We start from the raw sequence: 144,179 nt of genomic DNA on the forward strand, positions 1-144,179 counted from the left end.
AAGCAGCTGCTAGTACCATTATTATAAGTCTTTGGTATGACTCGGTCAGGGTTCGAAACCAGGACCTTCCGCATCTGAGGTGGATGCTCTATCCACTTAGGCCACTGGAGCAGTGTGTCACATATATAAACAAAAAAATGTGTCCATTTTTGCACAGTAAGCATCACTTGCATCAGTTTGTAAATCCATTGTTGGATATGCTTGATGTCTGGAACAAATGAAAACTTATGTATTTTCCAATTCTTTCTGTCTTTATTTTAAATGTTTACTAGATACTGATTAGAAAATAAAATGCTTTAAAAACACATTTATTATTACAATGCATTAAAAAGGTGTACCCAGCACATGGTAACAAGAAGTGAAACTGGACCCTAAGTATAAGCCCCAGTATTCTGTCATCATAATATTTAACAATTAAAAAATTATTTATGACAGTTTTCTGTCAATATAAAAAATGTGAGCCATTCTGATGATTATATTTAGTATCTGTTACTTACTTTATTTAATGTAATCTTGTTGTATTACGGAGGAAATGTAATCTTGTTGTATTACAGAGGAAATGTAATCTTGTATTACAGAGGACATGTAATCTTGTTGTATTAAAGAGGAAATGTAATCTTCTTGTATTGCAGAGGAAATGTAATCTTGTCGTATTACAGAGGAAATGTAATCTTCTCATATTACAGAGGAAATGTAATCTTGTTGTATTACAGAGGAAATGTAATCTTTTTGTATTACAGAGGAAATGTAAGATTGTTGTATTACAGAGGAAATGTAATCTTGTCATATTACAGAGGAAATGTAAGATTGTTGTATTACAGAGGAAATGTAATCTTGTTGTATTACAGAGGAAACGTAATATTGTTGTATTAGAGAGGAAATGTAATCTTGTTGTATTACAGAGGAAATGTAATATTGTTGTATTACAGAGGAAACATAATATTGTTGTATTACAGAGGAAATGTAATCTTGTTGTATTACAGAGGAAATGTAATATTGTTGTGTTACAGAGGAAATGTAATCTTGTCATATTACAGAGGAAATGTAATCTTGTTGTATTACAGAGGAAATGTAATCTTGTTGTATTACAGAGGAAATGTAATATTGTTGTATTACAGAGGAAACGTAATCTTGTCATATTACAGAGGAATGAATGAACAGGACAGAGAGACCTTAAGGAAGAACAGAGTCAACTTGAGAGATAACATAGCAGATCCAGATTCGGTCAATGAACTTCTTTTTGAGCGAGATGTATTTACAGAGGCCATGAAACAAGAAGTTGAGGTAAGACTGTAATTTTTGCTCTACTTTGCATAGACTAGAAGACCATATGAGATAGCCTATTGTCCATCATCTGTCAGCCATCTATCCATGGGCACAAGTTTGTTATTGCTACTACTCCTAAATTATTGGGAGGATTGCCGTAAATCTTTACAAACACATTCCTGAAAATGTTGCCACTAGGAAATACAATATGGCCACTTCCTTTTTAATGCTACTTCTCCCATATGAGTTGTTTTATTAACATGAGATGTTTTGTTAAAGTCTTCTTGCAATTTAAAATGGTAAACTTGTCTGCATTTGCAACAAGCACAATGAAGGAAATAAAGGCATACCGCTGTGTAACTTGTATGTACTGTGACTGGCGTTGCATTATAAGGGGAAAAGCACACTGTCTAAAAGAAACAGCTGATCTAAATGGCTGCTTCCATGAGCATAAGAAATGAGCTTGAACTAGTCCAAAGCACACTCATTTAAGCAGTTATTAAGACAGGGAAATTAATTTATCTAGAGTAAATGATACTAGCTTCCAAATGTGCAATAAATGAGTTATAAAATATATATAAAATAAATAGAAGAAAAGATACAGGCTAGTGATTATTTTTCCCAATTTACCTCAGATCTCTAGGTAGTGGAGAGAACAACACAGCTAGCAGTCTTTGAAAGGTGCACATCCGAAGTGATGCAAATCTGTATACTCTCCAACCCAAATTGAATCATATACCAGAATAAAAGGGATTAACAACACTTATATACATGGTCCGTGTGTTATTTTTTAAAAGATAACAGGAATACCAGTGGGGAAATTTAGGGAAATTCTTTCTTTTTGTAAATTCAGACCCAGTGCAAATTATGAAACTGTTGAGCATAACCTATTGCTACCCACCCCCAAATGGATGGTCATATCAACATGGGGTTTTCACCAATATGATATCTAATAGGTCCTAAATGAAAGTAGTGCCAATCCTACACACTGGCAGCCATGGGTTCTCAAGCTGTGGTATGCAGACCACGGATGGTCCACAAGCTCCATTCAGGTGGTCCATGGAAAGGCTGCAGTAGTTACCTATCGGGTACACGCAACATTACAGTAGATCATTAAGTAGTCCACCAAGTCTCTAAGCAATGTTAAAATGATCAGCGAAAATAAAGAACTTAACAACCACTGATCTAGAAAACCATTTTTTCTCTTAAGAATATCAGAGATGGTTTCGAAATACAGTATTTAGAATAAAAACATTTTGGATTCTTGCAAATTCTTTGCAGTCAGTAGAGCGTCAGCCAGAGTTATTTTCCCAGAAATTTTATATCTTATCAGGACAAGCACCTGGCTGGTATGATCGTGATATTTCTTCAGAAACATGTGTTATCATCATAGAAGTTAAAGATTTCTAACAATGATGTATAAAAGAAGTACATACATTTATATTAGTGGTTAAGGCAAAGTTTTGTCGCAAAGTATTCGAGATGACTCTGTGTCCATGTTTCTTGACAAACTCTCAATCCTGTTCATTGTAGAAAATTACCTGAAGGTGACCCCAGAAAATTGTAGATAATTTATTACTGGATGTTCAAACAGATGTAAAACTACCCGAATCCTATAATTAGGTAGATTATTGAGGATAGATATTTAATGAGTCAAAACAGTGATGTGTTTTCAATTAATCTTGATGTAATAACTAATATAGTAAATCCATTAACAATAATATATCAATGTGTTTATAATTTTATTTCTTCATCGAATCAATGTACGAGAGCAAAAGGTTTCTTCAGAAGTTTAAAGTGGTTTTTTTACCTCCTGTAAACACAGTTGACATCAGTGCAGCTTGTCTGTAGGTTGACTGATGAGGGTACAATTCTTCATTGTGGGCTTAATTTTAGTGGGAAATAATAACAACAATCTAGGCTACAGCTGCCCATGTAGTAATATTACTCTATTTTTAGGTGACATTGTAAAACTGCTTTTGTGATAACCAAAACCTGATGTAATAACTATACTGCATTGCTAATTACCAAACCCATGTAAAACAAATTACTATATTCCCAGAGAACAATTCTTCACTGAGTTTGTGATCTCCAAACCCTGCTGTAATAAGAACACTACATAATGGTAAACACAAAAATCATGTAGTAATGTTTCCCTATTTCCATGTGAAAATGTACCACTCATTTTGTGACCTCCAAAATCCTGTAGTAACAACACTACATTGGTAATCACAGAACCCATGTAGTAATATTACCCTGTTTCCAAGGTAACAGTGTATTGCTGATTATGCAATCTCCAAACCTGATGTAGTAATAATACTACATTGCCTCAAATCCATGTAGTAGCATGAGTCCTATAATTTTCCAGGCGAGAGTGGAACACTGATTTTGTCTTCACAAAAACCCAATGGAGTAATTTTGCTACAAGGATAACGTTGAATGATATGCATTAATGATTTTTGTTAATATAGTAACATGATGACATTGTTACTCCTGAAACCCATCTTGTAGTGATATTTCTTGCTGCTTTACTTCTTTGTTAATATCTAACACTTGCAGTAATACTACCGGATTTCAAACGTAATAGTCCAGTACCAATGTTTTGATCTTCAAAACCATTAGTTGGTACTACATGTATTACTACAAGTCCAAAATTTACTGCTTTGCCATAATATTACTTGTTAAGGAAGCATTTCTACACTGTAGACCTATCCGATCTGCTGTCAAATTTTAAGTTCACACATAAAAGGCATTGGCTTTGTGCCCAAGGTGGATTCTATCAAGGGTGCTGACATGGTTGTGTAGGACACTTTTTTGAACTGCTCTAGAGGGCTTCATTGGTTCACCTCTCATGTAAGACCCGCTTCCTACTCGCATTATTGAAGGCAGGCAGAATTAGCAAGCTGACCTGATCTACCTGCAGTACCAACAGGATCTGACAGCATAAATCATGACTGCCATTGCTTTCATTGCCAAGAACAGGCTTACGTTGAATGGAGTCAGACTTTTGTTGTGAAATCCCTGTCTGCTTTGGACTCTTCATCTCAGGGTTGTCTACTGGACCCTAGTGTGATTCTGAAGTGGTACCTAAAAAGGACTGAGCTGGTGCATCAAGGGATATCATGCCTCTTCTTACCCTACATAGGGAAAGGATGATATATCAGCATAATCAGACACTTTAAAATGGATGACTCATTCTGCATATCGGGAAATAATCTTAAATCAAATGAATTTGCCACTCATTGAGGCCATTGTAGTTTGCAGTTGCCACATGTGTTGCATTTGAGTGGCGCTGTCTAACTGACATTATCCATGCAATCCAGGGATGGAGTTCACTTCCTCCAGCTTTTATTTCAGAGATCTTTCATCCCAAAAGGTTCAGCTCAACCTGTTAGGACCTATAGCTGTGGTCATTTGACAGCTTCATAAGGACATGGCTTCACAACTTAAGCTGGATTTGCAGAAGAGAAAATTTATCCCTTTCAAAGTCACTCACTGACTGATGGAGTCTATTCTATTGTCAGGTTATCTAGAAACTGTCTTACATACTGCAGGGACCAGAGATGGTATGTCTCTCCGGGGTAGGGGCATGTGACTCCCAACACCTTTAACCTATTTCTCCTAAGGTATATTGATCATATAATGATTTTGAAGAAGAAACCAATTATGTTTGCAAAATATGTTTCTTTAGTAATGCTTGCCCGATCATAATACATACACCCTTCCTGCCTAACTGCAGTTATATCCATATGGCAAGATTGCCTGACACTCCAATAGTAACTGAAGTAGTCACAGGATTTGATGCCATTCTCTGTATGAAGGGTAGATCACCCTAACTCTTACCAATGTGGATAGATAGCTTTTAGCTTTTTACCTAAAATGGCTTAGCTTGGGAAGGCTGGATTTCAAGGTAGTAGTAGTTTTTCTAAGGTATTTTCATCAGGTAAGTATTACATGTATTTACTGAACATATTTTACTGGGAAAAAATTGGTTTCTTATAATGTTTTGAAACTAAACTAAAATGGTGCTGATTTGACGGCCAACGTATAGCTGTCTTGAAAATCACATTTTCACTGCTCTTCTTAAATGGAAAGTCATTTTGACATGAAGGTTTTCATCAGAAGAGTTTTATGGTGTCTGCTTGGTCCTAAAAAGAAAATGACTAACCCACAGTATGGTTAGCGTAGTGGTTATCTTGAAAATATTTTGTATCTGTCTCTGTTCCTTTAAAATGAATGGCTGTATCAACATATTTTAGTAGATCCTAAATGAAAATGGTGCTGGTTGTACAACCATTTTGGCCACCACAATAGTTCATCTTGAAAATCTTTTTGTCATTACTCCTGCTGAATGGATGATCAGTTTTCACCAAAAGACTTCTAGTGATGCCTGCAGTATCCTAATTATATGAAAATGGTACCAAGCTGTATCCTAATTATATGAAAATGGTACCAAGCTGTATCCTAATTATATGAAAATGGTACCAAGCTGTATCCTAATTATATAAAAATGGTACCAAGCTGTATCCTAAATATATGAACAAGCTGTATCCTAAATATATGAAAATGGTACCAAGCTGTATCCTAAATATATGCAAATGGTACCAAGCTGTATCCTAAATATATAAAAATGGTACCAAGCTGTATCCTAAATATATGAAAATGGTACCAAGCTGTATCCTAATTATATGAAAATGGTACCAAGCTGATCAGATACAGTATGTGCACTAAAGCAGCTAGTATGAAAATCTTGTTATTGCTGAAGAGATGGTTTCAACACTCAGCAGTAAAAAGGAAGAAATGGTCTTATCTTGATTTCCTGGAAATTCCTATTGCCAAGTAGAACATCAGTCCATTTGAGGCACTCATGTTTTTGCATTCAGGGCAAATTTGCCCTAAATAATGCCAGTTCTACAATATTGTCTGTTATAGAAACAAGAGCAATACACTGGCTTGTATTGTAAATCTTCTCCTTGTAGTTCTTCAGAAATTACCAGTCTTGTTTGTCTTGCCAGACAATACATGACAGACATTATAGCAGTAACTTTCTTGACAGTAGCATATCTATCACAGCTATCATAGCAGTCACTTTATTGACAGTAGCATATCTATCACAGGCATTAAAGCAGTCACTTTATTGACAGTAGCATATCTATCACAGACATTATAGCAGTCACTTTATTGACAGTAGCATATCTATCACAGCTATCATAGCAGTAACTTTCTTGACAGTAGCATATCTATCACAGCTATCACAGCAGTCACTTTATTGACAGTAGCATATCTATCACAGGCATTATATCAGTCACTTTATTGACAGTAGCATATCTATTACACAGGCATTATAGCAGTCACTTTATTGACAGTAGCATCCTTGGTGCCAAAGGAAATTAAGTTTTGGTCATTCTTTCAAATTTCTAGAGAAATGGGACTTGGAGGGAAACAGTAGTAACAATTAGGGTTGAATCTGGATGATAATACATGTAGCAAAAGTTTTTTTTCTGCACACAAGGGTCTTGTATATATGATTCAGTAACAAGATGGAGGCACAAGAGTGAAATTGATGTGCATTGAATTAACCGTCATATGATAATGTCTGTTTCAGTGAAAAATTAAATTGCTTCAAATGACATTCAAGAATTTTAGGATGTTCATTGGAAAATGATAGGATTTTTCATGGTTGATCATTCATTTTCCTTCTTCTTCATAAATGAGACTTCTTCCAGACTGGAATATCATGAACTTGAAACATTTACACATAACATGATTGCATGTAAATATCTTATTTGTGTCTAGATATTGTGATTGCATCAGGCATTATTTGTTCATGGTATTGTTTAGCTATAACTTTTTTTTCCATTTTAATATTATCTGATTTTTCTTGCTTCATTAGGCAGAGACAACTAATATTAAGAAGATACAGAAAATACTGGATATTGTTCCCAGGCGAGGCAGACAAGCCTTTGAAAAGTTTTACCAGATTTTAATAGACACAACAAATTATGATGCAGCTGCTTTTCTGAGACCAACCCCAACTGTTGAGGAACTTCCACATGGTAGATTGATTTCTAAATTGTATACACTCACCATAAGGCAGAATATATTTTGTTATGATATTGTTCACCTGTTCACTACTAATTTTGTTTCTTAACATCAGTCTGAGTTGTCTGAACCTTTAGTATTCTCACACCATCCTGTTTCTTTGTACCCCAAATGGATTTGAACAACAGAAGGCATCATGGATATAAATGATGCACAGAACTTTGTCATTTTATTCATTGATTTATAAGTTCTAACCTGATTGTTGCCAGTGGGTCCCAGACTCTGTCAACTTCTTGGTATTCTGAATCCAATGGGAGATCTTTAGCAACAGTCATCATATTTGCATGGGTCAGTCTGTGTTTTCAAGCAACAGATGTGATGTAATTCACCATCTTTAAAAATCTCAATAATTCCATAAATTTTGGATTTATATTTCTTTGAATGCATGTACACAAGAGTTCATCCTATTTATCTGTTCAATTTGTTTAAGAAGTATTAAAACTTGACATTGCAAATATTGGACACAGACAACACCCTTTTAACCGAAATAGACTATTCTAGAAACAAGAAGTAAACAGCGAAATAAAGTTGGTTACTTATTCCTTATTCCTTATTCCCGATTCAATAAGGAATAAGTAACCAGTTACCGATTCAATAAGGAATAAGTAACCAGTTACTTATTCCCGATTCAAATATTTTCACATACATTTTAATACTTATTCCTTATTTACACGTTTTTTTTTTAATTTTCTTATTCATTATTCCCAATTCAGTTTGTAATTGGTTACCAATTAGTTAATGCGATGAAAGCTTTTTAGAGCATGCAGTGGTGTAATTCTGACCTGATTGGGGAGTGCTATATGAACCTAAATATAGACAGATCACTGACTATATGTAGGAATCGTTTAGGATATTGATAGGAATACGTGTGTTTTGTAATTTGATATAGGATTAATTAGTTGTGTTAGGCATTTGGGTCGTGTCTTGTGTTGCATAGCGTTAAGTATTATTATTCGGGTTCGAAAAGCTTACTAATAACTCAAGTAAAACGGAAACCACAAAAGAAACCCATACCAGTGTGAACTTTGAGATTTCTCGTGTGTGGTCGTCATGTCCTTACAGGAGAATTATGTGGAGTATTTACGAGTTTAAGAAGCCTTCAGTTGACTTGAATATTGTTTTGAAGTCCTTGGAACTGGGGAACTTAGCATACTTGTAACCGATTTCCAGAAAGTGGGGTTATAAAGGGGAGTGGAGGGCAGGTAAAGCACATGACGCAAGAAGATGATATCTTACTTATACAGTTTGGTCGTTAAGTATCACCTTCAAAGATAGTTGACGAGGACCCTTCATGAGATGTTATCTCTAGAAACTAGTGTAGTAACGAAAGAAGTTCTGAGAAATTTCGTTGAGCCGATTTCGAGAAATCAGCTAGATAACGGAGGTCTCGTACGACACATACCGTAAGATTATAACATAGACCCTTCTTTGACATTTTATCTCTAGGGGATAGAGATCCGTCCACAAAAAAAAATGTCGTAACGAATTTCGTAGAGAGGAAACAGCATACTAAGGGACGCCCTATGGGTATCTGGTATTAACCCACCCCCACCCCCGAAAAACCCCAAGAAAAACAACAACACGCAAATATTAATATACTGCATCGATAGTTTGTACTAATTGAACACCTGCTAAGAGGATTTTGATTTCAGCGTTTCCTGCATATTATCTAACTAGGTACACGTTCTAAAAGTTTTTTATATTTATAAAAATTCGTCGAGACGACTTTGAGAAATCTACTGCTAGATGAAAGCCGAGTAAGACACATGAGTAGTATATGGGGACGATTCAGCGACAAGGGGACTTTAATGTTAAAATAGTGAGTTTGCCGTTTGGCGACAATGGGAATTTAACATGGGGAGCACAGGATAGGCATTATAGCGATAAGGGGAATTTAACATAGGGAATACAGGAGTGGCATTATAGCGACAAGGGGAATTTAACATGGGGAGCACATGATATGCATTGTAGCGACAAGGGAATTTTAGTGTTAAAATAAGGGGCTTGTCTTATAGCGACAATGGAAATTTAACATGGGAAAATTTTGAATGCCTTATACCGACAAACAGAATTGAACATGGGAATATATGGTGGGCCTGTAGAGCGACAAGGGGAATTGAACATGGGAATATATGGTGGGTCTATATAGCGACAAGGGAAATTTAACATGGTGAGTCTGTATAGTGTTATGGAACAGGAGAGATTTATAGAACACAACAGACATATAAAAAAAGAAATGTTGGCATGAAAGGAAATCTCTTTTCGAGGCATTGGAGTGGCCCTGAAAAGGGCCTTTGGTTTTATGTTAACATACCATACGTTAACATAGAGGGCACTGCTTAGGTCTCCTTCTCGTCCTTAAACTCTGTCTTACTTCGGGACCGTAGATCATTACTCTCTTTAAACAACCTTGTCTTTCTACGTAGATTCTTCTTTTCCACACACAGGTATCCGTCATCTTTACAATAGTCCACGTAGATCGGATGTACATGGGTAAGTCCGTTCTAAACATCATTGAAGATACAAGAGTAGAGGATTCCACGTCGGTCCACATCTTGGTGACGAGAACAGGTGAAGATATGCAGGAACTGCGAGTATTTATAGAGAGAGGGAGGATCGAAACGGATTGAGCTGAGTGACCAATCCAAACACGCGTTACAAAATTCAGTCAACATTCGTCCAATCGGAAAAGAGCAGTCCGTGACGTCACATTCCCTATATAGAGACGTTTGTGCGCAGTCAATCCATGCGACACAGTGAGCATAAACATGACGGAAACTCAGAAGAAAATGAATTGGGATGCACCGACCGTGGAGACTACCCAAGTGAACCAGGACTTACTTCCAGAAGAGGTGAATTGGGATTTTGTGGATTTTCTTTCGCAAGAATTTGTTCCTGAACCAGTACCTTCGTCACCTTCTCCTTCTTTACCACACGTGGTGAATTATAAACAGAGACAGAAAGAAGAATTGGAGAAATTCATTCAACAGCAAAAGGAAGCGGAACAAGCTTTTCTCCTGCAAGAGCAAGAAGAAGAGGTAAGAAAGAAACAACAAGAAGAAGCAGCCAAGAAACAAGAGGGGGAAAGTCAAACCGGGACGGTACTGTTAGACATTTTAGCAGAGTTAAGAAGTCTGAAACAAATGTATCAGACTTCTTTATTACGACCGAAGAGAAAAAGACCTTCCCGAGCTAAACAATCCAACCCTGTGACAACACCTACCATACCAGCCTTAATAATTTCTACCAAATCATCATCATCGACAGTACGCAGTCCAGAAGTAGGCCTTGGCCGTGATAAAGACTTAAGACAGTTAAAGTTGATTGCTTCCTAAGTTTGTTTTTTAAAACTCACCAAGACACAAAGGCCCTTTTCAGGGCCACCCATATCTCTCGAAAGGAGATAGTATTTCAATAGCCAACATCAATTAAAACTCAAATATCCCTTTCTTAACCCCTATAGTACGTGTGAATGATTGAGTGCGCGAGTGTAGATTCTTATTCTAAAAATCAAAACCAAGAGACACTTACGTTTTATAGACTGTTTATTCTGGTACAAATTATACAATCTAATTCACAACACCACATAGCACCTTAAAAAGTTCTTAGGCTTCTTCTTTTTCTTTCTTCACTCTCTTTTTTTAAAAAATATCTTCACTTTCACAGCTTTTCCTCCTCTTTATTCTTACTTTCTTCCCTTCTTCTTTTTGTCTCCTGTTTCTGTTTCTTCACCTGTCTGCTTTCTTCCTTTTCTTCCTCTTCATTACTCCCCTCTTCTTCTCGCTCCTGTTGTTTCTTAGGGCAATCTGGAGACCAATTCTTTTTTCTTGACAATGATAACAGGTATCTTGACTTTTGTCTCTTTTAACCCTTGGTTTTTTTGACGGTCTGGACACTCTGAAGACCAATGCCCTTTCTTCTGACAGATATAGCAAGTATCTTGACTTTTATCTCGAAAGGAGGGTGAGTAGTCCGTCGGCTGGTCTGAAGAAAATTGTCTGATGACCCCTCGCAAAGCTCTGATGAAAAGTTCGATCTGTCTAGTCTCGTCCATGTTCTGCTCGGTTTGAGAGTGAAATGAATAGTGGAAGGACAAGACGCACACCCTTTATATACGCTGTCTGTCATGGATATAAAGTAACCCATGGTGTTTAAACTTTAGTCATTTGAATTTTTGCAGTCAAGATGAAACGATTCAATTCAATAGAGAAGAAAGGAGGAGAAGAACGTAAGAGACAGAAACGTGATCTATCGCCTAGTACCCATGCTGAAGTCTTGGCACAAATTCATGCCAGTCATTTTGAAGAGGACATGAGTGAACCAGAATCCAAACCCAGAGAGTCTGCACCTAGCCCAAGTTCACCACCCTTAGTCAACCCTGAAAAGTACTATCACATTTGAGAGATGGAAAAGCGAACCTCAACAAAATTTAGAACCACGGCTTACAAATACACGGTGAAATTTAAAGATTTCAAGTCCGACGTACCACTGGAGAAAGCAGAAGAATTCATCACCGAGATGTGGGATTCTTTGCTCACCACAGTGAAGCGACAATGTCACCCCAAAGAAGACGATCGCTTGAGACTTTCCATACAACACGACGGCTTGAAATCCCCTGTTTGGATCGAGTTTAGTAGCCCTGCAGAATTGACCCCTTCCAAAGTCATGGACAAGATTCAACACGTGCAACAATCCAATGACAAGTTTGACATCACCGATGGAAAAGCCACACTGGACATGACACAAGTCTCTCCTCCTCAATGGACCGGACAACGCAAAAAGGTGTTATTGGTGAACAACCTTCGCAGCACCAGAAAGAGTCTTGTCCAAATTCACAACCCTCAAGACCACATTTATTTAGCCAGGGCTATTGTGGTGGGACGAACCTATGACAACAAGAACGACACTGCAGAATGGAAAAGAGCCTGGAAAACTATTCAAAAATCGAAATGCTCAGGATGTTTGGCCTTTCAACCCTGTCTGGACGAAGGACAAGAACGAGTGCATTGCCCTACTTGTCAGTGCACTTTTGTCAGTCCAGTCTGTTACCAACAACATCTGAAGACGCAAGGTTCACAGCAGAAACGAACCTGTGAAAGACGAATATTCTTTCCATGTGCGTTTGTCTGAATACTGCAACTTTGAAAATCGTTTTCAATCTTTCAAAGGAAAATGGCCTAAGTATCTGGGAGGACCAACCCCCGAAGAATTAGCCAGAGCCGGATTTGTCTACTTGGGTGAAGGGGATAAAGTCAAGTGCTTCAGTTGCGATGTGTCACTTCACCACTGGGAACCGCAAGATTCAGCTTAACTGGAACATGCTCGATGGTCTCCCAGTTGTCACTATTTACCTTTAGTAGGACAATATCAGTAATCCCTGAATGGATACTTTACAAGAGAACATTCGTGCTTTGCCTGTGGAGTTGAGAGAACGCATTTACCGAGAACTGGTCAAAATACAAGTGAAACGTAAAGAACAGTTGCATCCGTTACGTCACCGGTGTTTGAATCATTGGTACCTGAATGCTATAAAAGGACTGATTCATCAGAAAGTGTTTCATTGGTCAGACCTTCATAAGCTACCCCTTGGTTTTAAATAGGACTGACTTGTTATTTATGATTCTATTTCTTACAATGTAAACATACTGCACCGAATTCCAGAAGAAGAGTTAAAGAGTTACCAACTTCTTTTACGCAACGTCAACTTAGTGAAAGAGGAAACTGCTGAAGGAACTGTGATCTGTAGGTTAGTAACTGAACCTTTTAGATTTGCTACTGAAGTAAAACCATGTCTGTGTAGACATTACATTTCTTGTGACAGACAAAAGAGGATTTAGTATGACCTATTCATGGATACTTTAGAAGAGAACATTCGTGGCTTGCCCGTGGAGTTGAGAGAACGGATGTACCGAGCACTGGCAAAAATTCAAGTGAAACGTAAAGAACAATTGCATTCATTACGTCACCAGATGTTTAACCACTGGTACCTAAATGCTATAAGAGAACAGATGCGTCAGAAATTGTTTCAGTGGTCAGACATTGTTCAACACTTTGAGGTCGCAAACGATCGACATGTTCATGTTTTTCGTTACTTCGAGATAGACCTACTGCAACGAATTGAGGAAGAAAAGTTGAAGAATTACAAACATCTTTTATGTAACATCTGTTTAGAGAAAGAGGAAACGTCTGAACGAACCGTAGAACGAACTTTGGAGTGTAGGTTAGCACATGGAGTATTTGGATTCCCTACTGGAAAACACACACAGATGTTTGTAATCACCCAGACTGTAGGATTGAGTTTCCAATCCCCTCTCATGTACTCAAGTGATCCGGTTCAGGCAGGTGGTACGTGTTTACAAACTCATTTGCAATGTCACTCTGGCAAAATATTATATCTGAAAGTTCATCCAGGATAATTAGTCAGCAGTCATTTAAACAAGATTTTATCGATAATACTGCCATATTTCATACAAATGCACTGCGTAGTTTAATCTTACAGTTAGATTCAACATGATTCAACATGATCTTGTTCATCGGAAATTACAACACGAGTAGACGAGCCCCCCCCCCCCCCGCGAAAAAAAAACAACAACCCCACAATGGATTATAACAGAGAGAAAACGAATATCTCTAGGCAGAAAGTACATTTATTGCATCCGAAAAAAAGTATAAATACAGGCTGCCATGCCAAGGCTTTTATCACATGTGATTGAACAGATTCCGTGGAAGGAACTCAATGACCATATTCAAACCGTGGATCATTACCATCAATTATTTCAAGAACTGTTTCCTTTCAATCTGGGTCGACAAGTGGTGTGTGTCTTAGTGACTTGTTTTCTTGGATTTGGTTTACCAGCCGATTCCTTGTGGACTCTTTACGAACAGTACTTACCACCCAAATGGCCTTAAATGGTCACGAAAGATTCATTTTGCTCAAAGCCTTGCGTTTTTATCTGGATACTTCTCTACGAGAAAAAACGATTCGTCAACATTTAGCTACTGAAGATGTGTATGACGATGTGTGTGTAGCTTGTGACTTACACCCCCACTGGACAGATGTACGTGCCTGGAAAAAAGGGGGTTTTGGGGCTTGGACCCAAGAAGTGGCCCAGTATGCTCGAGAGTTGTGATCCTTCCTTTCAACGTCCAAAGAAAAATAGTCACTTTTCAACCTGTGTTAGTGACAGTACCAGAAGAAGAATTCGTCACTCAGAACAGGACTGTCGTGTACATTCCTGAAAGGCCCTTTCGGGAGGACACTTGTTTGACCTTACCCCCTGTTGAACTGGTCAGAACATTAACCAAAACATATTGTACAGAAATTTGTTTCTTTTCCACGTTGATCGTTTTCAGGTGCCTTTTATCGTTGTACTTAATCCTTTGGCTTTTATGTATTTTTGTATTTCGTGTTCATGTTTAAAACATTCAGTAAACGTGTCCTGAAAAAAAGTATAAAAACTCTTGTCTTGTCTGTTTTCGTGCCACAAGTGACATTCCTGACACTATGGCTATTTCTGCTCCCTCTTCCTCGACTGTGAAAGTCATCGACAAACACTTAGATTGTGCCAGTTGGGAGGCTTTGTATCTTCGCCATCCCTTTAACATACTCAATGATGGACCTAGCGGTTCAGGCAAAACCGAATTTGTCAAACATAAACATCATTTGATCGATCGTCCACCTCAACGCATCGTGTGGTGTTACAACGAGTGGCAATCGGAGTACAGCCTCTTGCGAGAAAGTCAAGGCGATTCCATCGTATTTGTGGAAGGCATTCCTAAAGAAGACGATGCAATCGTGTCTGACTCCCGTCAAACCCATTTGGTCATTTTCGACATGTTAGGAGAAGACGAAGAAGAAATTAAACTTTGGTTTACACGCAAAGGGCATCATCGTAATGCCAGTGTCATTTACATCACTCAAAATTTGTTTCAACAAAGTAAAGCCCATCGCACCATCAGTCTCAATGCACATTACGTGGTCTTGTTTAAAAGCCCTCGAGAGGGACAGATATACAACTTATCTGTACAGTCCCGAAAGATACGCTGGGTTTTACGAACCCCAAAATTAGCCCAGGGCTAACAAATTACATGTACGGAGACATTCCGTCATCAGTACACTTTGTTTCAGCTTCACAGCTGCTACAGACTCTGGACACTCGGAACACTTCGAAACACTCGGAACACTCCGAACATTATACACTCCGGACATTAAACACTTCGGACACCCCGGACATTAGACAATCCAGACACCCAGGACATTAGACACTCCGGTCACTCCAGACACAGACACTCCGGTCACTCCAGACACAGACACTCTGGTCACAGACACAGACACAGACACTTCGGTCACAGACGTTCCAGTCACAGACAGCTGAAAATATATCCAATACAGTATGCTATACATGACACGGGCATAATAACGTAATGACGTTATACACGGTAAGTTATATAGATTACATTATCAGCACAATAATGACAAGTTAAAAAATAAACCTAATCTTGCTCGATAAAAATCCTACTATATTAAACAGCTTTTTTGAGAAAATGTAGCTTTTCATTACTAATATAAATCCCTTGCTAAGTAGAAAACGAGAATAGAAATATGTGCATTATACTTCGTAAACCAAAGCTACATAGCAAAGATTAAAAAATAAACGTGGTAGTACAGTAGTTATAGCTTATAAACCAGAAATTAAGAAACTTACATACCTCTACAGCTGAAGATGTGCAAGTTTTTGAAGCAGACTACCGGCTGACAAGACTATTCCGTATTGTAAAGAAACTTACGTACGGTGAAATATTTATACACAAACATAGTCTGTGCATTATATGCATTGGTTCGTCCCATCGATAGCACTTCGCACGTGCGGCATGGGATCAACCGAACTCACTATTTCGAAATACGACACAATATACATAAATCATCCTCGGGTAACGTTGTAACAAAAAACGAAACCGGAGTACATGTATTCAATAAATAAAATAATTTAATTCCGTGACAATACCTCCCCTCTAAAAAAAGTGGTATCACTTTTAGAAAAATCACGGAATGTGAACATAAACAATTGTTAAAACTTCCAATTTGAATACTGAACGAAAATGATCTGCTAATTACACCCTACTTAAAAATCAGCACCCACATTTTCCGATCCTTGAATCACTTCGATCCGGAAACTATACGATTGCAAAGACAACGCCCAACGCACCAATCTTGCATTGGTGACCTTTGCTTTGTCCAGTTATAAGAGCGACTGATGGTCCGTTTGTAAGGTAAACTCTCTCGCGAAAAGGTACGTATGGAATTTTCCTATCCCCTATACTAAGGCTAGGCACTCCTTCTCAATCACGGAGTAGTCTTTCTCCCTAGGGAGCAAGTTCCTACTTGCATAAGCAATGGGTTATTTCATCCCCTCTTGCTTCTGTAGTAAAACAGCCCCAAGACCCGTATCGGACGCATCAGTCCTCAGCACAAAAGTTTTGTTCAATTCTGGTAACTTTAAGATTGGTACACTTACCAGTTTCTGTTTTAGAGCATTAAATGCTTTTTCCTGGGACACACCACAGGGAACTTTATTCGGTTGCCCTGTCTTAATCAAGTCTGTTAATGGGCTGGCAATAGCCGCAAAATTGGGGACACATTTCCTGTAAAACCCAATCAAACATAGGAAAGATCGTACTTGTTTTTTAGTTTCTGGTCTAGGTGCATCTTTGATTGCTCCTATTTTATCTGGGCGAGGTTTCAACTGACCGAATCCACTCACGAGATGTTCCAAACTCTCTATGCTGAAATACCCTATACTACATTTGGTGGGCTTGGCTTTAAGATTTGCAGTGTGAAGTCTATCGAACAGATCCCGTAATACCTTAACATGTTTATACATGGGTATGTGTATAAACAAAGATATCATCTACAAAACTGTCGACGTTTTCCATACCGTTTAACAGTTTGCGCATGAGACGAATGCATGACGCACCGGCGTTGACTAAACCGAAAGGCATATCTTTAAATTGATAAAGACCTTTCGGATTCGCGAATGCCGTTAACTCGCGGACATTTCAGCGATTGGTATCTGCCAATATCCCTTGGTAAGGTCTAATTTGGGAATGTATTTATGACCTGCCAAGTTCGAAAATAAACTTTCGATATCTGGCATTTGTTCTCCGTCGAACACGGTGATTTTGTTCTATTGCCGAAAATCAATGCAGAAGTGGTTCTTCCCGTCTTTCTTTCTGATTAACACAACGGGGACGAGTACGGGGAACTGGAAGGTTCTATCACTTCCTTGTCTAACATTTTCCCCACTTCTTCGTTGATTGTCTCCCGCGCATTAAAGGGTATTGGATATTCTTTAATCCTGATTGGCTCAGAGGTTTTCAACTTGATCTCGTGTTGAATCAATCCAGTACGGCCCGGTTTGTCCGTAAACACGTCAGGGTATTGGGACAAAACCTCCAATATCTGTGTATGCTGACCCACTGATAAATTCTGGCATACATTGATCTGGTCAATACCTTCTTTCCCTACGTCAACGGGGTATTCAAGGGGTATTTCTGTACTGGAGACGATTCCGATTCGTCACACGACTTATCCTTTATCACCGCTATGCATCCTACATTCAAGACCCCTTTATTTATTATTTGTCTAGGTCTTTCTAGGTAGAACTTAAGCATATTGGCGTGAAATATATTGGACTTACCCTCCACGTCAATGATTTAGTCCATTTTGCCTTTCACCTGTTTGACTTCGTATTGCCCTTTCCATTGGAATATCAGCTTATTTTTATTTGTTGGGAGAAGCACGAACACTTGATTGCCTACATCAAACGTTTTACTCCGCGTTCCTCGGTTGTAGTACTTCGCGTACCTACGATTAGATTTCGCGAGTTTGTCTTGCATCATTCGACATGTACTCTCTAATCGTTCGCGCAGATCTACTCCGTATTGGTAATTAGTCTTGACTTCTTCGTCCGCGACTTCGTTTGACCACAGTTCGAGTAAAATGAGCATAGGACCACGAACTGTCCTTCCGTACAATAGTTCAAACGCGGAGAATCCAAAGCTTTTATGAGGAACCTTACGATACGCGAACAGAATTGCGTTCAGATACCTATCCCAATCCTTAGGTCTTTCAGCATACATACTACTAATAATAATAAGAACTTTGTAGAGCGCCTAATCTTTACTCAGCGCTTTACAACATTAGACAACACATACAAGATAAAAAAAAAAACATATATAATGATAAGATTACGAACACAAACACCATGAAATTAAAAAACAGAAGAAACAAAAACATGCTGAGTTTATTTAAGGTAGGAAACATTATTAGGTCTTTAAGTTTGTTCCGTCGTAACAGTTGCTTCAACGTCCCGTTCAATTTCTCTACCAACCCATTGCACAATGGGTGGTAGGGTGTCGTGCGCAACTGTTTAAGGCACAACAACCTTCTAATTTATGCCATGAGATCTGAGGTGAATTGAGCTCCACAATCCGTAAGAACCTCTTCGGGCACCCCGACCCTGCTGAACATGTCATCAAGCGCTTCGGATACACGTTCGGTTTCAATCGATGGCAAAGCTATGGCTTCGGGGTATCTGGTAGCGCAATCTACCAGCGTCAACATGTGTCGGTTATTCCGATCTGTATGTGGACAGATAGGTTCCACAATGTCAACGGCCACTCTTTTAAATGGAGTATCTATCAATGGCATTTGACCTAACGGTACTCTAGTTACACTGCCCTTAGAGACAGTTTTCTGACAAACTTCGCACAAGCGACAGAACCGCGCTACGTCGCTATTGACACCAGGCCAATAAAATTCTCTTAGTACCCTCTCTGTTGTTTTCTTCATGCCTAAATGACCCTCCATACTCGACTCCTGCGTGACCTCGAGTATATGCGACCTGGATTTATGGGGGACCACTAGTTGCAAGAACTTCCTATCAAGTGTAGAGTATTCCCTATACATTAAACCTTTTCGAGTAAGGAATTTAGAGGAACGCCCGTTCTTACACTTCCTCACGGTACCCGATAATGCTTTCTTTGCGTTTGCACGTAGAGACGCGTCACAGGTTTGCTCATTCTGAAATCTTGGCGTCAGATATCTGTAATGGCTTCCGGTAATTTTAATTTACGTAAAGGTTTATTATCTTCCTTTACCTGAGCCCTAGCTTACAAAGCTTGGATGATCGGGAATCGGAAGTCTGACAGGTCGGGATCCTTGTACATTGCCAATCATAAGTTAATAGATCGGAATGGCTACGCACAACGCTTCCACGTTTTCTCTCTCTCTCTCTCTCTCTCCCTCATATTGTATCTGCATTTGTTCTTTCTTGTAACTGCATTTATCCTTCTTTCTCTTTTTCCCGCTTGTATTGTACTTTAATTCTAATTCCTTCACTTTTATTTCATAGTCTGATACAAACTTGCTGATCAAAAGCAAAGCATTTTTATCCAAACAAATTCTTTTCCGCCAAAAGCTGAACCAAAATGTTTCTTAGTTCTTGTTTCGTTAAGGAAGCCTTTACCTCAGAAATATCGTATTTTCTGGAAAGTTGAATCAATTCATCTTTTTTAAAAGATCTTATTGTTTCTGGGCAGGATTTGACAGAAAGATTTCCACTTTTGTTGACGTTGTAGAAAATGTTGGTCGATTTCACTAAGACTTCAAAAACATAGGGAATTCAAATTAAAAAGACAACAACGTTTTCTAAAATATCTTAGCCAAATTTCAAAATCCCGGATGAGCCCACAATTCTTATGTTACATGTTTAGGCTCGAATAAACAGCATCGCAAGAAAGAATGAAAACAACAAACTTTGACAAATTTAATAAAATAATTTATTTCTCTGGGAAAATGCTGTAAAAATAAAAGAATAAGTACTTACGGTTTTAAAAATCAAATCCAGAAAACAAACTCCAAGTATAATCCACGAATAAAAGTTTAGAAGTCGTAATAATAAAATGTTTTGATGATTTCAAGTTCGAGTCCCGACGAAGAATCCAAGAAGGAAGGCGATAATAGTATTTTTACGAAATGTCTTATTTCAAGAATTCTGTATGAGCACAGCAATTATTTCCAGAGAAATGAATTAATCTTTTAGAATCCAAATAATCTGAAGAAAAATTAACATATAATTTAAAAAACTGGCTACAACAGAAGGATACGACTTGACATCAAGCGTTTTTAAGCCCAGACTGTGAGATCGATCTCTAAACATCACTATTTAATCTAAGTAATCCGCAATTTTGGAAATTTCTAATTGCAAAATAGAGGATAACGTGATCATGTTTATATATGAAATATCACGTAGCCCCTGTATCCTTATTACTCCAAGAATAAAAGTTGTTTACTTCACTAAAAGCTATTTACAAGTCGAGTGTCATATATCCAAAACAGCCACGATCTCAACCTTATTATTCCCACAATACAAATAAATAAAAAATAACTTATTCGCTTGACTATTACTAATTTTGAATTAAGGTCGAGAAACAGGTCAGCTTTATGTTTACAAAAATGAAGAGTCAAGGGCAAACTATTTTCTGGAAAAAGAATATTTCCTACTAAACGAAACTACATTATACTGACATATCACATTAAAAATTAAAAAGATTTTAAAGCTGACAAATAAATAAATAAGATATAAATTAAGTCAAATATAAACAACAGTGCTCCAACAGTGGGAAAATATTAACGAAAACTAGTCGAGCCGATTCCGAGAAACGTTTGGCTGTATAAGGATTTGGGTACACTGCCTGCCATAAGAAAATTATATTTTAAGTATACAGTTGGGACAGTACGATCACTCTTTGAAGAGTTTTTAAAGGGAACCTTCCTTACGATTTTACCTCTGTTGGATAGAGGCGACCTAAGAAGGACGTCCTGAAGAATTTCGTCAATAAGAATCAGCGAATTAGCGGCTTCCTATGGTTATTGGGTATGAAAACTTACGCACAATGTGGACAAATTCGTTAAATATTTGTAATATTTAAACCCCTTCTAAAAGGAATTTGATTTCAACGCATTTTCAGCTGGATTTAACCCGGTATCGTTTCCAACATGAGGAAAAGTTTTTAAAAATTCGACAGCCGATTTTGAGATTTTCTTGGCTAGAAAAAGAAGATAGATAGATAGATAGATAGATAGAGAGAAAGATAGATAGAGGATTTTGGTTTCGGTGTCTGTTGGACAGTATCTAGTTAGGGACCCATTATAACAGTAGAAAATATTTAAATGAGAATTTTCGAGCTGATTAAGATAAATAAGGAGCTCATTGTTGTTGTTGGGATCCGTTAGTCTCGAGAGACGAAGGAACTGCGCCCATGAGAGATGTCCCGGCTGGTGGTTGTGCAGCGTCTGATGTGGCTAAGTAGTCCGATGTGGGAGTGGCAGTCAATGCTACACTTGCTGCACTTGAAGGTTGCGTCTGGTGTTGGTTGGAGCTGCTTCTTCTTCCTCTGTAATCGTCTTTCATCAGCTAGCAAGCGTTGCTTGTCCTCTCCGGCTTTCAGACCAGTGATCAGAGCATGTCGCCAGCTTGATCTGTCTACAGTAAGCTCTTCCCAGATATTGAAATCGATTTCAAGGGCTTTCATGTCATGCTTACAGACATCCTTGAAGCGGAGACGTGGCAGTCCGATCGACCTTTTGCTAGAGGCGAGTTCCGAATAAAGAATGTCTTTGGGGATCCGTCCGTCATCCATCCGACGTACATGCACAGCCTTCTGATGCGGCGTTGGCAGAGGAGTTTGATCATGCTGAGAATCTTGGCACGCTGGAGCACCTCATTGTTTGTTACTTGATCGCTCCAGGTGATCCCGAGTATGCGTTATGAAGCATCGCATGTGAAAGACGCTCAGTCTTTTCTCTTGTGAGGCGTACAGAGTCCAGGTTTCACTGGCGTACATGAGAGTGCTTAGCACGCATGCACAGAACACGGTGATCTTAGTGTTCTTGGTCAGCATGCTGTTGTTCCACACTCTCTGCGACAACCTGGAGCGAGAGGCTGTTGGTGATGGTAGAGCCGAGGTACATGAACTGACTCACCACCTCAAGTTCGTAGTTGTTCATGATGATGCTTGGGGGATCCGCGTCCTGAACCATCACGTTTGTTTTCTTTAGGCTTATGGTTAACCCAAACTCATCACATGCTTTAGCAAAGCGGGCCACCAGGCGCTGAAGCTCAGCTTCTGTGTGGGTGGCTAGAGCAGCATCGTCTAATAAGAGTGTGTCCCTGATGGTTACTTCACGCACTTTGCTCTTTGTCTTCACTCGTGCAAGGTTTGAACAGTCTGCCGTGTGATCGTGTGTGCAGGTAAATCCCTTCTGTGGACGTCCCAAAGGCGTGCTTGAGCAGGACTGCGAAGAAGATGCCGAAGAGTGTGGGGGCAAGGACACATCCCTGTTTAACTCCACTGCGGATGTCAAAGGGGTCGGATATTGAGCCATCGTACTGCACTGTGCCTTTCATGTCATCGTGGAAGGACTGGATCATGCTTGGCAAATTTGGAGGGCAACCAAGTTTCGCCAGGTTTGTGAAGAATCCGTCTATAAAGGCCAGGAAGAGGGGTCTGTGTTGTTCTCTGCATTTTTCCTGCAGTTGCCTGATAGAGAAGATCATGCAGATTGTGGACCTCTCTGCGCGAAACCCGCACTGCGACTCTGGGTAAACTCTGTCAGCAAGCGTCTGCAGTTTGTTCAGGATGACGCGTGCGAAAACCTTACCCACGATGCTGATAAGTGACATGCCCCCGTAGTTGTTGCAGTCGCTTCTGTCGCCCTTGTACTTGTACAGGGTTATGATGTTAGCGTCTCAAAAGTCCTGAGGCACTGCATCTTTGTCCCAGCACTGGCAGTGGAGGTCGTGCAGGTGTGTAAGCAGCACGCTACATCCACACTTGATGAGTTCTGCTGTCCTTCCTTCCCTGGGGATTTACCTAGGGACAGTTTCTCTAAGGCCTTCTTTAGTTCGTCTACAGTAGGTTTCTCGTCCAGTTCGGCCATGAGAGGGACCTTTTGAATAGCGTTGAGGGCATTCTTGGTCACGTGGTTCTCTTTGGAGTATAGTTCGGAGTAGTAATCTTACCAAAGATGTGGCTGTGCTGTATACATTCTGTCTGATGTGATCCCATCTTTATTTGGCCGTCGGGGGGTTCTGAGTCAAACGTGTTGGAAAGAGCATAGGTGAATTCCTCAGCCTATTCTGGATTTGATGTCTTGCTCAGATCAATGCTTGGTTGACCCAAATGCCTAGAGCGGTGGATCTTCTTTGGCTGAACCTTCATTTTGCAGCACACCAGGGAGTGGACGGTGTCGCAGTCAGCACTATGGAAGGTACGGGCAAAAAGCACACCCTTCATGGCTGACCGTTTTGTAACGATCAAGTCCAGCTGGTGCCAGTGTTAAGACCGGGGATGCCTCCAAGACACTTTGTGCTGTGGCCTTTTCCGAAAGAATGAATTGGTGATGCTCAGTTTGTGAGACGAGCATATCTCTAGAAGGCGCTGCCCTTTCTCAGTCATCTTCCCAACGCCAAACTGGCCAAGACAGGACGGCCATGAGTCATGATCGGCACCCACCCTAGCATTGAAGTCGCCCTGCAAAATCAAGGTCTCTTCCTTGGGAATTTTGTCGATGAGCGAGCTTAACTGATCATAAAACTCATCCTTGGTATCTGTGCACGATCTTAGTGTGGGAGCGTAAGAGCTGATCAGGTTGACAGGCCCATTTGTGGTGTGGAGGCGGAGGGATAGCAGTCTTCCATTTCCTTGTTGGCAGGGTTCTATCATCCACAGCAGAAGGTTCCTGACAGCGAATCCAACACCATACTCTCTGGCTTCATCTGCGCTCTTTTCTCTGTGGTACCCATAATCTGGTAGTCGTGTCTCCTGTAGTGAGGCAATGTCGACCTGGAGCCTTGCAAGTTCGTCGTTGATGACTGAAGTCTTACGAACATCACTGATTGTCTGGAGATCATCTGAAAGTCTTCTTTTTTATTTTTATTTTGTTATTTCTTGGTGCAGTAGTTGCAGTCCGCTTGTCAGGTTCTCGCGTACCTTAAGCCTTACGCACCCAGCAAGGCAGGCGAACTGTGGTGGGAGGGCACCTTATTGGCTGGGGCTGCCCAGTTTGAGGCGGGCTGTAGCTGTCCAGTAAAACACGTTGGTCTCTCCCACCGTCAGAAGCAACGACTGGCGTCTGGCTCTAGGCAAATCGAGCGGTGACTTATAAACGGTAAACTGCTGATTCCCGTCTTGTGTCGACGCTGTGGAGCGAAGTTGAAGTGTCCTATGTAGGGCGCAAGCCTGGGCAGGGTGATATGGAGAATGAGCTGTTGCCCATGCAGCTGACCCCCCCCCCCCGCCCCCTTCTCCATGCAGCGGATGAATCCAAGGGAGAGGACAAGCCTTAGGGACTCCGTCTCCTGATTTTCTGTTGGGGTTACTCCATTAGCCTTTCACATGAGAGGGTATAGTCGCAAGGCAGCGAAGGTTTGAAATCGGAGTTTACCTTCTCCTAAGGTTAAAGAACCCCATCTGCCCGAAGCATCTGGTTTTGAGGCGCTAGAAGCTAGCCTGTCATCCCTTCTCCAATCAGTTTAAACAGGTTCCGCCACTCGTGAAGGCCTGGAGCTGGATATGGTTGCCAGAGGCTCTATCAGATGCAAGCCAGTGGGAGATTTCCAAGGGAAGTGGGTGCTTATTTCCCACATCAGCCCCCGGCTATGACAACCCTTCAAACTCAGTGAGATCATTATACGATCGTTATAACGATGACCAATAGGATATTGCCTCTTCTATCCTAATCTAGATGCTACGGTTCTCGCCTAAATGACCAAGTGATCGATCTTTCTTTTGAAAGATTGTACATATGGATATGTTTGTCTCCTACAAGATATATTAACTGCATTAATCGAGAACAAAGTGATTACTGGGAAAGTCGCTATGGATACCCACATTAGTGGAGTGTTACAGCCATTTATCAGATTTTAGTAACACTTTTCAAAAAAGGTGTCTGATTAAATTGAATATATATATATATATATATATATATATATATATATATATATATATATATATATATATATATATATACATAGTCCCATTAATACCTCTTTACAGAGTTTTACATTGGCTATTTTTGAGTCTTTATGTCTGGTAATATGTAGAAACCACGAAATAAATCTTGACGAAGTGAGAGGAATCACTGAAATGGGGGGGGGGTATTTCTGGGTATCGGATATGAAAAAAACGTTATATGGCTGTCGATTGTATCGATATTGTGTAGCTACAGATAATGTACTGCGATAAGTTTCATATCAGCGCCTCTTGGAGAATTCTGTCTTTGGATCTGCTCCATCACTTGATAAATTTATTGAAAATTTATGGGGCCGATTTCTAGAGATATGGATTTCAATATATGCTATGTATAACAAAGAACAAATGGAGATCACAACTTCAGTCCTTCTTTTGCGGTGGAGAACTAAATACTATTTCTCAATCTGCCGCCGCAAAAATGATTTGATGTCCACCCATGACACATACATGCATGCGATGCTACAAAAAGAAATTTTGAAGTCCTCATCCTCTAACATATGGAGAAACTCGCAACCTAGAACATTGGCCATGGATATTCGAATACGGGTGTCCAACATAGCAAACTTCCTTGCTGTCTTAAATCACAAAGAATTCGGTATCTTTTTCGATACCCAAATTTGCTTGCCTCACGTCATTGGCTACCTCTGCCAGGGCGGCGGTGACCGCGTGCAATTAGCTACCATCATGTCCGCCACTAGGTGCCTTTACTGGTGTGACCCTAAAGTCCATCAACCGCCTGGGGCCACGGCGAGAACCATCACCAGCTTTAAACGGCTCATCTGCCATGCTGAAGCGTACAAAGGTCGGCACTGTCAACCTTGGCAACTCGCAAAATTGCGTGACATAAGGGATGGTTTTGGATCGAAGGAATAGTCCCGTACCATCGCCTTGCCCGCGATGTCGGTTACTACACTCTATTCAGAAAAGTCTGAAGGGCCGATAAGAATAGCAAATGCGCTCCATAACGACCTGAAGTCAGGTGCGATCATGACGACGGATTTGATTCTGCGAGGCTGTTTATTGAAACAGGTCAGATTAAGGAATGTAGGCCGTTCCGGTGGACAGCTTCAACGCCACGAGCGATAAACACAACGACCGCCTAAGGGCATTGGCGAACATAAACCAGTACGTGATTAAAGTCGAGCTACTGAATTGCAAAACCAATGACCAAGTCATATACATGAATGACATCATGTGTTAACTATGACCCGCAATTGACCAAAATTATTCAACGTATATTTTATTCAACCCAGCAGTAAAAGAACGGGACACAATGGCACACATGTATATAATCTTACGGCATGTGATCTGCTCGACTTCCTTTATTTAGTCGCAAATTTCTCGAAATCAGCTAGACGAATTTTCTTTAAATTTTTTCTGCTGTTAGATAGGGGTCCGATTTCAAAACGTTATAAGCGGCATCGAAATCAAAATCCTGGAAGTAAGGTTTCCATGAGTACAAACTATTGATACCGTTTATTAACATTTGCGTGTTTTTTAAAACCGGTTACGCCTATGGCGCATCTTATTTTGCTGTTTTGTCTGCACGAAATTCGTCAGGACTTTCTTCATAGGTGGACTCTATGTTCTAGAGATAAAATAATCCATGGAGGACTCATGTGAAGACTTATAAAGAGGGGACTAATGGCTCACATGTATATAATCTTACGGCATGTGATCTGCTCGACTTCCTTTATTTAGTCGCAAATTTCTCGAAATCGGCTCGACGAATTTTCTTTAAATTTTTTCTGCTGTTAGATAGGGGTCGTATTTCAAACCAATATCAGCGGCATCGACATCAAAATCCTGAAAGTAAGGTTTCCATGAGTACAAACTATTGATACCGTTTATTAACATTTGCGTGTTTTTCATAGCCGGTAACCCCTATGGCGCCCCTTATTTTGCTGTTTCGTCTGCACGAAATTCGTCAGGACTTTCTTCATAGGTGGACTCTATGTTCTAGAGATAAAATAATCCATGGAGGACTCATGTGAAGACTTATAAAGAGGGGACTAATGGCTCACATGTATATAATCTTACGGCATGTGATCTGCTCGACTTCCTTTATTTAGTCGCAAATTTCTCGAAATCGGCTCGACGAATTTTCTTTAAATTTTTTCTGCTGTTAGATAGGGGTCCTATTTCAAAACGTTATAAGCGGCATCGAAATCAAAATCATGGAAGTAAGGTTTCCATGAGTACAAACTATTGATACCGTTTATTAACATTTGCGTGTTTTTCATAGCCGGTAACCCCTATGGCGCCCCTTATTTTGCTGTTTCGTCTGCACGAAATTCGTCAGGACTTTCTTCATAGGTGGGCTCTATGTTCTAGAGATAAAATAATCCATGGAGGACTCATGTGAAGACTTATAAAGAGGGGACTAATGGCTCACATGTATATAATTACGGCATGTGATCTGCTCGACTTCCTTTATTTAGTCGCAAATTTCTCGAAATCGGCTCGACGAATTTTCTTTAAATTTTTTCTGCTGTTAGATAGGGGTCCTATTTCAAAACGTTATAAGCGGCATCGAAATCAAAATCCTGGAAGTAAGGTTTCCATGAGTACAAACTATTGATACCGTTTATTAACATTTGCGTGTTTTTCATAGCCGGTAACCCCTATGGCGCCCCTTATTTTGCTGTTTCGTCTGCACGAAATTCGTCAGGACTTTCTTCATAGGTGGGCTCTATGTTCTAGAGATAAAATAATCCATGGAGGACTCATGTGAAGACTTATAAAGAGGGGACTAATGGCTCACATGTATATAATTACGGCATGTGATCTGCTCGACTTCCTTTATTTAGTCGCAAATTTCTCGAAATCGGCTCGACGAATTTTCTTTAAATTTTTTCTGCTGTTAGATAGGGGTCCTATTTCAAAACGTTATAAGCGGCATCGAAATCAAAATCCTGGAAGTAAGGTTTCCATGAGTACAAACTATTGATACCGTTTATTAACATTTGCGTGTTTTTCATAGCCGGTAACCCCTATGGCGCCCCTTATTTTGCTGTTTCGTCTGCACGAAATTCGTCAGGACTTTCTTCATAGGTGGACTCTATGTTCTAGAGATAAAATAATCCATGGAGGACTCATGTGAAGACTTATAAAGAGGGGACTAATGGCTCACATGTATATAATCTTACGGCATGTGATCTGCTCGACTTCCTTTATTTAGTCGCAAATTTCTCGAAATCGGCTCGACGAATTTTCTTTAAATTTTTTCTGCTGTTAGATAGGGGTCCTATTTCAAAACGTTATAAGCGGCATCGAAATCAAAATCCTGGAAGTAAGGTTTCCATGAGTACAAACTATTGATACCGTTTATTAACATTTGCGTGTTTTTCATAGCCGGTAACCCCTATGGCGCCTTTTATTTTGCTGTTTCGTCTGCACGAAATTCGTCAGGACTTTCTTCATAGGTGGACTCTATGTTCTAGAGATAAAATAATCCATGGAGGACTCATGTGAAGACTTATAAAGAGGGGACTAATGGCTCACATGTATATAATCTTATGACATGTGATCTGCTCGACTTCCTTTATTTAGTCGCAAATTTCTCGAAATCGGCTCGACGAATTTTCTTTAAATTTTTTCTGCTGTTAGATAGGGGTCCTATTTCAAAACGTTATAAGCGGCATCGAAATCAAAATCCTGGAAGTAAGGTTTCCATGAGTACAAACTATTGATACCGTTTATTAACATTTGCGTGTTTTTCATAGCCGGTAACCCTTATGGCGCCCCTTATTTTGCTGTTTCGTCTGCACGAAATTCGTCAGGACTTTCTTCATAGGTGGGCTCTATGTTCTAGAGATAAAATAATCCATGGAGGACTCATGTGAAGACTTATGAAGAGGGGACTAATGGCTCACATGTATATAATCTTACGGCATGTGATCTGCTCGACTTCCTTTATTTAGTCGCAAATTTCTCGAAATCGGCTCGACGAATTTTCTTTAAATTTTTTCTGCTGTTAGATAGGGGTCCTATTTCAAAACGTTATAAGCGGCATCGAAATCAAAATCCTGGAAGTAAGGTTTCCATGAGTACAAACTATTGATACCGTTTATTAACATTTGCGTGTTTTTCATAGCCGGTAACCCCTATGGCGCCCCTTATTTTGCTGTTTCGTGCTTCATCAGACCAGTCAAATTGTTCTTTTGAGCCTCATTTCTCCTATAATCTTCCACCATATCTTTCATTATGACAACAATTCATGTCGTCTCCAGAGAACGGAACCGTCCCTTCTAAATTACTATATTGCACAATTTACTATTCACCCATCACGAATACTGCAAATGCACTCACATCATCGTTACATACAGTTAGGTTTTATATGGGACTACTCATCTCCATGGACACTTATGCTACTCTAACCTTAATTCACAATAAAATTAAAGCATCCATCCTGTAATCTCATCCGCACTACAATCTGTGATGTTTTGCCTTAGCAATTGGCTAATTAGTCGGGTTGAGGACGCCTACTTCCCAAAACCAACCAGGTGATCACTTAAATCTATGAAATCCTTAAAATGGAGAGCTATATGCAAATGGCTGATACTCAATGTATTACAATATCTTTACCGAATGTCAAACAGGGGTAAGGGTTAAAGCATCGGAATCTTTGGCTGCAATCTGTTCATAGATTATAATGGTTTTAAATAATGCTGGTATCCGTAAAGACCCTCGTATGTTTTCCGCTTGCATTAGACAAACGCCGTCAAAAATGCTTTTGGGAGTCAAATATATATATCTGTTTAGAAAATATCATACAATAATAAAAAGCCAATATAATTTTAGTGGTGAACTGTAGGAACCAGATATGGACTGAAGAGGTAATCTGCCAATGGACATTGTTACAGCTGTCATATATTCGTCTCCGGATTCCAAGAAATCGCGTCGACTAATTTTCTTTAAACTTTTCATACAGTTGGAAGAGATCCTTAACTAGATGTTCTCCGAGACGCGTTGAAATCGATATATTCTAGTTAGGGGTTCAATAATAACAATCTTTGCAATCGATCCAGATTGTGCGTCTTTTTCATACCCGGTGCCCATAGGTTGTCCGCTTTTTTTTGCTGATTCCTCTCGATGACATTCATCAGGACTTATTTCGTGGCTCGACACTACCACCTAGATATAAAATGTCTGTGAAAAGTCCATGTCAAAACTGTGCAAAGAGGAGACTATTGGCCCACTTGTATAATTAAGATATTATTTGCTTGCCGCATATCCTTTACCCACCCACCCCCTTTAAGTAGCAACAAGTTCTGGAAATCGGTTAAACAAATTCTTTCAATGACTTTGGCTTATGTTGGAACAGATTCCTGAATAGAAACTGTTCATCAGAAGTTGCAATCGAAATCGTTTAGGTACGCGTTTAATTCGCACTAAGTATTATTAGATTTGCCTCACACTGAGCGTGTTTCATACACCTACCCGTATGTTTCTTTACCCAGTTCCAAGGACTTCAATACAACATTCGATGACAACTGAGGGCTTCCGAAACACGAAGATACTTGAAATAATTCTTCTCTAACCACATTAGGACCACATAAGAGAAATCTCCAGTTTCACACTTGTATGGTTTTTTGTGGTTTCACGTTTACTTGAGCCATTAGTAAGCTTTTGGATACAAATACTAATATTTTGCGCCATGCAAAACAGGATGCGACCCCAACATCTAACACAACTAATAAATCCTTTTTCAAATTAGTAATTATGTATACCTATCAATATCCTAACCACTTCCTCCACATAGTCCGTGATTTGCCTCTAGTCAGCTATATATAGCTGGCACCAAAGAACACTCTTATTTCTGTAACTGGGTTAGAATAACATCAATGCATGCCCTGAAGGGCTTTTAATCTTCAAGAAGTTATAACCAATTATTTATGGAACTATAAATAAATAATGAATACCCAGCTGGCTGTGAATAAGGAATCAGTAACCAAATGTATGTATAAATAGTTGAATCGGGAATGAGTAACTGGTTACTTATTCCTTATTCAATCGGTAACTGGTTACTTATTCCTTATTCAATCGGTAACTGGTTACTTATTCCTTATTCAATCGGGAATAAGGAATAAGGAATAAGTAACCAACTTGACGTCAATGAAGTAAACAGTCTGTTTGCTTGTTTACTTCAGGAGCTTCTGTTTGTGTTGAAAGTCCAATAATATGACATTGTTAGGGACCCCTTGACGATAATCTGGTTAGAAATTATAAACCAGTGAATGAAAGGACTAAGTTTTATGCATTTTTGTAGCCTTGATGCTTTCCTTTTTAAAATTGGTAGAGGGGTACAAACAAACAGGAGGTGTGGGAATACTACTCCAAAATTTGTATATGGCATGCACTTGGTGTAAGGAAGAATCCTAAAATTTGTGAAGTCAAAAGGTCAGTGATCAAAGTCACCTTGGCTGAAAAAAGAAAAACTGTTTCCAGACAATAACGTGAGTTGTTCATAACCTTTAGTTACCAATCTCTGAGTAAGAAGAAAGCTGTTAATTTGGGGGTTCTGAAGGTTAAAGGACAAACTGAAAGAATGTTCTCACAACAACTCAAGTTCTCCACCAGTGTTTCACCTGGGAACAGCAAACTATGAACAGTGTCTCCCCTTGTCCACAAATAAGGTATGCAAAAACATTTAAAGAAATAAATCATTTTTTCCATTACAAGTAATGATAAAAAAGTGCAATTTGAGGAACATACCAACCTCATGTTGATACAACCTTAGCTGGAAACTATGTTCCACCATTTACATATACCATACTCTGTGGATGACTTACCACATGGATTAATAAGGAACCCTATCAGTTCTGGGTGAAAATGTCAAAGGTCAAATTCATTGTCGCAGAAAGAAGAACTGTTCTGCACAGTAACTTGGGTAAGGTACCATTGAAAGTTACCAGAATTCAAAAGTCAAGAAAGAAAAAAAATGGTTTCTGTCCAAAATTTTCAGTAATTCAGTAATTGACCATGTCCCATCACTGATGTTTGTGGATGACTTATTCACTTTTTTCAAAATGAAGCCTATTGATTTTGGGTTCAAAAGGTCATGGTCACAATGATTGAAAGATACTCAATCTTGTAACTTAATAGCTTTGGTTTAAGACCATGTACATTGATCAAAATATTTGGGAACAGCATGTACTTAAGGTGTGGAAGATGACTATTGATTTTATGGTCAAAGGTCCAGGCCATTTTGGCTCCAAGAACAATTGATTTTGAAGAATGAATTTTGCTCTGGAGTAAGTTCCTTGGCCAAATTTGTTGTTGATGGCTTGAAATTAGAGTAACAAAGAGTGATAACAAACTAGATTCTGTGGCCAAAGGTCAGAGTTCATGATCATCATAAGTGAAATACAAAAATAATGCATTCTGCACATTGAGTTTAGTTCAAGACCATATACCTTGACCAAATATCATGATCCATGAGACCAACTGGTCAGTAATTTCCAGAGTCAACCGTGCTCTGAGCATGCGGGTATAAAGGACCATTAAACACCATATTTGGGTATATAATGTGCCACTGACAGTGCTCCTGATTAATTTTAACCAACTTTTGACATAGAATCAGATTAGTTTAATTTTGTATGCTAGCCATAAAGGAGAGGATATTATGCTGTCCATCCTTCTGTCCAGGTGTATGTCTATTACCAATTTTGTTTTCACACATTATCTCGGGTTGTCCACCATTCGTAACTTCTAAACAGTGTGGATAGCTAGCACTTGCATTAAGGAAGAACCCAGGTCAAAGGTTATTGTAACTGAAATAAGAAATGTGGTATTTTCTCAGAAGCATAAGTTCATGCATAACATAACCATACCAGATATTATGGATAGCTTGAAAAATGGGGTAAGGAAGAAAGTTATTGAATTTGGTATCCTATGGTCTGATTTAAAGGCCAGTGCAAGTAAAACTTGAAAAATATTCTCTGCACAATTATTGACCATTTACCCTATTAATTTTAGAATATAAAGGTCAATCATTATTGTAGCCCATAGAAAAATTGGTTTTGCAGAAACACCTTTGTTCCAGAGTAAGTTCCTTGAGCAAACTTTGTAAATGGTTTCCACTTATAGTAATAAAGAAATTTATGGATTCTAGGTTTTAGGGTCAGATTTCTTAATCATCACAAGTCAGATCAGAAAATAATTTTTCAATACATTAAGTTTAGTTTAAGTCTCTATACCTTGATCAAATGTCAAGGTCATTGAGACCCACTGGTCAGTGATCTCCAGAATCAACCATATGCTGCAAGTAGCTACACAGAGGACAGTATAAGCATATATTGTGCCATTCACAATCTTCTTGATTATTTTCTAGTTGAATAAATGGCAGGCTCAGCAAATAAGGAAGTCTCTTGTTTCCATGTCAGAAACATTTTTAATCAGATTTAGATGCTAGATCAGTTTTGTTTTAAAATATGGGTTGTTTTTTATATGCCTTCCATAAGACAGATCATATTATGGTAAGATGCCCTCCTTCATTCATCTGTCAGTTACCAATTTAATTTTTGCACCATTTTTCTGGCAGCCATCTTGAAAATCTTGTTATCGTTTCTTTTCCTGAATAGATTATCTTATCAGTATGGAGTTTTCACTCAGAGACTTCTTATAATGTCTAGGTGATCCTAAATAAAAATGATGCCAATGTGACATACGGTATGGCTACCATGGCAGCCATCTTAAAAATCTTGTTATCACAACTCTACTTGAACAGACAGTTATATTGATAAGGGGTTTCCGCCAGATTTTTCTTATATTGTTCAGTTGATCTTAAATGATAATGGTGCCAGTCTGATGTACAGCAAGACCACTACAGCAGTCATCTATTGTTATTGAATGGAAAGTCATAGCTAGAAAATATTGTTATCTCTGTGCCATTCCAAATGGATGGATATGTCAACATGGGGTTTTAACCAATAGACTTTTTACAATACCTACTTGGTCATTAATGAAAATGGTGCCAGTTGTTCACTTAATATGGCTGCCATGACAACTGTCTTAAAAATCTTGTTGCTACTACTTACCCTGAATGGATGATCATTATGATGGGTTTTTTGCCTATTCCTAAGTGAAAATGGAACTGGCCATTGATCCAGTATGGATCTCATGATGATTGTCTTAAAAATCTTACTACTCTCCTTGAACAGATAATGATTGTGACATTGGAGTTTTCACCAAAAGACTTATAATGATATCTGCCTAATCTGAAATGAAAATCTTACCAAGCTGATATCCAATATGAGTACCATTTCAGCTAATTTGAAAATCTTGTTATTGCTGAAGAATATTAGAGATGGTTTCAACACTCAACAGTTAAAAGGATGATATAGTCACTTTTTGAATTCTATGAAATTCTTTTCACCCTGTGGAGCATCAGTCCCTTCTAGGTACTCTTGTTTGGAATGTTGAATTATGGTAAAGCAGCTACTAAAGCTCATGGCAGTATTTAAATGTGATCTGAACAGTTAAAACAGGTATTGTTAATATTATTGATGGCAGTACTATTTCCATGGTAATAATATTTGATCAATTGATATTTCAGTCCATTGTTACACCACTGGTCACTGTGACCTACATTTCAAATTTTATTAGCTTTTCTTGAGCTCATGACCATTTTTTTAGCCTACAGTAAACATAATTTTACACAAGAAATCTTTAACTCAATGAGGATATGCATCCTGATGAGTACTACACCCTCACCTCAAAAGTAAGTCACTGTGACCCAATTTCACACTTCACTTACCAATGTTACATTCGTGTTTCAACTGTACATATTTGAATCATTAAACCAAATCATTATATGCAGAAGTCTTTGGTACCACATCAGTACTAAAAACATGTGACCTTTGCACGCATTGGGGTGGGGTTCTTCCAATATAATTTAATTAAATTATGATGAAAGTTCCACCCTGGCTTGTGAGATTAGAAAGTTAAATTAGTGACGAGGTAGATTTACAGCTCTGAGCCCCCAGTCAGCAATGCCGATGGTTAAATTATAGAGAACATGAAGATGAAATTCAATCAATAACAATTTAATAAATTTGATAATTTAAAACGATAACTTCCAATCACTCGTCTTTCCCTCGACCAAGTGACAGCCTAATTCATCACTTGATTTACAGTGTGAGTTCGATTTTCCCCCTGTCCTTGCATCTACTCATCTCTTTCTTTCCCACTAATTCCTTCCTTCTTTCCATTTCTCTAACTCCTCCTTTGTCTCTGTTTCCCTCTCTACTATCTCCTCCAATTCCGCTCCCAGACTGCAACTTCTCCTGACTTCTCTCCTTTCTTCTCCTTTCCTCTGTCTCTCTATCTGAGACTACGGGACCAAACTGTAACTGGTCTGTCCCTCAAAGCTTCCTGTGAAAAACCACAAGGCGTTAACATACGTTTTATCAAATCTCACCTCACACTATATCAACCATTAATCATCAGATAAGCTATCACGGTTTCGGTCATGCATGTGTACACATCGAAATTCCCACACACTTCTTGCAGGTTAAACAATGGCGTAATAACACAATATCAGCGAATTGTCATACAGACATCAATACATTGCGTCAGACAGTATATACACATATATTTAATCTCATCGTACTACAGTCTGACAACAATCAGATGCATGTCTCTACATTACACAAATATTCAACAATGGCAAAATCTATAATCACATGAACACATGTGTTAGTCTACTATAAAATACCCACATAGCGAATTACAATATTAACTCTTATGACGGCTAGCAAGCTATATAATTCTTTACAAATATCAACTCATTTCTTCAAAATATGCAAACATATTAACAAAACAAAGTAATTCTTCATACTACGATTCTAGTAATAATAAAGTATACATACGACCTACAATTAAAATGCAGTCGCATTCCACAAAGACCGAACAAATATCCCACTGACCTTATTTGAAGCTCTCTGTACTTAGAATTTCCCGCTCTAAGATTTTCCTGCCAATAATGAATGGCTATTCGGAGTTACGCTAACCTCTCCTCTGGGTAATTTCTCTCAGCAAACTAATTCTTGCCGGAAGACGCAGAGATATCATTCTACCCAAATCAAGGTCTCTCCCCTATCTCGATTCTGATTGGATGGCGCTGTGACCCTGTCCAATTGTCTTAGCGGCCAGTTCAACCTGTCTGTCTGTCTGCAGGGAAAAGAAGTTAAGACACTCCCACTTCTTCGGGCAACTTTTTTTATCTTGGAAAAACATTTCCACACCTAGGTGATAATTGGCTATCTGTGACTTCGCAACTCCGAGGTCCGGTTCTCCACTTCTAGCCACAACAATCTTTCGTAATGGATTAGTGGTAGTCTGCGGCAATGTTTAACATCAAACAATGGCTTGTCAGAATTACCTTGATTATACATGTTTCAACTGGGACTACTCTGGGTCGGGGTAAACATGACAAAACATGTCAGTGATTTACATCTAACTTTTTCTGGCTTAAGTTAAAAGATTTTGCATTTATCTCATTACCAAAAGTGTTTTGCCTGCTATGTACCTGCCTTTATAGAATCATGAAATTTGATCAAGGGATGCATTTTGATGAGCACTACTCCTTCTTTCAGAAGTTGTTTATTATGACCCATATTTTACATTTCAGTGACTTATGTGAATTTTTTGGGGGTGTTCATTTTTGCAGGCACCATTCATACTAGAATCACAAGTTGAGGATGGTATGTATCTCTGTTAGTACCAAATCCCTGCAACAAAAGAGGCCTCACTCGCATGCCAGTATTTAATCTTTTATTGGCTTAGGATGAGTTCTTTAGTACAAAAAAGTGGTCCCTCTGACATATATTTGATACTTCACTGACTTTGTTGAAATTATATATTCAATTGAATTTTTGAGGCATTGTTTATGATAAAATAGATGCATATCTGTTCCTTTCAACCAAAGAAGGTCACTGTGACCTTCATGTTATGTTTTTCTAATAAGGGTTAAGTATTTAACTCAAAATCACATATATTTTTTCATGCTGTATTCAGACTATTCAGATGACCTTTCATGACCAGTACAGTTGGAAGTAGAAATAAATATGTGTATTCAGTGGTGACCATATATTGTATTGTATATAAGGTTACCTTCAACAGTTTATGGTTTCTGTACCCAAATAAGTCATTACACCATTTAGCAAGACCATGTGACTTCAAATGAGCAGAGTTAAAAGTATACATTGTAATTAATTCTGACTACTAATAATACCATTAATTCTAATTCATTTGTTGCTGTTGTTGTTTTAGGGTTTAACGCCATTTTCAGCACATGATAGGCTATACATGGCGGCCAGTATTAATGGTGGAGGAAGAACCTGGGAAATTCCCAGAAAGAACCACCGACCCTCGAGAAGCTACTGGCAAGCATTCTCACATACCCACTTTGGCCGAATCTGAGACTCGAACCTACGCAGACAGAGGTGAGATGGCAGTGATCCATAACAGAGAGTGCTTTAGACCACTCGGCCACTCGGGGCCCCACTCTAATTCATTTGTAAAATCTACTTATTTCAGTATGATCACTTTTGATAAATATCTTAGAAAATATATAAATGGAATATGTGACTCAAGAACAAAATTTATAATGCAAGATATGTGTCTAAATATGAATAAAATACAGGAAATAACTTGATTAACTCATATGGTAGGTAGATTGTCAACAAATTTTTACAGTCTGAGAATTCATATTTCTTTTATTGTGTAAATTTTGGATGACAATAAACATGTATAGTAAGTATCATATGTAAAAATTAGGATGTTAATACAGTGTGTATCGACATAGATACAGGAGTATTTGATGTGTGTTTGATTGTGTGTGTGGATGTGTATGCTTATGTAGGTGTATAAGTAACTGCGGTGTTAGGCAGCCTGTGAGTTTTTGGATTTTTGAATATTGCCTTTATTGAGAGGAACTTGAAGGATAAGTACTGTTTAAATTTGAGACCTTCACCTCATAGATGCTAACACAATTAAAATATTCATGAGCATTTGAGGGGACTTAGTTTAATGGGAGGGGACTTAATATAATGGGAGAGGTTTTAGTATAATGGGAGGAGGCTTAGTATAATGGGAGGGGACTTCGTATAATGGGAGGGGACTTAGTATAATGAGAGGGGACTGTTAATATAATGGGAGGGGACTGTTAATAGAATGGGAGGGGACTTAGTATAATGGAGGTGACTGTTAATATAATTATTTTCATTGGGAGACCTGTACTTTGTGCTTATGTGTATGTTGTGGTGGGGGGACCAGAACATTAAAAATAAAAAGTTACTGTAAAATAAATAAAGCAATAGATTTTAGAGCAGTGTGAGTATGGCATGAAAGATAAGCTCTATTTCTTTTGTTTTGTCATAGATTTTTTCCTTAAAAGCTATATCCAGGTATAAACCCTGTGTAGTATTGGAGTTAGTCTTAATTGAAAATATTATCTCCCAGAATTTTACAAATTGCATAATTGCTAATTCTTCTAAGTAGATGGACAGGCCAACATTTAGCAGTGTATAGTTATTCCGTTATTTAAATGACACTGGTCTAACTGTTTAAATGGTTGGCATGATGCCTTTCAGAAAATCTGTGTATAACTACTTCTTTTGAATAAATGGTCTTATTGACTAGGATATTTTCACTGAAAATCTTCATAAATTGCAGTAATATATAGCAGGTTCTAAATGAAACTGGTGGTAATCTTACTCCCAGCATGGCATGATAATGGCAACCAAAAAGTTTGCTATAATGCTGTTCCTCTTGTCAGTAAAAAATTCTTTGCAATATTTAATTGGTTCTGAAATGAAGATGGTACACACCTAACCACTACCCTATCTGCACTTTTGTGAGTGATTTTCAAAAACCAGACATAGCTGACCTTGGGGTCAAGTCAGATGTCATTGATTACATTTTTGTACTTCGCTGAGCTTATGAATACTGACTTATATATATTTAAGTGTGTTTTGACATAACTTTGTATATACTTGCATCCCACGGAACAACTTGATAGTCTGTGTTCTGATATTGATATGAGGTCAAAGGTCTTGACTTAGATATTTTTCTTTTAGATGTACTGGCTTGTGAGTATGATAACAAATGGATTTTTATAAGACCGTTTTGTGGATCTGAATGATGCCAGATAAATAATTTTGTTTTTCCCATCAAATTATTAATGATAGATTTAGTCCAACTTAGCATGCAGGTATATTGTGATATTGCATGAAGCATGTTCAGTGATATAATTTTCAGGGTCAAGGGCCATGTCAAAGAATCTTATACTACACTTACGGGGTTTTTCTTCTGATACATTTACAAACCATAATATATTAAGAGTACATCCACTACCTGACAAATTCAGTCCTTCATGTTTGCTTGTAGCAAGAGGAGTACTAAATGTCATCTGTCCATCTAGGTGGAAGTCAGACAAGACTTGGATAGAAGGATTGGTGCCAAATCCCATTTATACTTAACTTACTACATTTGTGCTAAGAAGCAGACTTCAATTTAGACTTGGCAAAACCAATTTCCACTTCTTCTTTTCATTCAAACACTTTAGTTCAGAATGTACACGCTAAGACAGGTTCACAGCATCATTCAAGTGAGAGATTTCACAATTGGTTTAGACTTTACAATGTTTACCTTCATATTCGAGTCCACAGGTCTTCCAGGAAATTCCTAAGATTCACAATCAATGATAGACCACTCTGGTGGCCAGGTGGTTAGAGCATCCACGTCGGATGTGGGAGGTTGTGGGTTCAAACCCCGGCTGAGTCATACCAAAGACTTAATAAATTGGTAGTAACAGCAGCCTTGCTGGGCGCTCTACATTAAGAGGTTAGTGTTATGACTGGTCGGCCTGGTGTCAGATAATGTGGCTAGGTGGGACATCATGTTGCATGTCTGCAGCATGATGCCCCAGTGCTAGACATCCCTATAAACTGTCACTTTGCAGAGATCAAAGCGATATGACTAAAAAGTTGTTAAAGCTATGTTAAAAATCCAAATCGCACACAATCAATGATATGTTATACCATTGAGTTCAGGGCATTCCATTTTGGTCTGTACAGCAATTATGGAAAGAGTTGATGTACATCAGAATCACCTCTAAGACCATGAATCCCAACAATGTGGACAGCAATATGCAAAATCATCATTTTTAAGTTATATTCTAGATCAAGACATGAAATTGTTTTATTTCTGCTCCATCTTGGATTCCTTGTCAATAAAGATACATCTGGTATTGTCCCATTCCAAAATTTTACCCATTTTTTTATGAAGATCAGAACACGCATAGATGAGGTCTCTCTGCCTTGAAATCATTTAACTGTTGTCTGCTATTTCTGAAAAAATCACACCTCAACCCAATAATCTTTAATCTGTTTGGTATCAATGCAGCAGCTGATTTCATCATTTTGTGCTGCCTGTTTATGAGACCATTTAAGATGGTTCTCTTGTCCTATTGGCAACCAAAGTATTGCTTACCGGATCATGTGATCACAGTTACTCAGGGTCCAATCAGTAAATGGGATAACCTGACCTGGCTTGCAGTTGATCTAAACTTGCAGATTGAGCCAACAGGAATTATGATATGCATGCATGCCAGCAAGGCAGACTGAGGTGTCCACCTCCTGCCTCATTTTGGGAAGTCAGCCTTGAGTGGCCCCATCAGGAATGTTCATTACACATTAGTCTCTTGGAGATGAAGTCCATAGCAAATGCATTTCAGTTGTGGTAGAAGACATATGAAGAGGCTGTTCTCACCCTAATAACTAACAATTCTACTTTGGTAGGATGTATCAGAAGGCAAGTGGGAACCAAAATCCCCAGTCCTCTGATTTCTGTTTTTCTGATTTTCCCAGATGGTGTCATTAACAAAGCCACATCTAACTCTGCTACATCCAGCATAATCATTTTTTTAGTAGACTCAGTGTCCCAAGAAAATCAGCTCATTCAAATTTAATGGTCTTTTTGCCTTCTGTATTCAGACAAATATCTGTGCCTCCTAGGATGGTTGACCAATTGTGGATCTATTTGCATCAAGGTGGAATGCTTAGCTACATGCTTTTATCTCTGCAAAAGTCCAGGCATCTTTCACACTTTCCATGAACTGGAATGGTCTAAATGTATGTCTTCCCTCCAACTCTATTGCCAGCATCTAGGAGAAGGAAAGAAAATCATCATGCCATCTGGTTCTGATTGCTCCATGCAAGTGGGAATAAAAGCATGGTTAAATGATCTCTGAAATTTAGCAACAGAAATTCCTAGGAAAATCTTGGTCTTTCTTTACCTTCTTAAGCAACTGCAAATGCAGTTTTATCTAAACATGGAATAGTTCAACCTGTCTGCCATGCTCATGTCAAGAAAGCCATCAGGGGATACAGTTCCTAGAGGTGGACAGTATTGCTGGGGAAAGAAAGGCCACCAGATTGAAAGCTCCAGTGGTACTATTGGCAACATGCCACACATTTATGGGTCTAGAATCCCTAAAGAACTAACTCTGTCATTTGAAGAAAATTTATCCTCCATCAGTTTTATAGCCTACCATTTCATGATCTCATGGATATTTCATCATCTTGGAGTGGAAAATGTAGACCATAATAAAGACCTCTCTAACCTTTTTTGATCTTTAATTTGTCTCAACCAAAGGTTTTGACTCTGTGTCTGTAATGGAATCTGCCATAAGATTTGATATGGCTGAATACAGAACCTTTTGAAAGTGTCTAGAACCTCCTTGACTCATGTCTCATACAAAACCTGCTCCCTGGTCATTCTGTGTATAACAGATAGTATCGGTGAGATATACACTTTGTCACTTAATCTGAGATGCAGTTATTTCATGATTGTTCAATTCCACTTATGTTGATTCCTGCTTTACTAATTTTGCTCACAGAGCAAATTGGTTCTTTGTTGTGAAATCTCTCAAGGAAAACAGGACCCCAATAGAGCAAAAGATAATCAAACTGATGAGAAGAAAGAGATCTGATCTATTTCTTTTATTGAAAGAAAGGAAAATATCTGAACATAAACTTTGTTGTCATGGTTTATTCACCTTATGTATGAAGAACTAACCCTACATGAAACGAGTTTCATATGTATGTTGACTTAATTGGTTACAGCAGTTCTCATTATCATTCAGGCATAGCTGTTCCCTAATTGATATTATTCAGGCTATGGAATGTAGGTCAGAGATGATGTTCTGTAGGTTTTATATTAGAGGTCTTTCATCCCAAAGGGCTTCGTTTGACCTAGTGGGACCTATAGCAGCTGCACAGTAAGCTACATTCAGCAGCTTTACAATCATGCAGCTACTTAACTTCCATTGGAAGTGCATCTTGGGGGTGAGGGGCTTTTCCCTAGAAGCCTTGTCCAAACAAATCTATATGCTATCTTTAGCCTGCGCCTCTCAACCCTCTGACAAGATTTGAAGCAGCTTCATGCACATAATTGAATCAGAGATTGGAACTTGTCTATTTTAAAGAGATATAATTCTCTTCACCTCTTGCCTATTCTAGTTTATTATGAACAGGTAATATATCTGAAAACAAAACCAATTTTTGGAGTAAGTTTTATTTATATGTGACCATTGTACAGTCACACCTGCCCAGCTTTCCCACATTTACACTTTAAAACCTGACAGCATGCATATCTGCTGAAATATAAATATGAACTAGCACCAGTCTATCCAAGAGGAGATCAATCTTGTTTGACCTCCACCTTAGGGGGCAGAAGACTTTTAGTCCTTTTGTTACTAAATACTTGTTTGGGAGGGTTGGAGTTTGGGAGGTAATGAATGTATTCATAATGTGATTGAGTACATTTATTGAACAAACAAATTTGCAAAAATTAGTGTCTTGTGAACATAATAACTTGGACATAAGGAAATACTTTTTTGTGCAAAATATGATATCTTGCAGTTTCTCAAGATATCAGAGGTTGTTTCAGTCTTTTCTTAGATTGATGAAAATTGTTCATCAGTAGAGCATTTGTCCCTTTGAGGGACTCTTGTTATCAATTCATTATAGTATCACTACTTATTATATCAGATGAAAGTGTGTGTGTGATTCGGATTTTTAACGTAGCTTTAACAGTTTTTCAGTCATATTGCTATGAATCGTCTGCAATGTGGTAGTTTATAGTGATGTCTAGTACTGGGGCATCGTGCTGCAGACATGTAGCATGACATCCCACCCAGTCACATTATCCTGACACCAGGCTGACCAGTCCTAACATTAACCTCTTAATGCTGAGCGCCAGACAAGGTAGCTGTTAGTACCATTATTGTAAGTCTTTGGTATGACTTGGCTGGGGGATCGAACCCATGACCTCCTGCATCCGAGGCGGACAAACCAGAGGAAAGAATGTTCTTTCTTATTGTTTTATTGTATATGCCAGGTCACAGGATGTGTGTATATATGCATATATTTATCTGATGTAATGATATTTCAGCACAATTCTGGCTATGTGTTGGTAATTTAAAGTTAAGATTTTAAATTTTTTAAAGATTTTATTGTCAAGATCACTACATTTTTTGCTGTTTGATCATATTTACAATGACCACGGAAGACTACTACAAGCTGTATAGAGGTGAGCCACGTATTGTATTCTGAGTTGTTTAACTTTCAATTGCTGAAAACTTAGATGAGTTGTGTGATGAATTGCTAAATAAAATAGAAAGTTATCAGTTCATATTTTTAAATTCATTTTCAGACTGGCCAGATGTGGATGCAATGACAGAGGAAATAAATGTAAGACATTGTAGTCAATCATCAGAGGTCTACAGAGAAAAATGGAATGATTCAATGGTAAAATCCTAAACATTTTCATCATATTCACTGGTCAAAATAATTTCAGTTGTAATCATGGAATGGTAAAAATCTCAAAATTTTGCAAAATCATGGAATGGTGAAAATCTCTCAATTTTAATCATACAATAATCAAAATCTCTCAATTGTAATCATGCAGTGGTAAAATACTATCACTTAAATCATCTAGTGCTAACAGTCTATAAAATGTAGTCATCAAATGGTCACAATCAACAATCACACGGTAGTTAAAATCTATCAAATGTAGTCATCAAATGGTCACAATCTACAATCACACGGTAGTTAAAATCTATCAGATGTAGTCATCAATGGTCACAGTATGCAATCATGCGGTAGTTAAAATCTATCAAATGTAGTCATCAAATGGTCACAGTCTACAATCACACGGTAGTCAAAATCTATCAAATGTAGTCATCAAATGGTTACAATCTACAATCACACGGTAGTTAAAATCTATCAAATGTAGTCATCAATGGTCATAGTATGCAATCATATGGTAGTTAAAATCTATAAAATGTAATCATCAATGGTCACGATCTACAATCATACAGTAGTTAAAATCTATCAAATGTAGTCATCAATGGTCACGATCTACAATCATACAGTAGTTAAAATCTATAAAATGTAATCATCAATGGTCACGATCTACAATCATACAGTAGTTAAAATCTATCAAATGTAGTCATCAATGGTCACAATCTACAATCATACAGTAGTTAAAATCTATCAAATGTATTCATCAATGGTCACAATCTACAATCATATGGTAGTTAAAATCAATCAAATGTAGTCATCAATGGTCATGATCTACAATCATACAGTAGTTAAAATCTATCAAATGTATTCATCAATAGTCACAATCTACAATCATACCGTAGTTAAAATCAATCAAATGTAGTCATCAATGGTCACAATCTACAATCATACGGTAGTTAAAATCTTTCAAATGTAGTTATCAATGGTCACAATCTACAATCATACAGTAGTTAAAATCAGTCAAATGTAATCATCAATGGTCACAATCTACAATCATACAGTAGTTAAAATCAATCAAATGTAGTCATCAATGGTCACAATCTACAATCATACGGTAGCTAAAATCAATCAAATGTAGTCATCAATGGTCATGATATACGATCATACGGTAGTTAAAATCAATCATGTGGTAGTTAAAATCAGTCAAATGTAATCATCAATGGTCACGATCTACAATCATACAGTAGTTAAAATCTATCAAATGTATTCATCAATAGTCACAATCTACAATCATACCGTAGTTAAAATCAATCAAATGTAGTCATCAATGGTCACAATCTACAATCATACGGTAGTTAAAATCTTTCAAATGTAGTTATCGATGGTCACAATCTACAATCATACAGTAGTTAAAATCAGTCAAATGTAATCATCAATGGTCACAATCTACAATCATACAGTAGTTAAAATCAATCAAATGTAGTCATCAATGGTCACAATCTACAATCATACGGTAGCTAAAATCAATCAAATGTAGTCATCAATGGTCATGATATACGATCATACGGTAGTTAAAATCAATCATGTGGTAGTTAAAATCAGTCAAATGTAATCATCAATGGTCACGATCTACAATCACACGGTAGTTAAAATCTTTCAAATGTAGTCATCAATGGTCACAATCTACAATCATACAGTAGTTAAAATCTATCAAATGTAGTCATCAAATGGTCACAATCTACAATCATACGGTAGTTGAAATCAATCAAATGTAGTCATCAATGGTCACAATCTACAATCATACGGTAGTTAAAATCAATCAAATGTAGTCATCAATGGTCACGATCTACAATCATATGGTAGTTAAAATCAATCATGTGGTAGTTAAAATCAGTCAAATGTAATCATCAATGGTCATGATCTACAATCACACGATAGTTAAAATCTTTCAAATGTAGTCATCAATGGTCACAATCTACAGTCATACAGTAGTTAAAATCTATCATGCGGTAGTTAAAATCAGTCAAATGTAATCATCAATGGTCATGATCTACAATCATACGGTAGTTAAAATCAACCAAATGTAGTCATCAATGGTCACGATCTACAATCATACGGTAGTTAAAATCAATCATGCAGTAGTTAAAATCAGTCAAATGTAATCATCAATGGTCACGATCTACAAGCACACGGTAGTTAAAATCTTTCAAATGTAGTCATCAATGGTCACAATCTACAATCATACAGTAGTTAAAAATCTATCAAATGTAGTCATCAAATGGTCACAATCTACAATCATACGGTAGTTAAAATCAATCAAATGTAATCATCAAATGGTCACAGTATGCAATCATACAGTAGTTAAAATCTATAAAATGTAGTCATCAATGGTCAAAATCTACAATCATACAGTTGTTAAAATCTATCAAATGTAGTCATCAAATGGTCACAATCTACAATCATACAGTAGTTAAAATCTATCAAATGTAGTCATCAATGGTCACAATCTACAATCATACAGTTGTTAAAATCTATCAAATGTAGTCATCAAATGGTCACAATCTACAATCATACGGTAGTTAAAATCTATCAAATGTAGTCATCAATGGTCACAAACTACAATCATAGGGTAGTTAAAATCTATAAAATGTAATCATCAATGGTCACGATCTACAATCATACAGTAGTTAAAATCTATCAAATGTAGTCATCAATGGTCACAATCTACAGTCATACGGTAGTTAAAATCTATCAAATGTAGTCATCAATGGTCACAATCTACAATCATACAGTAGTTAAAATCTATCAAATGTAGTCATCAATGGTCACAATCTACCATCATATGGTAGTTAAAATCAATCAAATGTAGTCATCAATGGTCACAATCTACAATCATACGGTAGTTAAAATCAATCAAATGTAGTTATCAATGGTCACAATCTACAATCATACAGTAGTTAAAATCTATCAAACGTAGTCATCAATGGTCATGAACTACAATCATACGGTAGTTAAAATCTATAAAATGTAATCATCAATGGTCACAATCTACAATCATACAGTAGTTAAAATCAGTCAAATGTAATCATCAATGGTCACAATCTACAATCATACAGTAGTTAAAATCTATCAAATGTAGTCATCAATGGTCACAATCTACAATCATATGGTAGTTAAAATCAATCATGCGGTAGTTAAAATCAGTCAAATGTAATCATCAGTGGTCATGATCTACAATCACACGATAGTTAAAATCTTTCAAATGTTGTCATCAATGGTCACAATCTACAATCATGCAGTAGTTAAAATCTATCATGCGGTAGTTAAAATCAGTCAAATGTAATCATCAATGGTCACGATCTACAATCATACTGTAGTTAAAATCAATCAAATGTAGTCATCAATGGTCACGATCTACAATTATACGGTAGTTAAAATCAATCATGCAGTAGTTAAAATCAGTCAAATGTAATCATCAATGGTCACGATCTACAAGCACACGGTAGTTAAAATCTTTCAAATGTAGTCATCAATGGTCACAATCTACAATCATACAATAGTTAAAATCTATCAAATGTAGTCATCAAATGGTCACAATCTACAATCATACGGTAGTTAAAATCAGTCAAATGTAATCATCAAATAGTCACAGTATGCAATCATACAATAGTTAAAATCTATAAAATGTAGTCATCAATGGTCACAATATACAATCATGCAGTTGTTAAAATCTATCAAATGTAGTCATCAAATGGTCACAATCTACAGTCATACAGTAGTTAAAATCTATCAAATGTAGTCATCAAATGGTCACAATCTACAATCATAGGGTAGTTAAAATCTATCAAATGTAGTCATCAATGGTCACAATCTACAATCATACGGTAGTTAAAATAAATCAAATGTGATCATCAAATGGTCACAGTATGCAATCATACGGTAGTTAAAATCTATAAAATGTAGTCATCAATGGTCACAATCTACAGTCATACAGTTGTTAAAATCTATCAAATGTAGTCATCAAATGGTCACAATCTACAATCATACAGTAGTTAAAATCTATCAGATGTAGTCATCAATGGTCACAATCTACAATCATACAGTTGTTAAAATCTATCAAATGTAGTCATCAAATGGTCACAATCTACAATCATACAGTAGTTAAAATCTATCAAATGTAGTCATCAAATGGTCACAATCTACAATCATACAATAGTTAAAATCTATCAAATGTAGTCATCAATGGTCACAATCTACAATCATACGGTAGTTAAAATCAATCAAATGTAATCATCAAATGGTCACAGTGTGCAATCATACGGTAGTTAAAATCTATCAATTGTAGTCATCAATGGTCACAATCTACAATCATACGGTAGTTAAAATCTATCAAATGTAATCATCAATGGTCACAATCTACAATCACACGGTAGTTAAAATCTATCAAATGTATTCATCAATGGTCACAATCTACAATCATACAGTTGTTAAAATCTATCAAATGTAGTCATCAATGGTCACAATCTACAATCATACGGTAGTTAAAATCAATCAAATGTAATCATCAAACGGTCACAGTATGCAGTCATATGGTAGTTAAAATCTATCAAATGTAATCATCATTGGTCATGATCTACAGTCATACTGTAGTTAAAATCTATAAAATGTAATCATCAATGGTCACAATCTACAATCATACGGTAGTTAAAATCTATAAAATGTAATCATCAATGGTCACAATCTACAATCACATGGTAGTTAAAATCAATCAAATGTAGTCATCAATGGTCACGATCTACAATCATATAGTAGTTAAAATCAATCAAATGTAGTCATCAATGGTCACGATCTACGATCATACGGTAGTTAAAATCTATCAAATGTAGTCATCAATGGTCATGATCTACGATCATATGGTAGTTAAAATCAAACTTAATCATCAGTGGTCACAATCTACAATCACACGGTAGTTAAAATCTATCAAACGTAATCATCAAATGGTCACAGTAAGCAATCATATGGTAGTTAAAATCTATCAAATGTAGTCATCAATGGTTACAATCTACAGTCACACGGTAGTTAAAATCTATCAAATGTAGTCATCAATGGTCACAATCTACAATCATACAATAGTTGAAATCAATCAAATGTAGTCATCATTGGTCACAATCTACAATCATACTGTAGTTAAAATCTATCAAATGTAGTCATCAGTGGTCACAGTCTACAATCATACTGTAGTTAAAATCTATCAAATGTAGTCATCAGCGGTCACAGTCTACAATCATACAGTAGTTGAAATCAATCAAATGTAGTCATCATTGGTCACAATCTACAATCATACAGTAGTTAAAATCTATCAAATGTAGTCATCATTGGTCACAGTCTACAATCATACCGTAGTTAAAATCAATCAAATGTAGTCATCAGTGGTTACAGTCTACAATCATATAGTAGTTAAAAGTCTGTCAGTTGTAATCATCCAGTGGTGAAGATGTATCTGTTGTTATAATGCATGTTTTAAAAAAGTCACAATTTTCCACTCATCAGAATATATAAATTGTAATAATGCAATTGTAAAAACTTGTTAACTGTAATGATCCAGTGGTTCAAATCTATAAATATATAAACTGTAATTATGCAGTTGTAAAATTCTGTCTATTGCAATCATCAGTTGGTGACAATCTTTTATTTGCAAACATTGAGTAATGACAATTTATCATTTGTAATCATTCAGTAGTTATGATCTATCAATTAGAATCATCTGGTGGATAAACTCTTTCAACTCTATTCATCCGGTGTTAAAAATCTATCAGTGAGTTGTTAACATCTGTCAGTTGTAATTATCCAGTGGTAAAAACATATAAACTGTACATCATAATCATCCTTTAGTTAAACTTATAAATTGTCATCATCCAATCATAAAAGTCTATAAATTGTAATTGTCCAATAGTTAAAACCTGTCAATTGTAAGCATCCATTGGTTAAAACATTCCTGCGATGGTCACAGTTTGAAAATTGTCATCATCCAATCAGAAAAGTCTATAAATTGTAGTTGTCCAATAGTTACAACATGTCAATTGTAAGCATCCATTGGTTAAAGCATTCCTGTGATGGTCACAATTTGAAAATTGTCATCATCCAATCAGAAAAGTCTATAAATTGTAATTGTTCATGCGATGGTCACAGTTTGAAAATTGTCATCATCCAGTAGTAAGTCTATAAATTGTAATTGTCCAATAGTTACAACCTGTCAATTGTAAGCATCCATTGGTTAAAGCATTCCTGTGATGGTCACAGTTTGAAAATTGTCATCATCCAATCAGAAAAGTCTATAAATTGTAATTGTCCAATAGTTACAACCTGTCAGTTGTAAGCATCCATTGGTTAAAGCATTCCTGCAATGGTCACAGTTTGAAAATTGTCATCATCCAATCAGAAAAGTCTATAAATTGTAATTGTCCAATAGTTACAACCTGTCTATTGTAAGCATCCATTGGTTAAAGCATTCCTGCGATGGTCACAGTTCGAAAATTGTCATCATCCAGTAGTAAGTCTATAAATTGTAATTGTCCAATAGTTACAAGCTGTCTATTGTAAGCATCAATTGGTTAAAACATTCATGCAATGGTCACAGTTTGAAAATTGTCATTTTCCAGTAGTAAAAGTCTATAAATTGTAATTGTCCAATAGTTACAACCTGTCAATTGTAAGCATCCATTGGTTAAAGCATTCCTGCGATGGTCAGTTTGAAAATTGTCATCATCCAATCAGAAAAGTCTATAAATTGTAATTGTCCAATAGTTACAACATGTCAGTTGTAAGCATCCATTGATTAAAGCATTCATGCGATGGTCACAGTTTGAAAATTGTCATCATCCAGTAGTAAAAGTCTATAAATTGTAATTGTCCAATAGTTACAACCTGTCTATTGTAAGCATCCATTGGTTAAAGCATTCCTGCGATGGTCACAGTTCGAAAATTGTCATTATCCAGTAGTAAAAGTCTATAAATTGTAATTGTCCAATAGTTACAGGCTGTCAGTTGTAAACATCCATTGATTAAAGCATTCATGCGATGGTCACAGTTTGAAAATTGTAATCATCCAATCAGAAAAGTCTATAAATTGTAATTGTCCAATAGTTACAAGCTGTCAGTTGTAAGCATCCATTGGTTAAAGCATTCCTGCAATGGTCACAGTTTGAAAATTGTCATCATCCAGTAGTAAAGGTCTATAAATTGTAATTGTCCAATAGCTACAACTTGTCAATTGTAAGCATCCATTGGTTAAAGCATTCATGCGATGGTCACAGTTTGAAAATTGTCATCATCCAGTAGTAAAAGTCTATAAATTGTAATTGTCCAATAGTTACAACCTGTCTATTGTAAGCATCCATTGGTTAAAGCATTCCTGCAATGGTCACAGTTTGAAAATTGTCATCATCCAGTAGTAAAAGTCTATAAATTGTAATTGTCCAATAGTTACAACCTGTTTATTGTAAGCATCCATTGGTTAAAGCATTCCTGTGATGGTCACAGTTTGAAAATTGTCATCATCCAGTAGTAAGTCTATAAATTCTAATCAGCCAGTATTTAAAATCTGTCGGCTGTAGTATATAGTGGTTCAGATTTAGAAATTGTAATCATCTAATAATTAAAATTTGTCAGCTCTAACCATGCAGTGATTAAAATATGTAAATTAGCATCATCCAATTTAAAAAATTTATCATTCAAAAATATCTGATGGTAAAAAAGATCAGTTGTAATTATCCAGTATATGTTGTTGAATCCATAAATTGTAAATGGTTTTATTTGGTAGTTTAAATCTGTAGTAATCAACCAGTGGTTAAAATCTATTATTTGCAATCATCAGGTTGTGAAAATCTATCAGTTTTAATCATTTCATTAGTTAAGATCTATCAGTTGTGGTCATCTAGTAGTTAAAATCTTTAACTTGTGATCATCCAATGGTGAAATCTGTTATAAGTATCCATTGGTATAAACCTTTCTGTTGTTATTATCCATTTGTAAAAATGTCAGTTCAGACCTGTAATTAATATAAAAAATTTCTTTGTGACCAGAAGAACTTTGAGATTGAAAAATGTACTGAGTCTTTACTATTCACTTTATCTGGCTGCCTGGTAGTGACTAAACTTGCTTGCCATCAGACAATTGAAGTAATGAAAACTACTGATCTGACAGGATATTTACCACCCATGGGATACCAGACTCCCACTAATTTCAATCCGTGCACTTGTAATCCTCCACTGACAAAAATCTATCTACTTAATATCATCCAGTGATAAAAAAAATCTTCAGTGGTAAATTATCCAGTGGTTAAAAGCTATAAGTTGTACTGATCCAATTGAAAATCTATAATTTGTCATCCTGACCAGTTGTTAAAATCTGTAATGAATTATTGTCAGTCACATGTGTTTTCAAGATCATAACTTTCCTTCTTTATATCCATTACCCATTTATAACTCATTACAAGTGCTACAGCTCCCTTGCAAATCAACCCTTCAAGTTTTTTTTGTTTTTTTTGCAACAAAAGTGCTAAAAGTGATCTGCCCACTTGTATGGAAGTCAGACAAGACTGATCTCCCTTTCTATAGAAGGACTGGCACCAAATCCCATTGATTCTACTTCCACTTATACTAGGAAGCATTCTCTTTTTCGAGGCTTCTTAAAGTTATTTCCACTGGTGTCATTTCACCATTTGAGCAATTTTAACGAGTTTTCAAATCCAGGGAATTATACTTCATCTGTTTTTCTTTTAAATCTTTCTCTACTCTTTATTTATTGGTCTAACTTCATCATATGATAAAGATGTCAATACCATTTTAATTACCTGCGTTAAGGTCTATAGTACTTCATTTCATATCGGTACACCAGGTATATAAAATTCTATTGTATTGCATATAGTAATTCGTACAATTATCTTAAATATGATACCTGATTGATTCACCTGTATATGCCATTATTTAGCCCTCTAATAATACAATTGTCAATACAATTTGCAGGACAGAGTGCACATGCTGCAAATTTTTTAAACTGGCAGAAGATAACCATGTTTCCTGTCTCTATTTTATGAGGTGCAATGCAGGTCATAAATGTGACGTATGCACATGATGGTCAGAAATCATCTTGGTAAAGATATTAAGAGGGCAAGGAAGGGAGTAAGAAAACACCATTAGAGATGCATTCTTCATTGGTATCATTTCCAATGTTGACTCAGTTTACAGCTTCTTATTATCAAAGACCTTGAAGGTGGAGAGCTCTTCCATCCATACAAAAATTAAGCTGGCAATATCATCATAGGCTTCACATACAGTGCGAAGTCCTGATCTTGTCTTAATGATCAAACAATTATTTCTGGCAGTACCTGTCCGCCAGAATCAGCTTGGTTTGGCAACCCATCTAGAATAGTGACATACCAATATACCCTTGTTTTGATTAATATGTTAATCTGTCCCAGGATAGCCAGTTGTTGACCTTGACATCAGATGTTAATTGGCTATGGTCAACACTAACACAGACATAGCCCCATCCTATGTCTGGGCTCCTTGGACTGGTACAGTAACATCTTTTCCTGGTATATCCAGGCCGGCTTGATGAAAGAGATAGCTCCCAACATCTAGAATTGCTACATCCAGCACCAAGTATGATACTAACTTCTCGTATTTCAGGTACCAGTATTGAGGAATAAATAGCCTCTATCCAGTACTGTCCTTCATGAAGTATTGCATACTGATACCTACCCTGGGCCTGGCACCAGTTATGGCAATGCTGTAGTGACAGATGCTTGGTACCATTCCTTGGTTATAAATTATTTGCTCAGTGTATGTCTGGAGATAACAGTGCCATCTTTATCTGCCAAGTTTGCAAGTTTCATCACAGGCATCTCATGAAATATCTCTATTACTCCACTTTTTTCTGTTTGATAATTTATGCTTGCAGGCACTATTTTCTTACTTCATCCAATGATGTCCAAAGGTCTCAGTCTACTGAGCTATGATCTAAGTTTTCCCAGCTTCTGCCACCTAAGTTTTGACCATTTCCTCACATACCATAATTGGCAACTCACAGTTCCTGCATTCAGCAATCTATTAGGAGCCATCCATATCTTGGCAGATTCCCCCCCCCACTCCCCCACATCACATTTTGACTCCCACCACCCACATCACATGTTGTCCCCTATACCCCCACATCACATTTTGTCCTAAAAACTCAGATTCTCCTCATATATGACATCACAAAGCTCTGACCCCCCCCCCACAATAAAAGTTTTTAAAAAAAATGAAATTGGTTTTAAATCTCATGTTTAGAAAAACACATGGCAATACAACACTGCATTCTGAATTATTTAATACTTAAAAGGACATAGTTTGATCAGTCTGGGTTTAGTCACCTGGAAACCTATGCTAAAGAGAAAAATTATGAACAGGAAAAAGACTTAAAATCCAATGAATAAAGTTGTAGACATCTCATCTCATGAATCTATTTCTCAATGTTCTCTTCCTCCCATGGTGATACTGCAGTGCTATATAGTTTACGTTTTCTTCGGTAGACGGTGCTGGTGTTGTTTTAGTGATGTCACTTTCTTTAAATAAAACCTACCCCCATCATCACACAAGTAGGCCCCCCCCCTCCAAGTGCATGACATCATTCATGGAGTACTCATTAGCCAAGAAAGATTGGCCAGCATTTAAACTACAACCAGTCTGGTCAAGATGCCAATGCATTGTATAGATAAGCAATAGAAATTGTTCTTCTTGGGACTTTACTCCAGACTTATATGGGCACTGGGTGGCCAAATGGTTTACAGTCCTCACCTTGACTCAGATCACTGCCATCACACTTCTGTCCGCATGGGTTTGAGTCTCTGGCTTAGCCAATGTGGGTATGTTTGAAAGCCTGTCAATAGCATCCCATTGGTTAGTTGTTCTTACTAGGTTCTTCCTCCACCAATTATACTGGTCACCATGAATAACCTATCATGCACTGTAAAAATGGTGTTAAACCCAAACAACAACAGCAACCATCACCATCAGATTATTATTGGTGCCAATGCCCAAAAAGGCACACTTTACCTGGTCATAGATCTCAGTTTTCTCAACCTTTTCATTTGTGGACCATGCTTTGGAATGAAGACATCAAAGCTGCTTCTCAAAACCATTTTGGGTGAAAGTTTCACGTTCAGGAATAAGGTGTAAATTCAGGGCTCTCCTTTTTTGTCTGAACATCAGTTTTTTAGTCTTCATGAGTAATATGGACAGAGTCTTATCACGCTTCAGAGTTAACTCCATGTCTGATTTCCATTATGTTATGTATATTTAATTTGCATTGTTTGTTAGTTTTTTTTTAAATTATTGTTTAAAATTTGAGGATATACAGTGAGTAATGAAACATTGTATATAGTGGCTGACCTTGTCCAACATCAGTGACAATATTGGTTGTTGTTGTTGTTGTTGTTGTTGTAGGGTTTAACACAATTTTTCAGCACAAGATAGGCTTTTACGTGGCAGCCAGTATAAATGGTGGAGGAAAAACCTGGGAAAACTCTGAAAATAACCACCGACCCATGAGATCTGTTTATATCGCTTCTGGTTTACCTTAAATTCCTTGTCAGTATTTGCTATTTTCTCAAAGTATAGCTTCTGAGTCTGGAAATATTATCTTGGGCAACCTGTTTAAGAAACCATTGTAGATGATTCTTATTGGCCCAGTGACAAATGATGCTTTTCCTAATGGATCAAGCAATCCTAGTTACAAAATGCTCTTGAAAAATTATAGTACCTCACCAGGCTTGCGATATGCAGATTTGACCTCAATTTGACCTCAATGAATTATGATCTGCACAAGTGCAGAATGCAGGCAGGAATGCATACCTCCTGCCTTCATTTTGGGAAGTCATCGGGTTGTGACTTGATCAGGAACATTCATCACAAGAGATGAGGGCTATAGGTGGCTCTCTACAGTTTCTGATTTTGCATAGAGTTAGAATTTTAAAGAAAAAGAATTTTCCCGGCTTTCCTCACATGTTTGTGTGTGTGTGTGATTTGGATTTTTAACGTAGCTTTAACAATTTTTCAGTCATATTGCTATGATGTCTGCAGTGTGACAGTTTATAGTGATGCCTAGCACTGGGGCATCATACCGCAGACATGTAGCATGATGTCCCACCTAGTCACATTATCCTGACACCAGGCCAACCAGTCCTAACACTAACCTCTTAATGCTGAGCACCGAGTGAAGCAGCTGTTAGTACCATTTTTGTAAGTCATTGATATGACTCGGCTGGGGATCGAACCCACAACCTCCTGCATCCGAGGTGGATGCTCTAACCACTAGGCCACCGGAGCGGTCTCCTCACATGTTATACTGGCTATTTGAAAAAGACCTTGTATATCTATGGTATAGTTCTAGGAACCTTTAATTCCCTTTATTTTGGTGTATGATTGATGGGTGTAATATGGGTTATAGATTATACAGCTTGGCCTTACTCCAGATGTGCATGTTTCGAAAAAGTGCTAGTTCTACTTGGTCATTTTCACTTTCTGAACTTGAGATAACTTATAAAAAAGAGGTGATAACTTTTTTTTACATTTTATATATTTGATAATTCATTCATTGCACTTTCAGAAGCTGGTATTTTCTAGTCTGGCAAAATTCATTTTCCCTATATTTATAGCTGCTGTGGATAATGTATTTTAGACTAATTCAGGCTGATTTTTTTTAGCACAAAGGAGCAGTCATTTTAGTTAGCAGAGTGCTTAGATCATGTACAGTCTCCAAAAGTACAATATTCAAAGAGATGTCAGCCACATTTCATTAAAGTAGCATAGAGTTATGCCAACATTCTCTCCACTGTACATGTTGTAAATGCAAACAACTTCACCTTACATACGTCACTCTCTCAAAAGTTACATATTAACTGGTGAGTGCCCCCATAATGAATGCATTTCAATCATGGCAGGAGATGCTGTCTCGAAATGGTATTCTGATCCCATCAGACAACTCTGTTGTGGTAAAAATTACATCATAAAGGCAAAGAGTTGGATCAAATCCCTAGAACTGTGCCTTCTGGTTTGTCAATTTTATCTGTCATCACTGACAGTTCCACATCAAAGTCTGGCACAAATTGTTCAGTTGAATTGTTCTAGCCGATTGATTGATCCATGATGGAATCAATTAATTAAAACTAATTAGTTCACCTCTTGGTATTAAGATGAATCCATGTCAACTGGCATCATCCACTTGTGGGTATAATTCATGGATAATTGATTTGTTTGTGGCAATAATCATGGATGAATTATCTATTTAGTTTTTCAGCTTAAAATTCCAGGAAAATTGTCTTTTATCACCTACTCAAGCAAATGCAAATGCAGGTATTTCATCTGAATCTGGAATTGTTGAACCTCACACCTGACACATATCAATCAAGCCCTCAAGGGGAAATACTTCTCAGAGAAAACAATGAAGTTGGCTCACAACTTTGAAAGCATACAAAGGGAAGTGGAGTTTTCTGTAATAGTTGCAAAGTGAATATATATCATTCTTTTGAAAGCCTGCTCCTCTAGTTAACTTATAATACTGGTATACCCTTTTAGCCTTCCTACTGTTACATTTTAAAACCTGTCACGGTGCATATCTGAGGTTCCATTACACCAGTATATGTTGGTTTTTACCAGTAAAATTTGCCTCTGTACTGAAAAACAGATGAGGCTGTTGGTATTCATGTATAGACAAACTATAAAATGTGTTTTAAGATTTGACAGTTAATGCCTCAACATCAAAGTCTGCAAGAGGCCATCTTACTCTTTTCATAGTTGTATATCCTTGCTGACTTTGACCAGTGAATGTTGGCAACAACACAGCACCAGGAGGAGAGTCAGCTTGTCTCTTTGATGGATCGCAGGTGATTGATTCAAAATGAAACAAACAATACAAATCAAAGCACACTCTCTGTTTCATACATCCATGCAGCCACTTTCTTCTTCATGCTGTTTATGTTGAAGAATCTGTAATCATGGCACAGTGATCAGTAAGTTCTCTGAGTTTTGAAATAAATGCTTGAATATCAGGATATTGTTTGTTATGGAGTTTAATTCTTTTGTATACCACTGGTGCTTTAATTTAGTCTTGTTCAAAACAAATTAATAACCAGGTGTTTATTTGCTTGGCGACTGACTTGGTTTGGATTTTGGTGGTTTCTATTTATAATGACTAAGTCATGTGACCTAGCCATGTTGAAGTTAAAAGCTTTCACTCACACCAAGCCACTAAAACTAAACATGTTATGGAAACACTTTAACTATTTACTTTATTAGTGAACTCTGAACCAAAGTTGGTAATTGTGTGTGGATTAAGTTGGTGTCAATATTGGAATTGGGCTGTACTATATTTTCTTCCACACAGTATAAAATTTTGTATCTTATTTGTAACTTGGTAAATTTTCAGGTTAGCATCATTAAATGTAGCTAAAAGTACCTAATTGATGTTAAATACTTTGTGTGAAATGAGTTAGATACCTTTAGCTACATTTAATGATGCTGACCTGATAATTTACTGAGTTACAGATAGGATAAAGTTCATGATGCTGTGTGGAACGAATTGTAGTGTCATGATGTTGATTTGTGACACTGTCCATTGCAAACACAGCTTCACCGAAGATTTAATTTTCTTACTCTAAAGTATTGTTTACAACATAATTTTCTCCACTCTGTGCAAGAGATAAACCATGCATTGATGATATTGGTTGATTAGCTTTTGTACTGGTAAAATTTGTCATGTATGAGTACCTGTGGTAGTACAACCCTAGTGGTAATGCTGACATATCTATAGATGGTATTTTGTGCCAGTTCCTTTATCCAAGGGGAGATCACTCTTGTCTGTTGTTGTTGTTGTTGTTGTGGGGTTTAACGCCATTTTTCAGCACACGATAGGCTATATATGGCGGCCAGTATTAATGGTGGAGGAAGAACCCGGGAAAACCCCGGAAAGAACCACCGACCCACGAGAAGCTACTGGCAAGCTTTCTCACATACCCACATTGGCTGAATCTTAGACTCGAACCGACGCAGGAAGAGGTGAGATGGCAGTGATCCGTAACGAAGAGCGCTTTAGACCACTCGGCCACTCGGGGCCCCCACTCTTGTCTGACTTCAAGCGATGTATGCAGATGATGTTTAGCAATTTACTGCTAAAAACAAGCTTGGGAGGGCTGAAGTTGTGAAGTAGTGGATGTATTCTTAATGTTTTATGATTTGTAATATCAAAGAAATGTGTTTTACTCTAAAAGTTATTTTGTCAGATTTAACCATGATATTATATTAAACTATACACACTGTTTTTTTTTTTACAGACATACAGCATGAAAAAGAAAAGAAGAGGAAGGGCAGTCATTATCAATAACAAGGAATTTTATGGACCAATGGAGAAAGAAAAAGATGGGGTCCTTCGTTGTGTGCTGTCCCCTAGATTTGGCACAGAAATGGATAGAGACAGGTTGAAAATACTGTTTGAACAGCTTTTCTTTGAGGTTATTGTGTATGAGGAACAAAAAGGACAGGTTGGTATTAGCTGTTGTTAGTGTTACTCCTGCATTTGAATTATTTTTTAAATTTCAAAAGGATCTGTTTTGCTCTTAGAAAAATCTGTTTATTATCAGAAATCTTACCCCAGCATATTATCAAATCTAATATCTCCATTTTTAGTAGTGAATCCCCTCAAAAATATACTGTTTTACAGATTTTTGTGATTTATTTTGTAATGCCTATATCATTAATATGTGTTTTAGTTCTTACAATTGTTTAATTTTTTAAATGTAGTAAAATGTGAACAGCTTAAAACTGACTGTCATGAACACCCAGGATCACTCACAGTTCTTGTATAGCTTTGTCTAAATCTCTGTAATTTAAATAGAAAATGCTGAAACAGTTCATCCTCAAACTCTCTAACTGAATTAAAGGTCAAATGACTTGGCTGTCAGCAGAATTCACTAATCTAGCCTGAAACTACTGAGTTATCATGCAAATAAAGTCTGCAATAGCTGTTGCTGGCATGATGTCCACATATCTCTCACCTGCAATAACTGTTGATGACATGATGCTCACATATCTCTCACCTGCATGAGCTGTTGCCGACATGATGCCCACATATCTCTCACCAGCATTAGCTGTTGCTGGCATGATGCCCACATATCTCTCACCTGCAATAGCTGTCACTGACATGATGCCCACATATCTCTGACTTGCAATAGCTGTCGCTGGCATGATGCCCACATATCTCTCACCTGCAATAGCTGTTGCTGCATGATGCCCACATATCTCTCACCTGCAATAGCTGTCACTGACATGATGCCCGCATATCCCTCACCTGCAATAACTGTTGATGACAGGATGCTCACATATCTCTCACCTGCAATAACTGTTGATAACATGATGCCCACATATCTCTCACCTGCAATAACTGTTGATGACATGATGCCCATATATCTCTCAGCAGCAGGGAAGTTGTACAGACCAGTGGTTCCAGACCAAATAAAGCTTCCTACGAGAACTTTCTCCGTAGAAGCCTCAGATTTCAAAAATAAGCCTTCCTACGAAAATTAATTTGCGTAAATTCACTCCCGACTGCAATTTTTTGTGTGCAAATTCAATGATTCTAGACAAGGAAAAAAAAGGGGGGGGGGGAAATTTATTCCGTCGATGAAGTTTGCAAAGTTTGGCTGCTGATCCTAATTTTACCTCGCATTAAAACAATATAGTTGAAAATAATATGAGTCCGAAAGCTAGTACAGTTGGAGAGCCTCATTCTGCCAGATTAGCGCGAGAGCAATTAGCGGCATTAAAGAAGCTTATCCCGACAAAACAATTATTCAAGAGAAATGTTCGTGGTTACGAAGATGTACAACATGGAATTGCCGAGGAATCATCGAAATGGTTGAAGCCAGTTACCGGAACAATCGAGCAAGTTGTATTTGGCGACGAAAAAGATCCGGATACTAAGAAAAAGGGAATCTTTCCCATGTTGAAAGGTATTGAGGAACAATCACGAACATTACCCGAGCGATTAGCAATAGCAGCAGCAGCAGCACAACAGGGAGGGCAGCCTGCAATTGCTTATAAAATAGGTAGTAAGGGAAAACCTGGAGTAGGAAAACCTAGAGTAGGAAAATCGGGAGTAAAAAAAGGGAAATTTAATATCGATGATTTAAGAGAAAATTTTACCGATGAGGGATGGAATATAATATCACAACCGTTATCTACGATATATAGTTTAGATCAATTTGGTCAGCTTGTGGAAGATATGTTTAGTATTCAAAATGAATATTTGACTGATATAGGAAGAGGAAGATATCGAAGTCGTAATATTTGGTTTAGTACGTTATATAGAGTTTATGCGGGAAAAACACAGGCGAGTGAAAGGGATCCATCTTTTAGGAGGTTTTTAACAGCAGCAGACGATAGATATAATTATAATAAACAAATGGCGGAAGAAAGAAAACAGCAAGAGAAAGAAAGAAAAGAACAGGAAAAGAAAGAAAAAACTAAAACACGAGGAAAAAAGGTAATACCACAGGAAGATATTCAACCACAGGAAGGAGATATTCAACCACAGGAATTAGGAGCTAGACCAAAAGAAAGAAAATCGAAAAAGAAAAAAGATCAGAGTGACCCGGAACCAATAGTTGTGTCCGAATATAAATCATCACCGGCTAGTAGTTCGTTTAAAATTGATCCTAGTATATCAGCGGATAATTATTTGGATAAAAATAAGTTGTATTTAATCAATAACGATCAATCAAGGATTATGATGGCTGCGGACGATTCTTCGGACAATAAAAGATTCTTTTTGCGAAAAGATATTGATGTTGATAAAATTAAATTACTTGATTGGTATGCGATGATTTATTTTGGTAGTTTAGGAAAACCAATAAGATATTCTGATGAAGATTTTGCGAAATTTTCATCGGATGTTGGTAATTACAAAATAGCGTTATCAGAGGGAAAAGCAAGATCCTCAACAATTACCATATTCGCCAATGACGTCGCCACCGACGTCGTCAGGGACATCACCAGGGTCATCTTCAACGCCGTCAGACGAAGTATTCCGCGTAACGCCATTGCAATCTCCAGAACCAAAAACAGGAAGCGGATATACCGTTTGCCCTGACAGTGTTGTCAACGATGTATCTCGCCTCGAGGTATTAATCGGAGGAAAACGAGCCGGAAATAACTCCCGTGAAGTAATTAACGAGGCTTCAGATATTTGTCAGCGATTATTCCGCGGTGGCATCATTAATTCTCACATTTACAAGAAACTCGTCGATGAGCTCATCGATTAAAACAACACAATTGAAATAACATGATTGTTCACAAACATCAGCGCAGACCCAAACAGGTCCGCATAGTAAACTCTAGATTGCCCGTGTACAAATATTACCACGGCAATGGATTCGGTGATATCATTGGAAGTCTCGTTACGCGAGTAATACCTAAAATCGGACCCACGATCAAACAATTCGCGTCAAAAGCAATAGGAAAAATCGGCGAGACTGCCATTTCTGGTATCGGTAATTTGGCCAGTAAAGGCTTCAATGCTGTCAAAAGTAAAATATTAAATTTAGTGCGCAAAAAACAACCCGTCAAATTACCCATCACCAGAGAAATGCCACCCGAAGTCAGTAAAGCCATAAACGACGCAGCAAATAAAAAAATAAATGATCTCGCAAAGGAAGTTGCTAAGACAAATCTCGCAAATGAAGTTGCTAATACAAGTTTTATTTCAGGCAGTGGTCTTCGTTTTAGATGATATTCTTAATAATAAATGTTCGCACAAGTGTCAAATGAAGTGTTCGACATGGACGAGCCCGTAGGAAGAGACACATCCGTGCGAGATTTCCAGTATTTCTCGTACGATGCAGTTGAACCAAATACACCTAATCGCTTGGAAATTCAAGTTCACGATACAACAAGATATTTTCTTCCATCTGAGGCATATATCGAAGTTATCGGGGAAATTATTAAAACAGATAATACCCTCTATGGAGCAGATTTTAGAGTCGGATTTGTTAACAACGGTATTATGGCGTTATTCAAGAGCGCCACTTACATGATTGATGGAAGAGAAATTGAGTCAATTACTAATGATGTTGACTTAGCAACGACGATAATAGGCCTACCTAGATACTCGGATGATTTTACTAGATCAGCTGGTCCTAGTATGATGTTTGCCAAAGATAATTCTGATCGTCCCGATAGTAGGCCGCTTGACATCAGACAACCCAACGATCGCGCCGCTCCCAATCCAGCCCCTGCACCTGTCCAAGATCTTCCTGTTGGCATTAATAATGATTATAATCTCGGATTTGCCACGCGAAAATCTATGCTGCAAGGACTTCACAGAAGATTCTCTTGTGCTATTCCGTTATCCCATATATTCGGATTTTGCAGGCATTTCAGAAAAATTATTTACGGAGCGAAACATACCATAACACTTATTAGAAAAGGAAATAGCGATGATGCTATCTGGCGAGAAGGTAATATCGATTACGCTACTAACGTGATAAATGCTCTCGATGCGGGAAATGCCGGCCAGGTAAAATTACTCAAATTTACCTTGTGGATGCCAGCGATAACTCCATCAATAATCGAAGAAGAAAAATTATTGTCATTTATGAACCAAGGCGGTAAATCTATCATGTCATGGCTAACAACAACAACAGATTCTATAACTACCGATATTGATGGTGATTTTACTTGGCGTATTGCATCGCAGCAAGGTACCTCTGCACCTAGGCATATCTTTATCGCTTTTTTGCACACGCGAAGATATCATCAATTATACAGCCATATGATATTCGATAGTATCAACGCAACAAACGTGTCACTGAGAGTAAATGGCCAACAAGAACCATCAGAGGAAATATCAATTAATTTTGAAAATTATTCGACAGCTCGCGCGTATTATCGATTGCTAAGTTTTATGGGTCGCGATCAAAATATCGATACCGGATTGCAAATATCACAGCTAGATTTTAATAAATTTTATCCTATCTATTACTTTTCCCTGGAGCATCTCGACCTGATAAAGCAATCCGTTGTTGATATTCATTTCAAAGCTAGAATTCGCACAGGAAATAATTTATATAGAGCCATCGCGGTAATCCTCAGCGATAGAACAATGATCTTGGAAGGCATCAGCGGCAGAATGAGAGTCATCGATGCTCCTGTCGAAAGAATGTAACAAATTCTAAATTTAGATTAAGCGATTATTAATATACCATACGAACACGTCAGTGTAACTCTGGCCCCCGGTCAGATAAAAAAGCTCCAATCAGCGATATCAAAGCGATGCGGTATGAAATTAACACTGAAAAACGATCAGATTCACGGTGGACCTAACAAACTATCGCTAACTAGAGGTCAGCGTGAACGATTTTCCAAGGCCAAATCAGCAAATTCTGGCGTTCATGTGAATCTCTCAATAGGCGCAATCAGAGACATGGTCAAAACGGGCGGATTCCTTCCTTTTCTTCCTCTGATAAAAATGGCCCTTCCGATGATTGGAAAGGCAATAGGATTAGGCGCGCTCTCGGGCATAGGTTCCAAATTAGGAGAAAAAGTGATGGGAGGGAGATACGGTAAAAAAAAGGGGAACGGCCTTTATCTAAGACGCCCCCCATACGGATCCGGCCTAAGATTAGCACGGCCTATTCAAATTTAGATCTAATCAACGAAGCAAAGAAAAAAAAAATAAAATTTTTCAGAGGCGTATTTATGCGAGATCAACTACCAGACAAACCAAACTCTACCGAGACAGGAATAATTAATCTCGATAAAAATACCGGCCCTGGCACGCACTGGGTTGCATACGCGATTAATCCTCGCGAAGTCGTTTATTTTGATTCGTACGGATTAGCACCGCCAAATGAATTTATCAGCTATGTGTCAAAACTAAATCTTCCGATTTGGTATTCGACACTTCCAACGCAGACATTAGCGGATCCGCCAATATGCGGTCCAGAGTCAATTAATATTCTTGACGCAATTTCAAAATCATCCGGTCCGTATCACAAAATTGTATTTGAATACGCCGTAGATAAATATCATGGTTGATATTTACGGTAGATTTATCTACAGGAAGGAAAAGGCAGAAGTGACTGACGTCGATCTATCAAAGTTCGCAACCAAGAGCGATATTAACAATCTTCTATCGCTGTCAGAGGTGGACCCTGGCGAAGTTGCTGTTTTTCAAAATACCGAAGGGCGATTACACACCAGCAACGTGAAAATAACTGATATAATCAAGCGAGACGAATACCGCGATCATATCAGTCAGTTTACTCGCCAATCGGAGATGGTATTAAAATCTATTGCTGATATCGCCGATATTATAGCGAAGTTACCCCTGAAGGCCAATATCGCGGATGTGGAAAAATCCGACAAAGAGCTATCAGCGGCGATGCTTCTAAAGGCTGATAAAGCATTACACGACGATCTTCAGGACAGAATGATAAAAAGATTTACCAAGCTAACTAACGATCTTAAAAAACTAGACGATACATCAAAAAATCTCAGTAAAAAACTCGACGAGGATATAAAAAAATTCATCGATACCTCTTCAACTACACATAACGATCTTACCGAGAAAACAAAGAAAATAAACGAAGAAATCGCCCAAACCAACAGAGAGATTGAATCGGCACGTGCATTAATATTTCAAAAAGCCGATAGAACATCACATAACGACCTCAGCGAGAAAGTAAAATCCATCAACGAGGAAATTACCAAAATAAATACCGCGATGGGTCAGAAAATCGATAGAACATCACACAGCGATCTTACCGAGAAAACAAAGAAAATAAGCGAAGATATTGCCCAAATCAACAAAGATATTGAAGCGTCACGTGCATTAATATTTCAAAAAGCCGATAGAACATCACATAACGATCTCATCGAGAGAGTAAAATCCATTAACGAGGAAATTACCAAAATAAATATCTCGTTAGGTCAGAGAGCAACAATCGACGATATCAACAAGGAAATTAATAAACTCAGCGAATTTGTTGTTCCCGAATTTACTAAGGGGTTTAACGCGATGCGTGAATCGACAGATGAGAAAATAAAAAAAATCAACGCGGATCTTCTCGACGCATCTACAAAAATTAACGATATCAACACAAAAATATCACCACTGAATCTTGGAAGATTATCGCGTATTTCGATACCAGCGGAGGTAGAAACAAAAAATCTACAATGCCGTGTGCCATTTATGATAGAGACACAAAGGGGCGCATGGACACCCGAGAATAACATATTTAAATTTACCCCGCCAATTACTGGAGTATATCGAATATTTCTTCAAGCTCCGATAAAATTTAAAATAAAAGCCGCAGGTGGCACTTCTTTCGATGAAAATTTTAATTACATTATGACCGCAGGTTACGAGTTCATATTTGTGCTAGAACCACCAGATAGAACCAACATGGGACCAGTGTATTATATTATATTTTTCGAATTTTTATCCGAATATAAGCAGAATCCGTAATTGTTATCGTAGATTAATAAATGACCGCATCGGATTATCGTTATAATCAGGCGCGATCATGGCAGGATTCGCTAAAAAAACTCCTCGACGAATATCAAACAAAAATAAAAAAAATACCAGCGTAGATTAGTTACCATTGACGTCGCCGTGTACATGGTATCTGCGGTAGTCGCCGGTGCTGGAATAATTTTATCCGCGGTAACAACAATCGCACCAATCGTTGCAACGATAATAATCTCGTCAACAACGACAATCGCAGGTGTTCTCAATATCGTAGCGAAAAAGATATCCTCGTGCACGAGTGAGAAATTATCGTTGTACAAAAACAAACTAACCAAGATCAACGACGCGTATTCGAAATTATCATCGTTGCTTTCGGAGAGTCTCAACGATGGCGTTATCTCCGATCTAGAATTTTCGGCAATGATCAGTATTTACTCGGAGATTGAACAAATGAATATTAATAATGTCCGAGCTAGCCCAGATCGTGACAAACACGACACCGCCGACAACAACGTTAATATCGTTAAGCTCAACTAAGCCAGAATTTAGCATCAATTTTCCAACACCAATCAGCGTCAAAGAAATTGCGTTAACACAATTGCGTGTCTACAACAGTTGGCCTAATGTTAGATCGACGTCATTCGGTAAATTATTGTCAAATAATTCGCTTGTTTTTGCCAACAAAAACAAATCCGATGGAACACCTGATTGGATCGTCGTTGGCATACCAACAGGCAGTTACGAAATTGATCAGCTGGATAAGGAATTTACCACCAGAATATCAAATATAACCGGCGATGCTACTCCGGGAATAAAAATATCTGCGCACGAGCCAACACTATCATCGATGATAGAGGTGAAATCGCCGTACATGGTAGATATTTACCAATCATCGATTAGGACCATATTAGGTTGGCCTGAAATCGCACCTCTAGCAAAACCAAAAAAATCAGATTTTATTATTCCAGGTTGGTACGAGGAAGCTCCTCCAGAACTACCGGAACCAAAAAAAGAAGATTTTACCACCGACGAAGGATGGTATGGAGATATCAAACACAAACCTCTGATCGATAGCGCCATCAACCTCATGAATAACCACAAAATTAACCTGGTAATATTCGCTTTTACTTTTATTAACGAAAGAATTCTCTCGTGGTTGCCTCTTCCTAAAATTCCCCCCGGTGTGAAAATCTTCGACGCTACCCACATTTACAGGATAATAGCCCCCATAGATGGTATCTTGGTAAGAAGAACCCTCGACGAATTTATTCAAGAACATACAATACAATTAAATTTATTGCGGGAATCCTTTCATGAATGCATCTTAAATAAATCAGGCTCATGTAGCGAAATTATCAAACGCGTGAAAATTTTAAATCAACTCGCGAATGATGTTGAATATTATCATGGAATGTTTATTCAGGCGATAGTCGACGATATATCAATTGCCGATTATGTTCTTCCTATTAGCAAATTCGAGTTGATCAGAAATTCAGGAGAAAAACAAAAATTCATGAGAGTATTTGGATTAACCGAGGAAACGCTACCAAATTTCAAATTTCCCGATTATGATGTTGATAAAATGAGAAAATCTGTTACTGATACCATCGATGATTTATTTCCGAAGTTACATGCCGCGTGGACTAAAAAAATACAATCAGAATCGATTCTCAAACACGATAATGATCCTGCCGGGCAAGGGCGGCATATCTCGCCAGGTATCGTTAATATAACGGAAGTTATCGCGATTTATCTTCACGCGGATGTTGTCGAGGGCAGTTACAATGTTGATTCGTCAGAGTCAAATCAAGCGCAGCAGGGTTTTATCTTGTATTCGTTTTCACCTAGCGCTTCTCCGGGTTATTTGATAATAAAAGAGCCGGTGAATCCATTTTATCTGCGATGTCATAATCGATTATTGTCGAAGATAAATTTCAAACTAACGGATCAGAAAGGAAATTTGCTTGATATCCGCGGGGAAACTGTTAGTATCAATCTGCTGGTGAAATCATAGATTTTCAAATCGTAAATCTGTACACCAGGGAAAAATAAATAAAATCCAGGGAAATTTTCAAAATTAGTAATTTTTGTTTTTTTTTTGATGGGGTAAATACCCGTCAAATCGAGTAATTTATATAATTTCGTGAATCTGCCGGGTAAATTACCCGTCAAATTGTGAAATTTGTATAATTTTATGTTTTTGATGGGGTAAATACCCGTAAAAATAAAGAAAATTGGATAATTTCAGTAAATACAATTATTTGGTAAATAACAAAAAAAAAATAAATAAAAATCAGAAAAAATAGGAAATTTGCGTAATTTTATGTTTTTTATGGGGTAAATACCCGTCAAATCGAGTAATTTATATAATTTCGTGAATTTGCTGGGGTAAATACCCGTCAAAATTATGTAATTTATATAATTTCGTGAATCTGCTGGGGTAAATACCCGTCAAAATTACAAAAAAATAAATAAAATCCAGGGAAATTTTCAAAATTAATAATTTTTGTTTTTTTTGTTATTTGTGGAATTTTTCAGGAGGATATTTCCTTGGTTTTGTTCTCATCGACAAGTTTTTTCAGCTGTCTGATGCGTGAACTTGTAATTTTTTTTGATTCATATTCGTCGGATAAAATCAATCTAGCTTTTTCTACCAGCGTCGATAATTTAACAAAATCCTCGACGCGATCATCGCTGACTGTTGCAAGCGATTGATACATCGCGATTTGGATTTTCTTTATTAATTTGTACTCTGACGGCAGCGTGTATTTGTATTCGAGTTTTCCTTGAATGATTGTTTCGAATTCGGATCGGATTTTATTTGTGTCCAACTCCGAGGGAAGATTTATATTTTTTTTTCTCAGGTCATCGATAGCTTCGATGATGTTGCTTATGGTTTGTTCGTTCATGTTATATTAATTCTGTTAATATTCAATTATTTTTCGTCGCTCTCCGAATCAAATATTATTGGAATATAAGAAAATTCGATCCATTCACCGAGATTATATGAAAATGTCGCCCTGTATTTTTTTTCTGCTGCATGTCGTACCGATGCTGAATTAATTTTATAATATTTCGCAGCGGCGCTCATCGATTCGAATATCATCTCCTCGCCTGTTTCCTGATTTATCGATTTGACGGCCTTAGCTGATCGTGCGCCGCCGGTATTGCCGGATCTTAAATTTTCACTCTGAGACACTGCGCGTAGATTGGATAGTTTATTATTGAGTTTGTTTCCGTCGATGTGATCGATAACAAGGCCAATCTCTATTGGTCCGTGATAGCACTCGTATACAAACCTGTGATTGTAATAACTCATTTTTCTCATTTTTTTATTCTCGCCGACTGAAAATTTAAGATATCCACTGTTATCAACTCTACCAACAAGATTCTTCGTTTTGATGTTTCTGACAACACCATCCGATGATGCCTCGTATCCCATGATCGTAGGATGAGATTTATACTCGTGTGTGATTTTCATTGCAGGAATCGTTGATTTCATTTCCATTATATAATAATTATCTGTCTAAATCATAATTTGCTTTGAATCGATTAATATAATCTTCTTCGCATGTTATCACCGAGGAAGATTTCTTTTTGTAATATCTGAGCAATTCCCGATAATTTTTCCCTCCGCAGGATAAACACAATCGAGTCTTTCCTCGAGTGCCAACTTGACAAACTAAGCACCGCTGTGGTCCTTTACTGCCTCGTCGAATCGCATATATGTGAGCGCCACAATAATCGCCTCTGCAGGATTTGTCGCATGATTTTGTTGATCCGATTGGTATCCATTTGCACTGCATATTATAATTTAAATATTTGTCTAAAATATAATAATGGATATTTTTGATCTTGATGAGGCAGAATATATCATTCCTGAGGTTGATCGTGCCAAGAGAGAATTCCTTGATGATGGGGGGATTCATGTTTGGTCGACATGGAAAACTAACTCTGTTGATGCTACGATGAATCTGGAACGGGCCAAGAAGATAATCGAGCATATAAAATTCGAACACAAGGAAGAGCGATTTATCTTCGGAATAAAATTCATCGCACAAATGCCTGACGACACTTGGATTATTCGCGATAAACGAGATCCCGTGCGTGGCGGTAAGAAAAACGTCGTTCTTGATAAAAATTCGAAGCCAGGATTATTATTGGGAATTGACGGTCCTTATTATGCTAGGGCGTATCCATCTAGCGCTGTTGTTTATGGAATTTATCGGCTAAATAATAATCCTGACATGAAAAATCTACCTGCGATGAAAGAATCACCGATGATAAACTGCGTTGCCGAGCGCGTTATCGAGCATATGAAAAACGCTCGTCGTGGATCTGGATTGACACAATTGAGGTTGGATAAAATTAACGCGTGGGCGAAGACTGTTGTTGATGGCGCATCGATTGACGATGTTGCTGTGTTGAGCAAGAAACTTAAATTTCCTATCACGGTGAAAACGCTATCGGGAGAAATATTATATTCGTCGCCATATAGATCTCGAGGAGTACCAATCGAGATTGTTGATCATAATTCACATGCGTGGTCGCAGTCGGTAATGATATTCCCGCGAAATCGTGCTGTTAAATTTTATCCCGTGGAAGGCGCAAAGGATAATTCCGATGCCATGTTCCGATATATCAAAATATTAGCCGCATCTGATCCGATATCGGTTTGGTTATTCTCGAGCGAAGAAAGGTATGATCAGTTTATCTTGCCTCGAGGGGATATTTATCGAGATGAAAAATTACATGAATCTATGAAAAATATCGCGGTGAAATATTCGTCAAATCCTGATCAGTTACTGACAAATTGTTTTACTGTTCCGTCTGTTGCTGCTCACGCTGCCAGAGAAAGAAATTCGTGGAAACCTACGAGAAACGAATACCTCGCTGATATTCAACTTAGTTGTATCGAGTACGGCCATGGCGGATTGTGGAATACCAAATATTACTTCGAAGATATGATATCCGTTGATATGAGCGCGTGCTATCCTGGAAGTTTCCTTGGATATGGCGATTGTGCGGATTATTTTGCTAAATTTGGCCATCCCACCAGCGAGATGACGAGAGTAGCAATTAACGGGCCGTTGCCTAATTTTGTCATGACCGGATTCGCTTATGTAACTTCATTCGAGTTTGCTGAAAATTTACATAAAATTTGTTATATTTGGTTCGGTCGGCATTTCTCTCAACGCAGATGGGTCCCTATAGTGTTATTGAGATATATGCTAGATTCGTCAATGTTAGTATCATTGACGGTGAGCGAGGCGATTATATCCTACAGAAAACAAACTAAGGTGTGGTTGCCGACGGATTGTGAAAACGCGAAAGATATCGGAAGAAAAATAATTGGCAAATTTACTCAAGGAGGATCCGTTGATCATAAACACCGACACGCTAGATTGTTTATCAACGATGCCGAAATGGATTTTATTATTGCCGATACGGTATCGCGAGGAATATTCTGCAACAGAGAGAATATTATCATTGACGGAGTAAAGTTAGGTACCGTAATTAGTTACCTTGACGGAGAATCAGCGCAGTATACGCATTTGAGATCATCGATGCTCGCTTATGTGAGCATAAATTTACTGTCGATGATAAATAAATTTTCTGATATCGCGGTAAGGGTCGCAACGGATTCGTTTTATCTCGATAAGAAATATCAGTATAGGCTGGAGAATTTAATCTCCGATGGCTCTTGGGGCACTTGGAGGATAAAAAACGAAGATATCCTAGATTACTGTGAGGACGCCGATGTCGAAGATTGCGATAAATTTCATCGAGATAAATTTGAGGAAATATCGACGGCTGCATCCGCATTTGACCCGATTTCACGTAACAAATTCGTTTACATGAATGGTCCTGGTGGTAGTGGTAAAACAACACGAGCGATAAATTTATTTGCGAAATCTGATATGATAGTGCTGACTCCAACTCACAGATTAGCGCGAGAAATAAGACAACGCGGCGTTGATTCTGGTACTTATCATAGTTATTTCAAATACAGCGGTGGATTGTGGGATTCGGCTCGTATGGGAAATAAATATATCAACAAAATTATAATATTTGATGAAATTTGCACAGTAAATTTAGTTGTATTAAAATCTTTCCTGATCTGGCTGGAGGAGAAAAATACAGCCGTGATAATGTGCGGCGATCATGGCCAGCCTGATCCTATTGATGGAGAATCTCCTCACGAATGGCTCAGGAATTTCGTTGACTATTATGAGGAAATCGACGCTGATTATAGATCCGATGATATTTTACTGACTGAATTCAAAAAATTAATTCGATTACAACCGAATAAGTTTCAATGCGATGTGATGAGAAGAATAATCGACGAGACTCCAATGGATATTTTTCTAAATTTGTGGCGTCCCGATCATCTGATTGTTGCTAGTAGGAAAATTGTTCGCGATGTTATTCAGGAAATGTTATTCAAGCTTCATTGCGAGAAATTTCCAACATTACAGGTGCCGTTGTGTTACAGACCCGCTGATACCAGGAAACAAAATATTAGTGTTACTTTACCCTGCGGAGAGGAAAAGATCTTGGTACTGAATGATATTATTCTTGTTGATATTAATCTTGTCAATGACGCGATAAACGCAGAAAGATCACCATGGAAACTAGGCTACGCAACAACGATACATTCATCGCAGGGATTAACCGTGGATGGCCAAGTTTGGATCGTCGATGATAGAATTTCCTGGTCAAATTTAGTGTATCTGGCCGTGTCGAGAGTAAGAAAATTATCTCAGTTAGGTAGAATTCGGTTTCACATTAATGACGCTGGCGGTAGTTGAGTATCTTTCGGTATTATTTGTAATTCCTCCTTGGTAAATCCGCGTTGTGGCGCTAGTGAATCTAGGAAATAAATTGCCGGTCTTCCCGATGATCTTGTTACGGCTGATATTTTGTGTGTTGTAACGCTCCAATTTGGATCAGTTGCTCTTTTTCTTCCTCCTTCGGCCTCGCCTTCTTTATATAAATACCGGACCGTGACGCTACCTAGCACAGGCGGAATTGTGGAACCTCGCTTTAGGGGTATATTCGGTTTTGTAATCGCAATTGCGGGTTTCATTGCTATTGTTCTCGTTGTCTCGTTATTTAGTGCGTTAATCACATGAGGCAACCTCGATACCCAATCATGAGATCGATTATCCTGAATAAATTCACGCGCGTACTGGTATCCGAATAATCGTTCTGCAAGCGTTTTATTGAATCTCTCAACGATAGCTTGATTGTGATGAACACCTACAATACCGCGACGGATTTTAACATTATTCTTTTTCATCAATGAAGTAACCGCACCAAGAAATTCTCGACCTGGATCAACCTGGAGAAGCTTCGGCCATGTTAATGGAGATCGTGAATAAATTTCGCTAAACGCCTTAGCGATCTCCGTTGCTGTTTTATTCGATAACGGCTCGGCTTCTTTATACCTGCTGGCGATATCAACGACTGTCAAGACATATTTGTATGTGACTCCGTCGACGGTATCGTAAGGAAGAAACATTAAATCAGCCTGATGGACTTCATTAGGGACGCTGACAGAGAAACTCGCATATGATATTTTCTTAGGTGGAGGAAGATAAATTTGCCAGACTGCCTGTTTCGATAGCCACGATTCAGCAACGGATTGTTTTACTTTTGCTGCCTTGGCGAGTTTGGCAATTGCTGATTTTCCTCGCCAGAATCCTCGCGGAGAATAATATATCTGCTCCATTATTATTTACCAGCACCGAATACTAATTTACCTTTCATTGCGCCTTTTATCAACCAAGTTGCCAATTTTTCTTTGAAACTTTTATCAGGAATCGCGTCTATTGCATGAATTAGCCTAATATCAGCGAGATGTCTTTGTTGTAAATCTCCGCTACGATACGCAAGATCGTGATAGTAGCACGCGTTATCGATGGCGTTTACTGGATCTTCGCCGGGATTTGGTTGATTATTATCGTTGAGTCTTATATCGAGCCTTGTGCCGGGTCCGCAGTAATTGTATCCTGGCAGATGCTTTTCTCCGGGATATTTCGCCCAGGGCAACCCGGGTAGATTTTTCATGGAGGCGGTAATGTCTCCTCCGGTTCTTCTATTTTTTTTTTTACAAATCTGAATTTGCGTGTATTACAAACTTCGCATTCTCCTGCAATTGCGTTCCTGTTATTGCGTGTGACGATTTCGGTTGGATTTATCGTAGCTGTGTGAGTGCGACACTTAACACAATATAGATCCATAATATTCTAGTAACATGAATGTAATTGATTTTTCGGCCACGAAGAAACGTGAGCAGGTGAAACACAACGCGGTGTTACCAAATTCGATAAGGATGATAATTATTGGCCCGTCTGGTTCTGGAAAGACGCAATTGTTGCTAAATTTGATAATGCGATGGCTAAAATGGGACAAATTGTATTTGGTTGCACCGTCCGTTGATGATCAGCGTTGCTATCAGGTACTAAAAGAATTTAGCGACAATACCGACGAAGGCACGATCGAATTCATCACAGACATCAATGAAACCCCATCCGTGGAAAATTTAGATGGCGATGTTAATAATCTTGTCGTATTCGATGATGTAATGCTGGATAAGCAAACTAATCCGGCTAGGATATTCTCGCGTGGCCGACACAAGAACACCGATGTTATTTATGTGACGCAGCGATATACGCAAATTCCAAAAGTAATTAGGGACAATTGTAACATCTTATCAGTTTTCAATGGCGTTGATACTCACACGCTGAGAAATATTCATCAGACTTGGTGCAACGGCGATATGGACATAAACAAATTCAAAAATTTCTTCAGCCGCGCCCAGGCAACACCGCATGGTTTTATCACGATTAATCTTCACGATCCACGCAGTCGGTATCGAATTGGTCTTGATCAAATTTATTCATAAATTTGCAGCCAAACTTTGCAAACTTCATCGACGGAATAAATTCCCCCCCCCCTTTTTTTCCTTGTCTAGAATCATTGAATTTGCACACAAAAAATTGCAGTCGGGAGTGAATTTACGCAAATTAATTTTCGTAGGAAGGCTTATTTTTGAAATCTGAGGCTTCTACGGAGAAAGTTCTCGTAGGAAGCTTTATTTGGTCTGGAACCACTGGTCTGTACAACTTCCCTGCTGCTTCTCTCACCTGCAATAACTGTTGATGGCATGATGCCCACATATCTCTCATCTGCAATAGCTGTTGATTACACGATGCCCACATATCTCTCACCTGCATATTAAGAGGTGTTTTAAGTTGTTAAGCAGAACAAAGTTCAGATGACAGTGTTGGCCCTTGTAATTAGTTACCTTGAGATCAAAGCTTTAATTAAAGTTTTTATGATGTGTGTTAAATATAAATGTTGTAAGATCAGTATGAAGTTTTTATTCAACAAACAAGCAAAAATTAAACAGTTGCATGACATTATATTACTATCTCTCTGTACATGATATTCATGGCCTGGTTCTTTAGGCATCAAACATCAACAATTTACCTCCAAACATTAAAATTGCTTGCTCAAAACTATAAATTACGTAACACTGTACTGTGCATTCATGCCTATCAGTACCAGACCCAATGCTGTATAATAATTACTTTTTATGCCTTTCACGACTGACCCAAATATGAACCAGTACTACCAAAAACAGTTGTTACATCCATAACTATCACTTATACCACTGACAAAATGAAACTGGAGAGTAAACGTGAAGTAACTCTTAAATTGACAATCCAGAATTGAAACAACAGAGCATGTCAGTCTACTCATCTATTAGTGTCATCCCATGTCAGTCACTCATCTATTAGTGTCATACCATGTCAGCCACTTTGTAAATATGTGCTTAGTCTGCTGCAGTGGCAAGTCATTAGCATGAATTCTTGTGAAAATTGTAATATTACAGCTGAAGAATTGGTGCTAATATAAATAAAATGACATTTTACAGGAAATATGTTCCTCAATCGCATTACCATTGGGGAAAAAAACTCCACTACCTCTTCAATCCAGTACGTCTCAAAAGACAAAACTTTAGTATTTCCCATCTATTTGACATATTGACAAAGGGAAAAAATGCTTACAAAGTGACCTCCCCTTTCCACTCCTAGGTGACTTACCCATTTACTGGAGCCAAGAGTGATATACCATGGATAGAGGGCTTGGTGCCAGATTCCTTCATTTATTCAGTTACTTCTTCTCATCATGCTAGGTAGCAAAAGACCTTTCAAAACTAATTTTCACTGGTGCAGTTGTAAGGAGTCCTGTACATTTTTTGGGGCGTATGGTGGCCCCTCTGGATCAATGCTAGACATAACAACACATTCCAGTACTAGTTACAGTGATCTGACCTGGGATAGCCAGTACTGGACCTTGGTATTAAATGTTAAATGTCTACAGACAAAACCAGTACTGTCATAGCCTCAACCTATGCCTGGGTTTCCCAGGACTAGGTACAGTGATACTTTTCTCGTATACCAAGTACCAGCTTCATGAGAGTTAGCTCCCAACATCTCAAATTGCTAGCCCCATTACCAGTGGCTGACTGACTTTTTTGTATTCCTAGTACCATGATCAAAGAATAAATGGCCCCTAATTGTACTAGACCCTTGGAAGTATTGTAAACTCACACAGAAAAATTCCAGCCCTAACCACAAGCTCTTTACTAACCTATCACTTTCTATAGCAATGTTCCTGTCCTGGATGCTCAGTACCAGCAGCAGGAGGACTTGGACCGACCCCCCAAAAATGGCAGCCAACAAACTATTGTTACCGATCAATAAACCCTCCATTGTGGAATCAGGCACTTTTATGAACAAGAGACAATTTTTTTTGCAAATGACCTAAATTTATATGAGACTCACAGAATAACAATGTCACAATATTGTAGTCTGACCTATTTAAAAAAATGCAAAAAAAAGGGGGGGTGTCAACCAACCTTAGGGGTGCCAGAAGATGGGTGTGAAGGAAAAAAAACACCATAAAAATAATACATGGAACTGTTGGATTGACCAACAAACAGTAACATAAACTATATGTGACACATCGTGATGTTTTATTATGTGCCATAAAATTTGAATATTTTCATTTGATATGAGCAAAAGGGGGGGGGGGCCAGAGGAATATGGTGGTCAGACCAAGTGAAAATGATTTAAAAATTTACAGTTCTGATAGACTGAATAGTATGTGGGCCCTGTAGCAGAGATGTTTATTGTGTGATATACTCAATTTTTATTTTCTGGTTACGTCTCTTTGACATGGCTGAATATTATATATTGCCTGCTGTAAATTGTATTAATTTGTAACTTGCATCAAAATATTTTCCAGCAGAATATAATGATGAAAATTGTTTTATCTCTCGTCTTGAAATTTATTGACATAACTGGTTGTGGGGGTTTTTTTTGTATTTGCCGGGATTTTTCACATTTACTATTCTCACTTTGTGTGACAACTTGTAAGTTTTCTAATCTATTATCTTGTTTATCAGAATAAATATGGTCAATAATATATTATTGGATAAAGTCCAGTTGAAGAAAATACTTCTCTTATATATAAGAATAACTAATTCTAGTGTTGCAAAACAACTGCAAGAACAGTATTTTAGTCAAACTGGGATAAAACCAGCTTTCCAAAGGTAAAAAATTGCACAAGAAAAATTGCAAAATGAGATAAAATCGTTATTATTAACCACAAGTGACATTGAGAGATTAACAAAAATAGAACCAGAGAAGGGTAAAGTAGTTTGAATGTGAATGAAAAACGATTATTGGAGAATGAGTTACAACACACTACTAGATTTGATTTTGACAGATTACCAGGTGACAGATTACCAGGTGACAAAACAAATAACATTTGAGTTACATTTGCATGATTTTATCAAACAAGCAAATAATGAGTTTTACAACAATGGTGCATCTCATGTTTTTTCAACATTTAAGATAGATGGCAATAGAACATTTATTGATTCCACAATGGATGATAAATGAGTAACTACTATTATTAATAATCTTGTCGACAACGAGAAGTATTTTTTCAGGATAACATTTTTAGCTGAGCATCAAACACCAGATGGATCAGAGTGGATCATACATGATAAACTCAACTCCATTACAGAATCACAGCTACATAACAATGTCGTCATAATATATAAAAATACCAAACGAGGAACATTTATTGGGATAGACAACACCTACTACAAGAACGCTTATCCTGCTACAGCTGTTGTTTAGCCCCAACACTGCAGAGACAAATATTTTTAAATATTTAAATTAAGTATGTTATTTTAGTTATGAGTTTGATGAATCAAATGTAGAATATTGGTAATAATGAATAGTGGCATGTTTGAGAGAAAGGGAGAGAGTGAGTAAGAGAGAGAGACAAATGCATATACATGTACTCATATATACTATATTTCTTACAATGCATGTATTAAATCTTTTCTCGTATAATTCACTATTTTGTTTTGTTGTGCATAAAACAAGATATCTGCCTGACGAACTTTGTTGGGTGTACTGACATTAAACCATCCACGTTGAATTATTTTGGGATGTGAAAGATAAATTTGCTATATCGCCTGTCATGATGACCAGTCTGCAGCTACAGCACATGTGAAACCTCCTGCATTGGCGAGTTTTTTAATTGCTGCTTTACCTCTGCAGCATTCGATTGGGCTATAATAAATTGATTCCATTATGTATTGTTGGCACTTCATTACCCACTCCCAACACTATTTTACCTTTCATTGCCAGTCTTATCAACCAATTTGCAAGTGATTCTCATATGTTTTAAGTTTTATCGAATTCAGTGTGTGAATCAACTTGACATACATGATATGTCATTGTTGTAGATCTGGATTTTTATACATGATATCATGAACATGACATGCTTGACCAGTCGCATTTACTGGAATTTCACCTGGTTTTGGCCGATTTTTTCCATCAAATCTAATATCAAGGCGAGTTCTAGGACCACAATAATTATATCCTGGAAGATGTTTTTTCCCCCAGGATACTTAGCCCATAGTGCTTCAGGTATTTTGCCAAGTGCCTTGGTGATGCTGCCGTATTTTTTTGGCAACAAGAATATTCACAAACTTATATTTTTGTGTGCCGCATTTTTTACATTTACCTGTAAGTGCTGGTGTGTTATTTTTCAATACGGTTGCTCTCAGAAATTTTGTACTAGTGAATCAAACATCAAACACAATATAAACTCATGACTATAAATATTGCTGTATTTGTATAATATGAACATGATTGACTTTTTCATCAACACGTGAGCAAGCATCAGTCAAGCATCACCCAGTACATGTATTGCCAAATCCAATTCGAGCTATTATAATTGGGCCATATGGATTGGGTAAAACTCAGTTGCTGCTCAACCTGATAATTAGGTGTCTCAAATTGGACAAACTTTATTTAGTAGCACCATATGTGAATGACCAAGGATGCTGCAATGCTATTAAGGAATTTAATGAATCTGCAGCAGCCGAGGGCATTTTATTTTGAATGTATCACAGACATCGATGAAGCACCATCTGTCGAAGATCTTAATGGAGATATCAACAGTCTAGTGGTTTACAGTGATGTCATGCTTGACAAACAAGTAAATCCAGCAAAAATATTTTCATGGGACAGATATATAAACACTGTTGTCATTTAATTCACCCAGCGATATACTCAGATTCCCAAGGTAATTAGAGATAATTGCAATTTTTGGGTTATTTTTAATGGGGTTGACATATGCTTCGAAATATTCATCACACATGGAGTCCCGGTGACGTAGACATAGGTAAGTTTGAAATCTTCTTCACACATGCTCAGGAAACCCCACATGGATTCATCATGATAAGTTTACTTGATCCAGCAACATGTTATTAAATTGGTCTACATAAAAAATGTTATTAAAGAAATGCATTTGTTGTATAATGAGCCAGGAAAATATTAATGAGATTATCTCTACAATCGAACAATTGCAGCAAGATGGTCTCGCGGTTCAAATCGATGTTGAAAAAATCAACTGTGATTTTGAGATGATACAGCAGCAACATGATGAGGGCAGATATACACTTGTGGCTAAGTATAGATTTATCAAATTACTCCAGTGCAAAATGGAATTGTCGTTGGTGGATTTACATGAACGACCTGATTAGCTAAATTTGTTCCATTGGCAAGCACTATTGAGAGAATATGATCAGATTTGTCTCGAAAATATGAAACTCGAGTGGCTGTAAGTGCTTGTGTGAGACAGCTAAAAAAAAACTTGTATTGGAGTCTATTAAGATACCCGCAGAATGAGAAGAGTATCCCGGAGAAAAAAAATGAACACAAAAATATTAACCACAAAAAATATATATATATATTTTTTTCTCATCATAGTGTACTGTTATGGTATTCTGGGCTGATCCCATACAAACTAACAGTCAAGTCTTCACCATGTGTGTCCAACAAATTACCATCTTGGTGGGTAAGAAGAAAACTTATTCATGACAGCGATGGATTATGACATCATAAATATACAGGATTAATGGGCACTGACACAATCAAATGGAACATCTGGAGAAAAGCTGTAAAGAACATATCCCTGCTGGGCCTGCCCTTGTAATGTTTGCCCAGATGCAGTATACCTAACATTGACAGCGTCACAAATTAGATTTACAGAAATTGTTGACATGATGTTGACAGTATCTGGTGATACATAATGACCACCACCTGTTGGATCATTAATACGTCAGAGAGTATCTGTAGGGCCCTGTAACTTGTCCCATGCTGCATTCATTTTTGGAAGATATTCGTCAATTATGCCTTCAAGTTCATGCTTCATTTTATCGATATCCAGCCTAGGTAGTTTGAGTGTCGATATTTGTTCTGCAGTAAAATTAAAATAATCAAGAAATAAGTTTTTGTATATCTATGACTCTGTCCAATTGCTGTTTCTAACACAGAATTTTGCATCAAATTTTACCAGTTTCATGTATGATACTACATTAATGATTTCCAGATTTAGATCATCATTCGGATATTCAATTATATACTGCACAAAAAGCCCTGCTCTCAGATTGCTCTGTGCATTTTTAGGTTCCTGTGTTATTTCAACAATAAACGATTTGCTAGAAAACCCCAATATGTGTTTTTTCTCTTATTCTGATTCCATCATTGCTACTTCTTTATAAAGCCACTCTGGGTATATTTAACCTTTTCTAACATAGTCTGCCTCATCTTCCACTATTTTACTCTCTTCCAGAACTTTCCTAATATTTTTGTTTGTCTCTAAAAGAAAGATATCAGTATATTGTTGTATTAATTAATTTTGTTCTTTATGTTTTTCTACCTGACCAATTCACTGAAAGTGTTGTCTAAGCCCTGGAATTTTTACTCCAGTATGTTTGTCAAAATCATAATAGGATCATTGTGGTTGTGGTGGTCTAGTATAAATCGGCGCTACTAACAGCCATCCCAGCATATGTCAGTGGACTAAACTGGTGTTGATATTTCAATGGCAGCACTCGGCATTGGTTTGTATACTTTGATAGCAATCTTTGATTCTTTTCCTGTCATTGATTTGATTTTAAGTTCGTCGTTGATTTGTTTGATTTGATATGATCCTATTGGGATGGTAACGACATCCCTGAGTGGGTCTTGCCCACCAGCTACATCAGCAGTAGTTTTATTTGAAAATACCAGCAAATTATTAGCGTCTAATCGACCAAAAAATATTTTTTTCTGATATTTGGCTAACTATAATAAAGTCATAATTGTGATAGTGCGATTTAAAGTGACCGACCATTAGGAGCTTTTATCCGAGTTGGAAAACCAATATTGAATTCTGGCCATGTTGATGTCAGTGATATTATGGTCATCGGCAGTGTTGTGTTAGCGATGATCTGTTCCAGTCTTGGGGTTATTTCTGTGGTCATTATTATCTATACTTCAGATTCTAAATGTGGCACTGGCAAAGTAGACATTGGTATGTTGGTGTTCTTACAGTACCAATAATAAATATCCCTCATTGCATTAAATTCATTGTCTGATATTGCACTGTCATTTAACCCCTCTGACAGTATCAGTGATATATTTATGCATGCATATGTTGCAGCATGTTATTTCTATGTGCTCATGCAGTTTTTACTGGTACACGCAGATTTTTTTCCACGATAATATTGAGTATACCATCAACACCACCAACAACAGAAACACTGATTCCAACCACAGGTGATATCACATGTGTTGCTGATAATGTACCGATTAATATTGTTGTTCCAGCAACAAACAAGGAAACCACATATAGAACATTGTCAATGACAATGACTCATTGGCGATATTTTTTTTGTTTTGTCATATGCTCATCAATGATTTCTTCCAACGACAATTTCGAAGTGCATGCTTGATTATACCGAAATGATTGCATGGGATTCATTATGGTTTATACTAAGTTACCAATTGTGAGATTCTTTCAAGATGAATTCCAGAAACCACCCTTACTTCACTGAGACTAGGAGTTTGCCTTTTGGAACCATCTGTTTGTGAAAGGACCAAAATAATTTCATACATGTATCTCAAATTTAGCGGCACCAAACACGGACAGCCTATACACCCTGGTAACCTCAATGAGTATTAAGTTGTTTTCCGGTTTCCATGTTGCCATTCCAGATGCTACTGTGTATGCCATGTTGAGGAGCAGAATAGTGTGAATTACACCATTCGCAATCTTTTTGATTTTATCAAGTTCATTGTTTATCAGATTGATTCTTGAGTTGATGTTAGTGAACTCATTATTAATAATTTCAATTTTGCTTTAACATTGACTAGATCAACAAGATGTTATTAATTTCAGCAAGCTTAATGCTGATGACTATTGGATTTCCGAAGAAATTGTCTAAAGTTTTATTTATGTTTCGTTCTTAAATGCAGATATATGATTAGTATATTCAGATCTGAACGTGGTCCTGCCATCATTGATTGTCATTAATGAGGTCATCATCGGGATGTTGCTGTTGTCCATGTATTTCTCTAGCTTTAGCAACATACTGATCTCAGTTCTGATTGTGGCATTGTTGTTGTCCACCAATTATTTTGTTGCCACGTCATCATCTGATTTTGTTTCTCTCACATTAATAATTGTACTTCTGCTCATACTAAGATCGCCATGCATTATATCTTCAATTCTTCTAATACATCCAGTAATCACTCCCATGGTTGTTAGAATTAAATCCCTTGATTCTTTAATTTTACTGATTTTAGTAAACACCACTAAGTTATCTTTGGTTACACCTGGAACTCATAGAATAATATGTCAATGGGATATTGCTTGTCCTAACCATCATTGCTGATCCTATAATAAAAAAAACTTCATTTGTGTCAGCATTGGCAAGACACAAAAAATCTTGCAAGTTCATTTTGTGTTGCATATTTGGATAATCAGTGTCACCTTGGGGCTTATTTTTAGTAGCTCTTCCATAAATATCTACCATTGTAAATTATTAACCTGTTTAAAATTATGGGTTGTATACTCATGCACGCCTTTTTGATGCAGCACTGATGACCTTCACACAACATTAAGCACAGCAAGTACTTCTGGACTGCATATAGGTGGATCTGTTATTGTCTCTGATGGTAATGTTAAATACCAGATTGGTATGTCACTGGCTAAGCCACTATACCATAAAAATTCTCTCAGTGGTGCCAATCCATATGAATCAAAATAAACCACTCCACATGGATCAACCACGTATGCAACCCAATGAGTACATGGACAAGAACGTCCATCAAGATTAATGATACCGGTTTCAACATGGATTGGTTTTTCTGGTAATGGATTAGGCATGAAAACACCTGAAGTTTTTTTTAGGTTTATTTGCCAGGCAGCATCAAGTTAATCAAAATTGGACATGGGAACCTTTATTGATCTTGACCATACAGAGTTTCTGGTAATTGTAAACCATGTCCCTTTTTTTAGAGGTCTTCAATCCTTTTCCTGTTGATTTTTTTATGTGCCATACTGGCAGTTGTTCCAACAGCACCAAGTGCGGCTGCTGTAATTATTGCTGGTAATGCCGCTAGAAACAGAAATATACCATTGTTTTTTATTACTTTGCTGATTGCATTTGCAGAAAGATAAGTCAAATGCCAGTTCTTGATTTCTTGGTGTCATTGTAGTGTTTGAGTTGACGTCACTCAACAATAATTTATTTAGGCCCTGCAACGCTGCTGATTTTTATTATTTTTGCTTCAGATTTCATCTTTGATACAGATTGCAGGCTTTTAATCTGACCAGGTGTCAGAGTAACATTGACGTGATGATATGCCATTACAACATCATGAATGATCTAATCACGTTTTCTATGGGCGCATCGAAGACTCTCATTTGTCCACCATCACCCTCAAGCAACTTTGTTTTGTCTGACAGTATAACAGTAATTGCACTGTAACCACCTGAGCTGGTAATCATGCTACACAAGCTCAGAAGTGTATGTTAACAACAGATTGTCTAAGCAAATCCAAGTGTTCCAGTGAGAAATAATAGATTGGATACAGCTTTGAGAAATCATGCTGAGATATCTACAAACCAGAATCAACATTCTGATCACACCCCATGAATGACATCAACCGATGATACGCATGTGCAACATGATTATTTTCAAAATTCAATAACACTTCGTTGGATGGTTCTCGATGTCCATTTATTCTCAGAGAAACTTCACTTACCGCGAATATGTTAGACACCATTGGGTTTTGCTTTTGTGAATCTACTCAGGTGCTTTCCTGAAATTCTATAAATATATGTTGTGGTGCTGACACTTGCTGCTGCGATGCTATCTGCTACGTAAGTAACCCAACAATATTACTCTGGACACAATTCTTACAGGAATTCATGAGAATCTCATCCAGAATTATGGCATACCAATTCAGGGCACTTTCTTTTAGTCTGAACATTAGTCCCTGTCATACGTTAGAGCTACCTCAACAATAGTGAATTTCAACTATATGGACAACATTCTGAAAAGTACCAGATGATTTTTACATACATTACTTCATGTATGCTTCACCTTGGATTCCTTTTCCACAAGCACAAATTCAGTATCATCCCATCCCAGCATTTTATTTAATTGGGTATAGAATATGATTTGTATAAAGAGTTTTTTGTAAACAGTCTTCATTTCTGTTTAATATCAGCCTTTGGGATTCTATGATCAGAGTTTATAGTTGTGTTCAGATATAAATTGAGAAGAATTATTTATTTAAATTATTCATTGGAATTACAAAGTACTTATTGACATTTTGGACTAAAACACTACTTGGGGATAATTGAGGACTAATTTAAAGACATTCTGGATTAGGTTATAATGATATATCAAGACATACAAGACTATTGTAAATCATTAGGAACATTGTATACTTTTGGACTTGTCATAGAACAATTAGGATTATTTGGGATTTTAAGTCACAGTACTGTAAGTGTCTTTTGAATAATTAATTTTGTATGTTAGGGAAATAAATTATTTGATGATTTGTTGGTTTTACTTATTTCAGTTACATAGAGTAAGATTGTAGAGCTGTAACGTTCAGATTTGCTGGTAATCACAATTTTTAAGAATTTATATCAGATTTAAAAAAAGAGCACACAGAGTTTGCTGATTCTTGAATGAATTTAAATCTGTTTTTATTTGGAAACTTTTGGAAAGCCATCATAAAATATGTACACTTCCATGGCATAAGACAATAAATCTGATTATGTACCATAAATACTCACTTATCAGTCGATTCTAACTGCAAACTGCATAGACCCATATCTACCATTACATAAGATACTGGCTGATCTGGGTCAATGCAGTTTGTTAGGAGTAACAAGTAGAACAAACAACACATACCCTGATCTGCCAGCACATTACTAGGCAAATCAGGGTCAATATTGTTTGCAGTTGGAGTTGACTTATTAGCAAGTTGAATGGTACAGTAACAGTTTCCACTTATTTAAAGTTTGAATCAATAGGAAAATCTTGTAACACATTTTAAAACTTGTATTTGAAGATAGATGTCTAATTGTGATCCTTTGGTATATTAAGAGAGCTTGGTTCATAATTAGTGGCATCATATTATATTTCAGTTGTCTGATCAAATTAATATAGTACCTTTAAGTGAATACAGCATGGAATTTTGTATGTGGGAGACTAGTTAAAACATCAACTTAAGTACCTTACTATTATTGCTGCATTTTGACACTGTTACTATAGTAACTAATCTTTTTTGTAAGAAATTTAAATTAATTTAATGTTCAGACCAAAGTACTGTTTCTATTTTAAATGTTTCATACCATATGAGTATATGAAAGAAAAATGCAAACACAGAAAATTCATTTAAGAAAATGTATTTACTTGAGCTGTTTGGTCTTGGCACTTTACTCAAAATAAACACCTGCTATGTGCATATCAACTTTTATACTTATAGTAAGTGGTATACTTATATTAGGTGGCTTATTTATAAGTTGTATATGTATATAAAGTGAAATTTGAACAGTAAGGGTCAGACTATTAGAAAATCATAAATTGAAAACATTCAGACCATGAGTGATTTTGGACAGAAAGAAGAAAGCTCAGCATTAAGATTATTTTAAGATTTTACAAAATTATTGTGAGGATTTGGTTGCCATGGCAGTAAACAATGTCATCCCTTGCATGCTGATAAAAGCCATACCCAGTACCCATCCAGTGTTTACTAGCACCTTGAAAGAAACATATTATTGTACAAGAATTAAACTCACAAGGGATGCTAAATTACTGACTTAATTCTGTACAAATTAAACAGTTTAGCATCTAGAATGATAACAGTAGAGGGCTAAAAGATGTACATGTACTAGTTTTCTTTGGATCTGAGTTATCAAATATAGATTGTGACCCCGTTATAACACGGTAGTTGGGAGCCATAGAACCCGACCATGTTATAGACTGAACCATGTTATAAGTAACCAGGTCAGTTACCTGAAGAAGATTATACATGTACCCCAAAAAATGGGCGGGGGGTAGGTAATAAATGTGGGCGGTAAAATATGTGCTTCATTGGCACAGTTACCATCTTAAATTGATGCATATTAAATGAGAAATACGCCTGTATGGAAACAGAGAAGGCATATATAATATTTTACTTTATTTAGAGAACCATGGATTGTTACATACATGTTGTTGTTGTTGTTCTAGGGTTTAACGCCTTTTTCAGCACAAGATAGGACCAGACAAATAGTATGCTGTAAGAGATAATGTATTAGTATACTGTAATAGTATACTGTACGAGATAATGTATTAGTATGCTGTAAGAGATGATGTATTAATATACTGTAATAGTATGTTGTTGTTGTTGTAGGGTTTAAAGCCATTTTTCAGCACACGATAGGCTATACATGGCAGCCAGTATTAATGGTGGAGGAAGAGCCCTGGAAAACCCAGGGAAGAACCATCGACCCACGAGAAGCTACTGGCAGGCTTTACCACATACCTACGCTAGCAGAGCCTTGGACTCAAACCCATGCAGACAGAGTTGAGATGGCAGTGATCCGGAACGGTGAGCGCTTGAGACCACTCAGCCACTCAGGGCCCCGTTACATATATGTGTATGCTGTTTATATATACATGTTTAATGTATAGCATGAATAGAGTATCAACACAGTGTACTCACCTGCGAATCTCATCACATACATTGAATCCACAATACAAGCAATTCCATCAAAAATATGCACACATTGAGATTTAAAACATTCAATAACACACACACACACACACACACACACACACACATATATATATATATATATACAGAGTTGTGAAATGTGATTGTTCATTTTTTCAGGACATCAGAAATGCACTTGAAAAGGAGAAAATGGATCCATATCATAAAACAGCGGACTGCTTCATCCTGACAATTCTTAGTCATGGGACTGAGGCTGGAATCTATGGTGTTGATGGAGATGTTGTGTCTGTGGAAGCCATTACTGGGTTTTTTAGATCCAATTCATGTCCAAACCTGGCAAAAAAACCCAAGATCTTCTTCATACAAGCATGTCAAGGAGGTACTGAACAAAGAATTAATTGACTTGAGAACTAGTATATAATTATTGTGGGGTGCATGTCCCATATGTTTGCTGAGAGTGTATAATTATTGCGGCATGCATGTCCCATATGTTTGCTCAGAGTGTAGTCATTATAGTGTACAGGTTTTTATTGCTTATGTATGTGTGTTCTGCAATGATGCATATTGTTGGAGACATAGAGTTGAAGATCTTTAGTCACTGCAAAAATTAATTTGTATTATGCAGTTCATTTTTGTTATTAATTGATAATATTCTGGAGAGGTCTTGCTCTTTTCTAAATTCTAAGCCAAAAATAGCATTCCCCAGAAGTTCTGACTTAATGTGTTTTGCCTATTCTACAGACTGGTATCCTATAAAAATATTTGTATTTTAGATGTGTGATATTGGTCATGTGCTGTGTTTCAATTCCCCCAGTCATGAGTATTGATCAGTTTTAGAGGGTGTGTGTTCATGGCTTCATTAGAGTTCGACAGTATAGGCTATGGGCATTTTTTGCTAGTAGTGCACAAAACACGCAATTCATGGCCCTCTCAGATATGAAAGACGTGTCCACATGAAGCAATTTCAAAATAATCTCTAACAGTTTTGTATGTCTCCATGTCCGACATCTTCCTGGTTTGAATTCAGTCCAGTAACTTGATTGTATAGATGTACATCTGACTAACAGACACTAAAGCCATTTTAGAAAAAAGGCCACACCAAATGGAGTCTGAATTAAGTATGATGCAATTATCAGCTAAAGCATTTGGTTTCCTATATGTGACATTGTGTCATCAAATTTATAGCTTTATGCCATTAGTGTTATTATACCAGAGGGAGGTAACTGTGTGGATTATATGGCTACAACTGTCATGTTTCATATTTAACACTGTTATAAATGATAACCATTCTCACTATGTTGTTGTTGTTGTGGGGTTTATCGCCATTTTTCAGCACACGATAGGCTATACATGGCGGCCAGCATTAATGGTGGAGGAAGAACCCAGGAAAACCCTGGAAAGAACCACCTATCCACGTGAAGCTACTGGCGATCTTTCTCACATAACCACATTGGCTGAATCTGAGACTCGAACTGCCACAGACAGAGGTGAGATGGCAGTGATCCATAATGCAGAGTGCTTTAGACCACTCGACCACTTGGCACCTCTACTCTCACTATATAAAAATATATGTCTTTACAAGGCATGTTGCACAGACATGCTGGCAACATGTTTGCAGAAATTCACCCAAATTAGAATAAATCGAAGTGATACTGTCAAATGGAAATTGTCTTCAGATGCTTGCCTCTGTGTGATCCATCATCAGAATCAAATGAAATGAGCATTGGGTAATAAAGTCAGTAGCATGGGCGACAACCATGGTGAGATTTTTGTAGATGTAAAATCAGTATTGGTCTCATACAGGATAAGCATAGGCAACAACCATGGTGAGATTTTTGTAGATGTAAAAATCAGTAATGGTCTCATACAGGATAAAAATGGTACTGAAATCCAGGTTTGTTTTCAAAAAATGCTAGCACTCTAGAGATATACATGTACTTATTTATATACTGATTCTTATTTATGTGTCATGAAATATTGTGGCTGAGATTTCTAGTCAAAACAATTTTTTCAAAGGAAATATAACATTAGCAATGAGAATGATAGCAAGAAGCTGACAGACACAAGAGTAAAGCACACAGAGTAAATTTAATTCACTGTAAAAGTGGTAGAAACTTTTATAACTTTCTCTGCATTAAATCTGACTAACCTCACAAGCAGGCAACGATAAACTTCTAATTTTGCTGTGAATTAAATGCTGTATAACCCTTCATTTGAACGTGGGGAACATGCAGATCATCAATGACGCAAGTGAGGAAATGATTTCTGATCTTAAATTATTTACATTCAGTATCAAAAACTACTTTGGGTGAAATTGTTTAAAAGTGAAAGTCATATTTGTATTATAGAAGAATAGAAACTATGCAAAGTACTGGCCTGTCAAATCCTTACCTGGTCTTTTTTAAAAATATCATGTGTGTCTCTTGATCCACATCCCTGAATTGTAGACTGAACCTTGTTCATGCAAGACTAACTTGCAATGAGTGAGCAACAGTTTGAAATCTGTCAGTCATTATATTATGAAGTATTTGAAAAGATTTCAGGTGGTGTTTCTTAACATGGGATAGAGAAAAATAAAATTATTACATGGTGATATTTCTCAGAGCTTGTCCAAATTGTTGGATTTACTTTTGTAAGCAATTTCTATTAATTTTGATTGTTTCACATTTGCAGCAGAAAAGCAATCAGTTTTTATTGCTTAGTGATATAAACGGAAAGAAATTGTCACCATTTCTTCTTCAGATATATAACCTGATCATGCCGGTAATACGATTAGAAATACTACAACTGCCATGCAAATCCAACCCTCCCAAGCTTCTTTTTGCAACAAATGTGCTCCAAGACATTTACGTAGCTATGTTTAAGTCAGACAAGAGTGATCGAGCATTAGATAAAGGGATTGACACTAGTTACTTCAGTAACTACTTCCACTTAGGCTAGGAAGCACACTCTTTCAAGAGACTTCACAAAACCAGTTTACCTCTTGTGGTTTTTCTTGATTAGAGTCAATCAAAGGAGATTTCTCACCCAGGGAAGTATTCTCAAGCTATATTTCTGTCTATTCTTACTCTACTCTATGATAAATGAAGAATTCAAAAAATTTATTTGACTTCCTTCATCCTACACTATATTTGTTAACACATTTTTAATTATCTATCCTAGCATCTATAGTACTTACAAGTTCATCTCAGTAATCAACATGGCATATTATCTCAAGTAATTGTCTAGTAATTATCTCAAGTAATTGTCAAGTAATTATCTCAAGTAATTGTCTAGTATACATGCTGTAAGGTCACTCATGTAATTATTTTCAACATATGTTTTTGTCATTACTATCCTTGATGGATATCATCTGCATATTCCATTGTTTTTGCTCTCTGTAGTATAGGTCTCATCAAAATGGGTAGGACAGAGTTAAAAGATTATAAGCATTTTAAAGCTGTCAAATGATTACCATGTTACCTGTCTCAGTTGTATGGGGTGCAAGTCAGGTCATACCTGACATATGATGTAGCCATCTTGGTTACTAAGGTGATCATACCTGCCAACCCTCCATAAGGTGTTGGGAGGTTTTTGAGACTCAAAAAGTGCCAAGGATGGTCAGAGCACTTGAATCTAAAAGGCATCTTTGGAAAATGAGACTGTACAGGATTTGCACAGTACCTTGAAAAGTACTTGAATTTTTATTCATCCTTGAAAAGTACTTGATAATCATTTTTACCTGGAAAAGTACTTGAAAATAAGCCTCAGTCCTTGAAAAATATAAAATTAATCGACAAATGAATGTGCGAAAGTTTCTTTTCATACCATTATGTCATATAATTGAAATAAAAAGCTGTTTGCTATTGGGTGGTTTACAACACATGATCAATCAGATATTTATAACTGGGCATTGTCCTGATTGTAGAGAGCATTAAAAAGTGAATGAATCTTTTCCAACAATCATTCTTCTTTGTTGATTTATTTTCTGCTGCAGCAGTACATCTTAGTACTTTAAATCATGGTGAATCAGCTGTTCAAATTCTCGAAACAAAGATAATGAAAAATGTACACAAAAATGGTCACAAATTGGTCTTATCGTACATCAAAGCTTCTGATTTTCGGCATATGCTCTAACATTTGGAAGTTTGCTGAAAGTCTATTTTTTACTTTTTTGGAATCGCGACTAAACTTTGGGGGTTAATTATGATTGTATGTCTTTTAACAGACGGGCAGCTTTCTACACAATGTACTTACATCTCTGTGTAAATGTACCTGTACAATTCTGATGAGTGATCACACGACAGCTGGTATTTATGAAAAAATCAGACGTGGTGACACACAACATGCTTTCATGGCAGATGATGTTAAGATGCCACGTGAATGCATGATATCATGCATCAAAGTTATTCCAGAAATTGATTTTGTCCACTGCAGACAACTTCAGGTACACATAAACTATACAAATCACTATATACAAGGTTGGCCGATGTGTTTTCATGAAGTGTGTCGGAGAGAGAATGTGGGCTTCAGCAATCTCGGTAAACTCCAATCGCTACCGAATATTCAGGAGGCTGCATTCACACCTGCCAAAGGATAAACACGTGTATGTGGCATTGAGAATATGGAAGATTTTTCTGGGTATTTTTTTGTGAGAGTTTACACATTTCACTTGGAGCAAAAAAATTGGTTTCAGAAACAAAAATACAAGACCTGGTAATTAATTTCCCATATACTTGAGAGTGAAATAATGGTGGATTATACCTCCATCATGAAACATTCTACAAATTTTGCCTTTACCAAATAACAGGTGAATTTTCATCCAACAATGACCTATTGCAGAAAAATGGGAATAATTTTACACTGAAGCTACAAATAAAAACAAACTAATGATTTTTGTAGAAAGCATGCATGTGAGATTTTGTCTGTGGCAATCAGGTTAATTCCTTATACAACTGGTAGCTTTTATACTGAACCAATAATGCCACCAGCCCCTCTTTTTACATTCATTTTTGACAGCAAAGAGCTAGTTTGAATATTTTCCTGTGACCAGGCAGCTAAAAGAATCAGTGTGTGTCTTATGCATGAATAAAGTTCACTAATACTATAACAAATTAGCATATTTTTCATCACCCTTCAGCCATCTCAATATTTAGATATTTACCTCTGTAGCAGACATACATAAATATGTGTGCCAAGTCAGCTGTTTATTTGCAGCCTAAGTTATGCATTTGTTCTCCAATGCTAGTCTAACTGTGTCAGGCAGTCACCAAACAAGCCAACCCATTTTCAAGCCTAACTCAGAGTAAATCTAAACCGCATTACAGATTTAGCCTCTGTGTAAATTCTTAAATGCTAGGCTTGTGATAATTAGATTCATGCCTTTTACCTTCAAAATTAAGGAGGTGTCAAAAAACGAAACTAGCCAGTGAGACCTTAATTTTAAAACAAATAGAGAAAGAATGAGACTTTTCTTGACCACCATATGCCTGTAACCTGTATAGACTGTAAACAGTCCTACATAGTTTAATGTATCCTGGGGCAGTTTATGCAGCTGATTATCATACAAGCAGTTAAAACATAGGGTTCAACAACCACCATTTCATCAATTACCTAATTTTTATTCCTTGTCCTGTTGCTTTCTTTAATGCCATCCCAGCAGCAGTTCCAACAGCACCTAACATGGCCACTTTTGCAACAGCTGGAGCTGCAGCAGCTATTAACGCTGGTATAGCCACAAGAAGTTGAAATATACCGCCTCTTTAATGGTACCCACAGAAAGATTAAGTCTAACACCGATTTTTGATTGTTTGGTACTATTGAAATGCTTGAGTTGACATTCGGTCAGTGATAGTTTATTTTCACCACTTGTGATCTGATCTCGCTTTAGTGATATTTTCATTCCACAGTTCTTTGCTGAATTTGATTGAAGCTGTTTAATCTGACCAGGAGTCAGACTGACACTAACATGATGATATAACATTATAATATCATGAGCGATTCAATTACACTGGAGCAACAATAACTCGCATTCGTCCACCAGCACCTTCGAGTAACATTGATTTGTCACTGAGTATAACAGTGATTACTCTGTAATTAACACCAGCACCTGGATTCACACGAGCTCGAAAATGAATGTCAACAACAGGCTGTCTACTTAAATCAAGATGTTCCAAAGAGAAGTAATAGATTGGATACCGATTCATAAAATCTATGTGTGATATTTGCAAACCAGTATCTATTTTGATCATGTCCCATAAATGTCATCAAATGATGATATACACGTGCTACATGATTATTTTCAAAATTCAGTAATATATGGTTCTTGATGTCCATTTATTTTTAATAAAACCTCACTAACTCCAAGATCATCAAATATCATATGACTATGATTCTGTGAGTTTAATCACTCAGAATTCTGAAAAGCAATAAAGATATGTCTTGGTGCAGAAACACCTTGCTGGGATGCTATATGCCATGTAAACAAATTATTAATGTTGCTATGAACACTGTCCATGGTTACTGTTAACCATGACAACAATGATTTACCGCCTGAATCCATAAAAGAAAGTAATCATTGTTCTTCAGCAATTGATGGAGTCATTATTGGCATCCACAATGAAAGTTTTGTCATCATTACTTTACCAGCATCAGTTCCTGCTCACCAGATAGCATCATTATCATCGCCCTATCTGACAAGCACAACCATGTGTTTAGCCCCAAAGATAACTTTTCTAACATTTCTACAAAATCCAAAGATGTGGGATAGTGGAATTGCGCATGAAAATCTTCTACAATCACCTTTCAACGCAAATCAAAGTTTTGCAAATCCTGCATTAAAATCCAGGTTAGAAGAAATAATCATAGTTTCTACATCAGCATTTGCATTTCGAGCAAAGTTTTTGGGTCATACTATTATAAATTGATTTTGACCAGGGTTGTTAGAATTATCTTTGGCGAACATCATTGTCGGACCAGCTGATCATGTATAATCATCAGAGTATCTTGCTAAACCTATTATTGTTGTGGCAACATCAATCTCTTTCTGAATTGTTTCAGTATTTTTCCTATCAATCATATACATAGCACTGTCAAACAGCACCATAATACCATTATTGACAAAACCGATCCTATAATTAGCATCGTATACAGTATCATCTGTTTTTATAATTTCACCTTCTACCTCAATAAAAGCCTCAGTTGTTAGAAAGTATCTACTTGTATCTTGAACTTGTAATTCAATTCATCCATGCTGATTTGGTTGTCGTGCATCATAAGAATGAAATTGATAATTACGTACCGATTCATCTTTAAGGACTGGTGCGTCCAAATCGAATGCTGGATCAGATACACGCTTAAACATCTTATTATATTTATTATCGTCTAAAATGAAGCAGACCTCCCAAAATAAAACTTGTATTAATTTTTTTCTCTTTCTTTGGTATGGATATTCCTGCTTCACCAGTCATATCTGTTAGTTTTTGATTTGCGGCTTGATTTATTATTTTACTGACATTTGCAGGCATCACTTCAGTGCTGGGTAATTTTACTGTTTGTGGTTTTTATCGTATTAATGATGCTAGTCTATCCTTGATTGCCAAGAACGCTTCTCTGGCAACATCACCAGTCACACCAGGAATATTTTCACAAATAACTCGATAGATTTCATTCCTAATTGTTTTGCATTTGGTGTTTTTTTGGTGCTATTCTGTTAAGTAAACTTTGAACAACATCACCGAGCCCATCACTGTAAATCGCTTCGTAAGTTGGCAGTCACAAATTTATCACCCTGACCATTACAAGTCCACATTGAGAATTATGTACGATCATCTTATTTATTATTTATTTATCTAATCACTGTGATAATCATCAACAATTTCATCGATAAGAGACTAATAAACATTGATGTCCATGATACTGCCTGTAAATAATCTTGACAAATATCAGCCGCTTCATTAATAATTCCTGGAGAATTATTTCCAGCACGTTTCCCTCCAATGAGGATTTCTAGTCATTCTACATCAGAAAGAACATTGTTAGGACAAGCAATAAGACCACTTCCCTTTGGTGTAGTCAGGGAAGAAAAACTACTTCCAAGAATCATTGTCAGGATCTCTTTCCTTACTTAGTGAAAAACGCAATTTCTCCTGCCATCTAATTTCTCTAAATCTCATTTTTTTCTTCTCTCTGTTTCTTTCCTTATTTTTTTGCTTCATTTCTTTTTCTCTGTTTTGTTTCTTCTCTAGACTTTTCAAGTTCCACCTTCATCTCTTTTGCTGCACTGAAGAAAATTGTTGTCGTTCTATTTGTTGCTGTGGTGGAGGAAGTTGATATGAAGGCTTTTGCATGGGGAAATGCAGCAGAAGAGGTTTTTGTTTCAGTACCACATTATAAAGTCCTTGTACTTCTTTAACAAGACTTGTATATCTTAAATCATCATATCTGGCTTGTTTTTGGTTGCTAAATAAGATTATCATCATTTAGATTTTCATAACCGGTTTAAAAATACTAGATTTAATAAACATACTAATTAATATTTTTTCAGGTAATTTTTCTTCTTTAGTATTTTTAAGTTCTTCAATAAAATCATCTCTGAATTTATTAATCAATTCAATATTTTCTTTTCTTACTTTAGGTTCAGGTGCAAGTTCTTTTTTCACATTGGCTATTTCAGTACAAACTTTACCAATACCTTTAAGTATTTCTTCATCTACAGGGGGAGGTTGTGCTGCAGTTATCTCAGTTGAAAGATCTTGTAAAATCTGTTTTGTTTGTTTAGTTCTTTTTGCTTTCTTTTTCAGTTTGCTTAGCGGTTTGTCTTACTGATGGAAGAAGACCTTCAGTAGCCTCTGCAGCTCTTTCAGTAACTTTTGTAACAGGTCTAAATAACTGTTCTGTGCCTTCTGCAAATTTCACCTGAGATTCTTGATGTTCTTGTAGTTTTTGTCTAACAAAGTTACAGACGGGAAGAAATTTTTTGATTGCTTCTAATCTTTCTCGAGCTGATCTTGCTGTATAAGACTCCATAGCTGGTGCCATTATTGATATAACAATGATTTAATTACAGAAGCAGAGGGAGTACAACCCCAATGAAGCATCACGGTGGGTAAACACACACGCATACTTTCTAAAAAAAACACTAATGACAACAACAAAGTAACAAGACAAACTAACTCAATTAGGGAAACTCTTGGTTAGTTAGAGGCTTTGGTTTGGCATTATTGACCTTGTATTTTCATTTTCATAGGAAGCCTTATTTTCCCAAAAATGACACTCCAGCAAAAGGTCTGTTCACTTCCTCTGCTGCTCCATTGTCTTTGTGTTTAGCTCTGTCAAGCAGGGGGGCCCCGAGTGGCTGAGTGGTCTAAAGCGCTCTCTGTTATGGATTACTGCCATCTCACCTTTGTCTGTGCTGGTTCGAGTCTCGCATTCAGCCAATGTGGGTATGTGAGAAAGCTTGCCAGTAGCTTCTCGTGGGTCGGTGGTTCTTTCCGGGGTTTTCCTGGGTTCTTCCTCCACCATTAATTCTGGCCACCATGTATAGCCTATCGTGTGCTGAAAAATGGCGTTAAACCACACAACAACAACAACAACTGTCACAAGCAGGAGTTATAAATTTTGGATTTTCTTTGCTTACTTCACAGATGGTATTTTCCCATAAAAAAAATAAATCACACTTTCACACCATTACAACTACAAAAATATTCATGTCTTGCATTTTATTTAACCATTGAAATCTGACTTCAATGAAATATTACTGCAGATCATGATGAGACCAATAATATTGAATAAAGATGGCTTAAGTGTTATTAACTTTTGTTTTATAACACACATCTTTCTGATTTACATAACTTAAAACAAATTGGTTTGTTCCATTACCTATGCATATTAATCTAATGGTCTTTTTTATGTTATAGGTGTTGTCTGATGTTGTAAAGCGCTTAGAGCTTCTAAAGATTAGGTGCTATACAAAGTCCTCATTATTATTATTATTATTATTGTTATTACCCACAGCAGTGCTCAACACAAAATCACCCTTACTATTGTCAGTCAATTTAATAATATGTGCAATGTTATTTGTTTGTTTCCGACTGTCTTTATTTTTTGTTTGTCTTTATGAAAGCCAACAGTATGGACTGTCATGTGCTGATAGTTTGTCTTTATGAAAGCCAACAGTATAGGCTGTCATGTGCTGATAGTTTGTCTTTATGAAAGCCAACAGTATAGGCTGTCATGTGCTGATAGTTTGTCTTTATGAAAGCCAACAGTATAGGCTGTCATGTGCTGATAGTTTGTCTTTATGAAAGCCAACAGTATAGACTGTCATGTGCTGATAGTTTGTCTTTATGAAAGCCAACAGTATGGACTGTCATGTGCTGATAGTTTGTCTTTATGAAAGCCAACAGTATGGACTGTCATGTGCTGATAGTTTGTCTTTATGAAAGCCAACAGTATGGACTGTCATGTGCTGATAGTTTGTCTTTATGAAAGCCAACAGTATGGACTGTCATGTGCTGATAGTTTGTCTGTATGAAAGCCAACAGTATAGACTGTCATGTGCTGATAGTTTGTCTTTATGAAAGCCAACAGTATGGACTGTCATGTGCTGATAGTTTGTCTTTATGAAAGCCAACAGTATAGACTGTCATGTACTGATAGTTTTCCACAAGCATTACACACAACTTGACCTCTTGGCCACATGACTTCAGTTGAGTTGTTCAGTGGAGAAAATGTTCCCCACAAACTATATCCAGACATATTTTGGTTCAAACTCTAGCCCGTATGTTTATGTATATTAGATGACCAGGATTTGGGCCATCTCTGGGAGATAGGATTTAATTCCCTCCACTTTTTTCCAATATTTGTGCAAACTCTAGTCCAAAGCTCTCATTAGATATAAAACTGGTTCATGTATATTAGAGGACCAGAGTTTGGGCCTTCTCAGGGTTAACTTATTAAGGCCTGGTGCTGCTGTACTGGAGAGAGACTGGTAATTACTTTCTCCCCAAGCCATGGTATAGATATACATATTCTCTGCTGCTCATTCCAAGAGCAGATTAGGAACTACAGCAAAATCATATTCTTTCATTACAAATTACTTGTAAATATTTTATTGTGTTGATAATGTCACTCTTATCTTTTATTACTTATTGCCATATCAAAATTAAAAGGCTTCCTTTTGTGGCATATAATCTATAAATAAGAAATACATAAATGTGTACTTACAGAATTTAGGTAACTAGTGTCATCCACTTTAATAATTCCAAAGCACAAACAGGAAATTATAATTGTTATAAATGTTTTGCAGATTTTTTAAAACTATATTCATCCCCAAGATGGATAGATCCCAGTTATTGCATTGCCTTGTGGTGAGGTTCAAAGCAGTCAAAGCAATGATTTATTCCACATGTTGAATATTTGACTTTGTTTCTCTCTTCACTTTTGTCTTAGAACACTGATGATGCCTACTCCATCAACCTGTCTTTTTCTCCTCAATTCTCTAAATGTACCCCAAAACTGCTGTGCTAATTTGATCTGAAAATCTAGCATGATTCACATTCTTCTTTTCCTTTGTTAACCCAACTTCTGATGGTTTGGGCTCAACTTCATCATGATGAATGCATTTGCAATTGAAAAATTTGAACCAAAACAGATAGAGCCACTGCTTCCTGCTTGTGCAGTATGCAAGGAGCTGTATTCAGATTAGATCTGCTGTATCCACTCCACTCATGTGGTCATTGATTACATCTGCTGTATCCACTCCACTCATGTTGTCATTGATCACATCTTCTGTATCCACTCCACTCATGTTGTCATTGATTACATCTGCTGTATCCACTCCACTCATGTTGTCATTGATTAGATCTGCTGTATCCATTCCACTCATGTGGTCATTGATTACATCTGCTGTATCCACTCCACTCATGTTGTCATTGATTAGACCTGCTGTATCCATTCCACTCATGTGGTCATTGATTACATCTGCTGTATCCACTCCACTCATGTTGTCATTGATTAGATCTGCTGTATCCACTCCACTCATGTGGTCATTGATTAGATCTGCTGTATCCACTCCACTCATGTGGTCATTGTAAAGTGTCACAAATTGAAGGATATGGCACTTGAACAATTCTCTCATCACACTGCTTTCTGGGTATCAAATTGTGAATATTAGCTGGATAATCACCTGTTGAAAATAAATGCACCAGTCTTTTGTCTTTCCATGCCACTGCCACTTTGCTGACCTTTTTGCATTATTTTCATTTGTCCCTGGTTTCTTGCATGATTCCTTTGGATAATGTCCCAATTTTATGCTGTTTTTCCCTATTATTTTTTAAAAAGTAGCCTTACATTATCCCTACCTTTTTCACAAAGGGTTGCTGAAAAGATGAAAAATTCTACCTGGTTGAGGAGATTACTGGATGTCGGCATCTGGTTTTGGAAAATTCACTAGCATTTCTTTTAACCTCCAGCATTTTTCTTCAGGGTTTATACCATGTGTGCTTGATGAACATCCAATTTGATCTAGTGTAACAAAATGCATAGTGATGTAAAATTTTCTTTGTAGATGACAGACCATATATATATCCAGTTATTATATCATCATTAATTAATCCTTAAGGATGTTCCAGTAAAATATACATTAGACCCATGGTGGCACTTTTTATTTTTTTCGAGTAGTCGCCCAAACAAGCAGGTTAGATCTTGTATCATTTTATGAACCCTCTGACTAATCGGAGTACCCTAACATATATTATTTAAAAAGTGTCTTCCCAAGGTGCCATGTATGTTTAACTGGAATGGTTCCAACTGTTTCTTGGTTTCTTTCTTTGCATTACAAGAGGGCAAAGATTCAGGAGGAGCAGCAAGCACTGGACGAGATACTTCAGATGTCCTGGACAGCATGAAGGGTATGAGCTTAAATCAACCTGATGCAAAAACAGAATCAAGTGAGGCTAAAATTGCGACAAATCGGGACATATTGACTGCCTTCGCTACACATCCAGGTATGTGATGTAGTCAGAGTTATCTCTTCAGTATATTCTGTGTTTATAAACATTAGAAAATAACCTCCACCAAGATAATGTAATTAAAAGAATAAAACCAAGATGTAATTCATCTCTTCTCAGGATTCAGAATTTATAGAATATCGAGATCACAATTTTTCTTAGCTCAGACATTTGTTAGCATACAAGGGAAGGTTTTGAGACTGAAAGATATGCACTACTGCAATGTTCAGATTCTGTCCAGAGTATTTTAAGGAACATTTGAACTATTGATAGAATGCAGAAGATGAGTTGAAAGGCTGTGCCCTACTGCAGTGTTCAGATTTTGTCTTGAGTGTTCCAAAAACATTTTGAACTGTTGTTCAGACACGAGGAAAATGTCTGAGATAGTGTCTTACTGTACAGTTGAACATCTGACTAGAGTGTTCCAACAAAAATTTGAACTATTGTTTGAACACGAGGAAAGAATTTGAGACCATATGTCTAAAGTATTGAAGCAAGCAATTGAAGTTTTGTAAGAACTAAAGGTGGAGTTTGAGACCAAAGGTAAAGTCCCAAGGATTAGATTCTTTTTAAAGTGTTCCAATAAACAATTGAACTTAGTGAGCCTGGTGTGAATGTTGTTCTTGCATAACAAATTACCCAAAAAGATATTTATGAAATACTTATAGCAAAAAAGTCCCTCAAAACAAGACCCAAAAATGGGACTTTGCTCATTTGGCTTGTATAGTAATAATATTTTATATTTATCAAGTTGGACATTTTATTAGTAGGTGTTCTTTATCTTTATTGTTCTGCAAGTTGCACTCCTGTGCAGTACTCTCCAGTAAATTAAGTATAAACAGGAAGAGTGCGAAAAAGGTGATCCACAATTGTGATGCTACAATTTACTGTAATAACAGGTTATGTGACAAGTGGCACTTTATTCATTATACTGTACAAAAACATTGGAAGCTATATTCAGAAATAATGATTGCATAATGAACATTTTTAGAATATAAAGTTATATGTAAATCATAAAGAAAAATGCCAAATTTTGTGGCCAATTACCAATACATGTATAATACTCTTTAATATAATCTTGGTGTTATTTAAATGCTGAGTTTTTATATTTTATCCTTAATTAAGATAACATGAAAGAGAAGTTTATGAATATTTACCTATGGAAACTCAAAATCTATACTACAAGTCATATATTCTTCCAACAATGGATTATTGTTCAAATGTATTGGGAAACTGCTAAATCTGAGCTTGACAGGATTTATAAACTTCAGAAATGAGCAGCATACGTAATTTTAGATGCATCTATTGATCATCCCTCAAAAGCATTATTTACAGAACTCAAATGATTCACAATATATGACAGGATAGATTTTCACAAGGCATTTCTTTTATATAAATGTCTACATGGAACTGCACCAGAGTATCTTCAGGACTTATTCAGGCCTTTTTCAAAACAATACCAGTTGAGATCAATATAACATGGAAACCTTCTACCACCAAAACCAAGAACAGAACAATTTAAAAAAAAGCTTACAATACTCTGGTACAGTTTATGTGGAACAAGCTTTCACTACATGTAAAATCTGCTGAAAATAATAGAGTATTTAAGAAGAGATATCATGAGCATGTATGTGCTTATAATAGATAATGGAATTTAGTATTTTAATAGTAATTTTGGTAATTATTGCTATCTTCAATGTGCATATCAATGTGCATTGTTATATTCTCCTTAGAAGGCCTGGGAGAATTGTTCTTGACTAATGAGTCACCCTCTATAAATAAAGCATTATTATTATTATTATTATTGTTATTATTATTATTATTATTATTATTATTAATATTTAACACTCTTGTACATGTAGGTTTCATTTCACTGCGGAATAAAAAATATGGCACCTGGTTTATTCAAGCTGTGATATGGGTGTTTCAAAGATACGCTCATAAGGAAGAATTATCCAGTCTCTTGAAAATGGTCAGTAAAGTTATGTAACAACAGGATAACAGGCATACACATTAAAATAAATCTATGAAAAATAAGTGTATGTATGTGTGTGTGTTAAGAAAACAGACACACAGAACACTCTTTTGATAATTATTCTGTTTCTTGGTAAGTAATATATATATATATATATATATATATATATATATATATATATATATATATATATATATATATATATATATATACAGTAATACCTCAAACATTCACAAGGTTAGGTTCCAGAACCAGTCGCGGATCAGGAGGAATCGCGAATGTTTGGTACGAATCACTCAAAATGCTAATAATTGCTTATTTCTAGGGTTTAAACCCTAAATATGACCCAAATCATGCTCCCAAAGCACTTTAATTTCATTCAAAAGTTAGCTTAATACATTACCCTTAAAAAGAGAAATAAATGGTTGACGTAAAAATAGAGTACAGTATCGCCTAATGAGTATTTGCCACACTAGTGCATTTACAGTACGGTACATGTATACTAATATTACCCCTATACTAATTCATTGGCTGCCGTTTTCTTTTGCACTCACAGTAAGGTAAAACCAAGTAACGAATGGGACTGTAAACTTAATGACTGATGTTTTCTTTGTCATTGTCAGGAAGGTAAACTAGGTAAATTTCATATGTCACAGAAGTCATATAACAAAGGTACAATTGAATAAAATAAAGAAAACATGTACGTAGAGGGTACCAATGAAAATTTCGCGAATCCGTGAATTTGCGAATCCAGAAACGCGAATGCACGAGGTATTACTGTATATATGCATTTACACATATGTATATATGTTCAAGTATCTATATTCTGTTGTCTTTCTTGCTTGTTTTTTGTCTTTCCTGTCTTCAATGGATTATCTTTATGCAAATGTTTATAATTGGTTGAGAAGTCGTACTATTGGCACCTTACAATTTTCATAGATTGCATGTTTGCTAGAAACCATTAATTTAAAAACCTAACAAAATATGATCCAGAGGTCTCGCTAGGATTTTAAAACTAGGAGTCCAGGACTACCATTTTGGTAAAAATAGGAGTCCCACCATCAAAAGTTGCAGTCCCTTCTTTCCCACAGAATCAACACAGACGTGATTGCATCTATTTTTAGATGGAGAGGTTTTCATAATGTAATCACTCACTTTAATATAGCTTCATTACAACAGTCCATTGACAGAATTGCAAATTTATGGTTTATTTATTTGTCTACATCCTTGTAGTAATTTTAGACAATGGTTAAATAGTATTTGATTTGCTGTTTTTTCCCCGTATTTTTGCAAATACGTGTCAAGTCGGAAAACAGCTTAGACCTTAAAGCGCATCTCATGAATTCCACAACATAGCATTGTCCCATACATTTCTGGCCTACATAATTTGCATTTTAAAGTTAAATCTTTAATAAAATAATACCTTGGCTTTGCTTTCAATGATATGTCTATTTTTCTGAAAATATTCACCCGATGATTTACGAAAACAGACAATCTAATAAACTGGTACATCCCAGACTTAGCAAAGTCCGCCATTATTTCCATTAGGCCTACTGGTTCACTTACAGTTTCAAACTAATTTTATGACGAAATAGTGTATAAAAGGCAGTTAATAAATATATATCCAGATCACCGATTCTGATCTTAAAATACATGTTTGTATATTTTATCATCAAAGGATATCATGCAGGAAATTGATAGTTGCTACCTTATTCTGAAAAGGGTTAATGGTTAATCAGCTATCAAAACATATGCTTGTGAATGGGCAATAGTTTGTTTGTCAACGTAATTGATATCAAAACTAGGCCTAGCTACTGATGTATTGATGAATACATTTCGCTACAACACTAGAACTAACCGGGCTAAGGCGAGGGGCATTTTAAAAAAGTATGGTCGGTCAATGTACCTCTTAAATAGCTCTTGTTTGTCCATCAGAGTAATATTGAATTTTGTCAATCCAAGTAAGGACTTATTCCAAGCACTAAGCTAGGCATCACACACTTTCTTACACTTAGCTACTGTCCTATCCGAACTATCAATTCTAGCAGCTTTAGCACTCTTCTGGATCTCATTACAATCTTTGTAAGTTTGCTGTTTAACCCAAAAATACTTATCCAAATTTACAAATGGCATTTTGTCTGAGTCTCAACATGTCTTGATTCTGGTGCACTACTTATTCCAATACATTCAGAAATGAACACAATAACGAAAACTAAAGGTGTTTATTTGATGTACTTTTATAAATGACAACATGTACATCTCTGGGTCTTTCTGCCGCTGAATTCAATTGCTGTGAATATCGGTACATTTTACCACCCAGCCGCCAGTCAAAGCCTTTGAACTTGCCACCCACCTATTGCATCATGTTTTTTTTTTATGTACTCTTATAATGGCAACATGTATGTACATCAAAGGGTCTTTCAGTCACTGAATTCTGTCATTGTAAATATCAGCACAGCTAATTGATCAACACATTTTCCCACAAAGCAGGTGGCTGAAGCAGGACTGGCAAGTCTTTGAAATTTGCCTCAAACCTATTACATGCGTACAGATGACTCCCGCCTCAGGGATTTTCTGCGTCCTAGATCAAAAATTGGCATCCAAATACACGTAATTAAGCGTTTCCGAGATCTCTGTGATCTTTATGTGGACACTTTGCCACTACTTCAATCCATGAATCAGGGTTGGACAAGTGTACTTGCCTGACAAACAGGACTCAAACTCAAACTTGAGATTGCCAAGTGCAATAAATCATCACAAAATTGAAAGAGACAGACAGACAGACAGACAGGTATTGTTGAGTTCCTAATGCCTTTTCTTCTGATAAATGAGATTCATTTGACAGATTCTGGGCAGTTTGGTTACAATAAAATTAATCCACCCATTTTGTAATCTAATACATTAAAATCTGATAATGGTCACATCACCTTTGCTTTTGGCTTACTGAGGTTTTGATCTTGAGACTTTTTAATTTATCAATTTAAAGCATAAAACTGCAAAAAACTGGATGAAAATTATTCAGTTCTTTTGAATATTTTGCATTTCCAAAGAAACCAATTGTATCTCAATAAACACCAATGTATGCATTTTCATTTGAAGTGATGGCCATTCCAATGATAATCCCACAGCATTAAATTGGAACCGTCTTGCTCTTGGTGATCATGACTGACTTCTCCAAAATGCAAGCTGTTAGATGAGTCCATTTTAAAAATAAGGTGATTCCTATAGCAAAGATTTGATATAATTTAATTGCCTAATTTAAACATTTGTTAACTTGCATTATTCATAAAAAAGCCCATTCCATGCAGAGCAGGCTTTATGCAGGTCTTGTTTAGGAAAGTACAAATTAGGCCATGTCTGCGGCTTTGTATCATGCTGAGTATTCCACTGGGCATTTAGTTTTCATTTCCTTCAACTCCACTAAATCCTGAAAATATAATGACAGTGTTTTAATGTGATTAGCTCCACAGGCTCAAGACCAGAAAAGCTATTGTGATGGGCCCATGTCCCTTTATCCATGAGCAAATCCTCATAAATTACTTGGAGGAAAGTCATGAAGCTTAGCATTCTGTTCTATCCTGAGGTCTAGTTGGTCCTAAAAGACAAATAGTCCCCCTCCAAAATTCAGTATGGCTGCCTTGGTGGTGAGCATGAAAATCTTGTTATTGCTACTTCTTCATGGTAATCATGCCTATCTTATCTGTATGCATGCTGTGATGCTGGATGAGTCATTTTGTTATATGAGATGACTGCTATAGGAAAGATCCAGTTACCTCTCAAAAGTGGAGTTGCTGGATGAGTCCATTTTGTTATATGAGATGGCTGCTATAGGAAAGATCCAATTACCTCTCAAAAGTAAAGTTGCTGGATGAGTCCATTTTGTTATATGAGATGACTGCTATGGAAAAGATCCAATTACCTCTCTAAGGTGAAGTTGCTGGATGAGTCCATTTTGTTATATGAGATGACTACTATAGGAAAGATCCAATTACCTCTCTAAGGTGAAATTGGCCTTACAGTCTGAAACTGTTCCCTTCGGCATGCAAAAGCTGCTTCATTAGAAAACATGAGAGTTTTCTACCGTCAACAAATGTCAAAGTTACTCAGATTCTTATGGGGCAGGATTAATATATTAGCAAAGCCAATAACTTTGAATCAAAATTAATTCAATTCTTGTCATGGAAGGTTACTTTGAAAATTGAAAATACTTAAAAATTTGAATAATTTTGATCCATTCTTTTAGCAATATCTTGCTTGAATTTAATTTAGATATCAGAACACAAATTTTACAAATTTAAAAGAATTATTTTATAAAGGCTTTACAAATTGTATAGAAGTCCACTTGCCCAGGGCAAGCTGACAGGAAAATTGAACTTGTGCTTTTGAGAGCATGGCCAAAAAATATAACAAGTACCGTTAAAACATTAGGTAAAATAAAATATAGGATGGTTTAAAGAAATTGCATTATTTATTTAACGGATCAAGAATTTGTTTTGTTTTTACCTTTATCAAGTACCAAATTTAAGACTGTCCCAGGATTGGGCAAATGGATTAGCATAGCCCTGTGTGTAGAAACTGTGAAGGTTGTTTATGGAAGTGTCTAAACTCTCTCCTAGACTTGAGATATATATTTTTGAGGATTTAAATTAAGATGCCTCTATTCACTGAGTACAAAATTAGGTGACTCCATCAAGAGCCCTCTGAAGAAATTCAACTTAGCCATGCAGAAGTCACTCCTCATATTGCATGTGAATATCACAGTCTGTGGTTATACATGGACCAGCATCACAATGCTGACATGGATCTGCAAATTCCCCAACAAGACTTTTGTATGTTGTATCCGATTCATTATTTCACACTGGAATGACTGGAGTTGTTCAGACAGTACATTGTTGACATGTATTTTCATGCTTCAGACAGTCCATTGTTGACATGTATTTTCATGCTCGTGTCAGCAATGCTGGTCTTGGATATTGATCCTATGCTGTGATGCTTTCTGACAAAACACTATTGTTAGTGGTTGAAAAAGGGAGATTGATGCACCTGTGGAAAATTCATAATTAAACCTGTTACATATTTTAGATATATAATGTCCTATCATGATTTGAAGTTCAGCTTTACTCAAAATCAACTTGCAAAAATAAAAAATGCAATAAAAAATAATCATGGGGTCATACTAAAACTTTTTTCGGCAAAATTAACCAGAAATGTGTGGTTGACCCAAACACAGCTCACCTGACTTAATATGGCAAAACATAATAACACCTCAGTGACATTAAAATTATCCAAGTTGGAGATTACACAAATGAAAAGACTGAATATTTCCATTCCTTGCAGTGATTCCAGCATTGTTGGAAGCAGTGGCTCCAGCAGTTGCAATAGCTGCGGCATTAGAGTATATCAGAACTGCATCAGGAATAGCTTTGAAAAAGGTGGTTGGTGGACACATAAAAAAATGGATGATGCCTTTGATTGCCAGGCACAAGCCATGGAATACCCTTGGGTAAAGGTCATTGATTAGCCAGTCACAGAAGATTGCACCATTGTGGTGTTTATCAATGATACCATGCACATGTGAACCTTGCATTGTCAGTCTGGATTCAACAACAGGTCCTGGCACTCAATGGGTTGCACATGTGGTAACACTTCAACATAGATTGTATTTTGACTCATATGTTCTTTCACCGCCAGTTCAAGTTGTTATTATTTATCCCATGACACTGGTTGACAAACCATTGTATTCAAATACCAATACAAACTCAGTTGGATGGTCCCATATGCAGTCATCTTGTCATTGAAGCATTACATGCACTGTAGCATTGACCGACCCTGCAAACACTTACTGATTTCACATTAAAGTACATGTGATATTATACAACAATGTCTATTGACATTTATGGACGTTATTCTGCTCATTGATACAGTGCTGATGTAAATCTGAGCCTATTTGCTACTAAAGCGAATTGGAATGAGTTTGCCATCAAGGTTGTTTGCATCAATCCAGATGGCCTTGTGATTTTTGATGATCATTTTTGAACATTTAATGTTGACATTCAAGATATTATTATCAAGTTGAAAAGAGACTTTGTGGTAAAAAATCTGGTTGAGCTCACTGACAGCGATGAAATCAGGGACAGCGGCTTGTAGGTTGCGTTTTTCAAAAACTATGTTGATACAGTTAACATTCCAACAAGACGAAATTGCTCAGATACTCACACCACCATGCATAGTAACTTCACGGAACTCAGTTGCAGGAATCAGAGAAGGAGAGGAAAACACTAACTTACCAAACCTTAGCTTATGGTCAGTTTAATTTTTCTTAATGAAAATGGCTTTGATAGATCTAAACATCACTTCTTAAAAGTGCACAGGTCTGGATCATAATTGTTTGTCTCAACTGGGTGTAAATGTGGGTGGGGTACAAAGGTAATGTTGATAAATAATCAGTGACATCTTGGATTTCTGTCACCTATATCACATATTGACAAATCTGGACATGTTGAAGATTTTTTTCACAAATGCAGTTCGGTTCAAAGCACAGGTACTTAACCATCTTTGGCATTTGTGTTTAAGATTAGATCTTATCATTATTATATATGTAATGGAATCTGATTATGGTGATGTAATATCCAACATTTACTGACAGGGTCTTGGATCAGCTGGCAGCGGATGTTAACAACAATAGCAATATTCTTCCAATGGTCTATGAATATCTAATTCAGAGTGGGGTTACCAAACCTTCATATGAATAGCTATGTAATTTTGTTAAGGATCAAGTATAAATTACCATTTGGATGCTCCACAACCAACTTGAAGCCAGTTTAGAATCATCGCATGTGCATTTAAAAATGCCAGATCACTAACTGCAGCAACGGATGCAAACACACTGCAGGATTGTTTCAATAATGGTGAAGTGGCATTCACCAATGTATTCACCCCAGTTTCATTCACTATCAGATATTTTAGACCAATATTGACTCAACTGAGGAATGAAAAATCTTGATCGTTATTCAACTAGGATGCACTTGTTTGGGTAACAGTCTTTGTGCAAAGACGATCGTTACTTATCAAAGTGTTGGCATAATTGGTGTTTTTATATGAGATGGGCACTAAACCAACAGAATGCACAATCACTGAAGATGTGAGTGTTCATGGGGAAGAGGTTTTTTATATCTGCATGACATTAGTGCCAGTAAAAATGAATCATTGGTTAGAATTGTGTTTGCACATTCCATGTGCCCATGATGATAAGACTGGACAAGCTCTGCCTGTCATGCAATTAAAATATGCGATTGTATTATTAATAGATGAACTGTGATGGACCTTCAGTCTTATTGACCTGAAAAAATAATCAATGCAGAATAACAGCTGAAAATGAAATTACCAAAAGAACTGTGTAGGTCATAAAATAGATATGTGCATTTAGTTACATATGTTATTAGTATTCTTGCTGCAGCATCAGCTGTTGATCTTAGTGTGACTAGAATCATGACATCAATCAATGTTGGTGCACTAATCAGTAATGTTGTTGGAGCTATATCAATAGTAAAATGGTGTCTCTGGTGGTGCAATCAAATTAATTTTGATGCGACTACATTCCTGAGTACACATCTATTTCAAATTGCTTGCAGATGAACAGAGTAGTGTCAATACAATCCATAAATTATACTTTATATACTATATATGGCAATCTTGGATAAAATAATCAGTGCAGCTGAGTTTGAGACTGTGCTGGCAGAAATGGAAAATCACAGACAATTACAAGTACAAATGTGAAACTGCTTGGATTTAAGGAAAGAAAAAGTCCAATAAAAAACAATCTTCATCCATCGTGTGTATATTGATCATTACCATAGACTGCAAGATTGTTGTCATTTCTATAATCACTGCAGACTTGAGTAAGTAGTACAAAAGACCAATGTTTTGCACCACTGGCCCTCTTTGCAGACATTTCCATCCGGATGAGACTCTACCCACCAAAGACTGAATTGATTGAATCACATGGGTACCTGCATGTATGTGGTCAAATTAAAAGTGAACAACAGACAATGCTTACATAGGGGTTAAATTGTTATGGTGGGTAGAAACAAATCTGCAAAATGGGCCAGTGGTGCAAAACCCCCAGTTTCATACTACTAGTTACCATCTCAATATTGGTCACCATCTTGTTATTTCTACTGCTTTTACATTAACATTCCTTTTTTTCCGTGTTTTGACTGAAAGACTCTTGATGGTCCTAAATGAACATAAAGTTCATCTAACTTCCAGCATGGTTAACATGTTGGCCATTTTTAAAATCTTGTTTTTGCAAATTGTTCTGAAGGGCAGGCTTGTCATATCCACATGGAGTCTTCATGAAAGACTTCTGATCATATTTTGTTGGTCCTAAAAAACCCATATATGACCTCCCAGTATGGCTGCTACAGTAATTATTAACTATGACTATTCCACTTGATTGAATGATCATATCAACATAGAGTTTTCAATTAAAGACGTTTGTACCCCATGTTCCATATGGGGGTGCTCACCAATTAATTTGAACTTTTGAGAGAGTGACATAGGTAAGGTGAAGTTGTTTGCATTTGTAAGATGCACAATGGAGATAATGTTGCCATACCTCTATGTTACTTTTATGTAATGTGGCTGACATTTCTTTGGATACTGTACTTGTGGAAATTGTACATGATCTAAGCACACGGTACAACAAAATGGATGCTCCCCTGTGCTTGACAAATTAACCAGAATTAATCAAAAGTACACTAACTTTAGCAATTATTAAAATAGGGAAAACGAATTTTGCTGAAGTAGAAAATAGCATTTACTGAAAGTGCAATGAACCAAGTGCAAAATATCTGGAAAGTAAAAAAAAGTTATCGGCTCTTTTTTCTACAATTTACCTCTGAAGTCCAGGAAGTGAAAATGACCATGCGGAGCTAGCAGTTTTTTTAAACGAGCACATCTTAAGTGAGCCCAAGCTGTATACTCTAAAACCCATAGTACACCCATCAATCATATATCATAATAAAGGGAATTAAAAGTTCTTTTAACAGCACCTAAGATATACAAAGTCTTTATTATATAGCCAGTATAACCAGTGAAGAAATCATGGGAAATTCTTTTTCCTTAAAATTCTAACCCTATGCAAAATACGAATCTGTGTGTGACAAAAAAATGATGTCATACAATTATTAAGTTGATTTGCTCATATAAGCATACAGAAAATGTCAGAAAATTCATATCTGAATTAAAAAATTATTTTTTTTTGGATCATTTAATAGACTTACAGACCAAAAATAATTGGTAGACTAAGGATTGTCAGTTATCATCACCACACAGATATATAATCACAACCACACAGACAGTAAATTAAAATATTGCACAAAGTTTCTGGCTTGAAAACCCATTGGACAGTGGAATACAGTTTTAATTAGATTCAGTCGTTTTTGCTATCAATAGTTCAGTAGTAGGTTTGAAGCAAATGCTGTTGTTGTTGTTGTTTTAGGGTTTAACGCCATTTTTCAGCACAAGACAGGCTATACATGGCGGCCAGTATTAATGGTGGAGGAAGAACCCGGGAAACCCCCGGAAAGAACCACCGACCCACGAGAAGCTACCGGCAAGCTTTCTCACATATCCACATTGGCCGAGCCCGAGACTCGAACCCATGCAGACAGTGGTGAGATGGCAGTGTTCCGTGACGGAGAGCACTTTAGACCACTTGGCCACTCGGGGCCCCTGAAGCAAATGCTAGTGTCATTTTGTTTATCATTGCACTCATTAGAGACTGGATGGTACTATTGTTCAAACATCCCCAAAGATCTGGTTGAATTTTTTCAGCATAGAAAACTATCTTTCTGCATTTGCATTGGGAGTGTCAAACATGCTGGTCTGAAAAATGGCTTGTTGATGATTGTTTAAACATGTTAGTTTCTCTATAGATTGAGCTCTGCATTCATTCATCCTCCCAATGCTGGATGGTGTTGCTATGTCAACAAATATTGCACACTCCAGAATGACTTACGTTGAAATAGTGTTTGGTATTAGCAGTAAGAATAAAATGCTCCACTTGCCATTGTGTATCACAAAGTCAAACTGTGTCAACTTAAGAGTTCTGACATTTGGTTTTGAAAGACTTTGTTAGCTTCAAATAAGGCTCATCCTTCACTGAAACAGCTGCATTTTGACATTTTGCATTAAAAACTTAATGACACTAGTAAACTATTTCAGCTACTGTTTTGCCTCTAATAAATGGAGCAAATCAAATTTTGAAGAAATGTTGCCACTGGTCACAAACTTGCCAATAATCATTAATTGTGATGGCTCATGTGTGATAACACTTTTCCTTCAAAATTAATCTCATTGATTTACTTCTCTTCAGTCAAATTAATTTATTCCACATAGGGTATTTTGCCTTTGCAAGTAAGACTAATGGGGCTCCCCACAGCAATGCTTAAATGACCTAATAATTGGCTATTTTCAGCCAAGTAAGTAGTCTGTGTCTTTGACAAGGTAGTTGTTTATTTTTGCCATACATGTTAATTAAATCTATGACAATCAAATGTTTAAACTGTTTAGCAAATAAGCAGAACTATTTACTGTCTGTACAGGCTACAAGGCACATATCATGGTGGTCAATAAAGGTCCCTTTATCTCTTCCTTCTTTGGGAGGGGTTGTGTTGCTAAGATTACTGAAAATATGACAATTTCACACTGTGTGAGTTGGTTGAAAATAAATCCTCATGTGGTTGCATTGACATGGCTTTACATTAAAACAGTATGTAGCAGACCCAGACAAAAATGTTGCTGATCTGACCTTTGAATTTGTAACCATTATGATAGTAGCCATCCAAAAAATCATCTTATTTTAGCTTTTATGGAACAGCAGGTGGTATTGACATAAGGTGAAGTATGTAATGGATCTGAATGAAAATGGTGCAGATCTACAACCATCATCTCTATGCTGTTGTTGACAAATTTGAAAATCAAACCTATTTGACCTTGTGTCAATTCAGAGGTCACTGCTTTTTTGTACTTCAATGTGATCATGCTCACAGTGACTTGAATATATAAAAATTTAACTAGACATATACTTTGTGTGTAATTGTGATTAGTTATTTTTTAGTAAACAAGTTGATGGTCAGCACAGAGACATTGATTTCAAGGTCAGATATCTTGACTTGAGTTTTTATGGATGGCTTGCAAGCATGATATACAGACAAGTTTGAATTAACTTTTATTGAGTATGTGTATATTTTTAAACCAAATTAAATAATTTGGGGCTTTTTTTATTGTTAAAAACATATTACTTGTGGATTAAACTAAACTTAGCACGTGGGTAATTCTTGACACTGTTTGAGATGAGTTGATATATATGTCAAGTTCAAGGTCAAAGGCACTGACAGATTTTGTTTTCCTAACTTATGTGTGAAACGATCAAATAAGAAAATAATTTTCTTATAAAATTTGGTATATTGGATATTGGAGTATCCATAGAATTTCTGAGATAATTACTTGGCAGGTAAAAAGATGAAAGGAGGGATGGAACAGACTTCTCATTAATACCTACAACTTTATGTATTTTTTCTTTTCAGTCCCTTAAAGAAATACTTGATAAATGGTAATTTTATGAATTCAGCTTATTTGCAATATTAAAATTTGCAGTCTGTCTATTTCTGCCAGTTGTAATACAATTTTCACAAATTTAATTTAATTGTCCCAAAAAGTTTTACAAATTGTATTATTATGTAGACTGTGATTCCAGTAAATACTTTGTTCTCTCCTCTGTTCTTGCAGGTAAATCATATTGTGTCTCGAGGAAAGACATTAGATCCAGAAACCAACTCACATATCCTTCAAGCAGCACGTTACACAGACTCTTTTATCAAGAAGTTCTACTTTTTCCCTGGATGCCATGAATAAATGTATGCATGCAATATCTTGATGGGAATGTTATAAAGATCTGATTTATTTTTATATTGTTGAGCTAAGAATATTGTCTTTTTATAATGGTAAGTACGGTAATTGTCTCCAAGGAGTGTCAACAGTTCATCAAATGCATAGAAAGTATTTCCCATGGTTATATGACCTGCTTTGTCATAAAAAACTAATCAATTTATGAACATTTCCAACGGTTACTGACATAGATGATAATGATCATAAAATAAGAGTATATCAGAGTTCCAAAATTGACTGTATTTGGCAGACAAGACTCGTCATTGGACATATTAGTTACCATTACTATTCCATGCAATCAACACTATATAACAACAAAGTACAAGGCAGTATAGGTGTGTCTTCTGCACTTAACTATTGCTTGGAATTGAACGATTACCCTAGCGTCTGTACTACAGACATTATATCACTCTCTCACTCCTTGTGATTTTTAACTATATTGTGTGGCAGTGTTTCAGTACATGTAAAACCCATACACCAAAATTTTCCTAGCCAATGTTTAGCCTGCACTCTAAAATTAAAATTTACAAATTATTGCTGACAACAAGAAATTACCTTCTTATTATCCTGTGGCACTTGTTAAGGACCTGATTTGATAAACCTTGATCATTGGATATGGCCAGAAAAGTCTATCAGTTTTTACAGTGTCATGTGTTATCTTGATATTAAGACTGCTTGATGACAATTAAATACTTAATTTTTATAAAGCTGCAAAGTGTTTTTGGAGCAAATTCTAAAGCATAGCTTTCTCAAATAAAAAAATCAGATTAAAAAAACAATTGGTTTCAGAAAAAAACTAGTTGAGTATGAAATAATATTACTAAAACTGAAGTAACATCAAATCAGACAAATGACAGCATATTTTATATTACATTATTAATAATTAAATATATCAAAATTGTCTTACTTATTTCAGCGTTGAAAAATCCCATGAATACTTTTATATTTGATTGTATATGTGTCTGGCGGCTGCCACATTGATATAACAAGAGCCAATAGATCATGGGCCCCCTGTAATATATATATATATATATATATATATATATATATATATATATATATATATATATATATATATATATATATACCTCTCCCTCTGTAACTGTACATAACAGGGTCCAGAATCATAGACCACACAATAAATGAGGTTGCAAGTTACCAAGGAACATCAAAATAATTAAGAAGGAGGTACCATCCCCACTAGACATCTAGATTAAACCATGGTGGGTGGGAGTAATGACGCTGTTCCATGGCTGAATATTCGTTTTATAATCACATTGGGTATAATTGTCAGTAGAAAGCTTTTTCTAATGATGTTCAAATTTTGGTATAAATTACCATTATTTTCAAGATACACAACCTCTGAAAGGTCATTGACCACATTTTCTTAGAGATTTCAATAGCTATCGTGTATACAAAACATTGTGTATTTTGTCACTGCTTTTCATTGTTGATTCACAACCAAACAAGATCCTTTTTTTCAAAAATACTAGAGACATTTATTTCATTTAAAAAAAACTGTCTACATTGAGACTATTTTTTTAATGTTCTATTCGTCAAATATTGATGCCACAAATTCATTGCAAGTAATAATGAAGCTTCTCACTCTATAAAAAATCTCAGAGCACTTATTCATGAATTTTAAGTTGACTACATACTCTGGAACTCACCTCCCCTTAATTAATTGTATTTTGAAACAAAGCTTTTATTCACCAAGTAATTATTTCACTTCTTTGCTATATCTTTGATCACATTTATGAACGGGTTGGCTGCTTTGAGATAGTTTAATTAACTTATTTGCATAATAATATTCATAAACGTTCACTTGTTCAATTAAAACAAGTTGAGATAAGATGATCACTGCAAGCTCTTATACAGGTAGGATTTGCAATGCTTTTCACTTTTCTTTTATTCCAGTCATTTTATTTCATTTGATACAAAAGACATAGCAGGTCTGCTTGGTGTTGAGTGTAACAATACAACAAACACTTCTGCAAGTTGGAGATGAAAACATGGTTGGCATCTTAATTAGTTGTTTTTTCCTTCATTACACATTTATTTGATTAACCTAACTTGAAGAAATTGGCCTGCCCTCTTACAATAAAAATTTTTCTATGCAAATTAGCCTAATGAGATTTCAAACAGCAGTACTCAAGGAACTGAACAGTGGCCTATTCTGTCTGTTAATTAATGTATGAAATGATGATTGTTCATCACTGACTCCCTTATATTTTAGTTTACTCTATAACAATCTTCTATATAAACTGCCAGGAGGATGGTTTTGCAAAAATACTAAGATGATTAATGGCATATATTGTGGTGTTTAAAGGAAGTTGTCTCAATCTCTCATTAGTTTTTGTTGTGAAGCATACTGAAACTCGTGTTTCTTTAAACAGCCTTTTCAGCGAGTTGATAACTACCATGAATTTCATGTGACACATTGTGTTATGGCAAGAATGAATCTGTGCTAAATATTAATAAGGAAGTGATTTTCTGCTGAGTGGTTATTTGCATATTTTTCTGGGGAAGCTCTTCTCAGATTGCATTCATGGATATTTCAATGTGCTGTACTTGTTCTCTTCTGGTTTTGAATGAATTATATTTATCTGTGCATTACATTGTGTTTTATGTAATTTTTACAATAATTTACATAGACATGCTAAATAGTTTGACAGATTTATGTGCAAACATCAGGATAATCATATCTACTTTAGAATTACAAAGACTAAACATGTCTTGGGAAATTTCTGTCTCTAATTTACCATCAGAAATGTTTGCAGAAAAGAAGTAATCTTTAGTATTTCATAGTTGTGTAGAAAATTACTTCACTCCTTTTATTTTTTAAAAGATATTTCAGTGATTGATGATTATTATATACACAACGTAAAATATTGACAATGTCAAATACAATTTCTGTTTTTTTAAATCATGCCAAAACTTCTATAGAATGTTTATATTAACATCATCATCTTCTCATCATACTTTAACAAAATTGTTGACTGGGGTGTGTGTGTGAAATTGTTATCACATGATTCTTTCAATATTTCCATGACCTACTGGGCTAAGATTGAAACCAATTGGATCATAGTAAGGGGTTATGAGTTATAACTTGTTCAAGCATGTAGAACTTAATTATGCAACAGTTTCAGACAAGATGTAATAAGAAAGAAAGCTCACTTGTCTGTCACTGTATCAGATTCAAATGTCTTACAGTCAGTCAGTTCAAAATAAGGAGCAACTATTATTTTCTGGACAGCCAAATTCAGACTTGGGGAAAGAGATATCCAGCTCTCATTTTCAGCACTGCCTTCACCTTTGAAGATAACAGTTCCAGCAATATTCCACCAAAAATGATATTTCTTGTATCGTGCTTGCCAAATTGCAATTATCCATTTTTGTGATAAGTACTGTATCATTTGTAACTCAGAAGTACTAAATTCAAACTCTGAATTTACTGTTGTTAGTTATAACCTGCTGAGTTGTCAGTGATTTGTTTTTTGATGTTTGTAGAGAAAAAATTTCATAAGTTTGCAGTGAATTCTCTGTTGTTTTATTTGCTTCTCACTAATACTGCATTATGGGTACTTTTACATACTGCTGTATATATTATAATTTAATTGATTAAATGTAGTTTAAGTAATACTCAATACATCATTCTCTGGCCCCTTGTTGGGCCCTTCTTTCTCTACTATGGTTTCTCTGCACAGACTTGATATCATTGCAGTCAGTATATGTTAATAAGCTAGTAACTAAATTTAGATATGTTGTCATGTTGAACCAATCAGATGACTGAGTTGGAGCATGTGATCAAACATTGTGCCAGTTGGTTGGACATTTATACATCAACTGGGATGCCTGTAGAGATGTGTGCTTTTTTGTGTATATGCTGCATTTAACTTACCAGTAACATTATTTGTGAAAAGAACCATCCACTACCCCTCCTTCCTTCTGCCATGTCATACATTTGGGATAGCATGCCATTCAAGCTCTGTTGGGGGGGGGAGGGGGACATTGCCAAGTTTTATGCATTCACAGCTTTGCTTTTGAACCCTAACTTGTGTCAGTTCATGTACTTAAATGTACTCAACTATTATGCCCATATACTTCATACCTGCTTCCTACAGTGCATGTATGAATTACTGGCTGATGTTTGTTATCACAGTAATCCTCAGGATCAGACTTATTGAGTTTCGGTTATCAGTGTCCCTCTATACCTCATATCAGCCCCTTGCAGCTCAACATGTAGGTGTCGGACATTCTTCACAACCCTACAGACTCTACCATGTCTCTCTTCTCTATAGGTATTCCTATAGAAAAAATTCAGAGATAGGCTGGTGCTGTGTTCTGTGACAAGATTTGCCCCTGTTATGCCAAAGATTATTTTATATGTACAATAAAATGTCTGTTGAACCTATGCATTGTGTGTTATTTAAACTCTTTTATAAGTCAAGTCCAACTGCAAACATCATAGACCCTAATCTGTCAATACATTTGCAATGGCAAATTTGGGTCTGTGCAGTTTGGAGTTAGAAGAAACATATATATATGTGTACATTTTTACTTTTTTCTCTGTTGATATTTACGTGTTTTATAAGCACTTTTACATTTTGCTCATGTATATAAGGTATAAACTCGTTAAAACTGTAAAAAAATTAAACAATTGTATCATATATTTGACAGTTTTTGGATTTCTGAGTTGACTCATCCATTTATGTACCAAATTCATGCATGTAGATGAGTTTTAATGTATTTTCATTAATCACATACTTGATTTCCGATTCCATTTAAAATAGTCTCATAGATGTAATGAATTCAATACCAGTTGCACTCATAGATGTACAATCCCATCTTTTCCTGTACTAGACACTAATCTTGGTTTCTGACAATATTTTATGTCATCCGTGTTTTAATGTTTCACATAATTTCTAACCAATGCTCAGACTGCGATGCAGTCATTATATACTAATATAATGTACTCATTAAAAGTGATTTTTCATTTGCATGTACCTTGTTTGATTTTCCTAAATTTCACACATGAGTGAAAGTCACCTAAACTTACAGTATGGTTCTGCATCCATTAGCGGGGCCCCGAGTGACTGAGTGGTCTAAAGCGCTCTCCATTACGGATCACTACCATCTCACCTCTGTCTGCGTAGGTTCAGGTCTCGGATTCGGCCAGTGTGGGTATGTGAGAAAGCTTGCCAGTAGCTTCTCAAGGGTTGGTGGTTCTTTCCAGGGTTTTTCCAGGATCTTCCTCCACCATTAATACTGGCTGCCATGTATATAGCCTATCGTGTGCTGAAAAATGGCGTTAAACCCTACAACAACAACAACAACAACAACAACAGCATCCATTAGCATCAACTGTAAGACATCCTTTATCATCTTTCAGTCTTATAACATTTAAAATATTTTAAACAAGTTTTTTTTATATTTTAAAAAATGCAATTAGGTTAAAAGATAATAAAATTATATATATAATTACACTATGGTTCTGCATCCATTAGCATCAACTGTAAGACATCTTTTATCAGCTTACAGTCTTATAACATTTATAATAAATTAAACAAGTTTTTTTTATAATTTAAAAAAGGTTAAAAAATTAAAAATTATTAGTCATTGAATTTATTCATTATTTATTTTTCTTTCATTTTTTAAAATATAAGTTATCAGGATTTTATTTCCTCACCAACTGACCAAGTGTAGGAGGGATTACTATAAACTATTTTGCAGTTTGACTGTTGCACACACATGCACACACACAAACCAGATGGTGTTATTAGATTGCTTATTTTCTTGAAATGTGATAATCTTTTTTAATAATACATGAACGAGTAAAACATCTTAAGGATAAAAAATTAAAACATTAAAAGGGCTATTGTTGGTAATATACTTTCCTTTTTCTCAAAATCATCAGTTCTGTTTTTCACTTTGGCCACATATTATTCCAGCCTTTTATTATTAGCTAAATACGCTCTGTATGAAATATCAAAAAAATTAATAAGCTTATTAAAATTGTTATTTCTTGTTGAAACATCTTTTCATGCAGTTTTAAAATTCTAGCTATAAGTTCAGATCTATTCCATAAGTGATTTCCAAAAATGTTCAGCAACTGTAGGCAGAGCAGGAATGTGCAATATGTTTTACTCAATCCTTACAAATGTGCATTTATCATTATTTTTTTTAATTAAACCTGGTTTGTGGCAACATTTCTATGCAGAAATCTGAAACCAAAGTATATTTTGTAAAATGTTTAGCCAAAATAAAAGAATTGGTCCAGTCATCTCATCAATTACACATTCTAATTGCCCATTCTAAATTTCATATTTACTATTCTGATTTCTATTTTAGCTTTTAGTTTTAGTTTTTATTTTAAAATAGAACACATTGGCTGTATTTGTGAATCAAAAATATTTATGTGTTTTTTTTCTCCAGGTTGTGTGTATTTTGAAACTTTATAATACATGTAATAAGGTAAAAAGTTTCTAAAATTATTCAGGTCATTTCCAACTTGTGTATAATTTGAAACTTTATAATAATAATATAAATACTCTCTGACAAGCATTCTTGAAAGTAGAAGGTTATTTCTTCCTTAGTGATAACGCATAAATAACATCGTGCCAGAAATGTATTTTTAATTTATTAAAAAATCGCTTTCCATTTAATTATCATAAATTTAATTAACTGCCCCTCAAAATTTTCCAAGTATTTGTTCAGAGACCAATTTTTGCCAAATATTGCCATTGTTGAATAATCAAAGAAAACTTTATATAATACACATGAGAGTACATGAATCATATTGTATCCCCTTTCATTAAAAGAAGCGGTAAGAAAAATTTGTTTCAGCATCTCAGTTTTACCATTCCAAATTAACTTGATAATGTTTTTGTTTGGTTAATTTTTTATAAGAGTTGAAAATGAAATGAAAAAATCAAAGTTTTTATCAAAGTAACTGTCTTTACTTCTTTCATCTTCCTTGAAAAATTCAGTTATACCATATCATCCAAACTTGAATGTTGATCAAATAATATCAATTTCTTGCACATACGTTTTGTGTGACTATTTTTTGTTTCCTGTCCAAAAATCTTTTGTTTAAGAAAGTTGTGTTTGCTATACAGGTCTGATACAAAGGAAAAGTTGTTAAAAATCTGCAGTGGTTGTCTTGAAGGACAATAGAAATCTATCTATTAATAGAAAAGAATAATCAGCATACAGCACTAATTTGAGCTCCTTTTCTGTAGACACAATGTCTGTGATGCTTGCATTCCTTGTTAGATCCAATGCAAGAAGTTCAGTTATCAATTACAAATAAGTAGTTTAAAGATTTCAGAACATTTTTACATTTTGCACAACACAGCCAGGAGACCAGCTTGAGACATTTTTCAAGGACTGTGGCATGATTTATTCTCATGTATTACTTAGAATATTGTTTGTAATAGTAAGGCACTTTCTTCTTTTCCACTTTGCTGGTCTTAAATTGCCAGTCAAAGTACATAAAGGGACATAACTAACTCCATCCTAAGGTGGCACATTACAGTTTCGTATTTTGCATACGGTTAGAGTTTTAAAGAAAAAGAATTTCCCTGGGTTTCCTCACTGACTATCATCATCATCATCATTATCATCATCATCATCGTCATCAGTCCCATAGTCTGGTAGACCGTTGGGGCACCGCACAAGGCCGAACAACCAGCTTCCTCCATTCCTCTCGATTTTCCGTCTTTCTTAGTGAGTCGCTCAATGTCAAGCCTGTCCACTCTTAAATATTATCTTCCCACCTCTTTCTCTGCCTGCCTCTCTTTCTTCTTCCTTGTACAGTGCCTTGCAGGATGTCTTGGCAAGTCCTGATGATTGTGAGACATGCCAGTACCATTGCAGTTTACGTTTTTTCACTGTGATCAGGAGGTCATCGTGAGGCCCAATGGCTTGTCTTATCCTTTGCCATATTTCTACATTGGTGACATAGTCTTTGTATGTGACACCGAGGATCTTTTGGAAATATCTCATCTCTGTAGTTGGTATCCTTTTCTCTAAGTCGGCTGTTATGGTCCATGATTCGCAGGCATAGAGAATATGGAGATCACCAGTGAGCGCATCAGTCTGACCTTTGAACTGAGTGCGATGTTCTTGTCGTTCCAGAGGGGCTTCAATTTTGTCAGCGCTGCTGTTGTCTGTGCAATCCTGGAGAGTACTTCAGGCTTTGATCCTTCATCTGTTACAGTTATCCCAAAATACTGTGGACTGTTTCTAGCTTCGTACCTTGGACCCTGATGTCAGTGCTGATGCCCTTGGTGTTGTTGGTCATCATTTTGGTATTCTCTGCACTGATTTCCATGCTGTAGGCTGCAGAGTTTTTGTCGAGGCTCTCTACTAAGCTACCTAATTCTTACTCATTTCCTCCTAGTTCATCAAATTTGTCGGCAAACGTAAGTTGGTGATTGTTTTGCCCCTGATGCTGACCATAAACTTCATGCTTTTCAAGCGCATCTGCCATGATTCTCTCCAGAAAGATGTTGATTAGTGTGGATATATTGGCTATTTAAAAAACGACCTTGTATATCTTAGGTATTGTTCAAAGAACCTTTCATTCCCTTTATTTTGGTGTACGATTGATGGGTGTAATGTGGATTATAGAGTATACAGCTTGGCCTTACTCCAGATGTGCACCTTTCAAAAAAGTACTCGCTCCACTTGGTCATTTTCATTTCCCAAGCTTCAGAAGAGGTAAATTGTATTTTTAAAAAAGAGCTGATAACCTTTTTTTTTCTCCACATTTTATATATTTGGTAATTCATTCATTTCACTTTCAGAAGCTGGTATTGTCTAATCTGGCAAAATTCATTTTCCCTATTTGAATAGCTACTAAGGTTAGTGTACTTTAGACTAATTCAGGCTGATTTTTTAGCACAAGGGAGCAGTCTTTTTAGTTAGCAGTGTGATTAGATCATGTACAATTTCCAAAAGTACAATATCCAAAGAAATGTCAGCCACATAAATATATCAAAGTAGTAAAGACATATGCCAACATTTTGTCCACTGCACATCTTTTATATGCAAGCAGCTTCACCTTACAGACGTCACTCTCTCAAAAGTACATAATAACTGGTGAGCGCCCACTAAAAAGAATCGAGTGATCTCTGTATGAAGGTGGTTACCTCCCTTTATATAGTTTAAATAGTTGGGAAATAATTGTAGTAGTCAATTGCTTAATTAATTTCTCTAATACATTTTAAAACTTGTTCTAATAGATTTTCTGTTAAAAACTGACGAGAATAAAATACTTGTAGCATGATTCGAATTAAATTTAATATTTGCATAAGATCATAAAAAGGAACGTGCTAATTAGTATCTAGTCATTTATATACATACTTGGATGCTGTTCTATGTACAATATTACCCATAAAACGAAGATGTCAGATTATACAGTACTTTGATTCTGTTCTATGTACAATATTACCCATAAAAACCAAGGATGTCAGATTATACAGTACTTTGATTTTGTTTTTAAAAAAAAAGGATGGACATGTTATCAAAAAGTGGCACCCTTAGTAAATATTTTTAGAGATTTTTTTATGAATGGTGTAGGGGATGAGGTATGGTGGGCTGATCCTCAAAAAGGCACTCAGGCTAGTTAAAAACTAGTTTTGCACTGTTCGTTGTCCGTTTATTGCGTGTATGTATGTATGTATGTATATATAGGCACTAGTAGGGCATTCTTAACAGGAGATTATTGGCCGTCAGTTCGCAATGATCAGGACATTTGGTGATCTTGATTTAAAGTTACTGTGCAGAAACCATTTTCTAATTAGACTTACCATGATTGTGACCTCTGACCTATAGACCCCAGACTATATAGGTTACTTAATTACTCAAAGTGCAAGCAACATGCAAGGTTTGGCCAAGCAGTTTATTCTGGAACAGATGTTATTCTGCAAAACTCAATTCTTTCAGCCACAATGACTTGAGTTTGGACCGTTTGGTCCACAAGTCACACGACCTTGCCTATACCTTAAGTACAAGCCCATACACAAATTCTGGTGGTAGTAAAAGTTATTATTAAAAAACGCAGATATTATGCTTCTAGGAACTGACCTTAACCACTGACACTTTGATCCCCAAATCAAGTGGTTTCTTTTTTACCCAACGTGATGAAGGTACATGGTTGTCAATTGAAATATTTGTGCAGAAACTTTTTTCCCATTCAGTCACAGTGACCATGACCTTTTTACCTTTTGACCTCGAAATCAGTGGAGCTCTTTCTTAACCCATTGCAAGCCATCCACGATGTTTAATTACTGTAAACGATGGACAAACAACCGAAGTTATCGTGCGGAAAAGGAAAGGTTGTCGGACAAATATACATGATGATAGCATAAAAGCTATGCCATACGGGTGTACAACACTACAGTTAAATTAGATTAATTGCTAATATCTGCATATGCTTAAAAATCTAGGAGAGAAAGGGCATTGTATTGTCCACAAATTGAGATTCTTCAAGCGCGTTTTCGGTATGATTGACGCTTTTTGCACTGAAAAATGTACGTATAAAAGCATTTTTTTAAATAAGTTGTACATTTCGGAAAGGAACGTGAAATTGACAAAAAAGCACACTAAGTTAATGTTAAAAATCTATAAAGAACGATGAATTTCGAGTTTAAGACATCGATGAGCAGTTTATTTTATAATTTTCTAAGTATAGGATTTTTCCGTAAATTTGTACTCTAGTGTATTCCATTGGTCATAATGCATATATCTTTACATAATACCTGTCCTGATATGTTTGTAATTTATCGTGTAGTTCATAGCCAATCTGATTATTCGTGCTTGGGGATTTGACTTTGTTTCTTAGACAGAAAAAGCTGAGAAAAATCAAGATAACCAAATGCAATTTATAAAGGAAGAGAATGTCAGCAAACTTGCCCAGTCCGATGTGCAACGACTCTATGGACTTGAACTAAATAACAGAACATGCGAAAACCAACAAGTTTCATAAATTCAATGTGTTGCTCTCGGATAAAAAAGTGAAAATTTAAAGGGAACTTACAGTTTTGTGAATTGCATCCAAAATAGTCCCAAAAGTGTTATCACAAGTCAAAAGTATAGTGTTCTGAATTAATTCCAGTCGTGTTATGAATGAATTCTAGTGTTGAATCCGCAGATGTGCCAGTAACCTCGAATTGTTAATGTGCCAACAGTCTTGATGCGACAGAGTTGAATGAGCTGCTTTCAAAAAATATTTCACTACTAAATTGCCGATGCCAAATAAACAGTCTTATGTTATTTCATTTCATTCTGTACAACAACTCCATTATCACTGGGGTTTGATGCCTTCCTATGCACATCTGAATTGCTCAACTTGATTCGGAAATAAAGAGAAATATCATCATTAAAAACAAATTTAAATGCCACATTTAAATCCCGGAAGAAACTTGGTCCAAATCAGTCAGCAATTTGGTTCCATATTACGTCATCCATTTTCACTATCCTGACAGAAGTCAAGGCTTCCTGTGACACCAATGTATACATGCTGCAAAGAATGTACAATATTGCAGAGCAACATCAATAGCACATACAAAACTAAAGTTTACAGGGAAAAATACGTTTAAAATTAATTTAGCATTCCTAATGTTTTCTTGAATTTATCATAATCTTCACTTTGGAACATATTTCGTTGCAGAAGCTAAAATTATAAAATTGGTGACAATTCATCTTCATATAATTATAGAAATGTTTACTTGTGAGTTACAAACAAATTATTTAGTGTAGGGCTGTTTTCCAATACTTAATTGGCATTGTAAATATACAGTACATCAATATTGTTGAATGTGCTGTTTTGGAAGTTTAAATCAGGTTTGCATTTTTCGTAACTTATGTCTCTTAAAGTGCAAATAATCAGAGACACAAGACAATGTTACAGGAGAAGGTTCTTTTCATTCATTGTATTTCTTACTATTATCAAACCAATTTATAGATACTAAATTGGTCAAAATAAGATACATAATACTCATGCAGTTATCAGCTGTGAGAAACGTGGCTAACAGATGTTGAGTAGCAGACTGGATATTTATTATGGCGGGAAGTTTATGGCCCGGCAGAATAGTTGATAGACAATTTTATAAGGAGTTACAGACTGGAAAAAGAGAGAATTTGTTAAATGCATGTTTAATTTCACAAATGATAATAGGTTTTGCAACAAATGTTTTTGTCTTTTTGTGACATGTTGTCTTTGTAAACAAATGTGGTTGTGACGTCAATTAGAGAGGCGTTCTCTCGAAAAATGACAATGCGTTAAAATAGGGTAGCGTCAAATTCGGGTGTGGGACGATACAGTTTTACTAACCGTTTCGATCAGTATTTCTATTTCACGAATGAAATTAGTTTGTGCATTAACTCATTTGACATAACATTCAATATTTCTTTAAATCTTGGCTCAAATTTGGTCATGATGTGATAAATTTACGTAAATAAAATCTGTCAAACGGCATGCCCGTGGTAGAGGGAAAACAGTTCCAAGTATTCTGGTTTTCAAGCTCAAAAATGAACAGTGAAAAGCAATATTTATAAATTAATATACTGAAATGTAACCAAGCATTTACGCATAAAGAAATTAAGCCAATTATCCAGTAAAGACATAACAACAAGTAGGTCTGGGCTTTTCTGTTTTATTTTTTCTGACATCACAGCTACAAGTAATGTCAGAAAGAAAAATCCTTTTCAATATACTCAACAAAATTGCATGTAGGATATTGTTAGAAAATTAATTTTAATTCATATATAATTTAATACTTTGGCTATCAACCACCCACCCACCCAAAAATTGAACATTTTACTTCTGTAAATCACAAATTAACAACTGAACTATTTTTTTAAAAATATTTTATATATTCAGGGTCGTAGAGAGCGATCACGGGACCTGGGGTAAGAAACAACTGGGCCTCTCTTAGCTCTAATTCAAACATAATTTTTCTTTCATAAATTAACAAGTCTTGTTCGGCAAGGGCCCAGGCCTCGAACCCCATGGATATATCCTCGGTTTTCCCCACCTCTTGTCGGCCCTGTATATATTAAAAAGCAGCTATTTTGACTATACAGATGTACTACAGTATTTGAACAATAAAAAAATTAGCTAAGATGCATTCTCATGCAAGAAAAGGAATCGTACCAGTACTTAGAATCTACATGACAGTACTGCAGCTATCTTCTCAATGTGGGAAATTTGTCTGAAAATAAAACGCAGCCATTTTTGGCATCTACTTAGTTTACATATATTGTTAGATATAGCTCTCCCTCGTTTTAACACACTTTATTATCACATGATTCCAGATAGAATGCAGTATCCCATGACCCAAGTTATACAAATGCATAACAATATAGGTTGAAAGTAAACAAGGTGAAATGTAATTGTCTTAAGCTCCTTTGATAATTTATATACAAATTTACAATTATCAGCTTTCTAAAACTCTAAGTGCAGTGACTGACTACAGACGCGCCAGAAATGATGTTGCATTTTTTTTTCTTCAGGCATAAAGCCTCTTATTTTACCAAATAAGAAATAAAATAAAACACGAGATAATAAATATCTACAGGTAGGGCATATGCACAGTCCGACAAATCAGCCCCCACCCCCGAATCTGTGTTGATAATGATGGATGATAATCGCCAGTCAATATTATTATAGGCGAGGGACTGATTTATCGGCTTAGGGCATAAACAACAAATGCACACATTCATCAGACTATAACAAAACCACAGTAGCATACAAACATATTTTAATACTTCACTACATAGTTTTTATCCTAACAACCATCCCCATTTTACGTTCTGAAAAATTTTAAAGAAATATATGACAAATATTCACCTTTATACTTATAAACTGTTTACCGTTTCTTCATTTCTAAAGTGTCTCTAATATTTCTTTTGTCACAGTGAAGAAATTAAAGTTACATCTGGTATGCAACTGTTTCATTAATTCAGTTTAGGAGAATGAATGTAATTTCACTCTATTGTAGATCTTTTGCTTTAAGAAATAATACTGCTGGTATATCATTAACGAAATATTATTTACAAATTATTCTATATACAAGGTACTTTAGAAAAAATAATGTAATTTCTTTACAGTGAAATGTGTGATTTTCCAGGAGGACAAGAGTATTTAGATAAAGGTTACAGTATATCTGAAAAATGACCAGGACAGCTTTAAAGTTGGTTTTTAAGTCCATTTACTTTGCGGCAAATGTATATCCACCAACCTTCTCCCCGATTATTTGGTTTGACTGATGAATTTATTTTGGGGTATTATCTAAATAATTTATAATGCTACCTGGAAAATCTGCAGCGATCCAAACCCAGAGTTCATGTCGGTTTTGTGATCAACTTTTGAGGTTACTCCAATATTAAATTTAAAAAATAATCTGTATGCAATAGTGATTGGTCAGTTAATACACAGTTTAATGTGAAATAGAAATATTGATTGAAACTGTTTGTAAAAATGTACTTGGTCCTTTTCGCAGACGGTATGTCCTTTTTGTGAAAAAGACGCATTTTTAATACTGTAGATTAAAAAAAATGTTAAATACTATGTAAAATGAGTTAATGCTCCAATTAATTTCATTCGTGAAATAGAAATATCTGTCAAAACTGTTAGTAAATACGTTATGGGTCCTTTCGCAGAAGGTAAGCAAACAATAAATAGTTTTATCTCTTTATTGTGGTCTGCAAATAGGGCCAATTTGTTAACACTTTATATTAAAAAGGCATATTAAACACTATGTAAAATGAATTACTACACAAAATAATTTCAGTTGTGAAAAGAAATATTCATTGCAACTGTTAGTAACAATATCTTCAATCCTTTTCAGACAGTAAGTTCTTTTCCTTTTCGCGACAAGGAGTCCTTTTTGCATTCTAGACCCACCCAAAAGTAAGTAATGGAACTCGAGAACATGTCCATTTGCTTGTGAGAATTTTAGTTTATTAGAAAAACCCCAACAGAGTAAGGGGACAGGGGACAGTTTTTATGTACAAATTTAATGCCGCAATCAGCGACCTAGTATGAAAAAATCATAACAAAATAAATACACAAGTGAGGTAAACATTTTCCATATTTTTGGATACCTACATTAAAACAATGCATAAGAATATTATCCACTTGACCAGATAAGTCAACGGCAGTTCAAAGCAGAAGAAGTTTATGCACCCCAATCCCAAATTTAACCTGCATTTTCTAAGCCCGAATGTCATTTTTGACACCATGTGATGCTCACAGAGTAAACAGAAGCCCTTTTCCGAGATGGCATTTCTGCAAAATAATGTGTACTAAACAGGCTGATGTAATTGAAAATAGTTGTCATCCAAGCCGTTTCTGAGATATTCTACTTGCCCCAAACCCATGTGTTTATTGTTATGGGAGGCTAGCTCTTCTTCCTAGCCGACTATTGGTATTTCACTGTCAACATACTGCAGAGTGACTATGGAAGGTGTACATGCCTGACATAAATTTCAAGAACAACACAAGCCCGAAACACATAGTTCACAAATATATCCATACCGTTAAATAGTAAACAATAATAGCTGAAAAAGTCACATCATAGCCTTAAGTTAAGAAATTTGCCAGGGGCCAGTTTACGAAACTGGCCCCTGCCACCTAAGTAAAGTCTGACTAAAGCTGCATACAGTTTAGACACTGGTGTAACAGCCAATTCTTTCCACCATGCTAAAAAACTTCCCAGGCAGTTAGCTGTTTCTTTCCCCCTCTAGTTATTTCTTTCCCCGTGCCCACAAAACCAATTAGTTTGCCCCTCTAGTTATTTTTTGCCCCCACCCTTACAACCAATTAGTTTCTTTTCAATAATAGACTCATTGATTATGAGCTTAATGCCCATATATGAAATATCATATATGTAATTGGTCACTTAACAAATGGGTGGGGTGGGGTGGACAGAATCAGCTAGCTGATTCTTTCCCCCTACAAACAACTAATTTCTTCTCATTAATTGACTCTTTGGTTTAATTAGGCCTTCAAGTGAAATATCTTGCATATAATGGATCACTTAACAAATGGTGTGTGAGGGCACAGAATGAGCTAGCTGATTCTTTCCCCTCTACAACAATTGGTTTCTTTTCATTAATAGACTCTTTCCTAATATGCTTAAGACCCACATGTGACATATAATACATGTAATGGTTCACTTAACAAAATCTCGCATAGGGTTTATTTCAAATGAGCCTTTACATTAATACAGATTACAATTTCAGACTAATAACCTTTCAAAAATCACTTACACAACATAAGACACAACTTTTAATTAATGTTCATGCTTCTTCTTAGCAACCTAACACACATTAAAATGGTCATTTGCAAGTTTTAGTAAATAAATTCCAGATTGAGTGAAAGTGTCAACAGAAAAGGGTGCTGTGTACCTCAACCAATCATACTGTTTTTTTAAATTCCTTTGGAACTGTATCCACTAGCACTATGCAGATACATATCTGTGAATAACAGTGATGTTGCACTCATAGTCTTGGCATCAGTTGCCCAAACTGTATTTAACTCCATATTACTGTCATGTAACTATTTATTTACATTGTTGTTGAGGTAATTGCTTAGCTTTTTAGTAACCATTGTGGAGTGTATATGCCTGACAATGCTGTTACAGAACATTTTGCAACTCTCTTCACTTCCTAAATATATAATTAACATCACAGCATACAATCTGCAGACTTGTGGATCTGAGGATGTCTGAATTCTACTTTGGTCACTTCATAAAGGTGATTTGCATTTTCCTGTAACTAGTATTGCATTATTTTCTGTAGCACAGATTATTTTTCTGATATTATGAATGTTTTTGTTTTCCTTGTGTACATGGGGCCTCTTTGGAAGTCTTTTTGGCAATCATTTCAATTGTTGACTCATTTGTCTTTTAAGAACTTTAGGTAGATTGCCACTATATCTATTACTTATTGTCAGAATAGCTGAAGTCTGATATTGTCTTTTATCATGTTTTTTCAGTAGTTCTTCAGTGTTTTCTTGGAATATGTGGTTCTATTTTGGAGTCTTTAATGGTGGTGGCTTTTGTCATAGCTGGTCTACTTGATTAAGTTTCAAATGGCTGCAATGATAGATGTTAGCAGCTTGCAAGTATGTTCATTTTGCAGTCTTAACCTTCCCTTTGTAAGAACATCTTTTACTATGTAAGGGCCTACCCATCATGGTGCTAGTTTGTAGCCAAATGTCCTTATTTTCTTAGCATTTTTCATAAGAACAAGAGCTCCCTTTCAAGAGATTTTAAATGATTTTTTTTTATATCAAAATTTCACTTCTGGTAGATCTGCACATTTTAATGCTTTCTTATTACACTTTGCCTAGAAACTCCATGACATGTTATCTGTGCCCATTGGTTTGTAGATGGTATGCAGAGGAAATTCTATGATCTATATCCAGCTCACATGTCAGGTTATCTATGAGTTGGTTTGTGAACTATTTTCCCTAATCATTTAAGACGAGTTCATTGGACCAAAGTGACATATGATATTAAGTAGAAATTTTGTTACTGCATTAGCACTTTTGTTTTGGATACCTTCAGCCTCAGACCACTTTGAAAAATTATCTGTGTGACTGCAGCAGTATATTTGTTCCTTTTGTGTTATTGGAAGAAGACTAATAATATTGATTCCAACTAAACTCCACCCTTTGTATTGGAGAGATAATGGGTTTCAGAGGAGATGTTGCTTGTAATGGCCCTAGATTGACTCAAATGCATTTATTAGTCACTGACATATTTTGTTGCATCTTGTTTCATCTCCTTCCAATAATACCCTTCCTGGCATTTCCCATATGAATTTTATTTAATTTAATTTGAATTTGAAAGTACAGGAGAAGAATGTTTTCAATTTACAAATATGATGCATGTACTGCAGAGAGAAAGAGGGGAGTTTATATGAGAGCACTAGAGAGATAGATGGTGAAAACTGAGGGAGCAAGACAGAGATGGAGGGAGGAGGTAAGCAAGAGGAAAAGTTACTGAGAAATGAAGAGAGCAAGAGCTAGAGAGAAGAGATAGAGATGATGAGAGAGAGAGAGGAAAAATAGAAGAGAAAGAGACAGAGGAAGAGAGAGTATATATGAGATCATGAGAGAGACAGTGGAAATTAAGGCGGGGGGGGGGACAAGTGAAAGAAACAGAGAGCAAGAGAGAGAGAAACTGAGAGTGAGAGGAAGACAAATGAAGAGAGAGAGGAATAGAGATAGAAGAATAGAAAGTGAGAGGAGGGATAGAAGACAGGAAGAGGAAGAGAGAAAGAGGAAGACAGAGGAAAACAAAGATACAGAGAAAGGAACGGAGAGATGATTAAGAGAGAGATTTGATGGAAATAGGAGGACAGGATAGAAGGATATGTGAAGGGAGTGAGATGAAGAGAGAGAGGACAAAAGAGGAAGACAGGGAAGAGAGAGAGAGGAAAAGACAGTTGAAGACAGGAATAATAGAAGAGAGTTGAAGAGAGAGATAAAAGAGGGATATATAGAAGGAGAGAGGAAGACATAATAGAACACAGAGAGATAATGGTAGGGAGGAAGAGCGAGAGGAAGACAGGAGATGAGAGAGAGAGGGAAGAGAGAAAAAGTCAAAGAGGAGGACAGAACAGAGACATAGAGGGAGAAAGAGATGAAGACATAAGGGAAGAAAGAGAAAAACAGGAAGACAATAAGAGAGAGTGTTTGTGTGTGTATGTGATTTGGATTTTGTAACATAGCTTTAACAATTTTTCAGTCCTATTGCTAGGATGTCTGCAGTGTGGCAGTTTATAGTGATGTCTAGCACTGGGGCATCATGCTGCAGTGTAACATGATGTCCCACCAAGTCACATTATCCTGACACCAGGCCGACCAGTCCTAACACTAACCTCTTAATGCTGAGCACCAAGTGAGCAATCCTTACTGTAAGAATGGAGCTAGGGATGAGATGCAGACTGAAATTTGTTTCAAAATGACATAGCAGTAATGAATATTCAAGACCCAAATTTCAGGTGCATTACTTCTAAATAATAACTTATTGAACTCATATGATCACAGTGGTAGTGTGCAGTTGGACATACACAATTAAAAAACTGTGTTGATAGAAGTTAATAAAAGCATTTATAAACATCAAAGTCTGAATGTACAGAGATTATGCTAACACTACTGTGTATTGGGTGGGTTAATTTGGAACAGAGCATTGAGAAACACTCAATGGTTTCATACTTAAACCTGCATTATGTTATAATTATTATTATTATTATTATTATTATTAAGTAATTTTTCTATTGAACTGTAATAAAAATTATTATTTTAATGAGGTCTGCAAGAAGCACTTCAATATTTCATATCACAAGATACTGAACAAATACTGTCTGATATAATTTAACTGATGAGGCAGATATTTAAGCTAAAGTTATTGAATTAAAATATAAAAATGAGTGAATAAATATCCTGAAAAGCTTAGATTATGAAGATGCAGATTTCACAATTTTCTCTTGGACCTGTTCAAAATTTACTAAGAAAAATGCATTATTTTTATTGGCAATTATTTATTAAGACATCATGAAATAACTGAATTACTGCTTTGTGGAAAATAATACACAAGAATTACCTTTTCTTGCACACTTCCTTGTTTGGACATCATAACAAAATGGTAAAACGACTTTCTCATAAAATTAACACGCATAAATGTTAGCATGACCCTCAGGAACCTGATTAGGTCCTAGCACAGATACTAAAAACAAATTTTATACTCCATGTGGGATTCTACAGAACAATGTACCTGTCAGGGAAAATAGCTGTTCACTGGGTAGCAATCATTGGGAAAAATTCACTGATACAATGGCAACCATACTTTGCTGCTGATAACAATGAACCACACCTTAATTAATAATTGTGATTAAAAGCCCAGAATCCTTAGTGTAATCAGCTAAGTGTGCATAAAACGAATATATGTCTAAATGGTCAAAATTTGTAATACCCGAAAATTTTTAGCTTTAAAATGGTCGAGACCCTAATTAATCATTAAGTGAGATAATGATAAGAGTGTTCCAAATGTGCCAGTCCTGGAAATGAGGTGGATACCTTGTTGCTGTTGTTGTTGTTGTTGTAGGGTTTAACGCCACTTTTCAGCACACGATAGGCTATACATGACGGCCAGTATTGATGGTGGAGGAAGAACCTGGGAAATCCCCGGAAAGAACCACCGACCCTCAAGAAGCTACTGGCAAGCTTGCTCACATACCCACATTGGCCGAATCCGAGACTCGAACCCACATCGACAGAGGTGAGATGACAGTGATCCATAACGGAGAGCGCTTTAGACCACTCGGCCACTCGGGGCCCCCGAGATGGATACCTCCGACAGTTTTAAATCCATTCATGGTATAACATCACGAATTGAATGAATTCAGTGGAAGATTTATGATAAATTTATATGCAATTATGAAATTTACCCAGGAATCATACCAACAATTGTTTGGTATTAGATAACTGAAAGTATTAAGGTATAAATTAATATTGGACATAAATGTTGACTACACACACACACACACACACACACACACACACACACACACACCTAGCTAGTGTCATAGCTCTGTCCACAAAGTAGGGGTACCAATATTAGTACTACAACCCATCCTGCTTTATCACTGAGATCTTTACAGATGATGGTCTTATTTTTACAATTACACAAAAATTTTAGGATAGATTTCCTGCCCATTACATTATGGAGCCCAGGTTAGTTCCTAACAGAAGCATTCTAGTGGTGCCATTGAATTTATTACTGATGCATCGGACTGGATTGAATATTTAGAAAATGAAGGAACTATGTCAAAAGCATGAAAATTACTGTGTAGTCTTAAATAACTCAATTTCTTTTTGTTTTTGTGATTTTTGACAAGACTTATAATTAAGTATTGGTCATATAAAACCATGGATTTAAATGTCTTTCAAAAGGATAATTAGGCAGCCAACTCGGGCTGGACTGGGTGGGTATCAGACCCATAACCATTGGATCATGAGTCCATTGCTCTACCAACTTGGCTACTATGATTTTATTTAAACACACCAAATAAATCTTATTTTTGGACGTAATTTTAAGATGTATACCAACTTGCCATTTAAGTCTCTTGCCAGAATTTCCCTGGAAGTCGGCAGATCAGTGACATCTGACTGATGTATAAATAGACGTATGAAGAGGAGCTTTAATGATTGATTAATGTAGTGGTGGCTCAGGAGTTTTACAATCACAACTCTGTTTGAAACAGGCCCATCTCATTGCTTTACAGTGTACTCAATATCAATAGTACTCTGTTTGAAATAGCCTAAATCTCAATAGTACTCTGTTTGTAATAGGCCCATCACATTGCTTTACAGTGTACTCAATGTCAATAGTACTCTGTTTGAAATAGGCCCATCTCATTGTTTTACAGTGTACTCAATATCAATAGGACCCTAAAATAGGCCAATCTCATTGTTTTACAGTGTACTCAATATTAATAGTACTCTGTTTGAAATAGGCCCATCTCATTGTTTTACAGTGTACTCAATATCAATAATATTCTGTTTGAAACAGGCCCATCTCATTGCTTTACAGTGTACTCAATATCATTAGTGTTCTGTTTGAAATATGCCCGTCTCATTATTTTACAGTGTACTCAATATCATTAGTACTCTGTTTGAAATAGGCCCATCTCATTGTTTAACAGTGTACTCCATACACCACTCCCTCGATAACTCGCGCACATCCGGGTCCAGAAATATCGACCGCACTATAAGTGAGGCGCGAGTTATCGAGGGACCTATAAAATAAGCCCAAAACCAATAAAGTGATTGACGACATAACGGAGAAATAAGGGGGGGGGGGTAGGCAGATTATACTGTTGAATACTCGCTTTATAATCGTTCTGAGATTAACTGTTCATAAATATCTCTTCATAAAGGTGTACTTTATTATTTCCTCATAGGACAACATTAATTTCAGGATAAATTACAATATATTGAGGCGATCATCGAAAACATTATTCCACGTGGTTTCCGTTCGCTTAACATGTGTACCACTTCACACATTGTGTACTACGTCACTAATTTTTATGCTGAATTGGATACATTCTAGTTTTATTGTTTGATCCAAATTAGACGTATTTTTATATACAAAAAGATCGACTCTTTTCGAGAAACAGTGTCGATCGAACGATAGATAGATAAATAGATTTGAATGTGATAGAAGTAAAATGGAAAAAAAACAAGGGTTAATCAGTACTAACATATTTAATTGGTCTACAAATTTAAAACAACTTAAATTAGAACAAGTTAATACTTGCCGTTTGTGCCACGCTTGACAAATATCAATTCACTTTTTGAAAAAAATAAGTTATTTTTGTGTGTGTGTGTTACTCTAGGTTTCTCTGCCGCCGAGCAAAATCCCTCAGATTTCTCAACTGCATGAGCTTTACGTAGTCAACATTTTGGGTCTTCAGCCACCTTATGGCAATATCAAAATATTTGATTGCTTCCTGTGCAGAGGGGTGGGGGTGGGGTGCAACATCTGCGTCTTCATCACTTTCAACACTTGTGTTACTCCAGTTAGAATCGTCTTCTGCTGCAAATTTGTTCGCTATAAAAATAATTATAGTTTCATCTGACATGTATTCGGCTGTGGGGCTATCATTGTCAGCACAAATCCACTCCTCCATGTCAAGAGAAACGCCCATCTCAGGACCATGAGTCTGTACGAATTTCTCCCAAACAGCCTCGGCATTAATGACATCAGTTTCACTGAAACATTCGAAGTCACTATCATCGTCGTTGTCTCTGTTACTGTTTTGCTTTACGTCAAAGGCAGCTCCAAGACCCTTAATCCAGCACCCGAGGTCTCTTGTAATCGATTTTTTTTTAATGAAACAAACACTTTCCCAAGTTGTTGATCAAAACAAAGCCGGCATGTACATGTAATTAGGTTTTCACAGAAGTACTCACGGGTTTCGATGTGACGGTCGATTGACTCTTTTCATGTTTTCAATGAACAGAATATGTTGTGATTATAATGTTTACACTGAAACGGAATTAAAGGATTAGAACGTGACTTTCACACAGGAAGACGTTTAACTGGTGTTTATTTCATTCTCTGTTGCCACCTGTTAGCATTTACCAGAAGTTTTCATTGATCGCTATTTCACCAGACTGTTTATTTACAGTATACTGACAACTATTTATCATAAAAACTTACATAATATATGATATCTTTAAACAGAGGTCTCGCTAGGATTTTAAAACTGGGTCTTTCTGCCTCTGAATTCAATCACTAAATATCAGTACATTTTCTCACTCGGCTGCTAGTCAAAGCCTTTGAACTAGTCGCCTAGCTGTTGCATCATGTTCTTTTTTTTAAATGTACTCTTATAAAATGGCAACAGTACATCAAAGAGTCTTTCAGTCACTGTATTCTGTCATTGTAAATATCAGCACAGTTAACTGATCAACACATTTTCCCACAAAGCAGGTGGCTGAAACAGGACCGGCAAATCTTTGAATTTTCCCGCGCACCTATTACATGCGTACGGAGGACTCCCGCCTCAGTGATTTTCTGCGTCCCAGATCAAAAATTGGCGTCCAAATACGCGTAATTAAGCGTTTTTGAGATCTCTGAAATTAATTCTTCTTTAGAACTTGCAAATTTCAAAATATGGATTATATTTTTACGGGCATTAATCACCATTTTTGATGATAAAACGAGCAATGTATCAATTCTTATCGTAATTTTTTCATGTTCAGCATATTTTAAAGATATTTTAAATACATTTTCTCTGGAAAAAATTGGGAGCCAAGACGGACACCGCGTTATAAGCGGGATCGCGAGGTATCCGGGCGCGAGTTATCGAGGGAGCGGTGTATTAGTAGTACTCTGTTTGAAATAGGCCCATCTATTTGCTTTACAGTGTACTCAATATCAATAGTACTCTGTTTGAAATAGGTCCATCTCATTGTTTAACAGTTTACTCAATATTAGTAGTATTCTGAAATAGGCCCTTCTCGTTGCTTTACAGTGTACTCAATATCAGTAGTATTGTTTGAAATAGGCCCATCTCATTGCCTTACAGTGTACTCATTATCATTAGTACTCTTTGAAATAGGCCCATCTCTATGCTTTACAGTGTACTCAATATCATTAGTACTTTGTTTGAAAAAGGCTCATTTCATTATTTTACAGTGTACTCAATAGCAATAGTATTCTGTTTTGAAATAGGCCCATCTCATTATTTTACAGTGTACTCAATATCACTGGTACTCTGAAATAGGCCCATCTCATTGTTTTACAGTGTACTCAATATCATTAGTACTCTGTTTGAAATAGGCCCATCTCATTGCTTTACAGTGTACTCAATATCAGTAGTACTCTGTTTGAAATAGGCCCATTTCATTGTTTTACAGTGTACTTGATATCAATAGTACAGTTTTAAATGGGCCCATCTCATAGTTTTTCAGTGTACTAATTACTCTCTATGAGATAGGCCCATCTCATTGTCTTACTGTGTACTCAATATCAATAGTGGCAGAGTGGTCTAAATCACTTATCATTATGGATCACTGCCATCTCACCTCTGTCTGCGTGAGTTCAAGTCTCAGGCTTGACCAGTGTGGGTATTGGGAAAGCTTGCCAGTAGCTTCTCATGGGTTGGTGGTTCTTTCCAGATTTTTCTCAGGTTCTTCCTCTACCATTTATACTGGCTACCATGTATAGCCTATCCTGTGCAGAAAAATGGTGTTAAACTTTATAACAACAACTGTTTGAAATGGGCCTATCTCATTGTTTTACAGTGTACTAATTACTCTCTATGAGTGGTTCAAGTCCTACTTGGTCAACAGGGCACAAATTGTATATGCAAATGGAATATACTCCAGCCCAGTTGATCTATGTTGTGGTGTTCACAGGGGTCTGTTCTTGGACCTGTTCTCTTCATTCTGTACACTCACTTGCTCTCAAGTGTCATAGATCATCATCCAGTGTCTCACCAATTGTACGCTGATGACACCCAAATATACAAATCTAGCCACCCAACTGAAGTTGATGCTACCATCCAAGGTGTAGAGAGGTGCATTTCTGATGTGAAATCATGGATGATTTGTAACAAGCTGCAGATGAATGATGATAAAACTGAGGCCATTCTGATCACAACACAGAGACTTTCTCATTTACATCCTTTACCTCAAACAATAAATATCAGCAACGCCAACATTAAATTCACACAATCAGTACAAAACCTAGGTGTTACTCTGGACAGTACTCTCACATTGCACCAACATGTCATGAACATATGCAAGGCTGCATATCTTGAGCTGAGACGCGTTAGCTCCATTTGCAAATATCTTTCAGTTGATGTCACTAAAACACTTGTGTGTTCATTAGTACTTTCAAGACTGGACTATTGTAACTCAGTTTTGTCTGGTTCATCTCAATATCTACTCCAGAAACTTCAGAAGGTTAAAAACACAGCTGCTCGGATCATACCTGGAGTACCACGATCAGAGCACACCTCCCCGCTGCTCTGTACCCTACACTGGCTATCCATTCGATCCAGAATCAAACAAAAAATTTGTTCTCTGTGCTACATTTCACTGTCGGACTCTAATCCAACATACCTATCTGACCTCACCCATGTGTACACACCAGCAAGATACTTACGCTCCTCTTCTGACAATCGTATACTTATTATTCCCACCATGAAAACAAAGTCATATGGACAGCATTCTTTTGCATACCATGGCCCAGCAATGTGGAATGAATTGCCCACTGAACTTAGACACAAAGACACAGTGATCACATTCAAGAAGGCTCTCAAAACTCACTTATTTCGACTGCAAGAACAAACTTAAAGACCTAAAAATGTTTCCTACCTGAAAGATTCTCAGCATGTTTTTTTATTTTTTAATGTTTTTGTAATTTCATGTTGTTTGTTTCTGTAATAATATTATTATGTTTCTTATCTTATAGGTGTTGTCTAATGTTGTAAAGCACTTAGAGCTTCTAAAGATTAAGCGCTATACAAAGTCCTCATTATTATTATTATTATTATGAGATAGGCCTATCTCATTGTTTTACTGTGTACTCAGTATCAATAGTACTGTACTCTGTTTGAAAAAGCCCATCTAATTGTTTTACAGTGTACTCAATAGTACTCTGTTGAAAATAGTACTGTGTATGAAATGGACCTATCTTGTTGGTTTACAGTATACTCCACATAAATAGTACTGAACTCAACTTGGAAAATAGGATCTCATTGCTTTACAGTGTTCTCATTACTCTCCTGCATGAGATAGGTCCATCTCATTGCTTTACAGTGTACTAATTACTCTGTATGAGATAGCTCATCTCATTGCTTTACAGCATACTCATTACTCTCAAATAGGTCATTCTAATTACTATAAAGTGTGTTCAGCATCAGTAGTACTATAGGCTTGACACAAAGAAAGAACTCATTCAAGGACACTTGAAGAATAACTTGTCTTTAATGGAGAGGTCTCTTATTACAAGGTTAAAAATTATCATAAATGAATAAGAACAGACCCATAAATGTTCTTTATAAGTAGGTGTCCTACATAGAAAGGTAGTTACCTAAGCAGGTTTCAGCATATTTGTTTCCTATATGAATCTATTATTATGCTTTTACAGTGTCAGAGTAAGTTTTGTTAACAAGACAGCAAAATATATCGATGAAGAAAACCCATCCTGAAAGAGGAACTCTGATGCTATTATTATGTAACATGTTCCAGCAGGGAAAGGAAATACTTCAGTCTGCAGGTGGAAATCTTATATCACATTTGATTGGGCAAGTAACTTTTTAAAAAGGAAAATGGAAGCCCAGGATGCCAGGGCAAGTAGTATAGTGTACATTTTGTAGGTAATTTGTAATCAACTCTTCTTATCTCCCAGTAGTATAGTGTAAATTTTGAAGGTAATCTGCAATCAACTCTTCTTATCCCTCAATAGTATAGTGTACATTTTGAAGGTAATTTGCAATCAACTCTTCTTATCCCCCAGTAGTATAGTGTACATTTTGAAGGTGCATGTAATTTGCAATCAACTCTTCTTATTCCCCAGTAGTATAGTGTACATTTTGAAGGTAATTTGTAATCAACTCTTCTTATCCCCCAGTAGTATAGTGTACAGTTTGAAGGTAATTTGTAATCAAACTCTTCTTATCCCCCAGTAGTATAGTGTACATTTTGAAGGTGCATGTAATTTGCAATCAACTCTTCTTATCCCCCAGTAGTATAGTGTACATTTTGAAGGTAATTTGTAATCAACTCTTCTTATCCCCAGTAGTATAGTGTATAGTTTGAAGGTAATTTGTAATCAAACTCTTCTTATCCCCCAGTTGTATAGTGTACATTTTGAAGGTAATTTGTAATCAACTCTTCTTATCCCCCAGTAGTATAGTGTACATTTTGAAGGTGCATGTAATTTGCAATCAACTCTTCTTATCCCCAAGTAGTATAGTGTACATTTTGAAGGTAATTTGTAATCAACTCTTCTTATCCCCCAGTAGTATAGTGTACATTTTGAAGGTAATTTGTAGTCAACGCTTATCCTCCAGTAGTATAGTGTACATTTTGAAGGTGCATGTAATTTGCAATCAACCCTTCTTATCCCCCAGTAGTATAGTGTACATTTTGAAGGTAATTTGTAGTCAACGCTTCTTATCCCCCAGTTGTATAGTGTACATTTTGAAGGTAATTTCCAATCAACTCTTCTTATCCCCCAGTCTTGTTTATTTGGACATTTTCATTGGGAACATATTGCATTGGATTAATTAGATCAGACTGTACCAATGTCTCTTTATATTTTTCAGAGAAAGCCAGAGAAGATGACTTGATAGGAAAAGCTAAATAAAAGTCTCTAAAGTGTTCCAAAGAGTCTGAGCAACTTGTCTAGAATAGGTTATAGTAAGCACATATGAAATTCTTTAAATCCTAGAAAATCCTCAGAGAAACTTAAAATCTTTGTCCTTACCAGTCATGGATTGGAAATTGGGAACAAATTCATTCCTGTCTTCTTCCACTTTCAGCCCAAGGGAAGGAATGTTAGTCCATGCTGCCCATTAATTCACTGCCCATGTATCAAACACTATTGTAAGCATGATAGCTCGGAATTATTGAGCCAGACCCGACAAAATTGGAAATTTATATACCCTTAGTGGGTTCCAAGAAATCAGAATAGGTTCTGGCTGATGAAACATTATAATATTTTACATTGTTTTGAAATTGTTTGCCTTTAGTCTTATTTTTACAAGTTGGCATAAGAAAGCAAAACATCAGGAGGTGGATAAAGATGTATGATATGCATACTTATATTAATGTAGATAACCTGGTTACATTTTCAGGCAGTTTTCGCAAGTTTTTATTGTTTAAAAAAGAGTTTTAATATTTTGACTTGATTTTTGGGAGAAAAAAACAACTGGAAGTGTAATTAAGCAAAAATCACTTAATGTGCACCAAAGAAATTTGGCAGCCATATTTGTATTAATCTGAAGATGGCCTTATTAGATATTCTGACAAAGATAACAAATTTTTTTATTTCTCTTCTGAATACATTCTCTGAACATATTAATGTGACAAAAAAGCTCTGCTACCTCGGAAATCCAGCAATCACAGGAGACAACAAATTGCATCTTTACCTTCTATATGCCAAAAGGACAAAGGGAAGAAACTCTGCCGAACCCATCCCTGTACCACCCT

At 36.4% G+C, this 144,179-nt stretch overlaps 1 protein-coding gene across 1 annotated transcript; it reads left to right on the forward strand.

Annotated features, from left to right (window-relative positions):
- The first annotated feature begins 1,134 nt into the window (after positions 1-1,134).
- Positions 1,135-120,428, forward strand: LOC149781960 (caspase-2-like). The gene is made up of 8 exons (XM_089936142.1): positions 1,135-1,284; positions 7,160-7,322; positions 44,188-44,282; positions 59,647-59,853; positions 88,670-88,889; positions 101,332-101,496; positions 103,362-103,471; positions 115,268-120,428. The coding sequence occupies exons 1-8, from the start codon at positions 1,150-1,152 to the stop codon at positions 115,391-115,393; spliced, it is 1,221 nt and encodes a 406-aa protein (XP_089792268.1). The 5' UTR covers positions 1,135-1,149; the 3' UTR covers positions 115,394-120,428.
- The last annotated feature ends 23,751 nt before the right edge of the window (positions 120,429-144,179 follow it).

This window comes from Sinohyriopsis cumingii, chromosome 15, assembly GCF_028554795.1.
Source record: "Sinohyriopsis cumingii isolate HCF-2022 chromosome 15, ASM2855479v2, whole genome shotgun sequence".
In the NCBI taxonomy this organism is placed as follows: domain Eukaryota; kingdom Metazoa; phylum Mollusca; class Bivalvia; order Unionida; family Unionidae; genus Sinohyriopsis; species Sinohyriopsis cumingii.

Excerpts from the sequence above, each read along its gene's own strand:
- LOC149781960 (XM_089936142.1), top strand. The coding sequence starts at position 1,150 with ATGAATGAACAGGACAGAGAGACCTTAAGGAAGAACAGAGTCAACTTG. Across the intron at positions 1,285-7,159 it reads CCATGAAACAAGAAGTTGAG|GCAGAGACAACTAATATTAA; the intron begins GTAAGACTGTAA and ends TTGCTTCATTAG. Across the intron at positions 101,497-103,361 it reads TGCCTTCGCTACACATCCAG|GTTTCATTTCACTGCGGAAT; the intron begins GTATGTGATGTA and ends TTGTACATGTAG.